The 144,179-nt window shown below is 37.9% G+C and overlaps 1 protein-coding gene across 3 annotated transcripts; it reads left to right on the top strand.

Annotated features, from left to right (window-relative positions):
- Positions 1–76,824: 76,824 nt before the first annotated feature.
- On the top strand, positions 76,825–142,531 carry FGF10 (fibroblast growth factor 10). 3 transcript variants are annotated; one of them, XM_064642964.1, is made up of 4 exons: positions 76,825–76,997; positions 77,474–78,237; positions 135,489–135,592; positions 139,386–142,531. In XM_064642964.1, the coding sequence occupies exons 2-4, from the start codon at positions 77,904–77,906 to the stop codon at positions 139,581–139,583; spliced, it is 636 nt and encodes a 211-aa protein (XP_064499034.1). In that variant the 5' UTR covers positions 76,825–76,997; positions 77,474–77,903; the 3' UTR covers positions 139,584–142,531. The 3 variants fall into 3 exon arrangements, with proteins under 3 accessions (XP_064499034.1, XP_064499036.1, XP_064499035.1); XM_064642966.1 differs by having other exon boundaries at positions 76,825–77,351; XM_064642965.1 differs by having other exon boundaries at positions 76,825–78,237.
- Positions 142,532–144,179: the final 1,648 nt, after the last annotated feature.

The raw sequence follows: 144,179 nt of genomic DNA, 5'->3' as shown, positions 1-144,179 counted from the left end.
GTGGCTACCACTAGATAGCGGATCACAATTCATGTAAGAAAAATTACCCTTGTCACCAATTTCTGCGTGGCAGGTTATACTTATTAGTCACTATATGGTTCTAAAGCTACCTTAAAAATAGTACACTAGACAATGAATTTAGAAAACACAGCTTTGAAACTGAAATTCTGTTTTTATCCCTAGTGTTTATGTAATGAAGAAGAAATCTTTCAGTTGGAAACTCATTAAAAGTTTAAGAACATTTTAGTATCACTATGTTATTCATCTACAAAATGAATGATTATTTCTAATAGTAAAAATGTCTTTGACTGTCTCTCTAAGGACTCTCCAGTCACATGTAATGATACTTCATGGGGTCTGTTACCATTCCAAGTCATTGTAATGGAAAGAACAAGACAAAGACTATGATCCCAGTGGGAGGTCTGCTATTCTTGGCCTTTGTCTTCCTTCTGCTCTTTCGTTTCCAGCTATGGATTCTTCTCAGAAGAGTGGAGTAAGGAGATCAACAGCTTTATTGAGTATACAGACATAATACATTCTGATCTTGGATATCTTTCTCTTTTAAAAAGGCTGATCTAAATAAATGACTAGCAAATAATTCAACTTCTTGTGGAAGACAGAAATGTGAATTTTCTCTGTTTAACAAAATCACATAGAAACCTAGGACAAAATGCCAGATCAAGCAGGTATGCTTTCATATGATGCATATAAAACTTGGATTTTACTTTATTTAAAATATCTGAAATTCTCTCTCCTAACCAAGAGAAAGATAGAAAAGAAGATAAAAATAGACAGCAAATAAAGTACATAAGAACATTTTTCCATTCATTTACTTAGCTGTGAACTCTCAAAATCTTGGCTACAGGAAACCTGAAGAAGGAATATGCATATTGTAAGGAACATACAAGATGAGAAGAAAAGAACTTAAATACACTGATTCCCTACATTAGTTTTGTACAAGTTGCACACACATTATAAACAAATAATACATTTGCATGCATACAACTACTCATCTTTGGCATGTATATATGGGAATGAGATGCAGCCAACAAACAACTGTGCAAATAAGGAACACAATGTTGCCTAGAAATGATGCTTTTCTTTGAAAAGATGAGTAATATTCCAAGATGAAAACAATTTGTATTGGAATCATATCATATTTTTTCCAATACTTTCAAAAGAACTGGAAAGCCAAGAGACATACTACAATAAACTTATAAAAACAAAAACATGAAAGGAAAATTAGTTAAGCTATTGAGAGCTGAATATCTAAATTTGGGCTTCTGAGTCTACAGCAAAGCAGCTGTATATTAGATTTACTTTTCCAAAGGGCTGAGATCTCAGCATCTTCTATTAAACCTGACATTTTTGAAAGTGTGATGACCTACTTAAGTGTTTTCACCTGGGTTTCAGCTCATAATGCTAAATTTCCATGTTCATTAGCTCTTGGAAAAGAAACATAAGTGCTCTACAAATAGTAGAACATTACGAAGGAAATACAAAGAGAAAAGATAAATATAATACTAAAAAAAACCCCAATATCAAATAAATAGAGACGTCAGCCTTTATCTCAGTAGTTCTGGTTATCAAGAAAAGCAATGCTATTATTTTTCATATGGTTGTTTTATTCCAGAATACCAGGAGGTAGGATCAGACCTAAATGTGAAACATATTTAAAGGTTCCTCATTTGACTGTGGAAACATCAATAAACTTGACCATCCAGCTTTCTCTACTCTCTTTCCTTTTGCTAGAGATAGACTGAGTCTTTTGAACAGCCAGTTAGCAGTAAACATCTGGGAATCTCTTCTGTTTTGGCAAGTGATCTCCATCTTGGATGCCAAGAGTATACTGTTCAAAGCCAGCAAAAGTAGTCCCTACTCGACTTGTTTCCTGAGTTTAAATGCATAGTGATAAAATGGGCTCAATTTAACTTCAATCAAAGTTAGCTTACTATGGCACTCTTGATGTGAATATAGTTTTCCTTCCATTCTTTGGGGAACTCTTCTATCAAAATAAATTGTTTCTACATGCATTTGTATTCCATGAAAGTATCATAGAACTTTTATGTACTAACATAACATACAATTAAGAAAACATTAAAATATATGTAATATACTTATTTTGCCTGAGGCCCAAATTTTTGTTTAAGTGTTATGCAATATGTTATGTATTGTCTGATTCACAACCCTTTATGGTTATCTTCTGATTGTTACAGCATGGCTCCAAATATTCACAACAAGCAAGAGGAAGCACCATTCACCAATCAGTGGAAGCAAGGCAGAGATAGATTGACACTGACATTCCAGAAAGATTCACTAGACTAATTTCCTTGCAGGAGACTTTCTGTTGATAAGGATCAGATGTTTCTCATGCTGTCTAGAAGAGTGCTTCACCCATCTCTCATCCTGCTCTAAGTATGCAAATCCGTGCTACTTAATGCAATCTCCTTTGAGATAGTGACATATGTGAGTTTGTTTGGGTCTGTTGGTTGGTTTTTCTGGTTTTGTTTTGTTCTGAGGATTTTTTTATTTGAGGTTTTTTTTCCCATTAATGGTACAGTTTAAGTTCTTCAGTGGTGTTATTTTCCTGTGGTCTAGTCATGGAAAGTCTAGAGGCACTTCTTTTCCTTTCATAGGCCCACACCACATTCCTCCACAGATCAGCCTCACAGAAGGAAAAGGGAGACCATAAAGGTAGGATTATCATAAATCAGAAAGAAAAACAGGACTCAGAATTGGGGGGGGGAGGGGGGAAGAGAGAGACAGGCACAGCTAAATAAAGAACCATTTATTTTTGCAGGGCAAGTGAAAAGCATTGCTGGGAATTGTTTAATTATTATTTTTAGAGAAGCATACAGCCAGCTTTTCCAAGACTGCCTGCCTGCATATTAGGTGACTTCAAAGAGCTGCTTACCCTAGGCAAGCAGATCAGCTTGCAGACGCTATTATTAGCACAGGTACTTCTGTCTGCACAAAAACCAGCACGGGTACTTCTATCTGCACAAAAACTTCTAAATTTTGTTCAGAAAAAAAATACATTGAGCTCTGAAAACAAACATATGCTGCATACATATGCTTGCCTGCTTGCACAAAACATTTCTAAAAGGAAAGTGAAAATAGTGATATTCAATGTCCAAAAAGTACACAAAACAGGAAGAGGAATACTTATGACTGATCCTTAGTAGCATAGTGGCTTAGATCAGCTACAAGATGAAGGACTGTTGGTCTTGAGCAATGCTCTGACAAATGAGAGCCTTTATAAAATTTAAAGTCTTATTTGGCTGAAGGTATTTTTACCCAAAACTGATCGATTCAGGTTTCGGACTATTCCTATATTCCTTACTGTTGCAAAACTCTTACACAATGTGTTATTCCCAGTATGTGCTTTCTGGAGTGTCATTGTCCAAATTCTGTCATACTGGCAGATGATGATTTAGCCTAAATTATTCAAACTCTCATCACCTTTCAGTTGAATATGAAACATTAAGTGCCTAGGAAACACCAACTGGTATAAAACATTACCAGAGTGCCCTTTAATTAATACTGTCTACTGTAATGATTCAAACCTGCATCCTATTCTCTACAATAAAGATAAGAACTCATCAAGTTTGGAAGAGTTCAATAACTCCAAACCAATATATTAGCATTATCAACTAAAACTCTATCCTTCCTTTAATAAATTCCTGCTCTCGAGGCAATGGCACTTGCTAGGAAAAACCTAATGACTATCTATGAAGGGGCAGGCATTTTCAGGGCTGATCCTACAGCATACAATGCAGTTTCCAAGAATGAATTAATTCCTTCATCATTTTTTTTTCTTTTTTTGCTTCTACCATAAAAGCAACATGATTCCATTACTGAAATGAACCCAGGACACAACACTTCTTGCACATCTGCCACTGGGGAGGAGATGTGAGAATGAACATGTGGCAGATGTTACTTATGTTGCTTAATGTATTATTGGAAGGTGTTCAAATATTGAGGTGATAAAACATCATATGAAATACAGTAGTACAGAACACATGCAGCAACAAAACCTAGGAAAGTGCAACTGTGCTGTCAGCTTTCTGGGTTTTCTTTCCCTTTCCTCACAGCAAAGTTTTCCCCAGTTTAATTGACTCATTCTCCCTATAAACCTTAGAAGAAATAACGTGTTATCATGAAGACTTTTTCCCTTTTTCTGACCTTATCTAAACACAAAACTTTGGATGCCTTGCCTTTTTTTTTAATTTCTTTTTTTCCTGAGGACTCATGTGGAAATTTGTTCCCTTAATGTGGTGTTTAATGGAGCTGTTTTACTGCTTCCTTTAATATGTTTATGGTTAGTTCTGATATGTAGATAGATTAATAGAACTGAGGGCCCAAGCTGGCCTCCAGGTCACCTATCTATTCTAACTTCCTGCATATCATGAGCTTCGAAGGTTATGTCTACATATTACAAAGCAGCATGATGAAGAGATGCCTTAGCTAACTCCAGAATCATAAATATTTTTGTCACATCATTATGGCATTCCTCCTGGGATGATTAGCGCAGTTGGAACACTATATAACATAGCTATACCACTGCTGGATAGAAGCTAATATTTCTGCTTGAGACCCCAAGGACACCCTAACTCAACATATTTCAACATGAAGCTGCCTGACTTATGTTGGCATTCCCTCAATTTCACTTAGTTTCTGATCTAAGGCAAACTAATGATAATGCTGAATATATATGTGCTTTTTAAAATTAATCCTTGCACATAATTCATAATTTTTTTGTTTTGTAATATAACAGTAGATAAAAGTGAAAAACTAAGATAAGAAAGCCTATTTGAAACATTCAGCTAGGAAAGTCCTGACATATACGAAGACAAGGTGATAAGCAAAATGTGAAATTATTCCCATTGTTTTTGAAACTAACATAGCAGTAAGCAGAGGCCTCCAAAAGGACTAGAGACATGCAAAATTTTAAACTGTACAAAAGCAGTAGATGACTCTCTACTCCTTCAGGATCTTGCTCTTCATTTGCTTGTTGAAAATAAATTGCAGAATGCTTCCATGGCAGAAGTTAACCTTAAAGTTGTTTGGGATGTCTCCATGGGAAACATCCCAAACTAGGGATCCCAGGAGATCCCTAATGTAACCATTAGATCATATATTCACAAATAATGAATCTCAGTGATTCTACTCCTGAACTTGAAGAAAAGCTGGCAGCAATGCGACATCTCTTTCATTACAGTTCCTATAGATTTTTATTCATACGCCTGGTATGTATTCAAACAAGTTCATTTTGAGGTTAAGGTACTTCCAATAGATCAAATTAACAGCAAGGAAACAAGATAATACCTAGACTTATTCTGCATTACGGAGCCAGCTGTACAAGAATCATCACAAACAAGATAGCCACTGTTGTGGTGGGGAACAAAGATAGCACACTGTATAAATTGTACAAAACAATATATAATTTTAAAGCTTTGTTTCATTGTTTTTCTGAATAAACTATATCTTCTTAGTTCTTCTCACTGCCTTAGATAATTTAGTCTCTAGTGCAGTGGCTCTTTCTGGCTACTTCATAACTTTAGGGTGAATATTAGTGGGCTAAAAGCATATGGTTCATGTTTCAATGGAAACAGTTGTTTTTCTATATACAGCCTCACAGATGAATGTTGGCTTCTATTGTGCAGATGCAGAAATGTACTATTGTTTTGATTGTGACCTATGCTTCCCCTATCATCCTCTTGAGTTCACAATCATCTATAACTTTCACACTAAACAGCAGCGATATGGACGTAAGAAGTCGATCCACTTTTCGTCAGATTCCACTTAAAGCAATATCCATCTTCCCATTGGTAGTTATACTATGCAGAGTAATATATGGGATTTATGAGACACCAAACAGTTACAAATTCATGTGAAAGACTCCACAAGTGAATCATGAGTACAATTTGGGGTAACTGCAGTTTGAGACTAGTTTTAAATGCAGCAGTTTCTCTGGCTCTGTATTCATAACAAATGTATGTGATTATTAAATGGAAATAATTTTTTTTTTAGGAAATAACTAACATCTCTGTGAATGGGGAATAAGAACAAAACATGAAAGTGTGGAACTGATTACTTTGTTCTTCAGTGGCTTCTGTTGCCTCAAATGTGCCATGTGCCTTCTGACTTCCAGTAATTGTGTCCCTTTTCTGCCAGCTGAAATCATTTGCCACATGCCTGTTCTCTAATCAACCACTATAGAATCATAGAACCAGTAAGGTTGCAAAAGACCAGTAAGATCATCAAGTCCAGTGATTAATCTAACACTGTTAGGGCCACCACAAACCATCACCCTAAGTGCCATATCTACAGCTACTTCCAGGGACAGCTTGACTTCGAGTCCTGGGTGCAGCTTTAGGCACAATACCAACACAGAATGGAGTGGGACAATCACCTCCCTCCAGGTAAAAGGGCATGACCCAGACAGTGTGAATGTTTTTGTCTTCTCCAGGGAACAGCAGCTGGTCTCTGTCATCTTCCCCTTGGGAGTCCTTGGCCTCTGTCATCTTCCCACTCTTTCTCCCTCATGGCCAAGGTCCTCACCTTGATCTCTGGAGCTCTCACCCCTGCCCACTGTGTGCATGGTTTTCTAGATGGCTTGGCAAGGGGCTGGGGGCAGCAGGGGCTGTGTGGGGCAGCTGCTTGGCTCTCTGCCCCTGCTGCTGCCTCTTCTGCCCCTGCAGTGAGACTCACAAGGTGATCCTATTCCTGCGGAACTGCCCACAGCTTCTAGTGGTCCACTCACAGGCAGGAGGAGGAAGATGGAGACAGCATGGGATGGAGACAGCTGCTGTGGCACAGCAACCCTCTCCATGTTGGCAAGCCCAGCCCTGGTCCCCAGGCAGTTCCATGCAGCCCTGTCCTTCACCTTGCACTTCCTCTGCAGGCTCAGCAGCCACTTGCTGGGCTGGAAGTTGGTGAACTTTTTTATGGGCATCTCCAGCATCCTCTGCCACTGAGGCACCAAGGGGAGTTGCTGCCTCCTGAGGAAGGTGCTCTCCTGGGAGTGGGCATCCCCACCCAGGCTCTCAAATATCCCCCTGGTCAGGGCCAGATCCCATGTCACAATGGCCTGTATCAATGAAAAACTGAACCCCTGTGCAAGCCCTGTGCAAGCTACAGGCAAGTACAATGCTACAGACAGCTGTAACCTTTGCTGTTCATTTAGACTCAGTGTTTCTGCCCTAAACTAGTGTTTAGACTCAGTGTTTCTGCCCCTCTAGTACTCTGTTGACACAGACTATGGTGCTATACTCTCATTTTCCAAGCCATCAAGACCTAGCCCATCTTCTGGAATAAAATATGAATATGAATCAGTCTTCTTTCCTTCTTCTCTCCATAACAGAATTTCCTTGACTGGAAAATTGGTTGGGTTTGATCACCAAAAGAGGCAAAACACAAAACACAATATCCACAGTCTACTGTGTGGATATTCAAAGTGCTCTGGTCTGTGTGTGATTTTGAGTCCCAAGTTTGAACACAGACCAATATAGTCCTTGGATATACTTGTACACAAAGAAAAGATGGTTTCTGTTGCAAAGATATAATGGTGTTTTATATTTGTTGGATTTGGTCCTAAGTGTTTACTTCCAGCATGTGGTTTTAGGTTGTTCTTAAGTTTTTTTGGTATGTTTTTGGTTTGTGTGTGGGGTTTTTGGTTGATTGGTTGGGGGGTTTTTGGCTTTGTTTATGTGTTTGTTTGTGGGTTTTAATTGTACTTTTTTGGGGTTGGGTTTTTTTTTTTTGTTTGGTTTGATTTTTTTTTTTACTCTTAGCTGTATAGAATTGGGCTTCTAGTTAACAGTTAATATTCTTAGTTTGGAACCTCTTCACTCTAATAATTTTCTATAGACATTTAGTCTGTCAATAGAAAACCTCAGATTCTGCAGGACAGTATGAAGAATGCAGTGAAAATAAAAAGGCTTATTTCAAACAGTGAGAGGGAAGTCAAGGCAGCAGATAGTGCCTCAGTCCATCTGCCATTTGAAAAAAGAAAATGTCTGTTTCTTGTCAGGAATAGGAATGTCTGTTTCTTGTCTTGCAATTGGAAACAAAGCAGGATGTAAGAGCTACTGCAGTATGGAGGAAACAGGCACACCAAATATCATTCATTCACAAGTCCATTGTTTGATCCATGCTTCTTTATCCTTTACATTTTCACATACTCATGTCATTTAGTTTTTATCTACATGGACATGACATCCAGCTCTTGAACTCACAGTCAGTTTTCCAGGACTTCTAATTTACTTCTAATTTCCAGAACTTCTGAACATTTACCTAATTATCCTCTAAGCCTATTTACACAACTAGTAACACTTACAATGCTGTTAATAACTCCAATTTATATGTTTAGTTATTCAATGTTATCTCCATAAAGTAACAGAATAATAATCTTCAATAAATAAAATATTCCATAGCTTTCAGAAGTGCTATTTCTGAAGACTTCTTGTCTAGATTTTCATTTAACAACTCTGATGTTCCTAGTTCTTGCCCCATGCATTACATATCTTTTAAGTGTAGTCTCAGAGACTCGGGTGCCTTGGCAGGAGCATTTCTGTGCTTTCTTTGGTTCACAGTGGTCATGGGCTAGTGTAATAAGATGTTGCTTGCTATAAGAGCTATTATAATACTTGGAGAGAAAATTTTTGAAATAAAGTTTGTATTCTGTAGGTTCTTCTTTGGCTAGGAAGATGAGGGGAAAATAATCATTAAGAGATGTAAAGCTAATAAAAAAACAGACCAAAAGGTGTCAGCATTTTCTTGAAGAATGAAGTTGGGAGTTTGGGTCTTTTTAGTAGTTTGTGAGGAAAGCAAGGCAAAAATGTCTGTGCTATGTTTGTTTACATAAAATTCGCTATCAGTAGTACTTTTCATGTAACTATTATGTGAGACTTTCTTGCTCAGAATTTGAATTCAGATGGATTTTTCATGGCTAGGCTTCGCGAACGAAGATTTGGGAATGGATGGATTTTTATACCTTTGATTTATACCTATTTGTTTCAAAGTATAGGAGTGATGCAGGGATGAAGATACACAGAGTACATAGCCAGTACTCTGTATTATAACTACGTATTTCACAGAAGCAGGGCTATGCCATTGAAGAAATTATGTACTATAGTAAAACAATCAAAAAAAAATATCACATATCCATTTTTTCCTTACAGTACACTGAAAGGAAAACTACATTTCTTTTTTGTTTTTCCTCTGTGTAATCTATCTCATAGTACTCATTCAGAAATTGAGGCTTGCAACACAAGATGCAAATTGTTACCTTCACTCCCATGAGAGAGTTAACCTACTGCTAAATTATGTACCTATGAACGAACAAAGCCCAAGAACTCGCTTGTCTTCACTTTTCAGCAATGAGTCCATTTAGCAGTACTGCTTCTTACCTTGCTTCCTTGACTCCTTTAGAAAAAGAACCTCCTCAGATACAGGCCTCCAAACACTGACCTGTGAGACACAGTCAGGAGACAGCCCCATGTGGTTCAGCTTATTTAGGTAATCATTCATTATTATAACAAACACTTGTTAGCTCATGGCTGGGCTTCGCGAACGAAGATTTGGGAAGGCTCTATCCACATTTGCTACAGGCACGCTGGTGGCTTATGAGGCCAATACATGACAGACATATCCGATTGCAAAAGGCACAGCAGAAAGACTCCTTAGATGGTGTATTCTGCAATACACGGTTCTTTCTGCGTTGCCTTTTTTCCTCAAGAGTGATCCTGCGTGTGTTCTCAAAGGAGACAGCAGCGTTATAGATGGTGTGTCTCCAGGCCTCCTGATTTGAGGCCAGAGTAGACCAGTTATGGTGATCAATATGGCCGAGGCTGAGATGTTGTTTTAGGGAGTCCTCGTAAACAAACACTTGTACAGCTGAATCAAAGTTACATTTGCTTTCTCAAGAAGATACTCAGGTTTAGTTTATGGGCTAATCCAAATATTGTTAATAGGAAATGTTCTGGGCTTAAAAATCCTCTCCGTGGCCAGAAGGGTGCATTGTCTGCACAAAATGAGTTACTGTCAAACTTGAGACTATGAAGACACACACCATGTACCATGGGTGGAGTCTAGCTAAGTATTTCAGTGTTGAAATTATGGTGTAAGAAAGGCATCTTTTGACTGCCTACTGTAACAGTGCATACCCTCATGTGGAAAGCATTTTTACACCCTATTCATCAAACAGAAAAGCCTCCACTGACACTGTAAACAAAAAGATTTTAAGAACGTAACACAGGAAATCTGACTGTAAAAGTTTATGGTACTGCTGAAACTCCTGTTGATGTCATGTTGGAAACCAGTTGACTTCCTCAGCATCTGGTGCTACACTTGATCAGGTCAGTGGTGACTGCATACCAATACACGAGGAATGGGAAGGCTACTTCCATCTTGTTTTAGGAAGGAAGGTTAAGAAGCTTTAGGGCAATAGATCAAAGAATAAAAACTGCAGAACTGAAAAAAAACCCAACTGACTGCAGGCAATGTCCAGCAGCTAACTCTGCTGAAAGGACATGAAGAAAATAGAAGCATTTCGTGTAGAAAGCTTGTAAAAGATAAGACATGAAAAATTTCATGACACAGTGTCTGAAGAACAATTTCCTTGTGAATGCTGACAAAAATGATAATTATTTGTTTATATGTTGTTGGAGGCATGAATAAATTCATATTCCATAACTACACCAACTAAAAGATTTTGTAGAAATCAAAGAAGCAATACACAGGATTGCTTCAAAGACAAACTGAACAAGGATCCAATGCAATTTTCAGTCCAGTTATTATTTTTGTTTAAATTTGTATGTTAGACCCAAATGATATCCAGTGCAAGGTTGCTGTCAATTTTCCTTCAAAATTACTTCTCAGGATTTTAGCACAGCTGTTCAAACTACAGTTCCTTCTCATAAATCAAATATAAAAAGGAAATTAATCTAGAAATACTGAAACTTTACCATATGCTATGGTTATTTTGACATAATTTCATTGGCCACTGCAGAGATCCATTTTTCAAAGATTCATGAACACATCAAGAATATCTACAGTTCAGAAAATAGCCAACTATTATTGTGGGAAATTACATGGTTTGTTGATTGCCACAATAACATTCAGTTGAACTGTTGGTTAAAATGGTTTCCAGAAGTACAATTCCTACTTAAGTCTTTCTGCAGGCAAAAATACAGTCCTACAAAAATAAAATCTTTTTTCATCACTCAACCTAAAAAAGATGTTTTGTCTTGTGGTCATACAACTAGCTTTGGTAAGACTTGTCCTGCTGTTTATAAGATAGCTTCTTCTGTGCAAGCTGGCATAAATCTGTGGTGTCTACTCGGTAGTAAGAATATCTGAGCCATATCTGAGGTATTAAACCATGGAAGAAAATATCATGTATATGAGAAGGCATATCAGTGGTATTTAGCAGCACTTTCATTGTTTAAATTTTATTAAATCTGCTGTAATGACATTGCTATAGAGTGGAGGCTAAATCCTCCAACCTGTGTGTTGGTTTGGCACAAAACAGTAGTGTCTGGACAATATTAGGCAGAGTACTAAGAAGGCAAGCTGAGGAGAGGATTCATCACTCAGACCTGCATAGCTTTGGGGCATAAAGATATCTGTATTTCATAGAGTTCACGGCAAAATGTATCCTGGCTCTGCCAAGGCTTACTTCATGTTTATGAATCATAGCTGTGGTCTAGTTAAGGTTAGAATATTGGCACAATGGGTCATCAGCTGGTTGTGGAAGAGAAGTTGGTACAGTTTAATTCCTCATGCATTAGCACTAACCTATAAGAATGTCATTCTGGCTTCCTTCTTCTCCTAAGCCAAACACATTAAAGAGGCAACTTTTATAAGTTAGAAAAACTGCACATCCCCATGAAGGCTAAGATTTGAAACGGGAGAGAAAGTGACTGTTGTTTGCAGTAAATCCAACATGAAACAAAGTAGTTAATACATTTCTGCCTATGCCTCTGTTTCTTAAATCTTCCAACAGAAAGTGGAAACTTCTATTCCGTCAGAAGCACCACAAACATATATGAAATAACCTTCTCCATGTCTAGGCAGTGGATAATTTTTACAGATGCTGCATCAGCTCTTTAACATGTGAAAGAGTAAAAGATACTCAGATTTTAAACATTTGAATATAACTTAGGTTGAATTAAGCAGCAGATCATATATCCCACATGACCAATCTAGAATTTCTAATTATTTTTGAATTACATTTATCATTACCTTCTGGAATGTGAAATGGAATTAAGTGAAGTAGGTCAGCAGTCAAACTTTTTCTTGAGAAAACCCAATTCCTTGTCATCCAACCCAAGCATTAAAGAGAGTAATTGAATGCACTTTTTAAAATATTTCAATATCCTTCTCTTTAGATTTACGTTATTTTTCATCACTTTGTTCATGAAACCGAGTCTCCTAGAACCTTGTTTTCCACTCATCTTTCTATAAGGCTCTGTATGTTTCCAGAGTAATGCATATATCTGGTATAAACAGATATAGTTATAACTTCCTGCAAACAGGATTGTAGAGTGCACCTTCTTACAGAAAGACAGTTTTTGCTTAGAGAAGTGTCCAATTACTACAGGCAGATTCTTCAATGAAGCACAGAACACTTCAGAGACAGTTCCTAAATTATTGCTTTTAAACTGTAAATTCATTCTATACAGAAGGTCTTTGGTCATATAATTTCTGGATGTTGCACTAGCCAAAAAAAATAATCCAGTGTCAAGGAATTTAGCTCTTCATTAAACTTTCTGTATTGTTGAAGATGTAATGTTATTATGTTGCTGGAAAAAAAAGCCACGTGGGTCATTTTTTATTTTAGTTTAATCCAAACTGATCTGGAAAAAAAGAAAACAAACTAAAACAAAAAAAAAAAAAAGCACAAACAAACAAACAAACCAACCCCACTGACATTCTTAAGCCAAGCCATTCACAGGGCTTGGATTTATGTAGGTTTGAGAGCAGAAGTGAAATGCTGAGGCAACAAGCACAAGTTTTCTTAGAATGCAATCTCTAAGAAACTTTGATTTATTTGACTTAGAGCATAAGGTACACAATTGCTCATTGTTTAGATTATAGGGAGAACATAACTTCTTAATGTGTTGTAAACTTTGAGTGTAGGAAACAATTAAGACTAGGCAAGCATTGAGACCTGGTTGAATAAAGGCTAGGAAGCAGAGAATAGAGTTTCTCTGCTGGTTCCCTGTTACTTTTAACTTCACCATAAGTGAAACAGTGTCAGAAGTATTTTTAATACAAAGTCAAATGCAATTCTTATTCATACAGCTTCAGCAAAAGCAATCAACAAATATTTAGCAAACAGATTTCACGTAACTTTTGATTTATATTTTATGTGTATATGCTTGTGTACACATGCATCTGCACAGACATTTGTACAGATTTAAGGGAAATGAGTTTCTGGGTCTAATCCAATCCTGGTACATATTCACAGAAATATTTTAGATCAGACATGGACTTAGCCCCCTAAATATATTAGATTTGAGATGTTAAAGTCCATTCTAAGTTTAAGAGACATTTCTTTGTTTGTCATGACTACTGCATAAACCTAAGTAAGGACAGCACCTCCAAAAGAGGAACAGAAGAGAACAATGTAAGATGAACACTGTTAGCTGAGCAATAAATGTTGGATACCAATAAAAAACATTGTCAACTTGCTATGAGTCAGCCTGGGCAAAAGACAGTGGCAGAAGAATTTTATGATGTAAAATTTTGACTGCTTTCCTCATTTTCTCAAATAATTTCACAAGTTGGTACAAAGAATCAAGACATCATATTCCAGTGATTCCAGAGCAACACTAGCTATAGTTTAGTTAATAATTCAAAAGTCATGCAAATTTGAATATGGTCTGTATTAGTAATATATACGCTGAACATCACAAAAGTCTTGCCTAAAAGAGGATTCTTAAGAAATATAGGGTAAATTAATTAAAGTTATTAATTTAATGCAAAGGTGCATTAAGATTTTGTTTCTTTTAGACTGTCACATTCATGGGCACAGTGGTTTCATTTCAGTTTAAGCTAATCCTACTCAAAATAAATGAAAGTATCTTTATTTTTGTAAGAGGTCATAACCAGAGGGCAAATCCATTCATATTTGTGCATCAGCTCTGGTTGATTCCTCCTCACTTCCCTGTTTTTCCTGTTTACATCAGACTGAGCTTAATTTTTGGCCCTTTAATCAGGTACATGATTCATGCATCTGATCACCATCTTGATTTCCAGACATACCTGTAACGTATGTAAGTCAGAAGAGTCCCAGAAAAAAAAAATCTAGCAAAGCTCACCATAGAGCTGTCCTCCAAAAGATCTTTTTTCCATTTCTTCAGCACTGGTATAAAATGTAGCTGTGTGAATAGTAAGAGAATACAAATCTTACACCCACTTGAAATAACAGCAAAATAAGTAATTTTCAGCAATATGTTTTGCATTACATTGGACAGAAAAACAACATAAATCTCTATATAACATAAGTAGCATTGTAATGGTGCTATAATTTACGTTTGTTTTTCACAGTGCTTGATTTCATTCCTGCCAACCTTCATTTTTTCCTTGCTATGGTCCACAATCTGCTTTGGAAAGACCTTGCTAATTTTAATATTGGTTTAGCAACTATCCCAGAGAGAGAAACGGCAGCTAGAGGCAAAAGAGAGGTGCTAAGGGACAGCAACAAGGTCAGCCTTGTTGACAAATGACAATAGATACAGACAGGACAGCTCAATGTCTTTTGGTTTTCCCCAAGAAAAGGAGAGAAAGCAAGTAATATAGTAATGGAGAGGGCAGAAGAGGGCAGAACATACTAATTTAGTTAACTCTGTATTTGAGAACTGCACCCATAGTTCAGGAACGTCAATCTCAGTCTGTCAAGAGAGTGAAGCAATCCTACCAAAACCCAATCTAACTTAAAAGCATGAATATTTTGTTCAGGCCCTTTTTTCTTGCAGTTTCTATTCCCCTTGCTCTAGGGTTTTCTGTTTCCATCCACCTTTATTAGTGCTTGGAGAGAGGAATGCAGAAGAATAGCAAAATAGATGTTCTCTGATAAATTATATGTTTTGGAGTTATAGCAGCAATGAATGAATTAAATGATTTAATATCTAAAGCAGACATTTAATTTGCAGTTTGGTCACACAAAAGTCACTTCCAGTCAAGGACACTGAAGATATGCTTCTTTTCTAGCACTCTGCAATATATACCTCATATCTATATTTGAATTACTGCTAGTGATTCTTTTAGTAACTGGAAATTAGCATTTCCCTACACATTTTTAGTTCCCTTCTGTCAAGTAACTTTTCACCCTTTTTATAAATTTAATGTGCAGCTAAACTTAAACTGTTCTATTCTTATCTAAGGATGCAGCTTGATGTTACAACTAAACTGATCTAACCATAATGTGCTGTCAGAATAAGCAATCTTGCTTCCTCTTTTCTCCTGCCAGCTATTTATTTTGACCCCTTCACCCCCCATTTTACTAGATTTTCTTTCCCTTCCTTCTTTCCTTCCTTTCCTCTTCCTTCTTTCTTTCTTTCTTTCCTCCCTTCCTTCCCCCCCTTTTTCTCTCTCTCTTCCTCTGTCTCTCCCTTTCTCTCCTCCTCTTTCCCTTCCTCTTCTTTTCCCCTTTCCTCCTTTCCTTCCTTTGCTCCTTCTTTCCTTCCTCTTTCGCTCTCTTTTTCTCTCTCCTTCTCAAACGATCCCGGCAGGGCTGAGGTGAGGGCCAGGGCCAGTTCCAGAGGAGAGATGTGGGCAGGCAGGAGGCAGAACGGGTGTCCTGACCTGCTCTTCCCTCCGGTGGAGCAGGAGGCAGAACGGGGCTGGATGCCGGCAGAGGAAGCACACAAGTTTAGTGCCGGAGCAATACATGCGGCAGGAACAGGTTTGCCTGGAAAAGTCCCTTCTCATCTATAGCAACATCAAAACAGCGATTTAAAACAAGCAATGGCTTAAACTGAATAATTGCTTTCCCGTTGTCCTCATAGCAGGCTTCATACTAGTCAATTAGAATAATCGCTGTTTATTTAACCATTTGGTCAGAATTCACATCGGGGTTGTGCTGTAAACAGACACGAAATCATTTCAAAAGAGCAAGGAGGTAACAGACTTACAGCTTTGAGAGAGCCAAAAGTGGCCTCGAAGCTCTTAAAATTTCCATGGAGCGAGTAAATTTACGTAAGAAAATACATGTGAGCTAACACGAATAAAGTAACATCCACGCAAAGTCAGGAAAGCCAAATGCTAAGCTTCAGTTTCCTCAGTTTTAACTCCACGTTGCATAACCTGTAGTTTTTACGGTAGACCATAAATAACAAAATGATACATTAAGGTTTCCATTTAATAAGGAAACTAGGAATAGAAAATAACATGTGTACAACTTAGCCAAGTAAACACTGTGAAAACAGTCTTAAATTTTAGTGTTTCCTGAGTCCGGATTGAGGATGTTTTAGACCCACATCTGGATCAAATGATGTGACTTGAGTTCTTCTCAGACATGAAACTGTGGCATAAGATACATTCTTATACTAGTATAACTCCACTGCAATGGTTTGGGTTGGCTTAATTTCTTTTCAAATTTGGGGAAATTTAGTGCATTTAGATTGAAAAGAAACATAAGTTTTACAAGCAAAGTCATTAATTTTTAAACATTGTAACACATTGGAAAACAGGTGAGAAGGTTAAGAAAAAAGACCACATCCTGAGAAAAAATATGCTTCTTGAGATAACCACATTTAAACAAGAGTGTGCAGTTAATTGCACTTGATAATGATCTGTCTTGAATGAAATTACACCAGAACTGCTACATTAGTTGTAAGTGAACTATTCCATATTTACACAATCACAAGTGTGATTAAACAACACCTTTGGTTACATTTAAAATACAAGAACACACTTTCCAAGAGTCTACTTTTTTGACAAAAATGTCTCTTCTGCCTTTGTGGTACTCATGGCAGAAAATTCCCACAGAGAACTCCAGTTCTCCCTTTATTTGTATAAAATACCATTATCTTTTTTAGGGCTCAGCTGGAATCTCTGGAATGTGAACCTCTCATTTGGTTTAGAACTCTTAAATGAAAATGTCTACAAGTCAAATTAAAGAGAGGGCAATATAGATACACACACGCATATGTACAGTGGAGTAATTGGAGAGTATATTTGAGATCCATGAGAACACAAGAAAAACAAGATGCATCTGGTGTACTGTAAGTACACTGTCAAGCATCTCATGCAAGTAATGATCTTCAACAGCTGCAGAACCCCTGCAAAAGAGTCAGGCTTGGTTTTGAACTATGAGGCTATTCAGAGTAGGCCTGGTTATGGTGATGGCCTCAGACATGTTATCACACCCACCCTGGCACACTATACTTTCCTCAGAGAGTTGGACTGAAGTGGTTTAGAAAAAAATTTATCTTTCAGCTTCCTAATCCCTCCCCACCTAGAATTCAGATGCCCTTCATGGTAGAGAATTATTTGTTCTCAAGCCTGTGAAGGTTCATCCCTTGGGCACATGCCTTGATGGCTGGTGTGCAGAAGATGAGTCTGGGAGGAAGTGGTTGAGGATTTTGGGACTGAGACTGCACAAGGAAGCCCAGAGGTTTCTCCACAGTTGCACATGGGGCATCTGCCTGAAGTACCTAGATTTCTCTGCAGCTTCCCGCCTCCTTTAAAAAAAAACAAAAACCAAAAAAAAAACCAAAAAACCCCAACCAACCAACCAACCAAAAAAAATCCAAAAAAAAAAAAAAACAAAAAAACCAAACAACAAAAAAAACACCACCCACCAACCCAAAACCAAACCAAACCAAAAAATAACTGCCAACTTCACTGTGATGATTTCAAACCAAACATTTAGGTTAACAGGGCAATACTCAAGTAACTTCTGAGCTTTCACTTGCTGCCACTAAATAACAGTTTTAGCTGTAATGAAAAAGCAATGAGTAAGCTAGTATATAGTAACACAGGAGTTACGTAAACTGTGACGGAGAAGGAAAACACAGCTTCTGGTAGCCAAAACAAGCAATGGAGTAAAACCATATTACAGAATTTTAGATTGTATGTTGGTAAACTCATTCTCAGAGTACAGATACTAAAAGAACGTCTTTCCTGAGGACTCCAGCACCAGATTGCAAGAGCAGATGCGACACACCCCTTTAGGAAGGACACACATCTTAGCTGAGGTAGTGAGCCAAGGTCTCTCAGCTTCTGCCAGCACTGTTCTCTCTGGCAGGAGGAGACCCCCTACAAAGAGCCTCTAGCAGACCTATTCCTATCTGGTCTTGTTTGTCAGGTTATCAATAGTATCAAAAATTCTATTTTTATGGTGCCTTTTCCCATTATTTTTAATATGTATTTGCAATGTGCTCTGCAGTGTTACCAGAGCAGAGATCAGCGTCAAATAGAGATGCCCAACTCCATTCTTTCAACTAGTATGAGTAGTTGTCTAGCTTCTCAGCCTGGCCTGATACATCTTGCTTCTCCAGTGTGTCAAATCTATCCAGAACAGACATAATCAAAGAATCTTTATTATCCTTTGAAAACTGATTTGGAACCATAATCACCTACTTACGGTGGTGATGAGGTTGCAACTAATGAGGTTGCATTCTTTGTAATTGTTTCTGAGAAGTCTTGAAAAGTTAAAACTGGCTTGTTCAGCAAAACAGCAAGTGGAAGGCAGAAGGAAAGGGAGTATTTTAAACAGAAAATTGTTTCAGGGCTTCCTAGTGCCAGTTTTTTGGAAGCATATTCTGCATTAGTCTCTCTCTCCAATAAAAATTGGTATTAGTCCAAAACTACAATCTTTTGTTTTTGAAAAGTATGCCTTTGTTAGACGATTTTATATAATAAATAGTTCAAACAGTTATTAATAAAGAAGTGTCTCTTTTTTTTTCTTCACAGACACAGGGGATTCTTAAGGCCCCAGTTTCACAGTATTCTACCAGTGGATTTTTTCATCTACCCCAGGAACAAACATAACCATGGAAACAGGAAAACATTACAAGAACAGGGTTTTGCAGAGAAACTGTCAATTGTAATGACCAATTTTTAGTGAGCTCCAGATAGGAAATAACATACATAACATAACTACAATACCAAACAAGAAATATGTTAAATCATGAAATTAAAATTATGTTTCCTGGAGTAAATTGATCTGTACTGCAGAGAGAGACTTATTGATTGGCTTGGAGTTGGTCCATATATGTAAGGTTTAGCGCCAAGGGTGGAAGAAGTGTTAAATTGTTTCAGCCACAGTGTCAGACTAAGGCTTTGAATTTCAGGAGTCAACAAGAGTGCAGCGTCTAGAGCATCACCAAGTACTTTTTCTAGGGTCAGTCCAACAAATCCTCAGTGGGATTGTCACAATTATAAAAAGATAGGTTAGTAACAGCCCATTAATGTGACTGGGAGGGAAAGTGTCTTTCATTATCAAGCTTTTTACCTTTCTTGGACGTCCATGATATTCAAGGAGGATTTCTCAACTTTATTTCAGTCACTCTGCTACAATAGCCCAGAAAATTCAGACATGAAGCAGTGTCCGGCAGGGTGTGCCAATATGGAAAATTTCCACTCCTGTAATCACAAAGAAGCTGGGATCAGATACTCAAACAGGTTTATAATCTTAGGCAATTAGTATTTGAGTTTATATAGCAAAGGGTTGGTAACTCCACTAAAAGTACAATTTATTAATTGGAGGATTTGTCCACTCCCTTTTATTTGAACAAAAAAGTGATAAAACTCCTTTGGTTGAGATGTTAACATGGGACATTTCAATGCATTTAAAGGAATAAATATGTGAAAGCAAAGAATTAGGGCAGTTCTCAGTTTGGATCCCAATAAAAATACAGCTTTTGTCACTGACCAAGATGTATATTGTAAAATAATGCAATGGGTTTTCCTGGACATGCTGTGAATATTTGTAACATAACTGCCTCTGTCATAATTCCTTCTCAAATTGTTACTTGGCCCTGAAAAAAAAAAAAAAAAAAAAAAAAAAAAGAAAGGTTTTGTCTTTAAAGCTCCTGCTATATCAAGTTCCCTTAGAGTCATATCATAATCCATTTTTACAACAGAAATCCCTAGGGAAAGCAAGAGGAAATTTCAAAAGCTCTTTATTTCAACAGAGTTGGCTTATCATAAGCAATTGTCTCAAGTACAATTATTTTAATTATCTTAAGGTCAGAATCTTAGTAAACAGGAAAAAATGATATAACAAAGTTTATATTAAAGTATCTCATTTTCTGAATTATGTCCTATTGCCAAACCTGGCATATCGTGTAACTGCCGGATGACTATCCAAGAGAACTCGGTCATTAAACTGAACTTCCCTGCACTCACTTTTTCATTCATCTGTGACAAAGCCCTGAATCTGAATCTACCTACACAGATGTATCATCCATCCTACATAGGAATGCCTGTCAAGGAACAGATTAATACTTTTTAGTTCCTGCTTAATAGATTGTCCTAACACGTTTTGACTGTGAAGGCAAATACAACAGTCCAAATCAATATCAGATTCACCACTGGGTTCATCATTCCTGTTTGGTGACCCAGAGTGGCTGTCAGCAAAATAATCACTCATTTCTTTAAACTTTTAACAAAGTTGGAGCTTTCAGTCCATATTCTGACATGTTTAAATTACAAAGACACACATTGCTCTGTTGGCTGGCCTTGGGAGATGAGCAATATGCAGTTAAATCAGGAGTCCCTAAAGAGCAAAAGCAGGACCAACAACAAACAAGAAAGATATCTCTTAGTTTTTTTTTCAGAGTTGACTTTAACAAATTAATTTAAATGTGGTTGCAGGAATACACATTCATTTCTGGAAAAGCTCTTTCCTGTCATTTACGAGCTACAACCTCTCAGCAGCTGAACCCAGTCCATGGTGGATGAGCTGTATTTGCAGCGTTAGCTGTTCCTCAAAGAAGAATTCAGCACACCCTGACCCCCTCAGGAAGTGGGGAAAAGGACATCAGTGATACCTCCTCAGCTTTCTTTGAGCTACAGATCATTGTCAGTCATCAACTTCATTGGTCACCCTGCTGAAGAGTCTTTCTTCCACGAGCAACCATCAGGTGAGCAATTTCAGCCCTTCCCTTCTCTTCTGCCTTGCCAAATCTGTAATCCACCAATTTGGTGTGGTTGGAGCAGTGGCTGAAGTTATCTGCCCAGTCCCAAGGATCTCAAAAACCATCTACTCAAACTTGAGCAGATGCAAGTGGGAGTGCAGTGTTTTTCTTAACTGACTGAAAAGAGTGGCTCTACTGACACTACATCATCCATGAGAAGGTTTTGAAAAACTGAAAATTAGTATGTAATGATGTTGGCAAATCCTTTGCATCTGGTCCGTTGTCTGATACATTTTGTATGTTTTCTGCATGCATCTACAAGAACTGCATATTAACAGGATTATAGGAAATTAATATATTTTAATATCACAGTTCTATAATGTTATTTTTTAAAATGTAATTTTAAAAAAATACAATCATGTTCTTAAATATCTTACTTATTTCTGATACAAAATATATTGGTTTATGCATTTTACAAAACCATATCATAAATTCTAAAAGTAACATGAGAATTATATATATATTATCAAACCTTTCATTTGGTAATTATTTATTTAGAAGGTGCTATTTTACAGGTAGGTATTTATAGGATGTTTTTCCAACTCCACTGAGAATTACTTATAATTAGAAAATTACTTATAATATGAACCTTGATGGAAAAGGATGCACTAGACAGCACCTAATTTTTTATCTTTGCTACACCTACACAGTGCCACAAAAAACATAGATGTTAAAATATGTTATTTATATATTAAAATCACATCTGATAAAATACAAATATATCAAAACATTAATTGATTATTTTCACTGTAATGAAGGGCAGAAGTGGTTTTCCAACTTTTCTGATCAAAAATCTGTCCAACTTTTTAAAAAAATTTTGAAAATATTTTGTGGATTGTTTTTCACCAAACTAGTTTGACAACTTCTTAGTTGTCAAACTAGTGATGGCAAATAAGTCTCTTGGCAAATATCATGGTAACATTGTGAAAAATTGTAATTGTATTATTCTAATGAATATTTTAATTATTGATATGAATTTAATTATGAAAATGCAGTTTTTAAGTAATTTCTGTGGCCTTTAAACCTGTGCGAGACATATCGAGACATATCGCCAGCAGTCTGAGTTTCACAATCACTTTGTTAAGTAGCTAATTACATCTTGCACAGCCAGATAATGCCAATTCAGGCCATAGCACTATTGCTTTTGAGCAGTAGCGTACCAAGGTTTAGAGCCAGACTTTCATACAAGCAACAGAATTATGATTCTTTCCTTCCTTGGGCCCTTACCCAAGGTCCCATGTTCAGTCCCTGTAGGGCTGAGCTTCCTGGCCTTGCCTGCTACTGGTGAGTGGATGTTTCCCAGCTTCCAGATTCTTCTGTAAGGCAATAAGGCAGCAACTAAAGAACAGTACTTATTTTTACTTTTGGAAAAAAAAAGTCCATTTAAGAGATAAGAATTTTTGAGGGTTTTTTATGACTTGGGATAAAAATTTGACTGTTCTTCAATCCAGATTTAATTTTAATTAGCCAAAAAATGAATAATGCTGCCTTATTTCAATAAAAAAAGTTGAGTAACACTTCAATTTTATTCCTACTGCAATCATTGTCATAGGCCTGACTAAACTCCTAGAATGTTATTTGATTTTGTGCTATGCTTGCTGAGCAAAAAATACAACCTTATGGTCTGCTGGTATTTGGAGAAAGTAACAAAGACCCATTTTTATTAAAATTAAACTAGAAGCCAAATCTGTGTACAACAAATGTGTGTGGGAAACTTGCTCTCCAGAAATTTTAGGCATACACCATGATCAGAAGACGATATAATGTAAGCCAGTATAAATAATCATAATAATAGTAATACTATAAATTATAAACCAAAACAAAACAACAAACAAAAAACTCAAAACCAAACCAACAAAGCTCTGGGAAAAATCTTTACGTGTATAATTATCAACTCTTAAGATCATACAGTCAAGTCTCACTTTTTCATTATATCTAATTCACAAACCTTTGCTGTCTATTAAGAATACAGAGGTACCCTAGCAGGTGTTTTGATTCTCATTTGCTCTTTGCAGCTTTCCACTGCCAAGAAACACAAGAAGGGATCAGAGGTATACCTTACAGAATATCCAGACAAATTCATGACATTGGATAACAACACTGGTGTAGTTATTAGTTTCCAGTATTGCATTTGCAGTTTAATTGAAAAAGCAGTTCTGTGTTGTCCATCTCTGGAATGGTGACTGGCAATTAAAACAAAAAATTTTATAGGTCTGTAATTTTTGGAAAATGATTGAAATCAGAATTGACATAATGAAATCCCTGTTGGTATTTTAATTTAAACTCAGAGGTTGTGGTGGTTGGGGTTTTTTTGTCCGATTTAAAAGAACATCTGCCTCTTCAAGTAGTTCAAAGAACAGTCATAGTAGAAAATAAAAACTTTTAAAAATCGTATGTTTAGTTTTCTACTTTCTAATATTTCAGTTTGTGCTGTATCTGGAACCCAGGGATTTTAATCAATAGTATCAAATTTTCTCTCTCTGGAAACCAGAGAGAATACACTGTACCAGCTGTTATTAAGAACCAGTTGCAGAAGAAGAGCAAATGCCCAGTTTGTCACTGGAGCAGAGGATTTCAGTAACTTATTTAATCTAGCAGGAATGATCAAGGTATGCTCCAGCAAGAGCTGCTCATGAGTACGACAAGTGGTTCATTCTAGTATTCTTCACACAAGTTAATATTGACATCCATCTGATGATTTAATGTGGAGAAGTCCTCTTACCATCAGATCAAACGGCTTCACAAATATCTCAGTGGCAATCATACACATATAAACACTTTTAGTCTCTAAGCTCATCCTCATTATCTCTGTCATATAGAGTAAAATGGTTTTAAGCCTTGAGCTTTTTCTTCAAATTGTACTTCAAACTTCCTGAACTACGTAAAAGCTTCTGCTTTACGTCAAAGAATAAGCCAAGACCTAAACTCTCTTCCAAAATCAAGTAGTCTTCGATAAAGCAGGTGTAAGGACAGTAAAGAAAAATAGCTGCTATAACAAGTCTGTAATATTATGTCATTTCCATCAAATATCTCTTCAGTAGATGCCAACAAATCCCTATCTCTTGTGTCCTGCTTGAATTTTGTGGTGCCCATTATAAGAAATTTTGTTAGGAAGACAATTCAGAAATGAGACTAGATTTTTTTTACTGCTTCTGAAGGTATTCAAAAAGGGAACTGGAAAACTTGAACTATAAAAGTTGAACTAGCTACTGCTTAGAACTGTTCTGTTCTGCTTATCATCCATGACAGCAGCAAACAAATTTCTCTCTACATTAATTCTGATGATGAGTTCTCCTATGATTATGAAATCCAAGGAATGTTTTCCCTACACAGCTGTCAAGCTTAATTTAGTGTGTCTCACTCCTAAAAAAGGCTCTCTTTTCTTCAATTCTCTGGACATTCATTGTTGAAATTAGTACATTTCAAATGTACTTACACCCCTGTAAATCAACTTCTGCCATTTTTTGTTGTTGTTAGGAACATCATGAGCTTATAAATCAGTGGACTTTTCACATTTTTAGGATTATCTCTAGAAAATCTTAATAACCCTTAAACTGACTCCCACAAGAGTGTTTACGACACTTAAATGTGTTATAGTATAGTCTGCCTCCACATTTTTAGATCTCACGGCCAACCACTTCAAATGTACATTAGACAAATCCCTGATGCATTTGTTCTTAGTAAGACTTCAGTGTCTGGTACCTCCTGCCATCAGAGAATTTCCATGGTCTTTGAGGCAAGTTAAGGAGAAGTGAGAGTTTCTTAATGTGGCTGTGTGACAGCACACTGGAGATGTTACAACACTGCCTTTCAGGATTTAAGTTTTGTTCTCAGTTTGATGCCTTCTCTCTTCACAGTCTCATCCAGAGTCTTCTAAAACCCCTAAAGCCTTTGATAATCTGTGGTTTATTTCATCATGTGGGCTTGCATCTCATAAATGGTGCTTCTTAGGGAATGACTTCATTCAGTCCAGACAGCAAATGCCTAATAGTGATGTTAGCTAGCGTTAACAGAAGCTGGTTGATAAGGGAGTTTTATCTCTTTTTAAATGAGTAGAAACAAAGTTATCACAAGTCCTGTGGACCTTACAGTTAGCAACACCACCTTTTTTTTTCAAGAGAGAGTTAGGATCACCTAGACCATTGTTATATGCAACCAATGGATTAGAAAAGGAGGACTCTAACAGTAAAACCTTGAGAAAGCATTGTTAGTAAAACAAGGAAGGTCTTCAGAGAGACAGAGGATTTAATAAAAATCCTAGGCTGAAAAAGCTTGCTGGAAAAGCTTGCTAGAAATGGAGACTAGTGAAGAGAAAGGGAAATTATTTCTCCATTTTGGAGAAGCAAGTGGATAAATTGAAGGTAATTCATAACATAAGAAAGGTAAAATAAAGAAAAAAGAGTTAAATCAAAATGAAAAATTGCCCTCCTTAAATATTTATGACTTCAATTGATGAGATTCTTATTCCTGATGGACGACTTGCAGACTAACGAATTTTTAATTGTTATGCAATTAAGAGTGATGGTCTTTTGCTAAATCTTGAGTTTCAGCCATAGTTTATGTAAGCTGTTCACATTACTCAACCTATAATGATGTACTTGGCTTCATTGTTTGTGGTCTGGTTCTCATTTGTCTGGCATTACATTCTAAGATTGCAATGACTCAGATTTCCTTTACTTTTACAACAAAAAGTACTAGTATGTATTGCATGAGGCACCTCAAATTTATTCACTTGTTTGTGGTCATTTTAGTGCAGGTTTCTCAAGCAGGTGTATCCAGACACATACCTCTGCATTCAGAGAATAAATAGGAACTCTCTGCTATAGTATCACTATACTTCTATGACTTCTTCACTATATAAAGACTGATTTATATTTGAAGGTTTTAATGTTACTTGAAATTTTTCAGTGCAGGATGTTCCTGAGAATTGGTTTAATCATAGTTCTTTATTTTTAATAGAGGTTGAGATCTATGTCTTTCTTCTTAGGCATATTTATTTTATTAAGGCATGGAGGAGAAAGCTATACTCAAACTATACTATGTAGGAAAAAACAAAAATTGCACATAATCTACTTGGCAGTATGTCCAGCAAAAATTGATTAACCTTTATTAAGATAAAGCACTGCTGAAGTTGAAGTCTTAACTGAAGCAGGAAGGTAGGAGTCATCCACTGCGGTGTTACAGTATCTTTTGCTTATAAAAAAAGAACTGCTCTACATTTTAATCAGCTTTAAGTCAATTAATTTTTTTCCTTTAAGCAATAAAAAGGGCTATCCAAAAGTTCATACTGATAAAGTGAAATGGACTCCAGAATTTTAATAGACTTTGGGATTTAACTTGTATGTATATTCAGACAGCAGAAACAATGGTGTAAAGTTCAGCATATGCTAACCAAAGCATGTAATCAGTTTCCCTTGACAGTCTATACTTCAACTGTTTCTCCATGCACATGGATTCATTCTCATTGGGTCCAACTAGAATTAGTAAAATTCAAATTATCATAGTTAAACCAAAGAGTCAAGTGTATGCTACTGTCATATCTTTACTTTTTCATCCCTGTACACAACCAGAATACAGTGTGTCTGGGAGGGGAAAAAAGCCTAAAGAAAGAAAGGATGAACTGTACGACAAAATTTTAAAAACTGAGATTTTTGAAGAACAGATCCGTTTTTCTGGTGGGCCTGGAAGTAAGATAGAATTTGAAGAGATCTTGAATTTAATTCTTTCAACTCTAGATTCCTATGGATATTTCTTTGGGCCTATCACTCCAAAATAGTAGGTGGTAGGGAAGGGGGTGGAAGAGAACTTTGAAAAGCCCTAGCAGAGACAGATGATTTTTGTAGGCTGAACTCAGAGGCACTGTATAATGGTTACAGAGCACTTTGGAATTAATTGACACTCTGAGAGGCAACCCAGTGAAGCCTGAGAAACCACATTTTGACAGGAGACATCCTCACACTTCCAAAGACTCAGTCACAGAATCATAGAATCATAGAATGGTTTCGGTTGGACCATCTAGTTCCAAACAACCTGCCATGGGCAGGGACACCTTCCACCAGAACAGTTTGGTCAAAGCCCCATATAACCTGGCCTTCAAACAGTTTCAGAGACAGGGCATCCACAGCTTCTGTGGGCAACCTATTCCAGCACATCACCACCCACACAGTGAAGAATTTCTTCCTAATATCCAATCTAAACCAACTCTCTTTCAGAAGCCATTCCTCATTGTCCTAACACTGCATGCCCTTGTAAACAATCCCTTTCCAGCTCTCTTGTAGCCCCCTTTAATTACTGGAAGGTGCTTATTGCAGTTTGGAGCTGGCTCCCTGCCAAGTCCCCAACACCACAGCAAAATGTTCCCCCCCAAAAACCAAGAGAAAAGAGAAAAAAAAAAACCAAGAGAAAACCAAGGAAATAAGAGAACTAAAGCAATATATAAATATATTTACACTTAGATTACATTTATATACAATTACAAAAACTATATACACATAAGAAAGAAATCCCCAACACCCAAAAACGGGGAAAAAAACCCCAGATATAACCGACTAATGAAGAACTAACAAACGAAATCTCAATACTTTCCTTGAGAGAACAGAAACTCCTCAGTCCACTCCACAATCACAGCATCTCCCTCCGAACTCGGAAGGAAGGCAGCAGCCTTTTGACAAACCACAGGCCTCACACCCCCACGGCTGGAGGAGCCACAGGGAGCTGCTTTTCTCCAAGAACAATGGAAGAGAAGAAGAAAGACCCTCCTCTCTCCTTCTTATTTATACTCTTGCTTATGTCAAAAAACAGGATGGAATACTGGGAATGGCCAGTTCCCTAGTTCCGACCTGGTTACAGGAAGGCCTAAAAAACCAAACCAATAGAGTGCTCTAAGGTCTCCCCAGAGCCTTTTTTTTCCCAGGCTGAACAATCCCAACTCTCTCAAGACTGTCTTCATAAGAGAGGTGCTCCAGTCCTCTCATTATCGTCATAATGGATATCGTCATAATCCTCTGGAGTCACTCCAGCAGGCTCATGTCATTCTGAAGCTGAGAGTCCCAGAGATCAACACATTACTCCAAGTTGGGTCTTACAAGAGCAGAGTATAAGGGCAGAATTCCCTTGACCTGCTGGTCATGCTGCTTTGAATGCACCCCAGGATGCGTTTGGCTTTCTGGGTTATGGGTGCACACTGTTGGCTCATGTTGAGCTTCTCATCCACCAGTATCTGCAAGTCCTTCTCACCAGGGCTGCTCTCAATCCATTCTCCACCCAACCCATACCTGTGCTTGGGATTACCCTGATTCAGATGTAGGACCTTACACTTGGCTTTGTTGAGCTCCATGAGGTATGCATGGGCCCAGCACTCCAGCCTGTCAAGATACCTTTGGACAGCATCCCTTCCCTCCAGGGTATTGACCACATCACACAGCTTGGGGTCCTCAGCAATATGCTGGGGGTGCACTCGATCCCACTACCCATATCACTGACAAAGATGTTAAACAGCATCAGTTTCAGTACTGACCCCTGAGGGACACCACTCATCACCAGTCTCCACTTGGACATTGAGCTGCTGACCACAATTCTTTAAGTACAACCATACATCCATTTCCTTATCCATAAAGCAGGTTTTGGATATAATTTGCACATAATTAAGATAGAGTATTCAATCATCTCTATTGTGTTCAGCTATATTATCTAAATCAAAAGAAGTAAGGAAAATAACAATAACAAAAAAACAACACAAAAAAAAAACACACACAAAAAACCCAAAAAAACCAACAACAACAAAACAAACAAACAAACAAACAAACAAAAACAAAAACAAAAACAAAAGAGATGACCTTGAAACCCCAAACTACAGACTGCAGCAACTGGATGCAAAGACCCACAGTTTTGTGGTCAGGGTCTGTAACACTCATCTTGCAGAAAACTAAAGGAACAACCTACATAAAATACTCACCATGAGGTTTTGAATAAAGTCTATGTTGAGGTAGCTCTATCTTAGTCATAACTGGACAGATTTATCATCAATAACAGGAAAGAAATAAAAAAATCCGTAATATGATCTAATGATCATTTTGTCAACAAAAGACAGACAGTTTTGTGTTCTCTGACTATTGCAATGGTTTTAATTATTTTAAATATTTAAATATTTTAATGTATTTCTTACAATATCAAAACATCTTCCATCTCCTAGCAGTGGCCAAAATATTACCGAGGAAATCATTAAGTCCTCCTGACCATGGGTAAAGACTGTGTGTATGTCTGCAAGATGTTGTTGGCTTATCCTGTTCTTTTTCATTTTCTTTTTCCATTGTAGCTTCAGCACTGACTGCTAAAAAACAGGAACAAAAACCCAATTTATTTGTCTTTTCTATAAAATGGCCAATAACAAAGACAAATACAGAAGATTGGATAGCCATTGCACTGATTCATTTTGACAATTCACAACAATCTTATGAACAATTCAGTTGGTTCCTGGAGTTTGACTCAATGTCATTATTGATGAAGTTCCTGGAGTACTAACACAAATTCATTCAATCAAACCCCTAAGCAACTCCAAGAATTTCAGTTCTCTTTCTCTAGGACACACTGTTCTAAAATCAGAATGTGTTTTCTCAGAAATTACTTTAGTGGCATACTAAAAGAAACTTTACATTCCCACATGTGACCTGAGATTTCAATAAGCAATTTGAAGTGATGCTAATGGGGGCAATCAGATTTCAAACTGTTCAAATATAGAACACTATGGGTCTGTAGCCAGTGGACACACTTCTCCTTCCTTTTCCAAGATCACTTCAGTTGGCTTCAGATTTTGCATCATGATTATTTTCTTCCCATGAGGATAATGAGGAAGGTCTGCATTCCTCATTCTATTATGCAACTCACATTGACATGCTTTTTACATTTGAGACTGTCCCAAAATTGTAAAATATGATAATCTTGTTACATAGATGTTTTATTTTCAGAACAGCAATAACAGGAACATTAGAGTTTCAGGAAGAGCAATAAAAGTAAAAACACACATTACATAATGTAGTTTCAAGAACCTGCAAAGAATTAGTTGGAACTGTAAATACACTCAGACGGACTGTAATAATTCTGAATCAGACAATCAGAAGGAGATCACTAAGACTCAAATTCCATATCGGCAAAACTCTACTTTCCTAAATCAAATGAGTAGCCCTACGGGAGTCAGTTATCCAAGAGAGGAGTAATTTTGTTTATGCAGGGCTTAAAGTAAAGAAAAACATCTCCTATCTGCATATGCCATGCTCATTTTTCTTAGGACAGACATGAAATATATCCTTCCAACAGCAATCATTTGGAATATCATCTTAACCTGCCTCCTTCTTGAGTTGACTGATTTTCAGTAGCACGGGCCAAGAATGGAGAAAATTGAATGGATGGGACCAACAGTTATCCCATGCGGAAGTGCGGGCTATGTCCCTACATTGTCATAAAATCCTTCCAGTTTCCTGTAGCTCTGTACTGTAATAGATGTAAACAGATTGAAAAAAAACAGACTGAAACACAAACATTAAGTTGCTGGCTTACAGGTACTGTTACAGTCAGGAGAGGATCCATGCTCCAGTGGGTTTAACTGTGTCTAAACTTCACGGTCTCCATACATGACCAGTGTCACTCAGTGGACAGAAAGCCATTTTAAGACTCAGATGTGAACCCCCACTTTGATCTTAAACTATGGAATTTGAAAAAAGAAAAAGAAAACAAATTTATTAACTAAGGATACTTTATATTCCTTTCCTGACTCTTTGCGGGCTTTCCGTATTATACAAAATTCAAACTAGTAGCTGTTTGTAGAATTTTTTTTTCAAACTTTATCATTTTTCAGGCTTTTCCTTCCTGTATATAAAACCAGATAAAAACATGCATAACTCTATGGCTTTTTCAGGTAGTTCCACATTGAACCATTTGTAAGATTAAAAATTAGTATAAATTCTGAGTCTAGCAAGATCACTTAAAAGAAATTATCCTCTTTACCTTATCCTTTATCAAATGGTCAAAGTAATTAATGAAATTAAATCCTTATTAAAATTTATCTTTTTAATTATGCAAGACACAAAGCAATAAATACCAAAATGCTTCTAAAAGAAAATAACACTCTTAATGTTGCCACTTAGGAAGACTAAAGAAGACCTATCAAAATAACCTGCTATTTTATTCACTTATATAACCTTACCTGCTCTTCAAAGAGATGAAAGCACTGAGGCAGTCTGGGGTGTACAGTTGCAAGTGGCTATCCTCATGAGCAGACATCAAAATTTATCTCTCATTCCTACAAACGTTGAAGCATTAGTTGAAGGGTCAAGGCTACCCTTTCAGCACTTGCTCCTTGGCTGCAGGTCTCTGACTGCATGTTCATACTTGAAAGCCCCTGTTTAACAAAAGCATCTAATGCAACAAAAAAGAGATATAGGATTGTATTATCCCTTTGTCTAGTCAAGGATGCTGACAAAAATGGCATACCTCATTCTCCTTAGGTGAAACTTCAGATGCTCCATGATGGTCTAAGCAAGAAAGAACAGCAAGAAGAAAAAGAACACTGACATGAAAAAAAAGTCTCTTCCTGTATCATATGTCCTCCACACACAAAGCCATCATAGTCCAATGACAAACTAAAGATAAAAGATGATCTTTGAAGACAACACACACATATCAGAAAGGGAACACAGAAGTAGCAAACACATAGATTTCCCCAAAAAAGGTGAATCAAAAGTCTCTTTCTGATAATATAGAGTTTTCATCAGAAACACTAATACCAAAATATTCTGATACATATAATTTTTCAGGACACATACTGATCTTCTCTTTCCACTGTATATTTCTTAAAAGACAGAGATTCTTAGCAATATGAAGCAGTGCATCATGAAAAACAAAACTACATGAAGAGGGCTGCCAATATAAAGTAGCAACACAAAGCTGAGCGCTCATAGACATGAATACTAAGAAAGCTGTTCAACCTTTCCAAAGCTAAGATATGAAAGCCTTATTTTAAATAATTCTTTTTAAGTAGTATCAAGAGCAGACTTGATCAAATTTGTTCACAAAGTTCTTGGAATGATTCTAGCTGGAATACAAATCTCCGCAATTTTGGTCCAGAAGAGAGAAAACCAATAAATCCACCCCAGCTTTTGCAGCATTTTGCTTGTAATGTCTGATCAGAGTTTAGCTTGTAGGATCCAAACACAGTTGAGCAACATTTGATCATGATTATTTTATTTGATTTTCTGAAGTATTTGCACAATTGAATTTCAGGCCTGAAAGAAAGAAAATAATATAAAATATGTATGTATTTTAACACATTACAATAGGTAGAATTGATACTTAGGAAAAGGAGAACTGTGCTCATAACAACAAAACTTCAGTGTTAGCATAAGTATTAGCAATACACTCCAAATTTTAAAAGTTATGAAGCAATAACTCCAGTAGCTATTAGGATATATGCTTTAACTACTCCTTTACCTAAAATAATCATGTACAAGCTTGTACTATTAATTACACATCCCAGTGGTTTTGGAACTGTCTTAATAAAACTAAATAAATAACTGATATGAATGGGTCTGTTAATTATACAACTCCTTCTAGTTTTTAATATGCCTTTCATACACTGAACCATCCAACCTCAGTAGAACTGAAAGATATTCTTCTATATGGCCTGCTAATTATTAAAATCTTACCACAAGCAAAGATTTTGGAGTACATGCTTCCAAACTGGTTTGCTGAGCTTGAGGAGTTTCCCAAACGATGATGGATTATCTGAGCTGAAGCACTTCTACACCAGCAGTTCCAGCTGCTCTGTCACTGCTGTGTGCTTCAGAGGTCACCTCTTGGCAGTGTGTGTGATTTGCAGCTTTTGCTACAAGAATACAACCAGCACTGGAACCTGCTCTTCAGGTGCAGCACATGGGATCAGGGCCAAGGCAAGGCAGCTTACTTGGAGCAGGGAGGGAGTCAACAAGCTCTGTATAGGCTTAAGAGTACAATAGCGTTAGGCAGGCACCTGTGTCTGAATGCACTCTGAGAAGGCAAGACCTTTGTGGTGATGTTCTGGCTTTAGGGGGATTTCAAGAGAAAGATGACAAGAAGGGGAGAGAGATATTAGACTTCCATTTCATACACACAGCCTGCATAAAACCTGAACAAGCAGATTTAAAAATTAAAAGCCACCTGATAAAAGAAAAAAGGGAAGGCCAGTTTAGGGGTATAGGTTAAAGGTTATTTGTTCAAAATAAGTAATAAACCAGTCCTATATTGTGCTAGTCAAGTGGATAAACTGCTGAAAGAAAGGAGTCTTAGAAAACCTCAGATAATATTTCCACTTTTATTCTAAGTTTGTCATTGCAAGCTGTGTAAGTGCAAGTACTTGTATACCTAATTAAGTATCTAAAAAGTTCAGGAAGAAATTTTGCCCAGAAGTTGAAAGTGACTTCTGAAAATGCAACACTGTGGGCCCTAATGTGTATGATTCCACCATCTACTTAGTGTAAAAGTTCTTGTGTGTTTATACACCCCTCCAATGATCACTGGTATTGATCACCGTGCTTTCAGTCCTTCTTAGATGCATTTTGGAGGGGTGACTGTAAAACAACAGTCATGCTTTTAAAATTAAAGTGTCTGAAAAACATATACATAGAGCTCCATTAATCCAGTGCTCAAAAGAGTATTGGTGTTCACTTTAAAAAACTGTCGAGTGTAAATCAGTGCACATTATACTACTCTAGCAGTATATAACCTCAGAAGTTATCTCCTACTACATTTATGAGTCCTGACGATCAACACATTTACAAAATCACACCTGAAATCTCCACCTGCTGTATTGTTACAGCTTACATTATAGTGCTTGCTTATTGAAATAGAATTTTTTGTTAGGACACTGCAAGTAAAACATCCCACTAACACAAGCAGATTTTAAACTCCTTCTACCCAATTTGAACAGAAAAAAATACAAAAGACAATGGTGTAAAAACTTGGAGATTTTGATACCCAGGCTTCTGATTACAGCCTGTTTTCTACCACCCTTCCCTTTAATTTAAAGAAAATTATCTATAGAGGTTTTACCTTTTTCTAAACTCCTGAAATCCAAACAGCATGTCTCCTGACTAAGTTTTGTTAGTTTTCTGCTAAATCGCTGCCAGAGAGCATTGTTTGTTCTTTGATTGAAATTATCAGCAACTTTTAGCCAGATCTGTCATCTGCAAGGAAATCTCTCAAGTTCTGAGCAATTTCTCTTCCACAAGCCATCTTCTATTAAGCAAAAAACTTGCTGGGAGAGTACCAAATTCCTCTTCATCCCTTTGAGATCTTTCTTTAATTTCTGCACCAGGTCCACAACAAAGAAATGAGCTTTTTCTTCTGGAATCAACAAGGATAAAGTGTTTAGTTTCTTAATTACTGGGCTAGGCTCTCTCCAAAAGGGTCTAAGTTTGGAATTCTTTTTCTGGCTACTTCTTCTAATCAAGAGCCAAGCATTTTCTGCTCCCTGATTGGGTACATAATTATTTTCATTTCTTTTGGGTTACTACTGTCTTTACTTGCAGCTCAGACCTGAGAAATACTGTGCTGAAGACAGATATGTAACAATTCTGCAATGAAAGCTATCTAGAGAGGATTCTGATAATTATGCTTTTTTTAGAAAGGAAAAGTACAAAAATAAGCTCTGTGAAAGCAAAGGATAATAGAACACTAGGAAAGTAAAAAAATATTATTTCTATGTTCTAGCATTTATAGTCTTCACCAAGACTTTAAGTATTTAATTTGCAGCCTTCAAACTCCACACCAATCAAGCTCAATTTATTCAAGTGCAAATCCCACAGCAACTTTCAGCATTGCATAAAAGTAATTTCCCACACAGAAGCCACAAGTGACGAGGATCAGTTTGGAAATTTAAATACAATCTAGTTCACAAAAATCCTTTCTTCACCAATTTAAATCCTTTTTGCTGTTCCTCTGTCAAAAGTCACTCAAGTAGCTGGTAGTATAATGGCACTGTCCAATCATCCAAACTATACACAAGTCTTCTCTGCTCCCAAAATGATGAATTTCCTCCAGTGTTGAAGAAATTTCCTAGCCTTTTCTGATGGTCAGTTCTGTGACTGGAGGTGCAGGAGCACAGATGACAGTTTTAAACTTGCTTTCTCTTCCTGTGTGTTAAAGTGTGAACTCTGCATTGAAAACAGTCATTTGGATACCCTTAGAATTCTTCCAGTTCCTACCAAATAGCTATCTTCTTCCATATAAAGAGTTGAAATAATTTAAGTACTTGAGAACATCTTTTGTTCCCAAAAACTTTGGTTATATCACTTACTGCTCATTGGAGAATCCAAAAAGCTTTCCACAGTGAGTTTTTCCTCATTCTATAGTCAGAACAATGTCTTTTGTGTATTTTGTTCCTAATGTTATACATTGTCTGCTACAGGAGAAAGCTATGAACTGTCTTGAACTACCTGTGGGATCAAAGTCCACACATGTCCTCCAGTTTCATACTTTTTAAAAGTCATACTTTTTAAAAATTATTACTGTAAAGGATGTCTAATCAGCTCATTATTTAGTTTCTTTTATCTTTAAGTGATACACCATAAAAACCTAAAGGCTGAATTTTTGCTAATAACATGCTGTGGCTTGCCCCAGTGGTGAGCCAGATGAAATCTCCCAAGTTTTCAAGTAGTTACAGTTGCTGCTTCCTGCTTTTTTGGCTTCCAAAGCACCCTATAGATTTTTGACTCACATCAGCTTCTCAGCTCTTGTTCTGTGACTAACTTTGCAGAATAAGCTGCAACATACCCAAGATGCTTGGTCTGTTTTCTGACTAATTCTTGGTCAGCCTCACTATTCTCAACCATACATCCCTCAGGAGTACAGCTCTCCCCTATGAAGCAAAGATTTAATTTCATGTCAGTGCATTCACTGCCACAATACAACACTAGTCTTATGCACTTGCATTTTTACTTTATTTCATTGGGTTTGAGCAATCTCATTTAGAGATGGTCTTTTCCATATGTTGTCCCACTGACTTTAGAGGATCATTTTGCCATAATTAAGCAGTATTCTGTATGTGTAAATGCTGCAGAATTCACCTCTGACATGTCCACCATGTCCTTCCTCCCCCACCCCGTGTTCCCTTTGATTCCTCACACACCCTCTAAGTGACCAAGCTGCCAGCCAGGGGAAAGAAAGAGTCAGCATAAACATTTCATATATACTTGGAGCTTATAAAAGGCTACGACATCACAAGTATCCCAAATTATAAGATATTTGGACACCACTGATGAATTTAGAACTAGACAGGACAGACAAATTGCAACTACATGAAAGCAACCACTAGACAAATCTAAAGCTAAGTGCCTTAACTAGTCAACTTCACATAATTTCTTTTGTTTGGTTTAATGAAATCTGAAACAATATCAGCCAAGAGTGCAAGGACAATAAGACATTTAGATTCCTTTTTCTAAAACTAAAATTTTTGCTAATTTCTCTTCTAGAAATCTTTCATGCTTAGAGAAATCAGCTTCTTAGAAATGGGGAAAAAAATAAACTTGTTCCAAGACTTCATCAGTGTAATTTTTTTTATAAAGATCTTGAAGGAATACATGTCAAGCACTTAGTTTAGGTGAGTTAGAGCCAGTAAGAGTGACCTCTGTCAAAGGAAGACATGAAAACATTTCCAAATCTTAAGAGATTTTTAGAAAGTAAAGTTTTTTCTTAGAAAAACAAAATGCACTTGCAAAACATACTGTATACAAAAACCTAATTTTCTATGAAAAACAAATATGACCCAAATTACTTGATCACTTTTGGTTCATCACATGGTGACAAATAATGGACCTATTTCCAAAGACTTCCAGCTTACTGTGGTGCTGTCTTGATCATCAAAACTTTGCAGATATACACTAACTAATGAAAATAGACAAAATTCTAAAATACATTAATTTTAAAAAGTAATTTAAGTTCTAGGGTGCTTGGGGCTGCACAAACTTCAACAAAAAATACAGTTCACAGTCCTACGGTCTCACAATTTGGATAAGATCCTAAGAACAAAATTCCCATTTAATTCAATGGTAAGCACATAACTAAAACCCTGTGCAAGACATTGAACATTTAGCACAGTATTCACTAAGTAGATCCAGATGATGGGCCAAATCCAGCTCTGATGTAGGTGGGCAAAATGCCATTTAAATCATTGAAGTTGCAACACTAGAGCTGAATTTGGCCTTATATTTTTTGAACATGATGCCAAATAACTGCAAAAACAATGTAGTTTTTACTCAAGTGCAAATGAATGCGGTGGTTTCACCCTGGAGGACATGTATTCAGAGCACAAAAGCATCACACAGTTTGGCACAGCTTGTAACTGCTATTCCACAAAGATCCAGGACTAGAATGTTTAGGGTGTTGCAGGTCATGAGCGAAGGAGGAAAAGCAGGATAGCTGCATGGACATGGCTGCACACTGTTTGTCTCTTGCTAACCTCTGACCAGCATCATTTTCATCATTCACTTTAATGTTTCAAGAACAACAACATCAATTTGAATCATTTTGAAGTCTCAGAGGATGTGCATTGTTCCTCCCTAGGGCCTACTGAAAGGCAACTCTATAGCTTTGTATTTATGCTGACAGAACTACAAGTTGAATTTGTCTTAATGTGGCTATTAACACTTGGCCTGTGTAATATTTTACTTTCAAAGATGTCAAGAGTCTTTCCAAAGGCAAATGTATAGAAGGTAGTGATAAATGGGACCAGCATTTATAATACATGTACTTGCTAGGCATTCATATTTTCATATTTAGAGTTTGGCTTCAAGAATTACTAAGCATAAGGAAAGGTTATTAGCTTTCTTCAGGGCTTCCTCCAGAAAACTCATTCAGAATATAAATCCGAGCCTTTTTTTTTTTCCTTCAAGTCAGTGGCAACACCTTTATTTAGCACAAATAGGCACATGGCAGGTTACAATTGAGGAAAAAGATTTAAAAACATCTAGATAGCCCTCAAAAAGTCTGCCCAAATCTTCGTGAGGATATTGAGTTGATTTATCACCAACATCCCTTTACTGTGTTTTTCTTATTTACCTTTTCTGCCTTGAGCATAATAAGAAAAAGGAAAAAGCTTTCCATAAAAAAAGTGGAGGAAAGGCACAAAAAACATAGTCTGGGGAAAAATTCCTCATTTTGAATGTCCAATTTATATCTGTGTGAGACTGGTGTCTAACAAGTTGAATATTCAACAGAGGAAGAAGCAAGCCTTCTGATTTTGCTGATATTTCATAAGAACAACTTTTGTTCTGCTTTTTGTTCATTTCATTTTTGTATTCTTTCAAACTGTACTGTCACTAAAGAAAATTCCCTGAAAGAAACCACTAGGATAACATCCCAAGGCCACAGAATAGCTGAAGAAACAATCTGCAGTAGTACTTGCTCTCTTTTCACATTGAAAATTAGAAAGATAATTTGTTTCTGACAAGCATCTCCTTCACTTTCTTAGCAATTTTTATCACCAGTTTAATTCTTCCTTCAGCATTCTCTGATCTATTCAAATGAGATATTGTAGCAGTGTTTGTTTTGCAGTGTGTGGATCCCACACCACCCACCAACCAAATCTACAAAGCAAGCTAGCAAACTGAAGTAAACCCAAAGCAGGCAATACCCACATGAAGTAAGCAGAAGCAACACTTGTGTCCTCTAGCTAGACAGTTAAAGAGCAGTTATGAAAAACACAAAGGAAGGCTGAGAATTGATTAGGAACTTTACTGAAAGTAAACAAAATAAAAGTCTAAATTCATTAGCCTTGGTTTGACAATCATGACTTACTGCTCTTCAGGCTTTTGATTTGGGATTTTTAATTCCAATTAGAACTACATGCTCTTCAGTGTTTTTCAAGACATTCTAGAAGACAAAGGTTCATATCTTACAATTCATTTACATATCTTTCAAAGTTTCTACTCAATCAACAGCACTTAATGTTGTTATATCTACATAAATTTCATCTGGTTGCAATGACATCAGAATTAGATTCTTCACAAGAACTTTTAAACTGTTGCTGAGGAAACATTTTAAATTTATCTTTGGTAGGTGACAGGTATACTTTTTCTTGCCCTTTCACTCCAACAGGTATGAGGAAATAAACACACAACCCCCCATAATTAAAAACAATAAATTAATTTCTCTATGAGTCAAAATCTAGACTTCTAAAATCTAAAAAAAAAAGTGCAATATAGTTCTTTTAAAACTGCGGTTTACAACCTCTTTTTCTCTCTCTAACTCACCTTTTTGTTTTTTTTAGATGTGATGTCTGGAAAACTGTAGCAAACTGGCTATTTAATTCCAGTAAGCCCCCCTAGGAAAGCAGCTTTCAGTTCCAGGAGAAAATTTTTCCTTAGTGGCTAAAAGACTTCCAATTTCATGATCCAGAACAGGCCAAGAGCACTTAAAAGTCAACAACATCATAAATTAACTACGTAAAACTAAAGTGCTGAAGTATCTGAGGTTGATTTCAGGGATATCAAATCAGAAGTTAGCTCAGACTTCCAAACCCTGTTTAATTTTCTTACAGAAATTCTGTCTCAAAAGACAGTCTGTACCAAAATACTACATCCCACAAAACCCACCACTAAAAACTTGAACAGGTTTTTGCATTAAAACTCCAGACTTTTTTTTTTTCCCTTAACCACCCTTTTGCTAAATCAGACTTAAAATAGAGTTTTCTGGGAGAACTTAAAAGACACTCATAAACTACCCCCATTTTAGATTGACTCTGGCATTTTTGCAAGGATGTTAGAGCTAAGTCTAGCCAACTCCTGGGTGGAAGATTTCCTGATGTGACCCATTAGGAAAGAGGGTTCGACCACTTCAGAGTAGAGGCAAAAATGGTCCTTTATTGAGGGGAGAATTGGACTTAAATAGGGTCAGGAGGGAAGGAACTGGAAAAAGGGGAGGAGTTTGGGAGGAGCATGCAAATACAAACCAATGGAGTGAGAATAAGGGCAGAAATATTCAAACAAGGGATTACTAATGATTAGATACTGCAATGCAGTATTTTGAGCCAATCATGAACAAAGGCGGGAATTGAGGTACCAAACTCTGAAGGACATATGGTAAACTGACAATCAAAGGGATATGATAAGGCAATAACATTCCAAACATTCAACCTTAACATTCATAGCCAGTCTTCGCGAATGAAGATCCGGGAAAGGTCTCCACCCACATTTGTTACAAGCGCGCTGGTGATACAGGGCTTTGCAAATGCGGGTAAGGCCTTTGAGCCTGCGCAGTGGATTTTTTAGGTGAGACACAGTGTGCGCTGAACTGGACCCACCCTTTAATCCTAAGGTTCATCTGCCAGGGCTGAGCGAGCTTGGACGGTGGCAGCGAGGTCCTCAGGATGTAGGTTTGTTTAGAGTGACCTTCTCTTAGATGGATGGCCTTACAGGGCTGACGAGCTCCATCTACCCGGGTTTAGAGTTGTCTTTCCCTTCTGTGTGTTCTGGGGCTCCCCTCTCATCTCCCACGATGGCACTGTCCGCACAGGCAAAGCTCCCATTCTCTCACTCCTTTCCATGCCCAGGGTCAGGCCCCAGCGCCCGGGGCTGGGCTGCACCATCACACACGCGTCCGGGGCCGGCCGGGCCCACACCGCCGCGACGCACGCATCCGGGGCCGACCTTAACATTAATGATGAGTATAAAGTACTTTAACAATACAGCTCATTAAACAAAGGTAGAAAAGATGCATTCTTCTGGTGTTCCAAGAATTTCCTCGCAGATTTCTATGTTTGCCTTCCACTGCTTGTAGACACAATCTTCCACGGCACATTTCTCCTGGTCTCCCACAATTTCCAACCCAGGATTCTGCAGCAAGTAGGGCTCGTGAATAGGTCACATTTTTTCTTTCAGCAATACAAACTTATGTACTAATATGGTGCTAGGTGGCACTATTCTGTGAACAGATTCTTTTTCAAAAAAAATAACTCTTCACTAAATACCTCTGTACTGTTTGACAAAAGTGTGGCATTAACCCATTCTTTAGCAAATCCAGGGTATGAACTACCCTAGTCCCAAAGTAATTTCAACCAGTCTGTTCTGGTTCAGTTCATATATCAAACTTCCGCTGCTGCTGTTAGAGAGGATATAGGTCTTTATGTGTACTTTAAAGGTGCTTTTGCTTTCAAATTATGGTTACATTAAAGTTAATAAAACCTTTGAAAACATTCAATAGAGAATTCATTTGTAAAAGTTCCATGAGAACTCTTAGAAGCAAGGCTCCAGATCTGTATGAAGATTTGTTTAATGAGAAAAAAAATTAAAATCTTTGCCCTGTGCCATAGTAATTCAGACTCATGCTGCCCTACTCCCTAATAGGATGATTCTTTCTTTGCAGTGTACCCTTCACATCTTCCTTCTTCCCCTTTCTTTGCAGGCATTACTTCTGTAAAAGGATCCATGAACAAGTATTCACTGCAATAGGATGCCTATTTCTTTAGAGAACTGAAAGCAAGAAACTTGAACTACAGTCCAAGTGTACCATTAACATGCTTTTACATTTTTTATCTATGTGCCTCAGTTTCATCTAGAAAGAAATTTCACATTTTGACATAACTAAACTGTGGCATCCAAGTGTCTCTTGTCTCTTGTTTCACTGATAGGCAACCAGATCTGCCGTTTTTGCCAAAAAATGTAAAACAGCAAGGAGGGGGAAAAAAACCCAGTTCCTTATCATGTGATCTTCCAAAATTTCTTTTAGTGTCTTGGTGTTGCTGTTTCTTAATGTAGTATCACCTTCAGATGACACTTCCATCTGTAGTTACTTGTAATTCCCGTGTCACCCCAGAATACCCTTGGGGTTACTAATCTCTTGTATTTACCTCAACTTCTTAACTAAAGTCTGATATTTTACATTTAATTCTTGCCATCCATTCTTACTGGCAATTTGATGACATTCTGGCATTAAGCATGCAATGGGATTGGGCTTACTAACAATGATGTTCTTAAATACTACGCTTTATTGAAAAAATCCTCTTAGAATAGACAGCCATTTTCATAACAGGAAACCCATGGAAATCTGTACATATTAAAGCTATATTTTCCCAAGCATTTCAGGCTTGGCTTACTACAATAGGATATCTGTTTAAGCTGCATTCCCAGGTTTTCACTGTCTTTACAGAAAGTATAAATACACTACAACAGAAAGGTTATCATGAATATATTTCATAAAAATGAGCCCCCTCTTTATTAAGCACCAAATGAAACAAAGAAAGAGTTCAAAATTGGAGGGAATGGGGGAAGGGGTAAGGTTAGAATGATTTTTGTTTTGTCCTTTTCCCACACCTCACCCACACCCCCTTTCTAGGTTGGCTGTTTACTTATATATTCTGTCCTGCGTAAGGGCCTTTTATATCCCTCTTCCCTGGTCTCCAATCTGTCCATCTCACATGAAAGATAACAAGAATGGGACAGGTAGCAAAGGCAGAGCTTGCTATGGCTTAGATAGCAGAATAATTAGCCATGCCTCCCTTCCACACTCTGTGGCCTGTGCAACTTTGCCTCCCTTTCAGAGGGACAGGCTCTGGGCAGGAGGAGGAGCAGGCCCCAAGAGATACATCTTCACATTCTAGTCAGTTTGCAGACATCAACCAGCATCATGGGGTTGCTGTACTAATAGGATCCCATTTGTTGTTGTCTTCAGCCCCAGAGTAAACTTCTGAGTAATGTTGAGTTTACTTAGCTGTAGAGAGTTTCATGAACTTCAGTTCATTCTCAGACCTGTTAATAGCAGGAAAAGTCCAGCCTACAGTTACACAGGATTCACTGCTTGATGACATTAATAAGATCCAGATCCAAGAGGTAAAGACAGATGTGATGTTCTGTATCCTCTGCCCTGCAGGGTGAGTATGCTAAAGCTTTTCCTCCTCTTATAATGCTCCCTCTGCCCACTCAAGTGCTCAGAGTGAGAGGAAAAAACGGAGAAATAAGTGCTCTATTTTTGCATTAGTATGAACTTGTAAACCTCCACTGAGCAGATAAAGCTTAGAGAGACCGCTGCAAAGGTGCTCCAGACTCACCAACTTTTTAAACAGATACGCTCATTAAGACCAGAGAAAGAGAAGCTACTTACAAATAGAAAAAGCTGAAGAAGATAAACATATGCATAAGGGGCTGACACAGGTGTTTTCTTTGATAAAGTCAAGATATTGGAAATACAAACTGCAGCAAAAAAAAACCCTGAGGGTGCATTAAGCTTCAAACATCCTTCATGAAAGTGACTTCTATGTCTACATTTTGTATTACACTAAAAATGAGTTTTTCATGAACAAACAGATGTTACCACAATGTTTAATGAAATGCCTTGGTATTTTTACAAAATATCAGCTTCACAACTGAAAAACAGAACAGAAGTATCTGATGAAGGAAGAGCAAGTGCCTCTTTTTTACCTTTGTCTTTACAAAAAATTCTTCCGTTTCTAATGTGAGCAGTTACATTAAGAGCAACAGTTTGCTTAGTGTCAAATATAATTTCTGAGTTATATATAAAGTGACTGCATGCCACAAGCTATTCAGACTAAGTAATTTACATTCTCTATTCAGAAAACAGAGATGGTCTTATTCTGAAAATCAGGTGGGTGGATAAGCACCTTTCACTGATGGTATATCTTTGAACAGAGTTTAGCAGGATCAAGTCCTAATCTGTGCACCTGACATCATACCATCAAGACAAATCTGCATGTTTATCCTAAAATAAAGCTGAAACACACACAAACCCCTGACAAACACAAAAGCCCTTACAAACTGTAGTTATTATTGTCAGAAAACATATGCCTTTCATCTCATGTAATGGGATATTTTGGTTTATTAAATCTAACTTGAAAATACGAAACAGTAAGAAATAGTTAACCCAACAGCTTATCTTCTAAATTCAGATGGCATTGGTATAGTTAAAGGGAATATCAATAGAAGGCACAAAAGATAAAATGAACTAAATTAATAAGAGAATGAAAAATACATTTGTTACTGCTTTAGACCAGTAGCTTCCACCAAGATGTTTCTTTGCTTACTGATAAATGAAGAACAATAATCACTAGGACCTTTCTAGTCATGGGTTGCTTTACTATCCTTATAAAAAGGATTAGTTATCTAGTTTCAAAACAACTTTCATGTAATACAGACATTTTGTCTCCCTATGACAAAAATTGCATTTCCAAAATGTGCATGACCTACAGAGAGTTTTAGTAGCTTTTAGTTATTAGTTTAGCAGTTATTAGTTATTAGTTTTAGCAACTGTGCTGGTTTAGAAGGTAAACTGGCAGGGGAAATGAACCCAACTCAGAAGAGAGATTATAAGTCAGAATAACAATTTACTAAAAAAATACAGTAAGTACAGACAAACAATTGGTCTTAACCCACAAAACCCAAATGTATAACCCAGCACCCTGGGGCACGAACAGAGTGGTGTTTGTTGGGCCCCCTGAGTCCAAAGGAAAAGGAGAGGGGAAAACCTGTTGGTGAGAGTGCTGTTGCAGTCTGGTCAAGAGTGGTGACTGCAGTCCAGTCGAGGGTGGTGGTTGCAGTCCGGTCAAGATTGGTGGTTGCAGTCTGGTGGAGAGTGGTGGTCTGCAGTCTTCCTCTGGATCCCACGACTGGTTAAAAAAGTCCCAAGACCCCAAGATTATATATCCTTCAGTTCAGGCAGGAATGCCCAGTACTTCCCTCAAGGCAGGGAGTTCCACAATGGGTGTGAGGACAGGAGCATCCTCTTACCTCGCAGGTCTCTTAACACCCAGTTTATAGCCTGAGGAGTCAGGCTGCTCTAGGCAGATGGTGTAAATGGTCTATTGATACCAGTTTCTGCGAAATGGCATGGAAGGCTATAAAATACACAGTTTTGGGTTACACCCGTACAGTGATGAACTGGTCCCAGCTGTTCTAACTAGGACAGCAACTAAATCAAAGTTGCTATGCAAGCTTGACCTTGACTTTAATCCTCTCAGTTGTGTGCCTGTATGATGCCATAATGGAGGGATCTAATTTAGGTGCCGCATTGTTAACATTGGTAAAAAAAGTATTGCTTTCAGAACGAAAGCAAAAGAATAAAAAAGTATTTCAACATGGAGAAAGTTCAAATGTTGCAGATGGTTCCTATCAAAAGACTGATATCTGGATATAGTCTTACTGGAAAGCTAAATGTTTATAAAATAATTTGGGCTTGGATTTAAAGGTCATCTAATTAAACAAAAAAGTAACATTTAATTAGTCACAAATGTTCTTAAAGTACGGTTTGTGCCATTTGCAATTAGCCTGTGAAAAGCTGATTCATGCTTCTCACATCTGACAAAGTGTTACTTTTGATTTTTAAAGAAATAAATGGTTTTAAGCTGTATCAGGCTACTAATATTTAAATATAAATCGAGAATTGGTTTTGAGTCATATTTGGCATGATCTCTTACTTTTCTTCCCAATGGTCAAAATTATTGCTGAATTTCCCAATAACTCTCATAGCAATTCTCTTGGGACACAACCAAATAAATTCTACACAGATTCATGCTCTGGAATCCTAAGCAAAGCCAGTAGGATTGCAAGTTATAGTCCAGCAGCTATCTGTCAAATGGTGACACGCTGTGATGTGTCTGTTTGCCATCAGGACACTGCTGTGATAAAAACTAATATTACAGTTATCCCAAACACCTTTTCAAAGCCACTGCTCTTTGAACATTTAGGTGGTGTTACTTCAGAGAAACACTAATTGGAATGTATGGACAGTTAATTTGATCCCTGCAATTTAGAACCTTGGTTGCAGAGCATTTGTAAAGCAACAGGTGGTTTCAGAGGAAGCTTTTTCATGAGACAAGGAGAGGCCTTTTTTTTTTTTTTTCAAAGGATGGAACTAGTTGTATCTATTCACTGTACTAACCACTGTCCTTCTGTTGGTGCTGACAATGTCTACAGGAAGGGTGATTACAGAGTCCTGCACTTAAATTTTTACCCAATTGACAAATGATGTGCAATTAATTAAAAAATGTATATTAACAAAAGTATTCCCCTAACTATAACAAGCACACAAGCTAATAGAAGTTCTTAGCCTGATAGAGCAACATTTTACAAAGCCTTAATAGCATAGTCGTGGCAGGACTAAACACACAAGTTTCAAGTAATGTAGAATTATTTTAACTTAAAAATAGTTTAAGCTAAGAGTACATTCAGCTTTAGTTTGCAATGCTCAACTCTACAATCTGCAACAGGTTTTTTTTTTACCTAAACCTCCTTCAGCTGTACTTTACTTCCCTTTTCCATTTTAGGCATAGCTCTGCTCCTGAAAAAGAACTAAATGACAAGGATGTACAACATATGCCCAAATCTGTTTCTTAAGCATATGCCACATAGTAATACTTGAGTTCCAGTTCCTGCTCCAGTGATAGTCTGCAGCAAAATTCCCATGGGTAGAAAACCACACTGCCTGGTGTCCTCTTGACACAATGTATAACAATATCCAGCAAGCTTAATACTCTACATAATATATTTCAACAGCACAGCCACAATTATTTTTAGGCATCTAATTCTTTAAGGCTTTCTGTGTTATTGTAGGGAATTTTGGCCATCCCCTGCACCGCCAAAGTAAGCTTGAATAATTTCTGTCAAGAGTTCAGAACTCTCTACAGAGCAGGCTGGGAGTCTACAGAACTCCCAACAGTCTACAGAATTCCTCCCACTAGCGACACACAGAAAGAGGCTGAGATTTTTGGTCTGATACAAACAAACTTAATAGTCTTTAAAATATTTGCTGCAATTCATCCATTTAATACAAATTTAAATCCATGTGTTACAGCAAAACACGTATGCCTGTTAGGGCTGTGTCTTTCTTTCAAGGATTTCAGTCCTTACCTAACTAAAGGAAATTGCAAAACTCTTGCTCATTTCCCTGGGAGAAGAATCAGATCTTCTCTTATCTTTATCAGGGACTACAACATGTGATACATGTTTTAACATGAGAATTGTCCATATCCAAAAGTGGTTTTGCAGTGGAATTAACACAAAAAACGAGGCCTATAACACAGAATCTATAGCACAGTCAGTACTATTCGCTCAACCCTTAGCATTTGGCCATCTTATTTAGTCCCAACAGGCTGGTTATAATCCATTTCACAGGCTTCAGGACGTAGGAAAGATCCAACAGTCAACAACTGCTAGCCGAAAAAAATAACAAATGTGCAAGTGAAGCAGGGCATCCCACTTCTTTCATTAACAAGCCCGAAGCACTCGCGTGCTCGGCTGTCCTGCATGATCACACTGTAGAACATCACAGTAAGCAAAGCAGCTCTCACCGCAGTTGCTTTGTCTTTTATCAGACTGTGCTGTCCCTTCTTACCAGCAAAAATAGAAACATTCTCTGCTTGGACACACTTTATAAAACACTAAAATCTCAGTATACAACCATTTATAACACTTCCATAATTAGCTGGAGCTCTGGCTTGGAGGGTGTTGGGGAAGGAGTAGGAGGAAAGAAAAAGCTGTGTGTTAAATATTGTTAAGACTTCCGCTCTTTTATATGTAACATCAGAAAGAGAGAACTGCATAAAGTCGTTCTCATGGTTTTCATTATCGCATATAGTTAATCAAAAACACTTCAACCCCAGGCAACCAACACACTGCAAGGAGAATATTAAAAGGATATAAAAGCATCCTACTCACTTGGAAACTAATTAACTTGGTTAAAAATGAAACAGTTTTTTAAAAAGTACTGTAGTGTCAGAAAGGGCTTGTTGATACCTCAGATTTACTATGTGTGCACACAAATTAAAGCCAATTTTGCTTCTGTTGAAGCTAATGGCAAATGTCCGTCTCTAGGGCAGGCAGATCAGGCCTTCAGCATTAGACTTAAATCTTGAAATAAAGAGGATAACTATAGAGTATTAAAAATTGGCTTAAGGTCCCTGATGCTAGTTTAAGAGCAATTTAGACACTTAATTCCAAAATCATAGCCCTGAAAATCTTTCCTCAACAACTTCCTAAATTTTGCAGTGCCTCTATTATTGTGAATATCTCTTTCCACTTTGGAGCAGACAAAACAGCTTCTTTCTTAAGTGTTATACATTGCTCCCTATTTAACTTACCCATGGCCGATATAGATTGAACACCCTGAAGCCAAGACCCTTCCATTGAGCTGTGGAGGTCTACAGTGCAGGTGCCCCATTCTGACATTGTCATCAGGAATCTTTCTATGGTCAAGGGAGATCATGTCACTGTAGTTAAACTAGTTCAGGCACAACTTCCCTTCTCTCAAGATTTGCTCAGAAGAACTATGGTATAGATTCTACTTATTCTGTTGAATGAGTAGACATTGATACTTAGAGGTGGGGAAGAACTCTGTTTGGTGTCACTCTTCCTATTTCTGTTAGCAACCAGTCATTCTCTGAGCACATCTACTGAACACCAATGGAAGCAGGATCTTCATAAAATGCAGTAACAAGCCCTTTCATTCAAAAGATGCATGGTATAACATTCCTTTTACTCTAAGAGATGAAAGCATATATGAAGATTATGAAAAAATAATTTCTATCTCAGGATATTTGAATTCATGTCCTCAGATGTGCCAAAGCCCTCCAGGTATTGGCTAGTCTGATGACTATGCGAGGTAAGGAATTGATGGTTTCAGACCCTCTTAACAGGACTGTTCCACAAACAAACAAACAAACCAAAACTAGGAATTGATTGAGGTGGATGAAGACAGCAAGAAGCAGCAAGGCTTTTTGCAGCATGGTGTACAAAACCCCAGTCTCCTGAACAGACTCCAGAAGTAAGCAAATGCACCCCTTCTTTTCTGCAGGAAACTTGTCTCTCAGCACAAGCCCATGTTTCCAGCTCTCATGAGATGGTCGCCTCAGCGTCCCATGCACTTGGCACTCCACAAGTTTTTCATATTGAGATCTCTTTTTGAAATCCTAACTACAATAAATAAAACATCCAAGAGCAGAGCAAACACAGTAGTCAAGAACACTTTGTTCAGCATATTTCACCCAGACTAGCTCGGGTGACTCTAATCAGCTGGTTTGGATTCCATCTTGAGTTTTTTCTCTGTATGGAACCAATATTAATTCTGGGTTATTTTCCAGGCACCTGTATGATAAGAGGAATGTAGCTTCTTTAAGATGTGCTCAGCCTCTGCCAATTTTAGACCCGGCCTTGCACTGAAAGCCTCCTGTTCAGCCCCCATTTATATGAGAAGCCAATGAAATTCTCAGCAAGGGCTTTAATATATTTTGACAGTTTCTGAATAATGGAGGCCATAATTTGAAATTCTCCCTTGCTGACATAGATTAAAATTAGAATAGGTAAACTGAATAAATATCTATATTAAAAAAAAATCACATCAAATCCTACATTACAGGATTTTTAGACATAGCATCACAATTATTTAAACAGGGATCACAAGCAGTACAGAATAGGTCACAAGTCTAAAATTGTTACTGATGCCTGTTGAGTACTGGGCTACTTTAAGAGTTATTCTGTTGCACTGATTAATAATAGAGCACATTACAGTGTTTTTATTTACTCAGCTTTCTCTCACATGAAACTAATCCACACATACATTATTGATAAATAACGTGCACCTCTTCTGTTCACAACATCTAAATTATGCCGAATTAGGAACAGCTGACAAACAAATACACATAACTGTTTATCCTAGTAGACATCACTATATTTGTAGACAGCAGACTTGGTGTACTGCAGTTTTTAGTAAAACCCAAAGACAAATAAATAAATGGAGTATTTCACTAGATGCCACAACATTTGGCTTTCACATTGATACCTGTCTCATTGCCTTTTTTTTTTTTTAGATAAAATATATTAGAATTAATTTAAATATATACAGAAGAGGCTTTTGAAATAATGCACCCTGATAAAAATTAAAAAAAAAATTACTCTAAACTAGAGTAGATTAACTTGCAAATGTTTCGGTAGTGCAGTGCACAATAGTTGTTCCATCAACAAGAAATAACCTACCAGTGTTCACTCCTGCCATGCTTTTACAAAGCAGTGTTTATTTTCATCTAGGAACTAAACACATCATTGTCAAGCAACATCTTTCAAGAGTCATGAAATATTTAGCACAATATTCACCTGAGAGCATCACCTAATACAGATTTTCAAAGCAACAATCTTAGGTTACATTTGCATTGGGTTTCCAAGAGGAAGTATGAGTTTTCCTGTGCAGATACACAAGGCCAAATTCACCTCATCAGTTCACTTAATTCATGGCTGGAATGAATTTGGGCTACCTGGAGCTGTCTGAAAATGGTGACATAGGAATTAGGCCTTATAACCCCCAAAAGATGGCAGGATCAATAGCAGAAGTGCAGCTACACCAATGGACACACAGCATGGACAACAAACAGGAGCCATTGTGCAGCAGGAAAACTATTACACAGTTGCCTTCATGGTAAAGTCGTAGGAAGACTTGCACAGCTAGAGTGCTCTAATAGAGGGCTGTAATTCATCTGAGTTAAACTGTATCTGCATCTTCAGCTTTATCTAGTAGAAAATAATTACCTGAGAAAAGCCCCACAGAATATTCATTGTTTAATAATACAGTATTACAGAGAAATAAGTTTGTTATATGGTATATGTTCTGCCATTTATGACTGGACAGCTTAGGTGAGCAATTCATAGGGCCGATGACGTATATTGTGGGGTTTGAGGCTTTTTTGATCACTGGGGCAATACAAGTATGAGACAAAAGCATAAAACCCTAAAAGCAAGCCATTCTTCAAATACTGAAATCCAAATCCCATTTTATTATGCTGTCAATGAACTGCCGAGATTCTCCTTTGCTTGTTAACATGATAGCAGACAGATGAGAAGAAATAAAAAGTACTGGCGTGTGAAAGGTAAATCAAAAGGGGAGATTGAAGGGATTTCTCGAGTTACTCAGGTGAGTTTTTAAGCCCCAGCCAGTGACCCAGCCAGTGGTCAGAACGGTGCAGGTTCCGTTTGGTTGCTCCGAACGCTTAGACACGGTATCCAACTGTCTGCCCAAAAGGCTGAGAATTTGCAGTTTCTTTGTAAGCTTACTGCACAATTAACAAAAGAAGGGAATTTGATACTAACTAAACAGAGAATGAATAGTCAATAACATTGTATAAACTTTTTCAAGTCACAAATCTTTATGCAGCATGAGCGACTTCACGTTACTGGAGTCTTTTACTGCAAAGTTCCTTCCACTCATTTTTCAGTTGTAAAATGTATTTTTCTAAAACGAAAATACATTTTGGCAGATAATGGCATCACCTCACCTGTTGGCAGATAATGGCATCAAATCCCTAACTTATAAAAAGAAAGGTAAACCATAGACTAGAATTTACTGTAAATTAATAAAATGAAGAAAACTGTGGTTAGAGAGATCCTTAAACATTCTGCAGAACAGCAAAATAATTATTTTATGACTTTCAACATAATATTTATGAAATACATTATTCCAGTGGAAGAAAAAGAAGCATATTTTTTCACTGCTGGATTTCTAGTTCTTAAATTTGAAAAAGTATTTAAAGTACCACGACCAGCAATTTGAACAGAAAATTAAAACCTCTAACAAGTTCCATGCTATCATAACTAAACAACTATGAAACAAGGTGGCATGTGACGAAGAAACACAACAGAGAAAACGCAAACACAAGGATATTTGTACAACAAGTTTGAATGCAATTAACTAGATTTTATAGACCTAAACCTGAATACTCTTATAGTGGGAACATTATTGTTTGCATGATGGTGTATATTTCTCAGAATGCACTAGCTGTCAAGTTTAAGTAATACTTTACATACCATTTTCGTAACTGCAGAGTTAGCTTCATGAAACCCAGCTGTTCAAAATAAAGCCTGGACTAGCAGTGCCATCTAGCATCTTTAAAAAAAAAAAAAAAGACAACAAACCCAAAATCTCTGTGCACTTATAGAATTGGTAGGTTAGCATTTATTAAGACTATCAATCTTTGCAACAGATCTATGCATCAAATCGTAACCCTCAAGTGAGCAACAAGATATGTTTTGATAATCAGAGTATTACCAAATATAACATCTGTACACATCACAAACCATCTGGACAATAAAAGTGTCAGACAAAACTCTTCAGCCTTTGAAAGAGCTCAACAGAAAGTGGGAAGAAGAGGGCTGCATTTACTTATGCAGTGTTGGGTTATAACACACGGATAGTGTGAAGCTGTGATCAAATGGGAAGAAGGAACAGCAAGAGGTTGTCTTCTGGGAACAGAGGCCAAATACACAAACTGGATCCACTTCTTAGGGAAGACTGCTGACTGCCTGGGGCTTGGATTAAAGATGTGAAGAGAAATCTTCCTACTCTAGTACTGCTCTCAGATTATTATTCAGTTTTCTGGTAAGTAGTGATGAAGTTGTAACAGGAAGTCTGAGGGCAATCCGAAGAGACTTCAGGGCCCTGGGATGACTGGCTAAGGGATCAGAAGCACAAGTGGGTTTTTTCCTCAATCCTTCCATTTGCAGGGAATGATGAGAGAATAATCAGGGAAACACAGCAGAACAATACCTGCCTCCAAGCCTGGTGTCACCAGCAGAATTTTGGGGGTTTTGATCACAGGTCAGTCTATGTGGCACCAGGTCTGCTGCAAACAGGTGGGGTACACTCATCTCAAATGAGAAAAGGATCTTTGCCCAGGACTTAGCAGGACTTAGCAGGACTTGATGAAAGAGCTTTAAAGTAGATTTCAACAGTGAAAGGGTAAAACCAGCTCACTAGGGATAAGCCTGGGGGTGGCATGCTGATGTTAGAGGGATGATGGGCTAGTGGAGTCCTTCAGTCTGCTGTCTAGGTGGAGTTAGGGGATGGAGATCCATGTGACAGCAAACATGCATGGGTCACTGATGTGTGAGAAACTACAGAAGTGCCTGAAAATGGTGACATAGGAACTAGGACTTAGAACTCCCAAAAGGTGGCAGGATCAACAGCCCAGCAGAAGTGCAGCTACACCAATGCGCACAGCATGGACAACAAACAGGAGCCTTTGTGCAACAGGAAAATTATTACACAATCACTATAATGGAAAAGTGGTGGGGAGACTTGCACAACTGGAGTGCCCCAATAGAGGGCTATAAACTCTTCAGAACGGATAATGAAGGAAGAAGAGGCAGTGGGGCAGCCCTATATGTTAGGGAGTGTTTTGATAGGCTAGAGCTTAATGATGGTCACAGTAGAGTTCAATGTTTATGGGTAGGGACTGGGGGAAGGTCAGCAAGGAAGATATCCCGGTAGGAATCTGTTACAGAGCACCTAAGATGGAGAAAAAGAGGAAATATTCTATAAGCAGCTGGGAAGTCTCACAATTGCTAGCCCTTGTTCTCACGAGGGACTTACCAAGTTCTGCTAGAAATATAATACGAAGGAGAGGCAACAGTCTAGGAGGTTCCTGGAACATGTGGAACAGAAGTTCCTGTCATAGTTTAGCCCAGTTGACTGGTTTAGGCTAGAATATATAACTTTATCAAGGACTTAAATGAGGAGATCAAGTGCACCCTTTGTAAGTTTACCAACAACATCCAAGTCGGGCAGGAGTGTTGATCTGCTGGAGGGCAGGAAGGCTCTGCAGAGGGATAAGGCCAGCGGTATGAGGTTCAACAAGGCCAAGTGCTAGGTCCTGCCTGTGGGTCACAACTACCCCAGGCAATGCTACAGGTTTGAAACAGAGTGGCTGGAAAGCTGCCCAGCGAAAAAGGACCTGGGAGTACTGGTCAACAGCGGTTGAAACATGAGCCAGCAGTGTGTCCAGGTGGCCAAGAAGGCCAATGGCATCCTGACCTGTATCAGCAATTGCATGACCAGCAGGACCAGGGAAATGAATCCTGTGTTGAATCTTGGGCCCCTCACTACAAGAAAGACACTGAGCTGCTGGAGCGTGTACAGAAAAGGGCAGTGAGGCCGGTGAGGAGTCTAGAGCAGAAGTCTTATGAGGAGCAGCTGAGGGAGCTGGGCGTGTTTAGCCTTGCGAAAAGGAGGTTCAGGAGAGACCTTATCACTCTCCACAACTACCTGAAAGGAGGTTGTAGTCAAGTGGCGGTTGGCCTTTTCTCCCACGTAACAAGTGACAGGACAAAAAGAAGAGTTTGATTGGATACTAGGAAAAATTGCTTCATGCCAAGTACTTGAACAAGCTGCCCAGAGACATGGTACTGTTGCCATCCCTAGAGGTCTTTAAAAGATGTGGGAAAGTGGCACTTAGAGACACAGTTTAGTGGTGGGCTTAGCAATGTTAGGTTTACAATGAGACTAAGTCATCTTAAAGGTCTTTTTTAATATAAACTATTTAATGATTCTATGATTCTATTATTTCTTAAGTAATATAAATACACAGAATAATATATATATATAATAATATATATAAAATACACAGAATGTTTCAGATGACAAAAAATTGCTTATGCCAGTAAAGAAAAACATCTGCTTTGCATGGCTTAAATGAATTTCTCATTCTGAAATTCAATAGACTTCTGCACAGGTATATATAGACATGTAACAATACATATGAAATACATTCATTTGATCCTTTCTATATGGAGTTAAAAGACTCTAGATTTTCAAAAGTGTAACTGAGTAAAATTTCACCCACTTTTGTTTGTTGGACAGAATGAATTGCTTGGCATTGCATAAGACAAAACATGAAAACAAATACTGCCTCTCAGAGCCTACAGTGCAGAAGACAGGCTCTGAAATGGCAGGATATACTGGAAAGCCTTGAAACACATTCATTAATTATTGTCATTGTTAGGAGCAAGCCTTTAGAAAGAACTTGAGTGCAAACAGGGATGGGAACACACTGTAGCATAAGAAGCTCAGAGAAAGAGAAATTAAATGAATTATTATACAAGTCCAGCCATGGTAGCCTCTTGGCAAAACAGTACAGATAAGAGGTAGAGATATATGTAGATATAGATATAGGCACACAACTTAGCCCCATAGGTAGAAATAATTTCTATATTGCATAAAACAGATGAAATTAATTGTACCACAGGCTTGATAATGAGATTATGAATCTTTCCATTAAAGCCTCTGAAGAATCATTACATTGTGAAAAATAATTAAGGTCTCAGTGACTTTTGAACAGATTTCACTTGTCATTGTTTTCCCCTGCTCCAGGATTTTTGTGTGGACATTCCCTGAGAAAAGTTTCATTGATCTAGAACTCTAAATTTAAGATACAGCTTGAAATACCTTATGTTATTCTACTGATGAAGGAAAATTCTTTCCCCATCCCAGCAAAGTTTTGTTGGGAGAGAAACAAAAATAAAATGCAAGGATTTAAACAAATATTTTGGAGAAAAACTAACCCCAACAAATATAGATGCCAGTCTATGACACATCACCAGCAAACTTTGCTTCCCCAGAAAAACATACAAAACAACCAAGACAGCTTAATATACATTCTGGCTCACATCTCAAAACTAAAGTTATGTCAATGTAACTGTTAGGCAGCTACTGTAACATCCCCTCCACCTATATCAAAATCATTGACCTGTTAGAAGGCCTAACAGAAAATTGCTGTGTCTATATATATATATAAACGTTATTTTCTTTCAAGGAGCACATGCCTTTTTTCAGTCAAAAGTCACACTTTACTATTATCTACTTATTACAACTGGTATTACTTAAGGTTCTGTGAGCTTCAGCTATGGCTCGGCATTCAAGTAAGATTCAAGTACTAGATACAGTTCTGTGATATTCTTATTTTCCACGTCAGGACTTAGACTGTTTGTTTATTTCCCAAAACATTTTCAGGGAAATCAACTCTGTAAAAACAGTTTTAAAAAATAATGTGTTTGCAGTTCTTTCAAAAAGACCAGCATGTCCTATGTAGAGAAGTGAAGCAGCAAACTGTCAACACTATAGTCTGATGTCTTTACCTTTGTAAAAAAAACCCCAAACTAAATCAAACAAAAAACCCACAAAAACCAAAACCAAAAATAAACAAACAAATAAAACCAAACAAAAAACCACAAACCAAATGGCAGCAGCATGCTATGTTTTTTCCAGTACAATCACACTAACTTTTGTCCTACCAATAGAAAGGCACAACATGCATTTTGAAAGACTTTAAAGAAAATGTGGGGATGGAGACATGTCAGATGTTTTGCAAAGCTCCCTTCTGTCCTCAGTTGATTATTTCAAGTATGCTAGAAAGGAAACACTGTGAGGTGGTAACCCACAGAATGTTTTCTTTTCACACTCACTTCAATTCTTCATTTAAATGTAAGTTAACTTTTTGCTGTGTTCTAATCAAGAAACTTTTATTTTCCCTTCTTATTTTATTTCTGTTACAGCATGCTGGTGTGATTGGGAATTCATACCCACTGTGTGAGTCTCTGTTTATGGGCCTAAGGAGGCAAGGTCCCTTGTACACCCTAGCATAGCTATTTATGCACATCATATCAGTTTATTCAGAAGACTCATCATACGCCTGCAGAGTTCAGGGCTTGATATGAGTGTGTGCTCCATTTGTCAAGCATCATCCTTTTAATGATTAAATAGTAAGAATGTTTGCAAAGGAAACAACTAGTAGAGTTTAAAATGGTGGGTGGAGGGGTTGTAATACATTCAAACTAGACACACACACACAAACTAACCCACTGGCTCAAAACTGATTAGCTGCCTAAGGCCACTGAGAGCATAGGCACAGGATGTTTTCTTTTAGGAAGGAGGGGTGAGCTTGACCTTTTAATTTATAAAGGGAAACCACACACCCAGGTGCTGCAGCTCTGCTCACAAAGAGCAATTAGGACATAATCTGGGTTGTTTATTTTGTTGGGTTCAGAGGTCCACGCTGAAAGATCAAAAAAGTATTATAGTCCTTCACTAAGCTCCATGCATGTGATGTTTTTCAACTGCCTTTTGTGTTGGTACTGTTTAGTTATTTGTTTGTTTGGAAAGAAAAAACTGTCTCTTTTAAGTAGGAAATCCTACTTGAGCTACAGCAAGGCAAATTGCCCCATTCATGTTAAAATTGGATTTTAAAGAACAGCTTCCTCAAGAGGGAAAGTGGAGAGGCAGGCACTGACCCTTTCTCTTTTGCAACCAGTGACAGGATCTAGGGAAAGAGTGTGAAATTGTGTCAGGTGAAGTTTAGGTTGGATATAAGAAAAAGGTTCTTCACCCAGAGGGTGGTTGGAGCACTAGAACAGGCTGCCCAGAGAAATGGTCAGAGCACCAAGGCTGACAGAGTTCAAGAAGTGTTTGTGCAACGCTCTCAGGCACATGGTGGGATTCTTGGGGTGTCCTGGGCTGGGCCAGGAGTTAAGACTCAATGATCCTGACACGTCTCTTCCAACACAGTATATTCTACCCATCGATTATAACAGGTACTTTAAGGGACTCTTCTGGGCAACACTGACATCAATGTCACAGCCAAAGTTGCACAATTTCCTCTGCCACTTTCCCAGAGTGAAAGAGTCAAGCTCGCGTGGGTTTTCTGACCCAAACTGTACCAGCACAGCAAAGAAAGTTGGGCAGTGTTTTAAAAAAAAAACAATAAAAAATTGTTTCTCAGGCTGTCAGCACAGATCAAATAGTGAGAGAAATAGTATATACTGTGGTGTACCCAATCTCTGGTACCTTGAATCTTTCCAAAGATCTATAGGTGCTGTCCTGAAAGTGCTGCTGCCTATTAGCACAGTCTCAGGTTTCTTTAAAACAGTCCTGCACTGAAGATATGCACAGTAGACCCTTTGGCCGTGGTACTGGTTCAAGGACAAACTGGACTGTAACAGCTTATGTAACTTTTTTTTCTCTTTCTTTTTTTTTTCTTTTTTTTTTTTTTTAATGAAGGTGTAATAAAATACTTAAAGGACAAGTGCTTGTGCCATACACCCAGGAAATCTAAGGCCCTCAGTAGGACAAAACCTGTCGTTTATTATAGGGATATACAACTTTTAGCATACTGTAATGTCTTGGACAATCTTCAAGCAAGAAAAAGATTCTTCCCCTCTACTAAAGTGCTTCGTAGTTGATCTGTCATCAACTACCCACAAGAGAGTAGGGGGGTAAAAATAGACATTCTTCACAACAAATTTCTTTCCAAATCTTTCAGATTCCCTGTCAATGCCTTTTCTGTGGCTGCAGTTCTTGCAGCTACAGGGGACCTTGGCCAACAGGATAGCAGACCAGCCATACACTGGAAACACTCTGAAATCTTAAAATTGGCACAGAGAGATGTCAAAGCTCATCAATGGAGTTACTCTACTGCAACAACTAATCCCTGTTGGGTGGGATACTGCAATTTGGTCAGTACTCTTACAAAGACTTCTACAGAACCTCAAGTTAACACACTGTTAGCCTGATCCAGAAAACACAGATAATAATGGAGACCTTTTTCCAGCTGATGTGACAGGCTGCTGGCTCAGGAAGTGTAAACAGTCTTGTTTGTATGAGTACCAGTTCTTTCAGTGTGTGTGAATTTAAATCATGAAGGCTATGACAGCAGCACCTTCTTGGAATATGCCAGTATATGGCAGCCAAAAGCATTAGAAACAAACTAATAAAAGGTGCTTTTTTTATTAAAATATTTGGTTTCATCAAAGATTCTATGATTTCATCATAGAATCAGCTGGGTTGGAAAGGACCTCTGAGATCATCAAGTCCAGCCCTTGATCCAACACCACTGCGGTTACGAGACCATGGCACTAAGTGCCACATCCAGTCTCATCTTAAAAACCTCCAGGGAAGGTGAATCCACCACTTCCCTGGGCAGCCCATTCTAATGCCTGATTACCCTCTCTGTAAAGAATTCCTCCCATGGCAGAGCTTAAGACCATGCTCTCTTGTCTTACTGACAGTTGACTGGGAGAAGAGACCAACCCCCACCTGGCTACAACCTCCTTTCTAATGTTTGCTGAGATTTAAACTTACAACAAGAAATTTTAAATAAAGACAAACTGGCTATTTGGTCTTATCTTCATTATTTAGAAATTTCCTCTCTCTCAAAGGTCTTCATGGGAAGAAAATAAAACCCAAGACTAACATCTCAAACTTCCAGAACAGCCCATAAGCCTGAACATGTCCATTTCTTTTCTTTTCTTTTTTTTTTTATTTTGATTTTCCCACAGAATTGAAGCAAATTTGTTTTTCTAAAGGAAATGCATATTAAAAAAATCAGCAGTCTGAGATCTGATCCACTGCAACATTTTAACTAACACAAAGACCAGTGATGTAGAGATGTGAGCCCTCACTATATACGGCATTAATATTTTCCACAGATTTGATACTCTAAGACAAAAATTACAAAGGAATCAGTTCTGCTATCCTGAGCTTCAATTAAGAAAAACTACAGCATTCTGTAGGATTAAAACTAATTTTTCTTTCATCAGAGTTAAAAACTAATTTTATAGGGCACAAACAGAAAAGAGAGATAAAATCTGTTTCTGAATGCATTTGTTGTTTATGAACACAAATTCAGCTAAGTTTTTGTTCTTTTTAATTGATGGAAAATATTAAAATCTCAAAAATACAGCAAGGGCAGAAAATAAAATATACAAGTTTCAACATTTCATCCAAAAATAAATGTCCTAAGCTTCGATATCAATTGTTTCACTTTTAAATAACTGGAACATGATTTCATTGAACAAATGTTCATTTGGGGGGAGAGGGGGCAAGGCTATTGTACAAAAGCCAGTGGATGTCATACTCAAAGCATGTTCCTCCTCATAGTGTGGACTTGAATCCCCTGTTAGAGGCTTCTGTACAGTCACAGAAGCATCTTTCAGGAGTTGGCTTCATGATTAAAAACTCTAATTGTCCCTAAACTCGAAAATCTGCCAACAGGTCATTCTGATCGCATTATCTCCTTACGCCTTCCACTACACAACAAGCAACATGTTGTCCTTTTTAGTATATATGCCGCAAGTCTCCAAGCTGACCCTGACGAAAAACATAAATTTTACCCAAAAGGTTCCCGCAGATGATAAGATCATTGTCCTTGGTGATTTCAACGCCAGAGTAGGAAAGAACTGTGAAGCCTGGAAAGGAGTATTAGGCAAGCATGGTGTTGGAAACTGCAACAATAATGGACACTTTCTGCTAGAGTTTTGTGCAGAGCAGCAGCTCACCATCACCAACACTATCATGCAGCAGAAAAATAGTCTGAAGACAACCTGGATGCATCCTAGATCCAAGCATTGGCACCTCATTGATTATGTCCTGGTGCAACAGAGAGATGTCCGCGATGTCCATCATACCCACGTGATGCCCAGTGCAGAATGTCAAACAGACCATCGACTCATGCGCTGTACACTTAACCTCAACCCTAAGTTCAAACCTAAAAGGGGCGGTATCCCAAGGAGGAGACTCCAAGTTAACAGTCTTCAAACAGCTACAGTGAGAGACAGATTCCAGGCAAATCTTCAAACTGGGCTCAAAGATCATTCCATAGATCCCCCTCCTGAAATACTTTGGCAACATATTAAAAATAGCATCCTGCAGTCCTCTGAAGAGTCCTTAGAGTTCTTCTTCAAGAAGAATAAGGACTGGTTTGATGAAAACAATCAAGAGATCCAGGTATTGTTGAGGAAGAAGAGAACTGCTCACCAAGCACACCTTGCACAGCAATCTTGTCATGTAAGAAAAGCATCCTTTCATCTTGCATGCAGCAAGCTCCAAAAGAAACTTTATGACATCCGGAAGAAGTGGTGGATCAATCTAGCTGAAAAAACACAATTATGTGCAGATACAAGTGATCACAGAGGATTCTATGAGGCCCTGAAAACAGAATACAGGCCTACATAGCAGGTCCAAAGCTCTCTACGCAGTGCAGATGGTCAAATGCTTCTCACAGATAAAACCTCCATTCTGAATCATTGGTCTGAACACTTTCAGATTCTTTTCAGCACTAGCCATGTAGTGCAAGACTCAGCCATTCAGTATACTACACAACAACCGGTAAAGAATGAATTGGATATTGCCCCTACTATGGGAGAAACTCTTAAGGCCATACAGCAGGTGAAAATCAGCAAGGCAGCTGGGGTTGATGGAATTCCATCTGGAAGCATGGGGGCCAAGTACTCCATGCTAAAGTTCACAAGTTTGTGGTGCGCTGTTGGGAACTGGGCGAACTACCATCAGACCTTCGTGATGCAGTCATCATCACTTTGTATAAGAAGAAAGGAGATAAATCAGACTGTTCAAATTACCGTGGTATTACTCTGCTCTCCATTGCTGGCAAAATCCTGGCAAGAATACTCTTGAACAGACTAATACCCGCTATAGCAGAAGGAATTCTACCTGAAAGCCAATGTGGTTTCAGAGCCAACAGGAGTACCACAGACGTGGTATTTGTTCTCAGACAACTGCAAGAGAAGTGTAGGGAACAGAACAAAGGTCTCTATGTAACCTTTGTTGATCTCACCAAGGCTTTTGATACTGTGAGCAGAAAAGGTCTGTGGCAGATTTTGGAATGATTAGGATGTCCCCCCAAGTTCCTTAAAATTATCATCCTACCTCACAAGGATCAGCACGGCCAAGTCAGATATGGCAATGCACTTTCTGAGCCCTTTCTAATAACTAATGGTGTGAAACAAGGCCGCGTTCTTGCACCAACCCTATTCAGAGTCTTCTTCAGCATGATGCCCCAAAGGGCCACGGCAGACCTCGATGATCAGGATGGTATCTACATTCGATATCGTACTGATGGAAGCCTATTCAACCTAAGGCGACTGAAGGCCCACACTAAGACCTTAAACCATCTTGTCGGGGAGCTGCTTTATGCTGACAACGACACCCTCGTTGCCCACACAGAAGTAGCTTTGCAGCGTTTAACATCCTGCTTTGCAGACGCTGCTGAGCTTTTTGGGTTGGAAGCCAGCTTGAAGAATACAGAAGTTTTCTATCAACCTGCACCTCAGGAAGTCTTCCATCATCCCCATATCACCATTGGCCAATCAGAGCTCAAATCAGTCCAGCAGTTTAATTACCTAGGTAGCCTCATCTCCTCGGATGGTAAGATTGATGGAGAGATAGACAACAGGTTAGCAAAGGCATACAGAGCTTTCAGAAAACTCCATAAAAGAGTCTGGCGAAATGAACACCTGAAGAAAAGTACAAAGATCAGTGTTTACAGAGCCATTGTGCTGTCTACTCTTTCATATGGATCCAAATTGCGAGTCCTCTATTGCCACCACCTGCGTCTCCTAGAACACTTCCATCAACGCTGTCTCCGTACAATCCTAAACATCCACTGGTCAGATTATGTGACTGATACGTCTGTTCTAGAACAAGCAGCAGTTACGAGTATTGAGGCCATGTTGCTGAGAACACAGCTGTGTTGGGCAGGGTATGTCTCAAGGATGAAGGACCACCGCCTCCCTAAGATTGTGCTTTATGGTGAGCTTGCCACTGGCTGCCGCAAGAGAGGAGATACAAGGACTTGTATCTCCAAAGAGGAGATACAAGGACTCCCTGAAACAACATCCCAGCCTTGGCCATATTGATCAACATAACTGGTCTACTCTGGCCTCCAATCGGCAGGTCTGGAGACACACCATCTATAACGCTGCTGATGCCTTTGCTGCCTGATCACCCTTGAGGAGAAAAGACAACGCAGAAAGAATCGTGTCTTGCTGATACCATCCAAGGAGTCCTTCTGCTGTGCCTTTTGCAACCAGATTTGTCTATCTCACATTGACCTCTTTAGCCACCAGCGCACTTGTAGCAAATGTGGGTAGAGTCCTTCCCAAATCTTTGTTCGCGAAGCCTAGCCATGAACCATGATCTGACCCTTTGTGAAGGCAAAATATGGTTTGGTTATATGGGATAAAATTTATCATCATGATACTACCCTTCAGCAAATAATGTTAACCCAGGGTTATCTGCAGAATCCAAAATGAGATTTAAGACAGATTTATGCATCTACAGATTGAACTTTTGAAAGCTTTTGCTCAGAGATTGTTTAAGGTTAACAAGAACCTCAGGCTTCAACAAAGGTCATTGGCATCTACAGATCAACTTCTAGTGTCTTAAAAAGCATCTGAGCACTTAAAACTGGACAAGATCAAGCAACTGTACACATTAGTATATACTTAGTATCATGGAGTAAGCATGTCTGCTACTGGAATCCAGAAACTAAATCTGCTTATTTCCAGGAGGGATTTAATCCATTGGGTGTTACCAGTCATAGCCATGAAGGCAGACTTGAATATCAGTGCCTGCTTGAACTGCTGCTTTTTCATATTTCATTAGGTAGTCATAAAATGCATGAACATGCATAAAACGCATGAACATGCCCGAAAATGCATGAACGTGCAATAACTAGAACCCACATCTTCTAGAGGTAAAGCTTTAGCCCTAGGCCACAGCTGGTGTTTTTCTGGACAGAAGTGCATGAAAAGTAGAAAAATTACATTAGAATTGATTAAGAAAAGGAAGAGAAATCATTTTAATTAAAATGGCTTAAGCACTTTATTGCACGGTAGATGCAGACCTAAATCCTCTTCAGGAAGAAGGATTTAAAACAAAAAGTCCCATCACATTAGTAAGAACTGTGGATGAAAAGCAACCACCACTTGTGCTTCCAGATCTGTTTCAAAGTACTTATTCTTTTGCACAAAGAAGATTTATCTGAAGTGTCTATAAATTCAAATGAGGAAAAGGCATCTTTCCCCAGCACAGAAACTGCAGATAGATTTCCAACAGAGTGGTACCACATCAAACGCTTTCTCTTAGGTATACAGACAACAAATTAAATGCATCAGGCTTCAGCTTATTCTAGAGGAGCCATGCATCCAATCACTTATTGTGAACAGACCCTCACAGTAGTTGCATTGCACAGAAACAGAGCTCACTTGCAGACATAATGATGCCTCCAGATACCTAAGTTTTTGCAATTCTTACAGTGTTTCAGCTCAGATTCAAACTTTTCACACATTTTCTCATAGAAATGTATGTTTTAGGTATCTTACACTTATCAGTAAGAAATGACATTCTGACAGTCAAGTTATAATCAGTAACTAATCTGAATCAAACATTGTACATGTCTAGTTCAGGTCCTTTACTAACTTAACCCGCTGTCATATTTATTACAGCTAATTCCTAGAATATTGCAAAAAGCTCTTGGTAGGAGGGGAGGGAAGTGAGGGTGTGAGTATGCACACACATTTCTTAAGAGTTTGATTCAGTGTAAGTTACAGCTTCCTGAGTTTTTATTGTTGAATTATTTGTTTGAACGCCAAATATCTGACTATGTGATTTGTGGTGTAATTCACTGTTTTTCATATCCATTACCTAGGCAGAAAGTAGCACAAAATCTGGCTTAATACAAATAACACAATTAAATTACTGACACAATTTAAAAGTGGCAGAAGCTTTATGAGTAAACAGACTGCAGAACTGGTCTAGGACCCTTTGGAGGACCTGGATTGTTAATGCAGCCTTGAGTAAGAGTGATAAATAAACAGCATGATGACAGAAGAAGCCCCTCTGAGTAAGACAGCATCTAGTGATTATCTATCCCCTTTCTATTAAGGCTGATAATATCATCAGCAAAAGATTCCTTCTCTAGCTCAGTACCAGAGGAGTAAAAGTAACATAGTCTACCTATTATTATCTGCAACCACCATCCCCAACTGGTGCATCACATACAGCTCCTACTTATGCTGCCATAGAAGACCAATGCCCAAGACAGCAGAACAAGGGTGGCTGATCAGGTCCTCTTTTTCTCAGCTGTAAGGATGCATTCTTCAGTCTAATTGGTTACAAATGTTCACTTAACTAGTGAAGTTATTCATATGTTACAGTAATGCAATAGTGAGTCTTGAAGACTTTAAATGTTGTTCACTTGTCTTTCTAAATCAAAATCACAAAACAATTATTATGGAAAAAATCAGTATTTAAAGCAAATGTCATTTTTAATCTAGGGGGAAATTTGTATCCCAGAATTTAATGGATTGTTAGCACCCTTCCCTTCCCAAACCTTCCCTTCCCAAACCTTCCCTTCCCTTCCCAAACCTTCCCTTCCCTTCCCAAACCTTCCCTCCCCAAACCTTCCCAAACCTTCCCTTCCCAAACCTTCCCAAACGTTCCCATTCCTTTTTTTTTACCAGAGAGCAAACCCTAGCATAGCTAAAAAAAAAAGCCCAAGGATTAAAAATAAAAGTAGTATCATTTTGCTATTATGTTATTTTTTTCACTAAGATGTTATCAAATACTCATACTGTCTTATAGGTACTCAGTGCACTGTGTTTAACAAAATGCTAAATCAAATTTTTAGTGGATGTGCACACACAACACAATTACACTACACTGGTAAAATACAGGAAGAATGAAAAAAATCAGCATACATTGAATGAGCAATAATTACTGTCTTCCTTAGTCTTCATTGGGAATTCTAGGGAATTTCTAGAATTGCCACACACTGATGTACTTTCTGCAGTTTGGTCAGTGCACGAAAACCACACAGAATCTGTTGAAGTCAGCTGCCCAGAATCAACTGAAATCTGAGTCCTGTTTATTCTCTGAGTTTTGCAGAATAAGAGTTTTAGGGAGAGGATCCTTATAAAAAGAAATGGAAAATAAATTATTGTGAAAGGATGAGACAGCTTGCTCTGTTCTTGCTTGTGCTGTAGTTTTGCAGAAGCTGTCACTTAGTAATGCAAGAATTTTGTTGAACTTCTAATTGAAATATTTTTGTTTTCTTCATAATCACAAAAACTACAGGAAAAGAATCCAGCAGTCATTGATCCCTTCACCAGATCAGGTCCATCTAGAACAACCCAACAAATTTATTTCTACCTTCTTTTTGAAACTTCCTACAACAAAGATCATGCAAACTAATGTTTCTTTGCAACGCTCACCAAAAGCACTGAAAAGTGTGTCCATAGTGTCCATAGAAAGTCCATAGACTTTCTCCTGAGAGGATACATAATGGCTACTTTGGTACCATTCTTTCCAGTTATGACAATGTTAGTATCTTTCAGACTTGAAAAAGTGCGTTTCAAAAATAATTTTTTTAGTCTCACATTTTGGGTAGTTTTTACTCCCTTAAAAGTCTTGATAATCTCACTCCTGATAAGCAGACTTCTACAAAAAGAATTAGACACTTGAGAAACTTTTTACATGCTAGCTAAAAGTTTGACTAGGAAATGCTGAATAAATCTGCCATAAGAGTACTTAAATGCATATGTAACTTTGAACATATGTGCTGTCATGTTGAAATTTATTGGAATATGCACCTGCTTAGACACAGGCATGAGAATCACACAGAATCACAGAATGGTAAGGGTTGAAGGGACCACAGTGGCTCATGTGGTCCAAACTCCCTGCTCTGCCTAAAACATGTTACTCAGGATTGTGTCCAGATAGTTTTTTAATAACTCCAGTGAGGCAGACTCCACAACCTCTCTGGGGAATCTGTTCAAGTACTCGGTCACCTGCACAGTAAAGAAGTTCTTTCTCATATTCCACTCACAGGTGGAACTTCCTGTGCATCACTTTCTGCCCGTTGCTTCTTGTCATATTGGTTGGCACCACTGAAAAGAGCCTTTACACTTACAGACTTTGATGAGATCCCTTTTCAGTCATCTCTTCTCAAGGCTGAACAGGTCCAGCATTCTCAGCCTTTCCTCAAAGAGAGATGCTCCAGTCCCTTAATCATCTTTGTTGCCCTCTGCTGGACCTGCTCCAGGAACTCCATGTCTGTCTTGTACTGAACCAGACACAGCACTCCAAGTGAGGCTTCACTAGGGCTGAGTACAGGGGCAGGATCAGCTCCCTCAGCCTCCTGGCAATGAACTTTCTAAGGCACCCCAGGGTACCACTGACCATCCTGGCCACAAGGACTCACTGCTGGTTCATGGACAGCCTGTTGTCCATCAGGACCCTGAGGTCCTCCTCCACAGAGCTGCTTTCCAGTAGGTCAGGCCCCAGCCTGTACCAGGAGTTATTCTTGGAGTTATTCTTCTCCAAGGTCAGGACTCTGCACTTGCCTTTGCTGAATTTCAGATAGTTCTTCTCTGCCCATCTCTCCAACCTTTTGAGGGTCCTTCTGAAGGGCTGCACAGCCCTCTGGGGTATCGGCCACTCCTCCCAGTTTGTATTGTCTACGACATTTTCTAGATGGGTGGGAAAGGGCTCAAAGTCCTGCAGGGCCAAGCCCAGTTTTGTTTGAAGATTTCTAATATATTAGAGAATCTTATTCATAGATACTGTTTTTTATGTCATGATTCCGTGAGTTGATTTGTACTTACTTCTCTGACATTAATCTCAGTAATCTCAGTATCTCTTCAGAGATACAACTTGCACATTTGCTCCTGTCGCAAAGGACAATACTTTTTACACATTAGCTGATGTTGATTGATTTGCTTTTGTCAGAAATACAGGCTGAACATAGTCATTCTTGGTCCCAGGCCACTCCCTACTCCCAAATCTATTCAGTGTTCAGAAATGACACCTATGCGTGTCAGTCATCAATCAAAATACTGGGGAGACAATATGCCAGCCTCCACTTCTCTGTAGATGCTCCATGTCAGGAATAGGATAGGCTGTTTTCAAGGTCCACAATACTGTGAGTTTCTGTACAGATCCTCAAGGATCCTCAAGGACAAGTTTGCATTTTGGAGGATGTATGGCTAGGCCCTAGCTCCCATCTGAGGATACTAAGCAACTGCAAAAGAATGGAAAGACATTTCTTCTGGAAGCCACTAGGGAACAACTTGTCCACTGCACCTGTGCATAAGCTCACTATCTCAGACATCTGGAGGAGCACCATTTACTGCAAACTTTTACAGAAACAAAGAGCTTTAGTTCCCTCTTTCCCCTCTCCTCAGAGAGCTGACTTGTCATGGTTTATCTGATGATGTGATTTCTTGACAAAGTTGAATGCATGTCCATAGGGAACCATGACTATAAAGATTGTTTGGTAATTAAATTGTATGGTCTGAACCAACACATTATTTGTAAATACTTTTTAAAATTTTTCTAACTGCCATTCAGTAACCAGGAACCTAACTAGCTCTCTCCCATGCCTAGAGTTTTTTGTAGGAAACACTTATCTGCCACTTTACTGAGTAACTAACTAGCTAACTAAATAAGTAAATAACAGAATTGTTGAGTAGCTGAAGAGTTTTTTGCCTTTTGGTGTATATCTGACACAAGCATCAACAAGCAAAGGCAACCTGGGGCAGGCTGAAGCAAGGTTTGCCACTGATTTGTTAAACTGTTTGTACAACAGACAAACAGAAGTTCAGAAGACATTAAAATCGCTAACGTGAGATGCTTCAGAAGCTAGGCAAATCTTTTTACTCCTATATCATCTGTGGCTATTGTAGGTTGACCTACCTATTCGGCCCTTGCCTATGCTCTCCTCTGCTTAGACAGCATTTTCAATGTAAGTAGTGCTTTTCACAGACAACAGTCAACATTTGCCACAACTAAGTAACTTGCTCTTTGCTGTTCATAATTATATCATTTAGATAGACAGAAAGGGCTCCAAGATTACATTCTTTTCACAGAATCACATGAATAGGATAACCTCATGGTTCAGCACTGGAAGGAATATCAGAGATAAGGCAGCATCACAAGCAGAGTAGAAGAGAAAGAAATGGAGATATCCCTCCTTCTTTGGTTTCCTCCCTCCACTCTCTGGACGCAGGAAGCTCTTGTATGCTTTTGAAAACTGCTCAGGATGAGCTTGTACCATATGGGCAGGATTGTATTGTCTTGTCTCTTGGTTTCACAAATTCCAGTCTGCTTTAGGAGGTACGTACCTCTGAGCTGCACTAAAAACCCAAAACTCAAAACAAATTAAAAGCCCAAAACAAACAAAAAAGCCCAAAATCAAACCAAAACAAACAAAACCCAAATAAAAACAACAACAAAAAACCATACACACAGAGACACACACACAGACACACACACAGACACACAAAAGAGAAAAAAAAACCACAAGACCTGGAGCAGTTTTGTTAGTATTTAGAAATATCCAAAGAAGGTATTTTACCAATTATTGGCATTAAAAAAAAAAAAGTGTGTTATTTTCAAAGTTTTGGAACTACATGTAGGATACATGAAATGTGATGCCTGTTTTACCAAATCTGGCATTTAGAAGCTAATCATTATCATCAGTAACTGGCAAGATGGCAAGATCTGCAATAATTTGGATCTGTGTGGCCAGTTGTTACCCATATGCCGTAAAGAAAAATAATCTGTTTAAGCCTTGCAGAATGGATGACTGCTCTTCAGAGAGCTGCTTAAATCTTTAACATGCTGCAAACATTTTAAATAATGTTCGAAAGAAGATACCATATTGTTATCCATTGTCTCTGTGTTTTGGTCTCAATAACAATCTGCTAATAAATACTGAACTAATTAAGCTGCATTTTCAAAACCCTAATCAGCAGCTGGGGACTACCCTATAACAGATGAAAATCATCTTTTAAAAGATCACAACTCAGCAATAAGCTGACTTTGGGGGACTCATTCTTCGATACAGAGCCTAGAAAAGCAGCAGAGCCTGGCAGCTCTTTCTGAAATCCAGAACTAAATAACAAGAGTTTATCTAGCTGAGCAATTATATCTGAGTCATCATGTTCTTAAAATAGTATTAAGGGCACTAGCGTGCCCTAAGCTACACAGCACTGGGGAAAAAAATCTTGTATGTTTGAGCTGACTCCACTTTTCATTTTTGTCTTCACAGTATCTTTGATGAGACATGTTTTTAAAATGTATGAGAAAGGGTAGAGTATTACAAAAGGTGGCACATAATCCTGCACAGCAATTACGTGGAAACACAAGTGCAATGTACCCTGTAAGAGATACTGTGCTACAAGCCGCCTGGATGATGCCAGGCTCGGGAAGCCCGACAGCTGCCCAGCCTGTCTTGCCACAGCTCCAGCTCTGCCTGCGCAGCAGGAGGCTTGGGGAGCTGTCCCTTGCTTTCCGGCCATGCCCCACGCTTCTCTGCGACCAAAGAGCTCGCTTCCATCACCCCTCCGCACGCTGAGAGGTGCTTACTCTCAGAAGTAATCCCAGTGACTGCTACAAATTAACTGACAACGAAGAGGCAATGTGTGAGCTCCCCCTGCAATGTGTAAACTATTAACTAGCTCAGAGGGAGCCCCGCTGGCTACCCTGGTTGCCTGTCGTGAGGCAAGCGTGTTCAGCTGCTGGGCTAATGTTCCTAGCTGTCAGCTCTGTTTCAAATAGTTCCACAAGCAAAGCCTCGAAGTCACTCTTCACTCCCTTTCAGTAGCACTCAGGAAGGATGGATAGCTACAGAGCTGCACAGTTTTAGTATGTCTTCCTTGCCTTTCTAAAAGGGATTGTGGTTGGATCCAGGAAGAGCGAAGTTAGCACATTTCAGGGTATATACCCCTGTTTGTGAAAAAGTATGTATATATGGTTTTGCCTCAGTTACATCCCACAGAAAGACCTTTTCAAGTGAATTTAACAGATACAATTCAAAGATCCAAAGATGACATTTAAGCTCAAAATTCTCTCTATTTCTGGAAAGATTCCTCCAGGGAACGAAAGCTTTAATGTCACAAAGCCAACACTTTGTTTCAGCTGAAGGTTTGGATCCTGGAATAGTGAAAATGTGTATACTGTATCTTGAGAAAAAGTTGTATAAATAGTTAGATTAAAGGGGGGGGAGCGGGACAGACAACTCCACTGCCATTGGCATTACACATTACATGGAATACTCACAGGTGTATAGGTTTGTGTGGAAGGAGAGTATATCAGAATGCACAAAGCTTAGGTAGGATTCTTCATGGAAAATGTAGGCTCAGATGACAATGAGCAGGAAAAAAACCTAACTACAAAGGCCTAATGGGCATGCCTCTTCTTTGCAGTTTAGTTTCTGGCAGTTTTGTTCTCACTCACTCATATTTACTGGAGAATCTAAGTGGTTTGCATTCACAGTAGTTTGAAATGAGAAAGAAAAACAAATCCCTTAATATTAAAGTAACTTCTTGAAAATATTGCCTTTTTAATTATGTTTGTGCCACAGAGTAGGCAAAACTGGCTGCCAGCAGACCATTACTAAACATGGTCAGTGTCCAACCCATACATATAGCTATTTATGGCACTGCAGCTCAGTGTCGGGGGTCTGTAGCCTCCTCTTGATGACCTTCACAGAATGCATTTTTTTACTTATTTCTTCTTTTCTTAATACCTGTATTTATCAAACAAAAATCACACAGATATTTTCAAATGTCATACATCTCTTTGTAATTTCGTTGTCAGATGTAACATAACTATAAACCTACACTAAGGGAGTAACTATAATTAGCATTTTAATAAAACTAACCATTTTTTTAATTGTTTGCTTGAAGCGCAGCATTCAAAGGGTTTTGCCAATACATCCATGAGAGAGAAACACATACTATTAATGTAAGTAATGAGCCAAAACCCTCCTGGTCGCACAAATATGTCTATTCATAAGCTGATGACCTGTGCAGTCCTAGGAGCTGCTACATTTTGTTTCTGTTTCTCAAAAGAAAAACATGAAACAGGGTATTTCAAGTTAATCATTACTTATCACCAGTGGTAGTGCTAGCTCAGCCAACCCATCATTCTTCAACCAGATCTCAGAGAATGAGTAGTGTCTCACTCCTCCCAAGGACAAGCTTCAGCCTGGGCAGGGCACTTGGCCACTCTCATTAGTAACCCTGTAGGCTGGGTGAAACCAGCTCTGACTGAACTACATTTTGGTTATCTCAGAGACATTTTGCACGTGTCTGTTGTTATGTCTGACCTAGAAATGCAAGTGGTTTTGAAACAGAAAAGAAATGCTGAAACATGCAATTTATTAACTTCTGCTAAACTCTGCTTGAGTTCTCCTGTTTTGGATACTTGGTTGGAAACGAGTATGCACAGAATCACAGAATCAGCTAGGTTGCAAAAGATCTCTGAGATCATTGAGTCCAACGTATCACCCAACACCACCGTATCAACTAGACCATAGCACTAAGTGCCACATCCATTTTTTTCTTAAACACCTTAAGGGATGGTGACTCCACCATCTCCCTGGGCAGCCCATTCTAATGCCTAATCATTCCTTCTGTGTAGAACTTCTTCCTAATGCCCAAACTAAACCTCCCCTGGTGCAACTTAAGACTGTGTCCTCTTGTCCTATTACTGGTTGCCAAGGAGAGGAGCCAAGGAGTATGCTCTCACTTACCAAATCCCACTACAGGCAGCTAAAAGTGTTATGATTTTATATGCCTTATTCCAGCTACTTACACACAGATGAGTTACACCACGTTCAGTCTTGATCTTTGACAACCTAAGGGTTTATTTAATACCTCATGCTATACATAACATTGGAGTAATATTAGTATTCTGGCACTTTGTAAATTACATAGAGGTGCATGAAGTGGTGACGAAGAGATTACATGGTGATTTTGCAGATTTCTCAGAAAAGAACCCCCTGGAATTATGATTTTTTTTTTCCTCAAGCTTTAAGACTTACTTTATTTTGGTAAAATGCAATGGCCTTCAGTCCCTGTTGTTGGTGGGCATGAACTCCACAGTGTAAACATTTCAGCAAGTACCACTACATCTCAAATCAAACATGTCTCATTGATGGCTGGCGATTGTGGACTCTATGGGTCCCTGCTTTTTCTTTGGAACTCAGAGATTCAGTGCTACAGGCTGAGGCAGAGTGGCTGGAAAGCTGCCCAGTGGAAAAGGACCTGTGGATGCTGGTCAGCAGAAGCTGAACATGAGCCAACAGTGTGCCTGGGGCACTCTGGCTTGGGTAAGAAATAGTGTGGCCAGCAGGACCAGAGAAGTGATTCTCCCTCTATACTTGGCACTGGTGAGGCCACACCTCAAGTCCTCTGTCCATTTCTGGACCCCTCAATCCATGAAGAATATTGAGTACTGGAGAAGGTCCAGAGGAGGGCAACAGAGCTGGTGAAGGGTCTGGAACACAAGTCCTATGAGGAGCAGCTGAGGGAGCTGGGATTGTTTAGCCCGGAGAAAAGGAGACTCAGGGGTGACCTTACTGCCTGAAAGAATGTTGTAGCCAGGTGGGCGTCAGTCTCTTCTCCCAAGCAACCAGTGACAGGACAAGAGAACATGGCCTCACAAGCTGTGCCCAGGGAGGTTTAGGTTGGACATTAGGAAGAACTTCATAGAAAAGATGATTACATACAGGAATGGGTCGCCCAAGGAGGTGGAATCACTGCCCCTTGAGGTGTTTAAGGAAAGACTGGATGTGGCACTTCACCATATGGTGATGTTGGGTCATAGGTTGGACTCAATGATCTCAGAGGTCTTTTCCAACATAATTAATTCTGTGATTCAGTGTTTTACAATACTACTAAGCTCTGCAGTTTGCAACTGACATACAGAGGGAGGCATCTGAGCCATTGATGACATTTGGCCAACTTCACCTTAGTTTCTGGCAGAGCTGCCTCTCTGGCAGTGACATTCCTGGCCAAAATTTCTCTCAATTAAATCACAGGCAAATTTCCCAACACCTTGAATAAGAAGAGGATTTGGTCCCATGACCAGAAGATACATGTGCATCTCTCATTGTATTGTAAACAGCAAATGCTCGTGACTGCAGTCTAGCAATCCAGACTTAAGGGCTAGTGACATCTGACAGCAAGTCCATTATATTAACACTCGAAGACATAGACAGAACTTATTTACAACACCAAAAAAGATAAGGCCTTTACTCAGGGAAATCCTGCAAGGCAAAATTTATTCCAATTACGTTAAAATATTCCTTCTCTGATTCAAATCACCTAATTAACTAGGAGAAAAATAAACCAAACAAAAAAATTCCAAATATCCCTCCTTGCTGATAAAAAATAAAAACAACATTACTATATTAAAAGTATTTTATTTAGACTATTTTTCATTGAAATTTTTCTGTGCAACTAACTTTCCTGAACATTCTTTAAAAAGAAAACAGCTCAAAAAGAAAATTCCTAAAATATACATCCTACTTCCTACACATATATTTCACATGGGACTTGCTTTATTTCATTCTGAATGTAATTCATCATTTATAAAACTGCAGTGCAGGAAATATTTCACAGAATTTTATGGTGGTAAAATGCAAAATAGAAACACTGCTTTAGAAGCAGCAGGTACCATTTCTAGCCTAGGACCTGTATTGGAAGGTAGCTGCTTTTCAAGCCTAGCAATGGAACAATTAATAAAGAAACCCATTAAGGTCTGATTGTTGCTGCTAAAAAGGAAGGTTGAATTTCAGGCCTTTGAAGTAACTGAGAATGATTCAGGACTCATTACAGAGATATAATCTACATTCATACATTTATGTTAGTGATTCAAATCTATTGGGACAGATTGAATTCAGTTAAATAGTGCATCTTTCCTGTGGAACTTTTCTCAGGCTTTCTCAGGCTAACCTAAGAGGTGACCTGACAATACAAAGTAGTGGGATATTTAGGGATTCAACTGTGCTATAAAAGAAAGGCTATACAGAAAGTAGAAAAAAAGAATGAGATATAATCTAAAAAGCTATGTCAGCTTTTCATTTGGACTTTGTTTTGTAAATGCCCTCCTTGTCATCACACAGGACAGAAAGGGACTCTATGCATTGCAGTAGTTTAACGTACTGCCCTGAATATTGCACCTGCCAGACGCAGATTTTATACGAAATTCTGCACATACGAATTTCCTGTTCTTAACCACAAAATCCAACAACAGATAGTCATGAGCTAGAAATACAGAACTCTGCTTGAGTAAATTCAAGACATTACCTATTTTTCCAGGGTTAAATATACTTGTTTGACCACCACTTTTTTCCTCCCACTAGAGATCCAGAATGCCAATTCACTTTATTTTCCAGCATTTGACAGTAAAAGGGTGGGAAGACGTCTTCAACTGTATACTTTTAAGATACTATAGTACTTATTTATGATTTAAGCTGTTGGAATCAACTTCAATTTTAGAAATAACATGTAGTATCCTTTGTGACCCATGCAGCAATCAAACACTGACATCAGTTTGTAGACATACATGTAAGCTGTCAGGCATTCCCAAAAAGGAGGGATTTGCCTTACATTTTGTTTTATTTGTCTATGTTTTTTATTAGTTATCAAAAGGAAGAGCCTTTGCAAAAAGTAAAGCCTAAATAAGATTTGCAAAAAAAGATTTCTGAAATGCTTTCCACTCAGTGCAAATATATACAGAATAAATACACTGAAGTACCATAAACAACATCGTAAAATATACTGATTCTAACATTAAATGGTTTCATTTTTAAGTCTGTTTAAATGTCAGCCCCAGAAGCTGAACACATAAATTTAGGAGCCAACTCTCTCCAGAATAAACACCATAATTGGAGAAAATAATTTCTAATTTCTGTTGTGAAGTTAACATATATTTAACATCCTAATCCAATGAATCTGTCTAATTTTAGAACTGTTTGTTCTTTTCTCCATTTTCTGCTGTTTCAATTAAGATTTATTCCAAATGCCAAATGGAATTACATAGGCGGTTTTCCATTGCATTCCACTGATCTGTGTTATTTAACTGCCTCTATTTCAAAAAAGTTCTGGGTTTACATATTGAGCTACACACTGTGTTTCTGTACCTCTTCATTTCTCCGTTACTCCATTTTCTTAGCAAATGTTTCACTCACTTGTGTTCCAAAACAGTTCTTTAACAATGCCAAATACTGACCAACTTTTAATGTCTTGTATGCTGCCGAAATCCTGTCAGTCAATAATGGTTTAATCTGGTGTTAAAAGATAGTACATCATATGGAAGATGCTTGTTAATTTCTGGAAAAGTTGACGGTTCAGTGATGAGCTAGAAATATGAATCCGTCATAACATTCAATATGTGAAATGACAAAAACACTAGGAGAGATGGAATCATAGGAAAAACCAACAACATATGTCCCTCCAGGAAAATAATAGCTTGAAAAATTGCTTAAAATAGTCTTCAAAATGGAAAAATTGTTTCTTTCTGGCAAAGCAAACTGCATTAGTTAAAAAAAAATAAAAAAGACAGCAAAATATTCAGACGGATTTTATGGGGAAACCTTTGCAATGCCAATAAAACCCCTTTTGCTTTGAAGTCAGATGCATGATTCAGTAAACGACTCATGTTAGCAATTAGAAAATGGTCATTTAGGGCCCTGATTTCTTTTGAGACAAGGAGGGTGAGGGTGGGGAAAGAGACACAATAAATCTTGAGAGGCTTAAAAGGAAGAGGAGGCTAAAGTGTGAACTTTTTATTTCAGCAACGGAAGCGAGAAATCAGTGATTCATTAAAGGAGGGAGAAAGACCTCCATGGAAGCTGGCAAAGAAGAAGGAAAAGGACCTAATTATGTCTCTTCCCTTTTTACTCTCTCTGACCAGCATATAATCTGCTTTTCCAGGGTCTGCCTGTAGTATATACTTCTTTCCAACCTCTCCACCCAACCCCTCCTCCAGCGGGGGGGAGGGGGAGATCTAGCAGGCAACAAGCTCCAGGTGGCTTTCTCAATCACTTCACTGCAAAAGAAATAAAATAAAACAAAACCCTCCACTAGCAAACAAGTTGGGGAGGTTGGGGGTTGTTTTTTGTTGTGTGGTTTTTGTTTGTTGGGTTTGTTTGTTTGTTTTGGGGGGGGTGGAGAGGGGATAAGAGTGAAGGAGGAGGGAAGCTTCCCTAGAGGGGATTGGTTCAGCTTGGAAGACAGGGAAATTAGTAAAGCATGAGTCTCCAAGCCATCCTGGTGGCCGGCGCTCCGAGGAGAAGAACGCTTTAGGAGCAATTAGCAGCGAGCTGAAGGCGGCGGCTGCAGTGGCCGCCGCAGCCCGGGAGGAAGCGAGGGCAGCTTCGCAGCAGGCACCGCTCGCTCCAGCTGCAAAAAGGTTTCAGATGTCCCACCGCTGCCTGACCCCCTGCAAATAAGGGCTGACCACCAGAGGCACATCCCACCTCTGACTTCTAATCGCTGACATTTAGGCTACAGCTTCCAACCTGTTTACAACCAAAAGGGGAGAGAAAGGAAAGGAAGGGCGGGGGGGGGGGACAAGTTGGGATTTCTCCCTCTCTTTCTCTGGATTTTTTTTTTTTTTTAATACTGTTCTGGAGAATTCAAAGCAAAACAAAGAAACTTCCTCCTCTGGGGTTGTCAGTGAGAAAAGGACGAGTTGTGCAACTGGTTTGGGTTTTGCAAAAAGACAAGAGGGTGGGGATCAGAAGAAGGTGCAAAGCCACAAAGTGTGAGTGTGTGTGTGTGTAAAGGTGTATATGTGAAAAAGCTATTCCGGCACCCCTCTCCGCTGGTTTTTATTTATTTTTGTTATTGTTGTTGTTGTTGACTTTGCTGTCATCTATTTTTCAGACCTTTCTGCATCTAAGATAGTGAAGAAAGGAGTGAGGAAGTGAACAAAATAACTCCTGGGAAGTCTCAAACAAGGTTGGGGAGTGTGTGTGTATGTGGGGGGGTGGGGAAGGGAAAAAGGAAAGAGGATTAACCACAGCAACACCACCCCCCCCCCAAAAAAAAAAAAACAAAACAAAAAAAAAACCAACACAACCAACAGCTCTTTTTTTCTGAGGGAGGACTCGAAGGATTAAAAGGCAGCAACTTCTGAGGCGATTTGTCCCCTGAGTTATGGATGTTGGTGCACTTACTTCAGGCCTGATCAGAGCTCAGAGGGATCTAACCAGAAGCAGCAACAACCGTCTCTCCACTTGCCTTTTACCAGGTTTTACCCTTCCAGTATGTTTCATTTGATAAGACATTTTCCAGCGCCCAGAGTTTCAGTACAATGTGCAAATGGATACTGACAAATGGTGCCTCAGCCTTTTCCCACCTGCCTTGTTGCTGCTTGCTGCTGCTCTTCTTGGTGTCTTCTGTGCCTGTCACCTGCCATGACCTCGGCCAGGACATGCTGTCCCCGGAGGCCACCAACTCTTCTTCATCATCATCCTCCTTCCCCTCGTCCTTCTCCTCTCCTTCCAGTGCGGGGAGACACGTGCGGAGCTACAATCACCTCCAAGGAGACGTGCGCAAGAGGAAGCTCTACTCTTACAACAAGTATTTTCTCAAGATCGAGAAGAACGGCAAGGTCAGCGGCACCAAGAAGGAGAACTGCCCCTTCAGTAAGTACAGCTCCGCCGCCGCGCCCCCCGGCGCGGCTGCCGCGGCCCCGGGCGCCCGAGCCCCCGGCTGAGGAGAAAAGGGAACGGACGGGAAGGGAGAGATGAGGCCGGGGAGGGGAGGGGGCGCGGGGCAGGGTAGGGTGGGCTCAGCTCGGCTCTGCCGGGACGCCGCTCCCCGCCAGCCCGCGTATCTGCGGGTCTTTCCAGTTACATTTGTCTTGCAAATGGCCTCGGCTGAGCACCGTTTAGGTTCTCCGCCCGGCCGAAGAACAAATTAGAAAGATTTGGAAGGAAGCAGTGCAGAGTGTGTGTGTGTGGGGGAACCGAGGGGGGGGGGCATTGTCTCCTGAATCTGAAAATCATTATCTCCTGTCATTAAAATGACTTGGAACAATTAATCGATGGCTCCCACGCACACACACGCGCCCGCCTCTCTCCCCGACCCGCACAACAGCCGCCTGCTCTGCGCTCCCTCCTCCCCGAGCCCTGGGCGGGGTTGTTTGTCCCTGCGGGCCGGGGTCTTGCCCGTGTGCCCTCCCCGCCGCGGGGGCGCCCGGCCGCGCTGGGAGCCGGTGCGCGGCCGCGCTGCCGCCCCCGGGGATGGGGAGGCGGTGCTGCGCTGCGCCCCGCGGCAGCCGGGCTGCTGCGCCGCTATACGCTACTCGCTCCATTGTAAACATCTGGGATTGCCTTCCCACAGACCTCACACGCGTTTCATTGTCCTTTTCTTTCTCTCTTTCTCTTTTTGTTTTTTAAGAAATAATCTCAGAGCAAAAGTCATATGGTTGTCTCCGTAGCTGAAGTTTTGAGCTTTTCTGTAGTACTAATTAGGGGTTTAGTAATAGAATGCTTCTTGTAATGTATTTTTGGCGGTTAGTGCTAGAAATGTAAACTTCATTTAGTTTTCCTGCCTGTGCAATCTCAAATTGAAGTAACTGTAGTAAATCACAATATATTGCATTGTAGCTCTTAAGTGCCTATATCCCACTATAGGAACATGCTGAGAAAGTAAGTTCTGTTATGCAACTCTTGGAGGAAACAGACTTTCTTTATTGGTGAAGAACACACTTTGGTTCTTGGGTTGTTTTACATAAATCTGGATAAACCTGGGAATAAATCTTCTGTTAAATTAAAACAACTGAAAGTGATTTAAGGAGATCCCTTGTTAACTAATGTATAAAATATGGAGTACTTCAGCAGGTTGCCGTGACGTATGATAGATACTGCCTTTAACTCAGCTGTATTTCTAGTAAATATTCATATTATAGGCTTGCAAACAATGAGAAAAAGGCTGCAATGCCATATGTCACTGCTTCATTTGCTCCACCTTGCAACTTCATTCTTTATCATGCTCTCTAATGTTTGTAAAAGCTTTATGTGTGAAAGCAGGTGACTCTTATGGCCTCCCTCTGTGTATTTCATAGAAAGGCAAATTCTTGAAAAACACAGCTGTAAGGAAGGCTTGACTTTTATGAATTTGTGTGGAATGAGGTACTAGCACTGTATTTCTTAGATTACCTTTGGGTTTGGAGGAGAACAGCATTTTCATTCCCCTAAAATGGGATTATGAAAGCTTTGTGTGCATCTTTGAGAACATCAAATTCTTTTATGCAGAGTACTGCTGCCAAAAAAACTATAAGGTGCCCAGTCTGACAGCGGTGTACTCAGAAGTAACTACTCATCTGAGCAGTCCCACTTAGCTAGCAGAACTGTTCAGTGAGTAAACTTGTATACATGCATGAACTTCTGCAAGATCTTGCCAAGAAGAGGTGGAATACACTGAAGTGCATATATACATCTTCCTACCATTTCAGTCTACATGCAAAAATAACCCCCTGCAACTATGGGAGAGGGGATGTGTGGTGTGTCCTGGTTTTGCAGGCCGTATATGAGAAAGAGAATTGGCCTTCTCAGTGATGTCATGGTTGTTGTCACATTTGCAGAGTATCTGCTGAAAAGAGAAGAATATAATTTGTTTCATATAAAAACAAAACAATGCCTTTATTATACATAATTTTATCTTATTGCTGAGGATTATGTGCAGTGATGAAAGGATTCCCATCATCTTAAAACTTGCAGCTTGTGTACTGCACTTATATCACAAAGTCAGATCTAGTGTACAACATCTTTCAATACAAAACAATTACAATCTGGTTGGCAGAAGTCGGAGTTTTATGTTGGTCATTAATAGTCATTGTAATATGCAGTGTGAAATTGTGTTTTCTGTAAAAGCTCATAGTCTAAGACCAATTAAAAATATATTTATTGTGCCTTTATTCAAGGATGTTTGTGTAGCAAAATGTTGCAAGTGCATCACTAAATCTATGCTTTTCATAACTTCATGTGTAGAGATCCCATCATAATACTGCTGTAGTTCCAAGCTGAACTGGTTCCATGCAAATATACGATTTATTTTTCATATGGTCCAAAATAAGTAGTGACACGTGAATAGCTTTCTGCCATGCATAGAATTAGCCAGATAGGCCACTAAATTGTATCCTGTTTCACATTACAGACTATTTAATCTCTATTATGAGTTTCTGTCCCCAAAACCATGTTTTTCTAAACATATAAAAGTGACTACTGACACACAAGACTGAAGTATTCTAATTTGGAGGCTAATTTCCTCATATGCTAATGTTTAAAATCAGTTTATGCTGAAGTAAAGCCTTATCAGTAAGTCTGTAAGATCGTTCTATGTTGTGTAATTAAACAACAGCTTTCATGGCTCACTGCCAATTAAGCATGGTCAAGTAAGAAGAACAGTTAGAGAAAGTCAGAATAAACATTCAGAAAACAGAATTCAGCCTCCAGCCTTCAAATGGCTCAAGCAGCATTCTTAGAGTTGCTCTATAAATATTGTGTAGAGTGCACTGAATTAAAGTTTACTCTGGCCAATGTATTTCTACTTGATTGCTTTGAATTATTCTGTCACCCACCACAAAGGTGGCTCCTGATTGTTTTGTCAGAAGGCTGGGGGAACTTGCAGCATTTGGCATAGTTGGAGGAAGTCTATCACTGGATAGAAGTAGGACACAGTTTAGTTTTTGTTTTCTTGTTCCTTATATCTGGAAGCTGGTCCTCAAAATGCAACTATTAGTTTGTCCTACAGCACCACAGCTGTGAAGTCCCTTGCCCCTGTTCTTGACAGAGCTATTTATATGCACAAATAAAGAGAGCTGTAGTGCTTTCTGGAGACTTACATACTAGTTTGGGGAAAAACAAATCCAAAAATCCTCCAATGAGCTTTCACAAAAGCTTTCACTATAGCTTGAACCCTGGGACCACCAAAAGAAGCTTAAACCATATATGAAGATTCGGAGGGAACTCATATGCAGATTCTGATTTCACTTGCACCCAGACAGCTCTTTCTTGATTGAAGATAGTAAAATTCTTTGGGATTAATGGTGGCTTGAACTAGCTATGATAAGCTAGTTAAAGAAAACTAGATAGTGTTTCTGAGTGCTATACTATATTCAATTGACTTTTAATGCAATTGTTAATAGTACTATGAAGCACACAGACTTCAGATTTACAGAACAGACCTTATTAGCTGAAGAACAGTAACAAAATATATAGTGCTTAATTAGCAGCAGCTACCTGCAGTCTGTGGAGGGAGTTCTGCCCGAGCAAACTCAACATCAGGCCATTACTTAGGTATGCGTTTAGGGAGTGAAATCTGTGTCACTGAGCCTGCATATTAGTGGGAAGAATTGCTGGAGCGATTCCTGCGGGCTTTGGACCAAGCAGTGCTATGCAGAACCTACGGTAGATGGCGGCACAGCCACTGCCTGGTGTTACCTCTGCTCAAAGGAGGTGGACATGAAGGGTTTGAACCCTCAACTGCATAAGCTAATTTAGCTCAAGCAAAGCCAAAAGGGCTTACACCAGCAGATATTCTAATAATTGGCCTTCTGAGCATCCCAAGTGGACTAATCCAAGCAGCGCAAAAACACAGCATTTGCAGACTAAGAATGTTTACCAGGGGAGCTAGCAAGAAATAATTAGCTATTTCCCACGAGCTTACCTATTCCAGGCTTTTCTTCTGACTATGCAATTATCTTTTCTATTAAGCTTTATGAACTGCTGAAGTCCCTGATGGTCTTTGGTTTTGCTTTAGTTAGCGTGGGATCAGCTTAACAACGAAGTAAGTAAAAGCAGGAAAGTTCTGAGCCTCATTCTGTAGCCCAAAACATTGTAAACAACCACTTTAATTGCTATAAGTGCTAAACACTACTAATGAGGATTTTGTGTGCATACATACATGATTGATAAATAGATATTTGTAGTACATATTGGGTTATATACAGAAAATTAGCATTAAATGTGTTTTGATTCAGTATACTCAGTTTGATACTCAGTTTTTTGATCATACTTCAGGTGCAACAAAATAATAAAGAGTGATATACCTTGGCCTCAGCTATGAAGCTCCAAGCAGATTAGAATAATTGGTAAAATATGTTATTTTACTACTGAACATTTTGTAAGCTAACTGTTTGCAATTATTGACTCCTCATCATATGGTATTTGTAAATTAATGTGAGAACTTTTCACTGGTTTTCTAAAGACTGATGAGCAGGCATATGTGTTTTGTTGTTTTACTCTCCACAGAGTTCTGTTTTATTGTTTTACCAAAGAAAATACTTAAAATATGAAGTAATACTGTTTTAGTGTAGTAATTTAAAATTTAGGCTCTTCACTGTGAAATATATAAGTTCTTATGGAGATGATTTCTCACTTTTTTCTTTTTTTTTTCTTTTTTTTCTCCCCCCCCCCCCCCCCGAACTCGTATAATTTATAACAGCAGTATAAAACCATAGGCACTTAGGATTTATGAATGTGGAAAGAATTGTACTATTTAATGTCTACATGACGCTCTCCTGTTACCCTTGCTGCATTCCTGCCTTGTGGACCCTCCATGCTGATACTGTAGTCCTAACATAAATCTGTTCAAAATACATTGTTCTAAGAAGTCTTTTTGTCTTCATAAATCTAACTTATGGCCACTTAGGGGAAAAAAAAAAAAAGAGAAATATAAAGAGAGGGACAGCTGGAAGTTTGTTCTTGAAACATGAGAAGAAAGAAAACAAGGGGCATATAGGCTCCTAGATGCCATGCTTCTGTTTTAGTGGCAGGGTTCACAGGTAGTGGCTCGGTCAAAACTTCCCTTGAAGATGGCATTAGCTGAGTGAGCATTATAGAATGTGCTTACACTTCTGAAACATCTTGGATGCATTCACTCACAGGTTAAGATCCTCTGTTTTGAAATAAGGCATTTTAAGATGACTTTCAGATGTCTTTGAGCTGTGTGTGTGAATAGGGGCCTTTTCACTTCAAATGAGAGTCAGTTCAGATCCTGCAATAGGGGAGTTTTCATTTATTTCACAGAGTTTTTCATTTTGGAAAAAGAAGAACCCTTCTGTGAGCAAATCTTGTGAAACTATATGTCTTAAGTTAAAAACAGCCTATATGAACACAGGGCAACAACTCATGTTGTGGATTACTGACTTTTCCTCTGAGAAAGTAATGTGATTGCACAAGGAAGATTCTGAATAAGGGGGAGAGAAGTATTTGTAAACAATATTGTATTTCTGTTCATAGCTTTAATATTGGGCTGATAGGAATAGTGTCAGCAATGCAGAGAAATGACTCAGTCAGAAATTACTCAGTTAATTCCTTCTTGGCATTAACATGACATAATGAAACATTGTTTTCTGTTTTCTGGACAGCTCTTACAGTCTCTTCTTCTCCAAAGTTGCACCAGGTTGAAATTTCTGTTTGCTCCTTTTGAACACTTGCTACCACTGCTTGCGGTTGCAATTAGACACTGAACTACCTTATTCTGGGGCTTATCATTTAAGAGCTCTTCTTCACATTGAACAGCACAAATAGTTTGAATGTTTATCAGCATTGCCAACTAGTGTCAGCTTGTTGAGGCTGCATAGATAAATAGCCTTTGCTTGCTTTGGACTACGAGTACCAAATTACCAGATCAGAAGTGGAGGATGCATTTAGTTAACCTTAGCACGTGTTTGTTTCTCAGTAGGTAGGTATGCTGGTGCTGCTAGTCTGACTGTTTGTACTTGTCAAACAAATTTTTCTTCTTTTGTTTTGACAACTTACTTTGATGCAATATTTTACTATCTTGCTGCCTTTCATTGCTCAGGTGCTTTACAGTGAAAAATAATCAATGGTGCATGCAAAGGATCCTTTCTGAGCTCTGCTAATTGCTTCTGTTTCTTGTGTCAATTTGCTGTAAAATATCTCTGTTGGTTAGAACACAGTAAAAAGGAGACAGGAAACACTGTTTCATGAAGTTTTGAAAAGTCAGCCTGGGAAAGCTCTTTGTGTTTATGAAGAGAATTAAAATCTTCACGGGTAGGAGTCAGGAGGAAGTGGCTTAATCTTTAATCACTGAATGGTTATTGAAACCGAATTCGTTAGCTGAGCAGATTATTAAAAGTGATTATGCTGCTTCATGAGTACAGTGCAATAAATGGAAGTTTCAGGGGAAAGAAATAGTTACAAGTGAGCCAAGTCACACACCAAATAGTGGCTTTAAAGGCACTCTTTTTAAATTAGGTCACTTGTGTTCTTTCTTTGAACATTCAGTTCTAATTGCAACAGTAAATCAAAGAATACACTCAAAGTAGATTCCCATGTAAGGTGGACAACTGGACAGTGCCTTTTTACTGCTACTAACACGTGCATCCAATTACTGGGTTGATATACTCACAATGTCAGTTGTAAAGCATTCACCTATTTTATGGTTAGCCTAAAGAATTATTAGCCTGTCCCCTTTCACATTTACCTCTAAATAATCTGTCAGTAGTGTATATCTTCTACAGTTAAAGAGGAATTTTCACACACATCTAAGAAAAAAGGAAATGTTGAAACTACACCAAATACTGTTATTGCTTTTCTCTTTCCTCTTTCCATAATTTTTGGTGTTGTGCAAAAGAAGAAAAGGTTAGAGATACTAGAACCATGAATGATTGTGAATGTTATATAAAAATAAAGATCAGATATTTCATAAACCTTGATTTAGGAAAGCAATATGATGCCTACTCCTTTCATAGTGGAAAACACATGTGAAGGACAATAAGCTTAGTTGGTTTTTGCAGTTCTTGACTCCTCTTTCTACATGAGTAGCAGAAGTGAAAATGGGGGCGGGGGGTGAGGGGGATGAGGAATCCCATTGGTTTTCTTTTTTCTGCCACTGATATTAGAGGTTCAAACATTGCATGGAAATAAATGAAATATAAAGGGGTTTTTTTAGGTTCCTGATGCACAGCTGTGCAGCTGTAGTCAGCGTGTGTGGGAGTTGGGGAGGGTATGCTGAAGCATTTTGGAAGGATTCAGGATGTTATTTAATTGGAATTAAGGCATGGTGTTAAGTGGAGCCTGGGTATAAATCAATGATATTGTGCCTGCATTAGAGGAAGTGGGTGGGAAGTGTGACAAGTACCAGAGCAGCACCAGAAAGGATGACAAGAAAGAAATAGAGGCAGCATGTGTCATGAGTGGGAGAGAAGCAGGGAGGGGGGGGAACATGTCTTACCCACTTTGGCAGCTGTGAACTGCCAGCGATGTTGAATTGTCCTGTCTGATCTCATTGTATCATCTGTTTGCTCACAGATTGAAACTATGAAATCATTAAGATGCCTTTTGAATTTCTGTAACGGTGTGTGTTTGGTGTTGTGATATAAACTTCCAACTCCCAATTTCGTTGTGTCATCTCTGGCCCTATTCTGTCCATACTATTTGGTACATGTTCTAGAGTTCTCTTCTTCACATTACCCTTTTCAAGAGGATTAATAACCTGCTTTATTCCTAATATCAAAGTCAGTATGGACTACTTGCAAGCAGAAGGATTGGCAAACTTGCCCTTGAAAGTAATAAGCAATTTGAAACAGCCACAAGCTCTTGGTGGTTTGTTTGTTTGTTTTTTCTTAAAATTTTCCCTGTGATAATACCATGCACTGTATTTGTTGTGAGAAACATATACCTGAAGGACATCAACACTCTAGAATGCTAAGTGGTTTAATTTTTGAAGGATGGAATAGGGTGGGCGTAATGGTTTGGTCTAGGCCTCTTCCTGGCAACCAGGTCGAAACTAAGGAAGTACCTATGTCCCAATATTCCATGCTATTCTTTACATAAGTAGGAATATAAATAGAAGTTGGAGGAAGTTGGTTGGCCAGATCTCTTCTAGCAAAGTTGGAGACAGCAGGTTCCCTGCAGCCGGTCTCGCTCGTGTGGGAGTGAGGCCTGTGAGGCCTGTTGTTTTTCCTATTTGAGAGGAGAGATTTGGTGGAGTGGCTTTTGTTTTCCTAAGGAAAGTATTAAGATTTTGGTTTGATAGTTCTTTGTTGGTTGTGTATGTCTATTGTTCTGTTTTTTGGGGGATGTTGGGGGTTTCTTTCTAATGTGTATATAGTTTTGTAATTGTATAAACATGTAAATACATATATATATTGCTTTAGGTCTCTTATTTTGGTTCTTTTGGGGGTTTTTTCCTTCCCTTTGCTTCCCATGTGTTCATAGACAAAAAGGGGGGGAAGGGCTTTTGCTGTGGTGTTGGGCACTTGGCAAGGAACCAAGTCCAGGCTGCCACAGTGGGATAGAATATTTTTGTAACTGATATGTTTAATGTTAAAAAATATGTCATATTCTGTAAGCTTATCTTCAAGATTTGAAGTAGTTACAAGTTTGTTAGTACAAAATATATGTGTGCACAGATATGTATGCTCTATAAAGATGACTTCATTTAATGCGAAGTGGATTTTATAGGACTGCGGTGTTAGAGTCTTCTTTTCATAAATTTCTGTGACACTTTAGGAAATGCTAAAATTCCTGATCTTGAAACAATCTCTTAACTTCAACAGAACAAAGCTTTTTTCTCTGTGTTTCCCAGACACTTATTTTTTCCCTATGGTTTTTCCTGGATGTAAACATTAAAGTATAAACCGTGCCATAGAACCATATAATATTCTGACTTGTAAGGTTCTCACAAGGATTATTGTGTTCAACTCCTGATTCTGCACAGGATAATCTGGAAGTCAATCTGGAAGTACCTTTCTTATCCATATGAATTATCTTAGTACCTGTGGCATGTGTCTGTTGGAGGCAAGGTAATCAAAACCTTCCCCTGAACTGTAACCTTGGCTCATGGCTTGACTCTGCCCTTCTTCCCTGTCTCAGGGAAAGCAGAGTGGTGCATGCAGCTCCCATTCTGATGACAGGACACCTTTCCTTTGTCAAAACATTGTGCTAATAACTGCAACACAGAAGTTCTGTGCTCACTGAGGATCTGTAACTGAAAAGAAGCAGCGGAAGAGTCTAGAGCTAACCTCATGAGCCAAGCTGGGGTAGCTTGCTGTTAGTCTGCTTCAAGGTCTAGGCTGATTGCTCAGCTGTCTCTTCAGATGCTGAAAATATAACCTACCATACAAGATACATGGGTGGGTTTGGTGCTACCCTTACAAGTTGCTGGGTCATTCATCAGTATGTACTTTGGCTGAATGGCTGAGCTGAGGCACCACCATGTGTAAACTGGAGCAAAAAGTTATCACAAGCTGAGTTTCACTAGGTGTTCTGAGTTACAAATCATTGCAAACACTTCAAATTTTCACTTTATGTGGTTCTGACAGAAATAGCTTAGATAGCATGTAAGAAATGGAAGGAAATAATGATTGTTTTAGCTTCTTAGAGGTGAAGATGCTGCTGAAAGCACGTGTGCAAGTACAATGATTCTTATGAATAGTAACATTTAATGTCACGTCTGATAGCTTTTATTCATAGAACAGCATCACCTCTGCTTCCAAACACTCATGAGCACACATAAGCACTGACTAACTTCTTAGTGCAATGAGTAGTTTAAACCACTTAGGCAGCTAATATGAAATTTAGTAAGGTTAGCCCTGAAGCCCAAAAATGGATTCAATTTAAGAAGTTTTGCTGCTCCTCTTGGATTTTATTTTGTGGGCATCCCTAGTCCTAGGCCAAGAATGATGAAGGAGATGTTGAGATCATGCAGACTGGTAATTCTCTCCATCCTGACAATGATGCTTCCTATTCCCAACATACAACAGGAGATACTGCAGGCCAGGGAAAGGGTGACAGTGCAAAAAAAAAAGTAAAAATCTGTGCTCCAGATACTATGAATGCATCATTTCTTTCACAGCTTCATGTGCCTGAAGAACCTGGGAAGTGGTAATTGGAGCCCAGCCTGTACATCCTGTGGCATTTAGAATGTATAGCAGCCATACATTAGTATGATACTTCGTTTTCTCATGTGACATAAACCACTCAAGAACAGTGACTTCTAATTGTTTCAAATTGTATATTAAGGAGATACAAGACTGTATATTCAGTTGTATATTAAGGAGATACAAGACTGAGCCCACTGACATTTTAAGATCACTGTATGGAAGACAGATTACTATTGGTAAACGCAGTTTATATAGTGTCTTGCTATAGGGTTTTGGATGAGAAAATGCTTTTCATCTGAATGAAACATGTCACAGAACATATTTCTATATGCTCTCTAAACTGCTCAGTTTAGTTTGCAACTAAATTACTTGGGAAAGAAAAGGTCTAACACCAAGTATCCTTATTGAAGAGCTTGTAGGGTATTTGAACTTTAGAAAGATTATTAATTGCTATGATGGATTTTTTTAATCAAGACTGAAACATATACAGGCTGGAATAATGAAGTAGGATTGTGGGAAATAAAGGTTCACATCCTTCACCATGTGCTCTGAAGATAATCTGGGAATAAGGGGAGTTGGGGGAATCTTGGGAGTTCCTCATGATCCTCCTGGTGATTATCAACTAACACAGAAGAGGAATCTGCTTAAAGGTAGAGGGTAAAAGGCTGGACAATTTGGCATAAGGATAGTCTGCGTGAATTAAATTTTTAGTATAGGAAGTGCCATAAAGTAATAGGAAATACCAGGCTTTATATATTTGTTATTCATTGTACCTCAGAATTTCTAAGAGTGGGTATTTGAGTCTAATTTCTCTTTGTCTCTTTGCTGCTTATAAAATGAGGCTAGCAATATTTCCTACATGAGCAAGGGTGTTATGAAAGCAAATTATTTGTGAAACGCACTAGTAACAGTGTGATGAGTGCCAGCAAAAAAAAGTCCACCCAGAGAGTAATAATTCTTTTTTTATTGAAAGGTTTGGATATAAGAAACAGCAAGGGCAGTTTTGTCCTCTTATAGGACAGGTAAGAATAGGCTACTTCTTAACTCTAGCAGACTTAGCTGTTTGTCTTTTGACTGGAAAAAAATATTTAAAAAAAAAAATTATTCTATAGCTCTTCTTGCAAGCATTCTGTCAAGATTGCTCAACAGATTTGTTGCATAGCATAAAACAAAAGTTAATGGCAAAATAGCTCCTAACCAAATAGCATGGGTGGAGCACAAATTGGATCTTGTCAAGCTGAGCTCTAGATCTGATTCTACTGCATGAAATTATAATCACAAGCAACGTCAAAATTTCTTTTGCTTTGAAGTTATGAACATTAGGATGTTTTAGCTCAAGGTTCTCTATAGTTTCCATGACTAAACAGTTAAAATATAATTGTTATTTCACTCCTTACTGTAAGACCTATCAGTCAAAGAAATTTGAGCATGATAGCCACCTAATATTTATTGTATTAATATATTATGCGGTTTTGGGAGTGCCTTAATTTCCCTGAAATGCTGTCAATGCATTGGAGTTAACATATTGAAATTATTTGTTTGGGTTTTTTATTTTCTATCATTTCTTTAAATTAATGGTACTTCCCCTTTAGTGTCACAGACATTATTCTCTCAGTTTAATTTATTACAATTACTTTTACATGTCACAACTTTGCTTTGAAATGACAGCCATCGAAGTTAATGTCTTTTCAACTTTAGTGAAAACACTTATAATGAGGCTGACACTTGGCTCATGTGGTATTAATCTGGTCTCTTGGTCATTTCTTCAGTTTCTCCTGCTGCGGTCAGCTCTCAAAAAGACATATCTGCAGCTGGGGAGTACATAAGATTAACTTCCGCCTCTCTGTGGCTTCTTGCCTCAGACCACACACCAAATAATTCCTCAAAGCATTATCCAGATTTGCTCAAAATTCGCCATGCTTGCTTTATTCCTTCAGTTCTGCCACACATGTATTTGTGGACTCTGCTTACAGCTGATTCTGCTTATGAAACAGGAAGCATTTTGCAAAGATGAGGCTTTAGAGACAAATGCTATTATAAAGTATCTATAATAACTTTACTGTAGAACTGTTTTTTGGTTTTGTTAATTTTATAGATGTACACAGTAGACCATAAAGGTCAGCAAGACCTAACCTTTTTGTTTCCAACTGTACTCAGGGCATAACAAAGACTGATACAGCTTTTAAGTACAGACAGAATCATAGTAATTCCCTTGTCCAAAATGAAATTTTTTAAAAAAGAAAACCACAGTGCTTATATTCAGGAAGAACTGTAGTGCTGTCAACTATTAAATTCAATGATGCTACAAAAAAAATGCCACTGTGCAGATGGAGGAAGTGTTAGTCAGCTCTCTTATCCAGGGACCTCCAAACTTTAATCACGATTTAAAATCCTTTAAAAGGGAGTCACAGGTGTGGGATGTACATAGCTGTGCTCACACACCAGTGCAGACTCAAGAAGTATCTAATGATTAGCAGGAAGACCAGTAGAGAAAAACATCTAATGCTTTCCATTACCTTGTGCTTCTTGCAAGAATTTGTAGCTGAGGTTACTCGACACTTCTCGTTAAGTCCATAATAGGGAGGGGAATGTAATTTTGTTGTTTGAGTAAACTTCAGTCTGGCATTTGTTTAGTGCTCATATTGTTGGGTTTTCAGCTAAATATTTTTTTCATTCTGGTTTCAGAATCTTTCTACTTTCCAAAGAGCCTGTTATATATATATATATATGTGTGTGTGTATATATATATTATATATATATATAATTTATATATGTGTTTGTGTGCCAAGCTATAGAAGTTCTATGTGCAAAACTCTCTTTACAGATAGACTAATAATGCAAGAGTAGATTGCATGACAGGGCAACTAATGTAGCACATAAGATGAAGTTTCCAAAGAATCTGTGGGGGTCCTGACTGAAGAGCACACATTTTGCCCCCAACACAAGAAAGCCATTTACCTATTGGAATGAGTCCAGAGGAGAGTTATTAAGTTGATTGCAGGGCTGGAACATCTCTTGAGAATAAGTAGAAATCTGTGTCATTATTGCACTAATTAGACACATTAATGTCTTCAGAAGGACCATAGCGTATGCTTTACCTAGCAAAGGATGACAAATGTTAGTCTTCTGCATATCTAATAACAATTTTGGAGTTTAGTCAATTAAAGAACTTATCTGTTCTCTTGTTCCAATGGTAATGAGCCCTAGTCAGCATGACCTTGTAATAGAGTCTTTTTGCTGTTGCTTTTTTGTTGGTTTTTTTTGCATTCCTTATCCAAGCGGTAGATTTGTTTTCTGATTTTGAAGGAGAGCTGATACCAGTCATTTGTCACAAGCCACTAAAAGTGTCAAAATCTTACAGCAGGCCCTTGGTGGCTTGTTAATCTCTCCTTTTTTACCCCCTCCTTCTTTAAAGGAAACAGACACTAATTCACTTAAGCATAATGAGAGCCATGCTTGCCATATAGTCTACTTGGTCCTACCAGCCCAAGTAAAATCTCTCTTGTTTCTTCACATCCTTTTCTTGGCTCCAACAATTAAACACAAAGCTGAAAAGCACAGGCAGAGCTATTTCATATGGCAAATGAAAAATGGAGGCTGCCATTTTCATAACAGGAAAATATACAAGTGTGCTTTTCCTTTGTACCCCCCCATCCTTCTAAATTATCATCAGCAACGTGCAAAAGATAAACCTCTATTTTAAATAGGGAGACCAGATGTATGTTTAACCTCTCACCCTCATTTTTCTAACTGGCTTCCATTACGAACAAAAAGTTAATATATTCTAAACAAAAATAACTGATATGGTAAGGTGAACTTTTCAACTGGGTAAGAGTTCTTTAGAAAAAGACAGAATTACAGAGTCCTGTGTTAGGCCAACAGACTGTTCTACTGTAGCAATATTCAGAACAATAACTCCATGGTTACTTTCGATAAGTCCTGGCTGAAATTTTGTTGAGTTGCAGCAAAAACAAAATAACAAGTGCTTAAATTCTCATGTGTCACAGAAAAAACTGGAAATGTGCTATAGATCTTAGGCTTACTATTCAGTGCTAGAATTTTTCACCTCTGCAGACATTCACCAGCCAAAACTTGAAATATGGCTATGTTATTTTCCTCTTCTTCAGAGACTGGGACTGAGGCAGAGAGTTCAAAGACCCGGATTTTCTCCTTTATCTTTATTCAAGCTTATTCCAACATAAATCCCTAGCCTGGTGATTCTACTCTGTTCTTTATTTTGTGTTCACAATACAAAGGATGACATACTTTTTCTTAATAGAAATGGGAATTGAAGGATAAAGGGTAATACTATTCATTTTGTATAGTAGAGGATGTCTCCAACATAGATGTACATGTAGGACAGATTAAATGACAAATATAACACTACTTAGAGATACAGAAAGTGGAAGAACAGTCCACAGAAGTGATTGACTAGAAACAATAGACAATTCTATCCAACGACAGAGGTTTTGGAAAGTGTCCTCTTGTCTACTCTTGGTAAAAATGCCCATCAGCCAGTGGAGTAAATAAAGTTGTCAATGTTTGACATTAAGATGTTCTTAATGAGCAAAGTTAGGAGCTGCATGTAGCCCATAAGGTATCCTTTGGAAGAGTTTGGGAACTGAGTTTATTTTATCAGGAAAGATAAATGTTTAAAATGTCATTAATGTATTCACTACAGATACCATCTGTAGAGGGCCTATCCTTTTGAAAGTACACAGTCTGAAAACCAGCAGATTTTGCATATGGATTCTAAATTCGTAGGTTTAATTGCTTCCTTCTCCTACTGTTAAGTTTGTACGGACGAGTTAGTGTTTAGGAGATATTTGATAGAAGAAAATATATTCACATAGGAACCAAAGAAAAATGCCTACAGATAGACAAGGGAAACAGACCTGAAAAAGAGACTGCTGCAATCAGGGAATCAGGGCCAGAAGTGAGTAAGTAGAGGAGAAGCCCTCCAGCCACTTGTTCTGATCCTCAGCTGGAGGTTACTAAATCTCACCAGCTCATGTTAGCATTTCAAAACTTCCCCCAGGAGAAATCACACATCTTAGCTTTACTGGCATAAATACAAGATTTCAGCCATTCTGGATGATATTACCTAAAGCAAATGTACACTGGAGTGGTCAGAGAGCAGCTAAGCTCCATCTGTAGAAATCACATAAAGAGTGGCTGGTATGCATTTTTTTTTTCCTTTAGGCACGATTCATAAAAGGCATGCAGGATATTTTAGAACAGAAAAAAAAAAAGGAAAGGGAGTGTTAAAAGAGTGACATTTGAAATAAAATTACCAAAATCATGTAGACTCTGAACAGAGAGGACGGAGTTTTGACCCTCTACAGAATCTCAGATCTCAGTTTTATGCATTCCTAGTATTTCTCTGAAAATGGCAAAGTAGTCAATTTATTCTCACTGTGATTTCAATTTCTCTCAAGAACATATTTTCAACACCTCATAAAAGTAATAATACCACCTTAGAACCTAGTCTAGGAGTAAATACGAGTTGATTTTATGAGTTGTGCCAATCCTGGAAAAAGTTGCAGATGTCAGCTTTACAGAAGGCTGAAATAGCCAAGGAAAAGGTCAGTTGTGAGATAAAAAAGAAAAGGAAATTCAAAAATAATTATTTTTGCTGCAAGATGCAATGGGGAGACAAGAGCACTCTGCATTCCCACAATAAGCTCATTTTTCTGTACCTCCAACTACTGTAGAAACTCTTGTCTTCACAGTGTCTGCATGAATATCAAAGGCAAACCCATACTGGAACCATTCCTACTGGATACCTTCAGCAGATAGTTTCTATGGAACAGTAGCCTATGCACAGTATCAGTGGCATCTTTACCACACTTCCAGAACACATTGTCTTAGACAAGATGGGCATTCCCAGATGGCCTCTCCCGCCTACAAACATCTGTTTGTGGCAGTTTGGGAATTGCAGATAGGTGGGAAATGGTTTGTGGCTCTTGGCCTAAAATAGAGAAGTTCTGCAAAGCCATATAATAGGTAACCAGTGAACTTACCATATGAAAAAACAGTCTTTACTTATCTTCCCCTGACTTCTTGTAACATCAGTTTTTGGTGGATCACTTCAAAGTAACCAGACAGGCCTTGTGTCCCAGGATCAGGAAGGAAACAGCATTGCTGTGTGATTTATGATGAGTGGGGAGCTATGTTGCAGGCAGAGCCTTGCAATAGGCATTTTTTACACTGCTTGGTGTGTGTTTGTTAGTTAAAAATGTGTCAAATCACAGGAAAGCAGGACAAAAGAAAACCTCATGGCAGCTCTCATACTCTAATACTGTTATCACCAGTGTTCATTTTTTAAATTTATTCAGAAGTTTAACAAATTCAATTAACACCAGATAGGTTTGCTCACCATACCCCTTAGCTATAGGCTGTTCCACAGTCTCACTCCTCTAAGGGCTACAAATAATTCTTATTTTCAACCAAAATACTGTCATCAGGACAAGAGCCTCAGGCTGTGCCAGGGGAGGTTCAGTTTGGACATCAGGAAGAATTTCTTCACTGAAATGTTGGTTAAGCATTGCAATGGGCTTTGCAAAGGGATGTTGGAGTAACCAAGCCTGGAAGTGTTCAGGAAATGGCTGGGTGCAGCACTTAGTGCCATGGTTAGTTGACAAGGTGTTTGGTCAAAGCTTGGACTCAATGATCTTGGAGGTCTTTTCTAACCTTAATGATTCTATGATTTTGTGATAATCAGCAGTGCTCTTTCAGTTCTTTTGCTCAAGTAGTGTCTTTAACTGACCCAAAGCTTTTATTCTTTACAGTTTACTACTGCAGCGTAAATGTAGAGGGCAGTTGTATTCTCCCCTTTTTTTTATCCTCTGTTAAACTTAATACACTAAGTTCATTGCTAAACAGAGAACAGCGTGCTAAGACACAGCCCACTATCTTCCTATGGGTTCTGAATGTGAAGAAATGTAGCTACGTCCACATAGGCTGATAAGCTATGCATGGTGGAGCATAGAAATTCCTGTGTGGCACCCTGGAAACAGCTGCCTTGCTTTCCAGACCATGGTTTAATAGCTTTTCTGGGGCAGTTTAATTTGAAGCATTTCTTACTGGTCTGATGGTTGGATCTGTCTAGACATGCTCTTTCCTTATAAGATAATGCTTTCATTCTGCTGTGTTCCAAGAACTGCTTCTATGTACCTTAAGATCTTAAACTAGAACTGTCCACCATGTCCAAAACCTAAAAGAGGAATACCAAGATTGCCAAAACTAGTAAACCTCCAAACCAGACCTCACTCCTGCCAATGACTGCTGTCTGCCCAATTAGTAAAATAAGTATAGACAATAGAAATGGGCCTGGTTTACAGTGTGTTTGACAGGGTAAAATGTTGAAAATGTTGAATTACTCTGTCAAGACTGATGATCCGAATATGGCTAATGTAGACAAAGGTGAATTTAAGACATTTATCATGTAATATTTTACTCTAATTGATTTGCATATAAGACCTCTTGAAATTTGAAAGGAGAATGTTGGGTTATGAGTGTTTTGGGGAAGGAACTTATTTTCCCTACTTTCTTAAATATGTTGAAATGCCAGAGCATTTTCCAATTAGAGTGAATATGAAATATTGAGAAAGACTTTCTTACAAAATGAAAGTCTAAAATAATGTCAGTCTAGATAAAGCATGACATTTTCTGGGAATTAGTTAAAAATATGTCATGAAAACTGTCCAAATTGAATTTATGTTTTTTTACTATAGTAAGTTTAACAAGATTTTTCTCTTTCTTTTAGAAATATAAAAAATTATTTTATTATAATATTTAGGAAGTTGAATTTAAAATTTGGTTGAAGCCCATTACTTCTATGGGGAAATGCAATTAAATTAGTGATATTTTCAAATGAAATAACATTTGCTCATAAAAGTTACCTGTAGCTTAGTAATTCAAAAAAAGGAAAGAATTGGAGAACGAGCAAATAAATCCTCAGAAGATAGTTGTAGTGTTCTTTGCCAAAATAATCAAGCTTTTCACTACTGACATGACGGTAAAGGTAGAGAATGACTGTGTTGTGTTTTTCACAGGCCTGCGTCCAAGTTTTTGATTCAGGCAAGAAGTTTGACAGTTTATAAAATGTCTGAGTTAGTACTTGAAGCTCAAGGCACTGAAGCCTGTACGACTGCAGGAATAGACAGTTCCAGGCAGTGAATAGTAGCTTCAGTCCCTCAGAGTTATTGAATTAGAAATACTAGAGAATTGCGACATATACCCATAACGGCTTAACACTGTGCACGAAACTGTTGATCTTCTTGAAAAATCCTGCCCATGGATAATTCTCTGTGGCTGTGTGTTTGCATTTGACATGACACAGGTCTCTTGCTTCTATGTTGATGAGGGGAGAAAATAATGTGTTGACAATTGTGGGTTTTTTCATGTTGTGACAAATCTTTTCAATATAGTGTTTCCTGAAGCCCTTAGGTATAGTTTCACCTGTTTCTGTCACTCTAAGATGGATATATCAAACAAAGCTAATCTTAGTCCTCCCCTGATGCATCAAGATGTCACAGAAGAAGCGTGGACTGTTTCAGCTGATATATGGAGTTAATGGGCACCACATGACTTTTTTTTTTTTTTTTCTGTTTTCCTTTTCTTTTACTGTCTGTACATCTGGCTTTAATCAGTGACTTCTCTGTGAAATGTTTCAATTGTGCCTGAACAAACTCTTTGCTCTTCTCTGATATGGACCTGTGGATTATAGGTGAGACTACATTAAGAGGCTGCAGAGGTTAATTACGCCTGAAAGTTTCCAGTACTCTCCACATCAGTTGACACTCTCAGCACACTACATAAACTGTCTGGGAGAAACTATCGTTAGCAAAGCATGAGAACTGCACTTGTCCTGTCCCCACACTTGCATTTCAAAGCCTTCATACATGCTTGTACATTTTGCATATGTCAGTCATGCATTCAAATAAATTTGTAGGTCAGCTGCACATCCTCTGTGTGATATTTCTTTCATATATACATGCAAAGATTCCTGCCTATCCTACAAACATTTGACAGCTAAACAGACATTTCTAAAACCTTTCTTTTTATTTAATGTACCTAATCTTTCTTTTTTAATAAAAGCTTGAAGTAAATTTGATAGAACATCTGCATATATTGTACTTGTTTGAGGTTCTGTGAGGGTATTCTTCCAGTTTAAGCAATATTTTTTCTCTCTTCTATATTTAGCCAAAGACTAAATTTTATTGGTGAAATAGTAATACTGATTAAACAGAAGTGTTGTCAAGATTGCAGTGTAAACATGCTGATAAATCATTGCTCTCTTTTTAATAGAATTCATGTAGGTGTTAGGTTGAAAACAGAAAGCATAAGGTTTTCAAACAAATGCAGTCCTCAGGACAATCATGTCTCCTATAAGATTACTTTATTACAGACCAAACTCCAATGAAATCAGTTATCTGCAATACAAAACAAAGAAATGAAAAGGCAAGTAACTGCTTCCCTTTATCTCGTTACAATATTTTCTTACATTCCAACACCATTTTCTTTACTCCTTTTGAAGAGAAGAGGCAGCTTTACGCTTTGGAGTGTGCAGGAACAAGTTGAGGAAGGGTTGGAAGGTCAGCCAGTGAGCTCAAAGTGTGGCAATTCACTTCTATCTCACCTCATTCCTGCTTCTTCAGAGCAGCAGCACAATAATCTTTTAAATCTGTTTGATATGGCTCGTATGGTTGAAGCAACTTCGACACTGCTTGCATAGGAGCTGTCTTGAATTTGCCTATGTGAGATCACAGAAGGAAAGAATGATAGGACACTCAAGGAATTCTCCAGGTTGCTAGATTTAATTACCAGAATTCCTAAGGAATTCTTTTGTACCAAAAATAATTGGATCATCATTTTTTTAAGTGGATTAGATACAAAAATATAATGTGAAACAGCCATTATGGTGAAATATGATGTGGGACATTTTTAGCAGTCAAAATGTGCTTAGAAATGTATAACAAATGCCAACATGATACTGTGAATTGTGAAAAGAAAAAGACATGAGTTCTGCTGTTTGCTGTTGCCAGTAAATGTCTACTTTTGTTTGGACATTATTACTACAAAAGCCAAGATAAGATTGTGATTTGCCAATTGTTGCATTGTGCTGTCCAACTCTGGTTTTGAATTAAAATGCACATATGCCAAAAAATATGTTTATATAATTTAGTATGTTGTGTAATAAAAGAGTGTTAGGTAGTTCAGTTAATGAAATTAATAAATTTTGGCAGAGTTGTTAAATTGAGTTTATATTTAATGTTGTTCTTTGGGAGAGTGGGTGGAAGGAGACTTGAATTCTACTTAATATTAATTGAAACAGACTAAGCTGCTGGTATAATAATGCCTGAAAATAGCAATTAACTGCTATGCAATAGTAGTTTTTCCAAAGAAGACAACTTGGAAAGAGCTTGCTCTATAGAACAGTCTAAAGTAGAGCTTTTTTTCCCTGTAAGCAAGAACCTCTGAAGCCAACATCCCTTTTGGGCAGGTTAGATGTTGCTGGTCCCAGGAGAACCATATAATGGGGGAAAAGTCTTTTAACTCATAGTGCAAGTCAAAAAAGATGAGTTTAATATTCAGTGGTGGAAGCTGGCCCATGGAATATAGCATAGTTAAAATAAGTGCAGCCTTTTCCATTTTTTGTAAATAGAGTTCATATACAATTTTAAGGATCTCATTTTTTATACTGTAGGCACTTGGATAATTTTCTTGAGTTTGAACATCACTCGAATGCAGGACTTGCAGAATCAGCTTTGATTTCCTTGTGAGTTGCCCAGGCACTTTCAGTTGGACAAAATCTACACACCCCAACTTTTATGAGTTGTTTGTTGTTTATTTTTCCGTTATCAAGATGACCAGTTATATGTTTCATAAGTAGCTTTAAGAGTGTGGCAAACAAGGTCCGTTGGTCTCTTGTTTGCTTTGACACACTTCATGAACATTAACACTTAATTAGTCATTGACTTTGAGTAGCTTGTTGGCTTTGTTTGTTTATTCCATTCCATCAGTAAGTAGAACAGTGTAAGACATATTTGGAAACAGAACATAATGCAAAATGCTCATGTTGAAAATTGCTCATTATAGGTAACAAAAGTTAAAGCATTGCACCACTCCTAAATTCATGCTCATTATGCAATGAGAGATGACACTCTTGTAAAATACATATCAGAAAAAGAGCAGGACAGATTGCAATTGTAGCTAGAAATATAATGGAAGATTAAAGGTGAAATTAGACACTTTTCTAGGCAAAAGAAAGCCAGTCAAAATTTGAAAATGCAATGTACTTAAGCTAGATTGAAATAGAGTTGTCTGAAAATCAGCATTAGCACTTGTAAAGAGTTTGTGCCATCAATCTAGATGTGTACTGCTCTTTCTTCTGAGCATTTGTTTTCTAGTTTGGGTTTCACTGAATGAAAGTGTTAAAAAGATTTCCATGGTGACAAAAATACTAGCCCTGTTCCTTTTTGAAAGACTTGTATAAACACTTGCAACAACTCAATCCCAAGATGTTCATTAAAGTCAACGTCTGCTAAGCTTCACAATTTCCGGCTTTACTGTGAACATTTCCAGTTGTTGCGAAGTAGATAATTAGAGGTTTTTTCCCCTTTTGTGTAGCATATTGTGCTGTAGCAATAAGCAAAGAAGCAGATAAAGATGTTTTGAAGTGTTATTATTTTGATCAATCCAAGACAAACCTTGACAGTTTGTATTTGTATGAAATCTTTCCCATCATATTTATTTTAAATTAAAAGAACTTTAAAATCTTTGATACTTTTGGGTATCCACTGGTAGTGTAGTGTCCAAATGTGCAAACCTTTTCACACATTTGCATATTTATGTCTGTTATCCAGAAAAATGTGTCAAATAATTTCACACTGGTCACGTACATTACAACAAAATAACTAGGAGTAGACAAGAAAGGCAAGACAAGGCCTAGAATAAAAGAAAAAACAAACACTTAGATTTCTGAGGGGTTTAATTATAAATAAAAATGTCATCACTTGACATACAGAGCATGAACTTTTCCTTAGCAGAAATATTTATATAAGATGACCGGGTCTGACTGCCCAGCTGTAGGTGTCTTGTAATGTTATGGGTGTAGAGAAACCATAAAAATCAAAAAGAGAAGGGGTGTGTGTAAGGTATTACCTTACCTGAGGTGGTTTGCTGTAAAATAGCTTTTTTGGGGGTTTTTTATGGGTTGGTTGGGTTTTCGTTGTTGTTTGGGAGGTTTTTGGTGTTTTGGTTTTGCTTTGATTTGGGGTTTTTTCTGTTTGGTTTAGATTGGATTGGGGGGGGGAGGGGGTTGGGGTTTTTTTCAGTTTGGTCGGTTTTGGTTTTGGGTTTGGTTTTTTATTTAAGTAATTTTTGTCATTATATGGTTGCCTGGGTTTTTTTTCCTGGTTGCAGTTGTTTTGCCTAGATACACACGGAAATGAACTGCAGGGGATTTGGAGGAAGGAATTATAGTAATTTACAGAAGTTAGCCACGCAAAATAAAAGCACAGGCATTTCTGTTAGAAACCTGGCTTTAGCTAGTGTCTGCCTACCCACTGTTGAGTCTAACGACTAGCAATGGAGCCTGGTATTACGAAGTGCAGGGAATCATCAAAGGTAATAAAATTGAGATCAGACCAAAGCAGCATCTGGGAGTGAAGTTTTAAGTAGCAGACAGGAATGTGTACTAATTATTGCATTGTTAATATGTTGCATGTGTTGGTTGAATAGAGATGGTGTAACTAAGGGCAGGCAGTAGCACAGCCAGTAGCCCTGGATTTTATCCATCACAGATTCTGTATTAAATCTCCAGCTGCTTTATAACTTTCCTAATACAATATATTCCCATGCAAAACCTGTCTGTCCAGCTGAGCACACCACTTCTTTCAGATGTCACCAAATTTATGTAGCAGCCTAGGACCAATTTTTCTTCCTGCTAAACTGGATTGAAAGCTTAGAAGAAACAGCTGGACAGTGTTTCACTGCTACTAAAATATTTGCATTGTATACATCAGACACTCAAGTTCATCAAAGTGCTTTGATGGCTCCTTTCCTATATATACAGGAGGAACATTTAGTTGAGATGATGCTGCAGCTCTGGCTTCAAACACAACGTTCCAAAATGTCTTTTATCCTTAGAGAAGACTGTTCTTTATTTATATAAATCATGAGGATGTGGAAAAAGTATTGTTTTCTTCTTGGTACAAGGTGTACCAAAGAAATACAGAACAGACTACTATATGTCTATTATATGAAATATCAAAGCTATGAAATTTAATTTAATACTAATCAACCTGTTGAACAGAGTAATATTTAATATTTGTACTTCAGATTTTCAAAGCTGTAGCATCATAAGCTAATTAATGTTCTGGAGCCACAGGAAGCAATAGAAATCCTGTAGTGCTTTGAATGTGATGTAGCAGGATAACATAATCAGTTTACATGTCTGCATGAGAAATAGTCTTGTATATTGGCAGAAGTAATAGTGTGGTAGAGTGAAACCATCTTTTTTCTCTATGTAGTCTTCCAAATTTCAGGCTTTTTCCATCTTTAACTGTTTAAAATGCAGAAAATTCACCTGTTAACATCCCTGCTGTTTGCATCATTCTCAGTTTATGTCCTGCTCTGCTCCCAGACATCCTCGGGCTGTCTGATATCAATGAAAAAAATCATAGATTTATGACAGATGTCACGGGAATTTTTCCCTCGCAGATAGAAGCCTTATAAAGCTCTTACAAAAATTTTCATTTCTCATAGCAGTCTGAATGTTGTTCTCGTGGAAGGGAAAAATTTTGATTTTCTGTAAGTAATCCAAAATGGAGTTTGTCAAGGGCCTTTTTAAGATGTATTATTGAATACTTCATTGGTAGTCTACTAATGTAGTTGACAATCCACGACAAAAACTTTTGGTTAGAGTTAGTGAAAAGTAGGGAGGCATTGAAGGACACATCACCATTGCTTCTACCTGGGAAGGGAATTGCATCTATGATTTGATCAAGAGCATACATCAGGACAGTTGGGTTTTGTTGTGGCTCTTCTTACAGAGCCATCAGAAAAGAAGAGGGCAGGGCATAGGCCACCAGCTGGGTTATGGTGTTCTATATTCACCCAGTGATATTCAGTCTGAAATGATCCAGTGACCAGATGCTATCGCTCTAGAGAGCTTATATTTGAAAAGAGAAAGGGAAAGTTTGCTGTAGCTCTTCTGGGCTTTGTTCATTCTCCTGAATGCTGTTTTTGCCAGGCTATAAGGGCTCCAATAAGGTATTCCCTATTCAAGTTTTCTTCTCAGACTCTAGTGGTGAAAAAATCTGATATTTAATTTAGATTTCTTTTTCAACTCTAGATTTTGAAACCTATCTTGTTACTGTGTATTTTGCTCTGTAACATATTTTACTTTGGACATAAATGCCCACCTGTCTGATTTCAGTGGTGACAGTGGTTTGGTCAAACCTCCATGGTGCAGAATGGGAACAGTTTTGAAAACTTAAAATGTTTCCTGGGCTAGAGAGATGGTTTCCCACCCAGCTCTCACTAGCAGTCATGCATTTATCCATGGAATCTTCATATGGCTTTGTGGGTGGTAATGTGTAGAGGGCAGCTTTCCCACCACAGCAGTTTTCCTCAATACAGATTTATTTCTCTTTTGCTCTGCAGAGTGTTCAGTCTTAATCACTGCTAAACTTAGGCCTGGTGTTTGTATTAACTGTGTGAGGAAATAGCCTATACTGAACCTTACAGCTTTTTGGGTACTCATTTGTTACTTTTGTCTTGAAATTTGGATAATTATTTTGAAAGTTTCCTCATCCTGACTAGAGACAGAATAGAATGTACAAAATCCTGGCACCAAGACTTTAATTACGAACTCCAGCCTGGAGGCAAATTGGTGACTTTGAGGGTTGAAAACCTCAGCCAGGGAGAAAGCAAAGAACCAACAAAAGCAGAGTCCTCTGGCTGACTCCTGCAGATGAGAGTGCTGCAGTGCTCTGTGTACATACTGGGGAGCAGAGAGCAATCAGCTTTTGGCATTCTTGTTAGCTCTGAAGTCAGCACTCCTCAGAAATTCATGGCACGGAAGTATGAGAGCAACGGGGTCATCCTGAATTGATAAATACCAGTTCGAAAATGTCTTCCACTGTAGAAAGATTGGCCACACTGAGTGTCACATATCTTGTTCTGTTAAACTTGTGAGCTGAATACAGGAATTTGAGATGCATACCTGTCTTTTGCTGTTAGTATGCTTCAAGGGCTGAGAAGTCTTTTGGTTCCAGTCCATTACAGGCTGATCTTAGCTCAGTTAGAAGATGCCTTTCAGGTAAATATCTCTTATTCTCTTATTTTGAGGAAATAGTGTAATCACATCCTGATGGAAAAACAAAAGAATAAAGAAGGCATGGTTCATATATCCTGTCCTCTCTTGAGACCTAGGATGCAAGAAGCATTTGATGCACCCTGTGACCTTTGATTGCAGCCCATTCCAAAGGCTCGAGATAGCAGGTGACTCCATCCTCTTCCCTTGTTGGGATGCATGGAGTACCCTTATCCCACTCCCATCATAGTCATGGGGTCTAAGTAAATTGTAGGCATTGCTGTGCTAAAAGTTTTTCTTCATTTCATGGAGCTCATTGGAGGTTTCATACCTGCAGGCCAAAGTTCTTTTTAAACTAGTACTTTTTAACAATATCGTATGATGATTTAATATAAAATGTAGAAGCTGTTAGAGGTATTGGTGTTCATGCAGAAACTCACACTGCCAAGCCAATGTGCATCATCTGGCTCAAGTCTGAATTTTTGTTTTTAATTTTAAGACTGTTTTCAAAGTATTATTCTCCTCTGAGTGCTTAAAACTACATGATCATTATCATCTCACTGTGTTTTATTATTTCGCAAGTGCTACTGCCTAGCATGATAGAAGTACAAACAAAATAGGAGAAGAGGTTTATGTCTGAACTCTGGATGCACATGCTACACACTGCCATTCAGATGTTGCCATTCAGCTCGCTCTAAGGAAAAAAGGAAGTAGATAGTACCATTTAATAAGGTATATTAAAGCAAATCAATCAGTTGCAATTCATAATTCATTTAATTTTGGTTCATGTAAGTAAGTTATCCCTGTGTTTCCAAGCATTAGAAAACCAAAGTTGTAAATTTAAATGGAGGAGAGGTGTATCTCATGGAATTATAAAGGTTGGAAGAGACCTTCAAGATCATCAAGTCCAACTGTCAACCCAGCACCAGGATAATCACCCCTAAACCATATCCCCAAATGCCACATTCAGATGCCACTTGACCATTTTCAGAGACAGTGACTCCAGCACCTCCCTGGGCAACTTATTCCAATGCTCTTTCAGTGAAAAAAGAAACTCTGGTATCTAATCTGAACTTCCCCTCACGCAACTAAACACCATTTCCTCTTATCATAGAATCATAGAGTGGTTTAGGTTGGAAGGGACCTTAAAGATCTTCTAGTTCCAACCCCCCTGCCATGGGCAGGGACACATCTCACTAGACCAGGTTGCTCAGACCCCCATCCAGCCTGGCTTTGAACACCTCCAGGGATGGAGCGTCCTCAACTTCTCTGGGAAGCCTATGGCAGTGCCTCACCAGCCTCACAGATTGCCACTGATGTCACCACTTGTCAGTGATGTCCATTGGGACTCAGAGGCAAAATAATTAGGGCTCTGAGCCCTTGGCAGAGCCAAAATAATTGGCACTCAGAGCCACTGACCACTACCCTCTAGATGGGACTGTCCAACCACTTTCTTATCCAGTCTGCTCATCAAATCCACTTCTCTACAGTTTAGAGAGCAGGATGTTGTGGGGAACTGTGTCAAAGGCCTTACAGAAGCCCATATACATGACATCTGTAGCCCTTCCCTTGGCCAGTGTTGTATTCACCCCATCATAGAAGACCCTTGGGTTGGTCAGGCAGGACTTTTCCTTGATAAAGCCGTGCTGGCTGTCTCAAATCACCTCCCAGTCCTCCCTGTGCCTTACCAGTTTCCAGGAGGATCTGTTCTATGATCTTCCCCTGCACAGAGGGGAGGCTGACAGGTCGGTAGTTCCCAGGGTCCTCCTTTCTACCCTTTTTAAAGATTGGTACAATGTCTCCCCATTTCAGTCACCTGCGGCTTTCCCTTATTGCCGTGACTTTACAAACATGGAGAGCAGCTTGCCAACTACATCAGCCAATTCCCTGAGGACTTTGGGAGGCATCTCATTGAGTCCCATAGACTTATGTACATTTAGGTGCCCCAGGTGGTTACAAACGTAATCTTCTCTTACAGTGGGAGAGACTTTGCTTTTCCAGCCCCCATCCTGCTGTCCATCCACTCGAGGTGTGAGAAGAGAGGTTACCAGCGAAAACTGAGGCAAAAAAGTTGTTGAGTATCTCAACCTTCTCCTCATCTGTTGTTACCAGTTTTCCAGTATTGCTGGGGGTGAGGGGCTACACCTTCTTTGACCTTCCTTTTATGGTCAAAATTCCTGTTGTTTTTTATGTTCCTTGCCAGGTTTAGTTCCAGCTTCACCTTGACCTTCCTTACCCCATCCCTACACAACCAAACTTCCTCCCTATGCTCTTCTCCCTGGGTCACCTGTCACAGCTTCCACTGTCTGTTCATTTGCTTCTTTCTCTAGTTTGACCATCAGGTCCCAACTCATCCATGTTGGTCTCCTGCCTTCCTTGGCCGATTTCTTGCTCCTAGGGATTGCTAGTTCCTGTGCTGTAGGGAAGGCCCTTTCACTTGAGACATGGCAGAAGAGACCAAGCCCACTTGGGCACGATGTCCTTTCAGGCAGTTGTAGAGAGCAATGAGGTCCTCTCAGAGCTTCCTCTTCTCCAGGCTAAACTACCCCAGTTCTCTCAGCTGCTCCTCATAGGACCTGTTTCCTAGACTCTTCACCAGCTCCATGGCCCTTCTCTGGACAGGCTGCAGCACTTCAGTGCCCTCATTGGAGTAAGAGGCACAAAACGTAACACAGGATTTGAGGTGTGGCCTCACCAGTGCCCAGTACAGGGGGGACAGTCACTGCCCTAGTCCTGCTGGCCACACTATTGCTGAAAGAGGCCAGGATTCTCTTGGCCTTCTTGGCCACCTGGACACACTGCTGGCTCGTGTTCAGCTGCTGTTGATCAGGTACCTTTCCTCTGGGCAGTTCCCCCAGCCTGCAGTGCTGCATGGGGTTGATGCTACAGAAGTGTAGGACTCAGAAGTGTAGGACTCAGCCTTCATACCACTGGCCCCAGCCCATCGATCCAGGCAGTCCAGATCCCTTTGTAGAGCTTTCCTGCTTTCCAGTAGGCCAACACTCCCACCTAAAACATGTAATAATGCACCTAGTGCATGCAACTTTCTTCCTAAGAAAACAACCTGTAAAAGAATTTGATTTTCTACTACTGGAATTGAAAGAAAGATTTCCCTAAATTATGTATGTTTTGTAAGCTAAAGACATGAGATAGGTTCTCCTCTATAGTACCATTATCCTGATTCAGTCTTCTTATTAAAATAAGTACTGAATATTTTTGAAAGTACACTTAAATGTTGTCTGGCTGTTTTTTCATGGTTTCTAGTTGCTTAGTGGTTTGGGGCAATTTTCTTTGTATGAATAATTTGGATTCTGGGACCAAAAGAGCTAGTTTTTGAGGTGCTGTACAAGCACTAAAAAAGATATTTTCACTACAAGTGAAGTCTTCCACCTGTGTCTTTAGAAGCAGCAAGGATGACAGGAGCATTAAGAGGACGCCATGAACTCTCATCAGACTGGGGATTTCAGAATTTGTTTTAATAATTGTAGGACCTTAACCTTACAAAATGAGGTATTTTTTCCTGCCTTATGAACAAAAGGATTCCTTCTCTACTTATAAGTTTAGTGTAAGAGAAGATTGAGTAGAACAACTGCAACATGCTCTGAAGCAAGCTGAGCCCCAGACACATTTGCGAAGTTTGTTGAAAGGAGTAAGAGGAGGCTGGTTTTTGATGAAAACTTGAAGAGTTTGAACTGAACAAAGGAAACTGAGCACTGAAATGCAATAGAACAGGCCCTTGACCCTCTGCTTGAGTAATTTAGTGGCAGTATGTTAAATACTGCAAGTGGCTGCAAGGGAAGCAGAAAGTTCAGCAGTTCATGCATGTTAATGACTGTCATTTAGAAGGAAAATTTTCATAATAAACCTTAAAAGAGAAAGCAATAAGCATAGTTCTGATTGTTTTTTTGGGTGGGAAGCACTAGAGAACTCTTTCTTAAATCTAAGGCAAATGTTTTCTTTGCAATGTAAATCAAAGTTATCTTTCTATGACACAGTGATGCAATGCCTTATCAGTGATAGAGTAACAAAATATACTGCTTTCATTTTATTTCCTAAGTTGGCAAAAGTTAGTTTTCTGACACAGACAATGTCAATATCCTGTCCTCAGCAAATTTTATGCATCTGTTTGTTGTATTACACCACAGTAAGAAGTAGCAGCTGGAATTGCAGGACCTGATAATGTTGTTCTTCAATTTTGCTGTAGTTTTGCCATTGACTTTATTGGGATTAAGGCCAGTTTACATTTCACTAGAGCGCAAACCACTGATTTCTGAAGAAGAATGGTACTTCTAAAGCAACACTTTAACTGCCTTTCACAATCTTCAAGTGTTAAAAGTGTCATACAGATTTTATCTCATACAAAATAATCCACTGGAAAAGATAGTGCTCTTGATAGGCAGAGAAGAGGCATTCCCAAGGGTGGTCCTTGTACATAGCAGATCTTAGTAAAGATTACTTCATTAGCAGCAAAGAAAACCTTCACTTTTTTTCTTACAGTGGCATTTTATTTTAAACAGTTACTATAGCCTACCAGTGTGCAAACTGAAAAATTTGAGACTGATTCTTGCATGCCTTGGCTTCAGGTTTATTTATCTCTGTTGAAATTGCTGAGGTCTTTGTGTGTGTGTGTGTGTGTATTTTTAAGTAGCCTCTTAATATCGTGTTACAGAAATAAAGAAGAAAAACATTAATTCTTTGAGGACTACTAGCAATGTTCAACAAATGACAGAAGCTCTAAGCATCCCCGTTATAAAGTCACTAAATCACTGAAATTCCAGAAATCAGATACTTCATTAGGCTGTTGTATACCACCAATGCCTTTACATATAATCCCACTCACAAAGTCCAAACAACCTCATATGCAAGAAACTTTTTGAACTACCCAAATAATATTAATAAACAAGAGTAAGACCTCATAGTGGTATAAAAGAGGATCCTCTACTGATTCCAGAGAGCAGCTTTGATACCAAGTAGATGAGGGTTTGATCGATATATTTGATGAGTTACACAAGCTTTTGCTTGTCTTTGAAAATGGGAAGTATTTTTGGTTTTGGTATTCAAACATTTCCCTTTTAGAGGTCAAATAGAAAATGTCCCCTTGTATATGTTTGCTGAGAGCTGTTGATTAAGTGATTATATTTTTTTTGTTTCAAGAAAAATATGTCCTTCATTGTAGATTGATAAAAAGCAACTGCTGACTGTATCTGGCACAGACCTAGATAATCAGCAACCTACATGAATACATAATTTTGCTATGTTTTATCTTACAGACATTTTCTGTTTTGTGTGTATATTTTCAAATGTGATAAAGTAATATATATCTAATTGAGAGTTGAGTTTGAGTTGTGAGGAAATGGATGTCACTGAGATATGTGCCGTTAAAGGATCCAGACTGAAGTTCATGGAAACGTTTCCACTGACTCCAATGAACTTTAAATCTGGTCCCTAATGAATGTCAAATTCAAGATGCCTTTTCTTAGATTACTCAAAAATACTGTACTGCACTTTTGGTTCACAACTGGAGAGCAACAATAGTTTCAACACAAGACTTTCAATCCCCCTATATAAATCATTAATTTTGGTGAGTAAGGTTTGTCCATACACTGATAATGTGATATTAAAAAGCAGGTAATTCTTTGTGAGATGAGGAGAAGGAAAAATCTTTCATAGAGCTTATTTTTATTTTGTTCGATTTTGAGCCTCTTGTCTTCAAAAGCTATTCCTTACCTTAACTTTTAAATGGGATTTTTAAAATCAGTTCCAGATAAATCAACTTCTAACTTGGCTGTCTTGGCAGAATACTTGTTTAAAGTACAGTTTCTTAGAGCATCCCAGCTGTGTAAATGTATATTGTCTTTAAGTGATCAAATTACCTTGCACCACTCATCAATCTCATAAAATGCTTCCTATATACTACAACAGCTTTATATGTCTGAGATTTCTCAATGTCTCACGACCAAATTTAATTTGCTTTGTTGTCCAAGTTACTATTGAAAGCACTGAAAATGCATCAGCTCTCCTGAAGTCCAGCCAGATAGATGAGATCCCATTTAATTTCCTTCTCCAAAAAAAACCCCAACCACTCATCAAAGGCAGTTATCAGATTACCCTGACATTATGTCCTTTTGGAAAATCCATGTTAAATTTTATGTAATTTTCTATTCATTTCCATGCATTTTAAGTGAATGTTGAAGAAGAGAATAATTTTATACTATGATTTTTAGATTATGTCAGAATTACTAAGAGTAGTATTCCTTCTCCTGAATCGGAAGTAGATTGCAACACTGCTGGGTTTTAAATTTTTAAATTTTTCCCTGATAGTAGCCAGTGGTAAAGCATCCCATTTCTTTTTTTGATTCCACTGAGTAAAGAATATGTAATGGACAGGTGTGGCCAGCTACAGGACAGAAGTCTCACGATACCACTTTTTTACTGAAAACTGCCTTGAAGGCCTTATGTCTTTTGAACAGCTCACAAAGTGGTGCTTTTCTGAAAAAAATTCTCAAATTCATCTTATAGGAAAAAAAATGTCTTATGCCAGCAAGTGGGCATTGTAAAGAATCACATTCTGTCTTTGTTTATCAGCAGATAGAAGTGAAATTACAACCTTGCTGTCTTCATGCAATTCAAAGGGTGAATGCACATGCAAGTAGGGGATGATACGGACAGAAAAAAAAAAGAGACAAAACGGTTCTTCTTATCTTGTAATTACGCTTCATCTGAACTTAATATACACAAGGCTTTCTGCAGTTCCTCCAGATGTCAGAGACCAAAATCTTTGAGGACAGCCATTAGTCCAGTAGGGCCCTCTCAGATAAAGCTGTGTTCAGATTAAGATGCTGGCAAGGATGAGTTCAAAGTCATGTTGAAATTGCTATCCAAGATCATTTTTCAGGAGGATGCAGGCTTATCTCTAAGGCAAAGCAAGAAATTTGATGTTTTGTCATCCATTCAAGCATACAACAATTTTTATGGATTATTAAAACTTAGAAACATAGAATGGGAATCTTCTGGGGTACTCTAAGAAATAGGGATACAACAGTCTCCTGTCTTTTCAGCTTTTTTATCTGAAATGAACCACATTTTAATTCTTAGCTGTACTCTTTAAATTTACTCCCTATGCTGTTGTGGACTAGCAACAAGAATATTCGTTAGAGACAACTGTTAATTAATCTGTAGGATTTCAGCATACAGTTTCATCAGAGCATGAATAAAAATTTCTAATGCCATGCAGCCGTGAAAAATATAAACACAAACCCCTAGTGTTCTGCATTAGAGTTCCTGTAGAGGTGGAGTAGTTATCATTCCATTCTGGCACCATTAAGAGCTCATTTGAAATAAAATGCATTATTCTAGTCAAGAAAAAGATAGAAATGGGAACTGAGGCAGACATAAAGCTGTGGATTGCTCTGCAGTGGATAGACCCAGTTTTACCAGGGAGTCTGAAAAAAAAATTGCTTGTTTAGCCAAGGAAAAGAAAGGCTGAAAGAGGATTTAAGATCTCCCTGTTAATATATCTAAACAGGAACATAAAAAGGAGTAACTCTACAGAAAAGGAAAGAGACAAGATGACTCTTTACACTGAAAGAGACTAACAATACAGAAGAAAATGGGTCAAAACTGACCCTTTAAAATTTTTGCTGGAATTTATATTTTTTTTATATGTGCTATACAGGAGATTGAAATGCACTTTCAACAGAAAACTAAGCAGGAATTAAGATTTATCAGGTTATGAAATAACTATACAATGCAGTTGCTTCACACAACAAGTAACCTAGCTCAGCTTTACTGTTGCTTTATATTACCATGATTTAAAGCACTCAACAGGAATGCTTAATATAAAAATAATCATTTTGCATTTGTTTTTTTAGTAATTTTGTTGATTCTCAATGCTTGGTACTGTTTAACACTCCTCTTGCTAACCACAGAGTATCTACAGATTTGTATATGCATAGTTATATGACTTCATGAACAGTTACTTTAATTCATAATTTTTCATTTTTGGTTATGCTAGAAAATGGTGGATGATGAATTAGTTATTTGCAAGATAATCATTTACATATGGCTTTTGTCAAGCCACATTTGGAAAGAAATCAGCATGTAACTAAAAAATTCAAAACCCACAATTTAACATTGTTTTGTTAGTTAAATTACATTAAATGACATTATGTTGGAAGCATAAAAAGCACATTATGTTGGAAGTGTAAAAATTTGTCAAAACATGTTTTGCATTAATTTTAACTAATTTATTAAGCAAAATAAGAGTTTGCCGTTAGTTTACTAAACTGGCTGATTCAGATTATTGTCTTTTTTAAAAAAAGTAATAGAACTCGTCTTCTGACACCTTATTTTTAGTTATTGATTTCTTTCCTGTTACAAATTCCACTATCTTTCAAAATCCCAATCACTTCTTAATTTTGGATGGATGACTTATTGACATGAACAAGTTGCATAAATCATAATGAAGTTATTTTCTCTGCTAAAACTCTAATGCAAGGTGTTTCATTCACATGCTTTGATACTCAAGTCTTTGACACCTAACTTTATTAACTAGTGCACTACTCCATTTAATATTATGATTTTAGTTTCAGCATTGCATTTAGACTTATACACCCCACTACAATCAAAGTAATATCTCTTGACATATCTAAGAGCCAAATGCACAATCAGTAGATACCAAGGGGGCTTAATATCCTAAAGGGATAGAGGGATGCAGTATTAAAAGAAATAATACATTATTTTAGTGGAAGCAGATTTAGCACAAGAATGAACTGTTTAGATTTAGGCTAGTCTTAAAAGTCACTGTGCATTTATCTTCTATGCCCACCCTACTGACAGAAATAGAATATTACTGCAATAAACAAGCCAAAATAATGTTGCCTTGGAAACTGTAGGATGAACTGCAAATGTTTTTGTGTGTTATATTATCTACTAATTCTGCAATATTCACTAAACTCTGATTTTTATTATTCAGGGACCTGAGGCTTTTTCCAAGGAGATTTTTTGCAGTGTTGGCAAGACTTCTAAGCTGTAAAGTGAAAGTATTTTATGTGGAGAAGTCAGAGAGCAAACTTGGAATTTAACTATAGCTGACACATCTCTACTAAAACTGCTGTCACCACTGTATTTGCCAGCTCTGCTTATGGCTCACAGGAAGAAAATCTATAAATTCCAGCCATTTTATTGCCCTCATTGTCAGACACTACATTTCATAATCACATTTAACAATTCCTTTACAGCAAAGCTAGCCAAATGTTTCAATCTCTTCTTTATTAATGAAGTGTCTCTTGTAGAGACATATTTTCTGATAGTGTGTTGGTGGTGTATTTGCAGTTAGTTCGTTAGCATTCTGTGTGAATACACTTCAGCCCTGTGCTGAAGTGCACACTGAAATATAGTCCATCAATTTCAGTTTTAATTATTTATTGTCTTTTATGTCACTTGACAATGTTCCTGCTTACGTATAAAATACAGAAAAACCATACATTGGGACATCTGGCAGACAATTTCTGTGGTGTGGAGAGAGATGCAAACACGTACATTAATGAGCTTAATATTCATCAACTAGATTATTAGTACTAATACTATGTATCTTAGTGATATATAGATGTAAACATACGTGTTATCTGATGTCACCAAAACCAAATCAGTCATGTTTTTCATAGATGTTTGCTGAAAGTTGGCTAAACACAGCTAAGCTGAAAAGATGATAATTAGTGAAAAGCTCGGAATATTTTCTGAAAGATGTCATTCTCTTATTCTACCTGTAACTGCTTTTGCTTGGCCTGCTTCCAGATGGGAAGTAGCTTAGACAAGGTCTATCCATTAGACAACATTGACATCTGTCTCGTGGGTAGAAATATGAGAAGGGAAGAAGTCTCATGCCTGTGCCAAAATATATCAAACTTTAAGAGAAGCAAATTCACCCTGTGCCTTTGGATTACAAGTATTTACAGGAAGTCACTATCGCTTTGCCTGCATGTAGAATCCTTTAACTGTTCTTTTTCTACATCATTTTCTGTTTCAGAAATATTAATTACTAGCTAGTTCACTTTATAAATACTCAGTACAATTTCAGAGTATGAACAATTTGATAGCTATGCAGCAATTTGGCTTCTGATGGGAAATGTACCACGGGTTTTGCATCCAGTTAAATGTACTTCAGAATTTAGGAATATATTTCTAAATTACGTGTGAAATGCTCAGTGTGTGTATATATATATATATATATACACATATATATATATAAAGTCTTCATACGTCAGTACATCAGTAGTTAACCTTCATATTGTTGGAACTATATTTTTACATCAGAGACATAATGAGGTACATATATACACAATGTTTAGTGTGTTTAGTTCATATGCAGAAATATACATGTAAAAAAAGCCTTTTCCTACATGCAGTTTAATGTTGTGAACAGAAGAAATGTGGATACTTACAGGTTCATAGCTAAAGATATGGCCTCTATCAGTTCAGTTTTATTGCTGAAGCTATTTGTTTTTCTGGTGTCTTTTAAGTAAAGGGTCATGTAAAACTGTTTGTGACAACTTAGCATTTACAACCAGCTGCCAGTCTATAAATACTATCTGAAGACATGGTAAGATAGAAATAAAAGTGGAAATATCATTGCTCAACTGGACCAATGGCCAGCAAAAATAAAGCATCTAATGCACAGAGGGAATACCTAAGCACAGAGAATCAGAATTAGTCAAACAGAAAGAGTCAAACACTTGCTCTGGAGAAGAGACAAAGTATTTCTTCACTATGGTATTGCAAAACTGTCTCAATTAGCTGTAAACAAGCTAGCCTGAGAGTTAACAGCACTAAAGCCACAGGGCTGAATCCCCCTGCAGAGCTACCACATGAGCATGGTGAGCACCTAGAAATCATAGAATGGCCTGGGTTGGAAGGGACCTTAAAGATCATCTAGTTCCAACCCCAATGGTGCTGATTCCTTCATGCTAAACACAAGTACAAAATAGGAGAAAGTTCCTCTGAAAAAAATGTGATACATATATGCCCAATATATGTAAAATTTTGTAATATATAAACACTTAAAAATACGTAAATAAATATGTACCTATTTACAAAATATATAAAATGGAACATATTATTTACTTGGTTAAGGATTTTTGTATCAGATACAGAGTAATGCCTCTAAAGGCATTACATTAAAATTGAACAATTTATATAAAACAGTGTAGGCTCCTAGCCTGCATGGGAGTTTGTCACACAGTTAAGTTTGCTCTCTCAGAGACTATGTCTTAACAAGCAGACAAAGTGTTTTTTCATTTAAAAAATTGTCTGTAGTGCCTCAATTGTTGCAAAATCTTTGTAGTTCTGTTTTTATTGTTCTGGTAAGTGATGTTACCCAAATTTCTCTAGTCACAAACACCAGTGAATTCCAAGGACTTCAGAAGATCTGTATTCAGTTTACACTGTGGTATTTTAATTTCTCTCTAGCAGTCAAATTCCTACCTCAAATTTTTGCATCTATTTCTACACTTTCTAGAGTGTTATCTGTATTTAGTAGTTCCCTCACACATATGCTATATGTATCACTTTCAGGAGAAGCAATGATATTCAAATTTGGTTGTAGATAAGGTATTTTGTCTTGTACAACTTTTTTGCCTGCTTAGGGGTAGGGTTTTCTGCATTCTTCTGCCTAAAGTTGGGGTTTTAACATTTGATTTGTAGAAATTATTTTTTCACAGCAAATCTTGTATTTAGTGTACAGCCTGTATATTCCTGATGTCCCCAAATATCTGTAGTTTTTTTCCACCACTGTGTGAAAGATAAATGGACACCAATTAACAAAAAAATGTTTAATAAACTTAGCTATAGCTATTATAGCATTTCTTGTAATGGCTAAACTGTATGAGGCAGTTCAAAGTTGCTAGAAAGCTTTTGTTACAATTGAGCTTTTTAATTATATGTTTTCTTTGAACTTGCACTGCAATGGGGAAGAGGAGGAAAAGGCTGTACTGATGTCTGAAACACATCAAAGGCTTAAGAAATTAAACATATGAGACAGATGCTTTTTTTAATGTCTGCTGCATCTCATTTCACAATCTTTAGCAGCATAAACAGCTTCATGATTTCACAGAATTACTGTTTTCATGCTTATTAATGTTAAAATTCAATACAGTACAAAACACTTGTTTCAAGAAGGAAATCTCATCTTTATCAAGAATTATAGCTTAAAAATACAACTTTAGAGAAAAAGAAAAAAGGCAATAAATAGATAATAAATTGCTAGTATACAGCATTTCTTAAAGTTCTTAAAGAACAGTAACTTCCATTTTGGCATATGTAGTATTTGGCTAATTATGTACCCAGATAAGCCATCATCTTTGGTTAGACATCAATATTTAGGGAATCTTCTTTTTTTTTTTTTTGTTAAGTGGTACCAAATCCCAATGCAAATTTTTCATTAAAGTGCTTTCATTCTTAATGAGTTTCCCTGGCTTCTGCTTCTACAATTTTATCTCTGCTGAATCTTGAGTTTTTTACATTAGGCAGTCATGTGTTGGTTTTGTTTTTGTTTTTTCAATTAGCAGAAACCTCAACACAGAAACCTCAACCCTAATCCTAGAGGTGAGCAAGGTTTGCCAGTAAGGTTGTAAGACTAAGTCCTAACATAGGCCTAACATAGGCCCAATTTGGACTTCAGTTCTGTAGTTTAAATTGGAAACAGTAGAGTAAAGGGAGTTTCAGAATCCCCTTTCCTGCGTGTGGGTAACCCCAGGTATTCTTCCCTGTGAACTTGTATTATCAGCTTTTGATTTCTAATATCTTTTCTTGAAATAAAGTGATAATTATGGTCATGATAGTCTAATAAATTGGTAATAAATATGAAATAAATTGACTGAAGAATGCTGCTTTCTACTGCATCAACTCTAAGGATGTGCATAGATCTCGCCTGTTTACAATTATAAAGTTCAAGTAGTAGAGAGGCCTCTTACAGCAGAAAGAGCTGGGTACTATCCTCACTTCTGCTTCATAACCACAAATTTGTTACAGTACTTCACACATACTGCTTTCCATTTGTAGACCTCATTGAAAATACTCATCTATAAATACTCCCAGCTTTCCTCCTCATTCAGAATATGATATACCACTGGGATTTCCTTATCTCGCTTAAACTGAAAATGGCATGGACTAAGACTGTCTGTTTTGGTTTATTCCATTACAGTTAAAGTAGCGGCCTTTAATCATTACCAGCAATATTAGTGCCACAACAGTGTTTACATCTCAAATATGCTTCTAATTTTCCCAGTCAAAGGCAAATTCTTTGTGATATCTTAATGTTTTTTTAGGTAGCTAATACCAAAATGCAAGGTTGTGATCTTTATCTGAATATTTCCCAGATGCATGGTAAGGTGAAAGGTGGAACAGCTAACAGAACTTGACTTCCTATCTGTGTTAGTCTTAGTTAGGTGAATTCTAAATCAGGCATAATTAGAGAATGAGACCCCCAGAAGCCTTCACCTTCACAGCTGTTTGAGATGAAAGTTTAGTGCTTGGGTGAGTAGAACATAATCCACATGCTGGAAGAGAAATCAGAATCAGCTGTCACTGTCTTCTGCATATGTTTTACAGTGCCCCATTAGCCACTTTCTTGTCAAAAGTCAGTGATCTTCTCTGAGCCTATTGCTTCTAATTCATTTACAACTGAATCAGCATCCGATTCTAAATCTGATGCCAGTTTCACCACAGTGCCTTCCACTGAGGTTTCAGTTTGCATATGACAGATCCAGTTTGGAAAGATATAGTTGATAGAGATGGATTCTAATGATCTTCAGTCATAGGAATCACTTAATTCTTTTCCAGGACAGCCATAACAAAAGGAAGAAGTAGAACAAGATAACAAAATTTTTAATTTAGCTCCTGAGGTTTTGACCAGATGACGTCCAAAGCCTTTTCCAACCTAAATTACTCTCTGAATTAAAAAGCATCTAGAAATCTCTGCTATGTCCCACAACATTGGAATTATTAAGCTGGGAATCAGAGATTGATATTCAAATAATTTAACATAATTGGGAAAAAAAATTTTTATTAATTATTGTAGTGTCACCAGATAAAACAGTGACATAGAACTCAGATAGCAGTGTCCTGTTTCAAGCTTTGCTAGTATTTTGCCAGGTCAGTGCTACAAAGCAATCAGTCCTCTGAATCAACTGTTTATTGGCTTCTAAAACTGATCTTCCTGGCCCTGATAGCTAACGATCCTGGAATGAGAGTCACTCTCCTTCTGGGTATTGCAATATGCTAAATGTAAAAAATAAGGGGAAATGTCATTCAGGGGCATGTCTTTTAGCACTTAAAATGGGTAATAGCCTGTTTTTAATGTACATGACAAAAATGTTTTATAAGGGTAGAGCGGGAAGATATTACAGGGTGCTCCTATAACAAATCCATCAGTGATTTGCCTTAGCTACTTGTTACTAAGAGATAAGGCAGGTTTTTTGAATAAGTGAAGTTTAAGTATTACTTGTCTTCTTCTAAGTACTTTTGCATCTGCTGGAGATCTTCATTCAGTTCTGTTAATAGCTCAGTTTTCATGTAAACGAAGATGTAGCTCCTATGACACACTAAACAAGCAATCAGAGAAGTGAGAAATTTTTAGTTTTGCGCTAAAAATGGTAGACTACAGGTAAAAATGGTAGGCTACATATGTGCAAGAATGTATTTTGTGTAACTTTCAGAGCTATGTATTTTTTGTTAGAAGTAGCACAGACATATGGAATTGCTGAAGTATCAGCTGATGATTACAGTATATTTAGTGGCAGCACTGATCAGTCTGTGTTCTACAAGTTATATGTCTAAGAAGAGATAAGGCTTCATAAATTAGAGCACACTGCCCATTAAAATCTTTCTATTTCTGAGCATTAGACTTAAGATTTTTTGAGAAAATTATGGTGAAACAGCTGAGAATGGTGATAGACTGGTCACTTATCAATTTGTCTGACATATCCTGTTGAAACAGGATTTAAGGAGGAATGGTAGATCTGGCATAAACTTACATCACCATCTGGAAATTTACCATTTTCCTGACAGTGTGTATCCCATCTCTCTCTCAAAATGTGGCCATGGATCTCCCTTTTTTGTGCCCCATAGCACTGGAATTGTTGCATTGGACATCATTCGCAAAGCCCAGCCATGATGATGAGATCCCCTTGTACCAGAACTCTTCCACTTTGATACTAGACAACTCAGAAGGTAGTTTGCCAACTGGAATTTCATCATCTCTGTTTTATTAAAGATTTTACAGAGCACTTGCTGTTGATGTCTATGCATGTGAAACATGGAGGATCTGGAAATTAAAAATCACCACAAATAGTGTAAAATGATAATACTCTATTGTTATAACCAAGAAAATATTTGCAATATAATTTCTATCCTGATACAAAAATTTCTTCCATCTTTCCTACCAGAGGCTGGATTTTTGTCTTCTACTTTCTCTGAAGGCTTTTATTTTTTCATAGGCAACTGATAATGTAACTGGTGGGACTTGGTGGGGTTAGACTGTTCAATTGCTCTGTAGTTGCATAGGAGTGAATTATAACTGAGCAGATACGTGACAATAGATTCAGTGTTGTAACTGTTGTTTATACAGCAAGGAGCTCCCAAAGCATGGTCTTGGCACACACAGATTTCAAAACAGCAAAATACATAAAGCAAATAAATAGACTGAAAGATTAAAGTGATTCTTGGTCATATGTTTCAACTTTCTCTTTTTCTATCAAGTTCTTGTGGAGAGAAGAGGAGATTACAGTGTAGGCTTGAGGGGAAAAAAATGCATCAGAAAGTAAAGAGTAGAAAGAAAATAATTCAGCAGAGGTGGGCAGAGGAACATGGACATAAAGAATGAAATTTTCATACATGGTATCTTCATGCTTTACTTTGTAAAATATTTGCTGCCTATGAGTCTGATTTGTGAAGTGCCACAAATTTGTAAGTCTTGTAGGAACTACAGTTGGGAGTCCAGTTTTCAGATACCAGATCTCAAGTTCTGTAGGATTTACTAGTATGGAAACTCATGGGTTTACCAGTATGCAAATGCATTGTTTATTTTGTTTTAAAGTAGAAGTCCCCACAAATTTTGGTATAACAGGCCTAGTACTGTTATCATAATTATGCTTTTCATTACAGAAATCAATGTCTCATGTATAAACAGCACTGTCTACAGTGTTTGAATGGTTTCTGATAAAACAAAAGGGGAATATGGTTAGTGTTGCAGAGGTCAGTTAGGATCAATAAGCACAAAATAAGCAAACAAAGAATATGAGGATGAGGGACATAAAGTTCACATTTAGAGACAAGATGTTCAAAGTATATATAACTTATAAAGACAATGCACTGTGAAACAATTATGGTTTTGATGTTTTTGTGAGCAAAATCAAAATGATCACACTCCTATTGCCTAGGGCTAACACATATCTGAACTGTCGTCTTCTGCTCCATGGGCCTTTTAATGGTTCTTCACATTTCTCCTGAAATTCCAATGCATTAGTCAGAAATACCATACCATAGTTCTGACTGGTTTCCGTGTAGCCAAAAATTAGCTGCACACCATGAATGCTGCAAGTACATTTCCTGAAGTGCAAATACTGTACAGAGTAATGCTCTATAGTGTAGAAAGTCTAACATTTTCAGTTCAGTTGAACTGTGTGTGGAAACACAGCTTTATAGCCTTGAAAGAATTCTCAAGAGATCGTGTGGTGCATCCCTTTGTCCTACAACATATCTATCAGCAACTCAGCTGTACACTTTTATCACCTGCTCTTAAAGACTGCATACACTCTAAAGCATCTTTAATGAATAAAGACAGTTTTTACCACATTTATTAAAATCTTATTATTCTTAACATGCTCTCTTACTCTTCTGTGCTGTTGAGCCCATTATTTCTGTTACTTCTTGCATGGAATATTTTCTCTTCTTCCCCAAAATTTCTAAATATTCAGAAGTTACTATTACACTTTCTCTTCCCAAATCCCCTCTTGTTAAGATAAACAGGATAACTTTATTTAACTTTCAATTACAAATCATATTTTCTATGCCTATCACAATGCTGGTTGCTCTCCTTAGACATATCTTGAAATGAACATAGAGCTTAGATGAATTCTTCCAGATGCTGGATGATATGAAAAGATTTCCTTCTGCATTTCCAACAAGTTTAAATATGTTAGGAAGCTGTTCACTTTTCACGTGTTCCCTCAAGCCCTCATTGTACACCACTAGCCACCCAAACACTTTTCTGCAAAATGGTTATCTGGTTCTTCTTCATCCTGTATTTGCATTTCCTCTAAATACAGTTTTCTTGCCTGTTTTTCATCCCAGTTAAAATACACTTTTATGAAACTAGTGTATTTATGATAATGTGATTGTGTCAAAAGCCTAACTACACAGATCTTTTCATGATATGACCTAATACACTGTTATAAAATTAAATGAGATTTAATGATATTTGCTCCTGACAAGTCTTTGCTGGCTGTTTCTCTGCTTTCTTCCATTTCTCTGTATGGAAGGAAGTCTATGTAAGAATTAAAGGGCATCTCCACTGGTTTAGACTAAAGGTCAGTCTGGTTTCCTGTCTCTGACTGTAACATTAGCAGAAGCCTGAAGAGGAGAACAAGCATACAGTGGTAACTGCCTACTATGCTTCCCTAGTGTGCATCAGTAGGCAATTCAGAGACTAATGATGGTATTGATTTACTTGTCCTAGGAACACATTTTTGGAATTAATTGCTGATTGCTTTTCAGCTCAGGTAAACTGACATCCTGCCAATCCCTGCTGTAATCTAGTAAGTGCAAAAAAATCACTTCTTTTGTTTTAAACATTAAATTATTGTTTTCTGGCCAATAATTTCATTTAAGACTCAGTGCATAGGTGCTCCTTTTCATTTTCTCAAGGTTACCTACAGTTTTGTAGATTCACCCTACTGAAGCCATTTCTGTTCTACCCAGTGAAGCCAAACACTTTAGTTATTCCTCTAACGATAGGTAATCCTTATTTCTGATCATGCATGTTTCTCTTTCTTGTAGCTTTTCCAGTTCTGTTCCATCTTTTATGAGATGAGATACTAGAGTAGCATTTGTGTTCAAAATGCAAGCACAGATGGATTTAAAATTTGTTGCTGTATTTTTCATTTCCTAAACATTCCCTACTCCTCTCCTGCACACGCCTAGGTTTTTTTTTTAATATCTAAGACGTCTGTTATAATAGAGAGCTGGACCATAGGCCATTCCATAACTCGTTCTGTGTTCACAAACCTAACTTTACTATCCCTGTGTGCACCACTTTTTACAACATTCAGATGCGTTGAATGTTATCTGAATTTTACCTTATCAGCTTGGATTCTGAGAATGTTCTGAAATTATTCCCAGTTTCTTTAGATTAACTATCCTGAATAATTTAGTATAATCAGCAGGGTTTGTCATGGCATTACCCTGAAGCATTAAAGAATATGTTGAGTCCAGGCAGTGCCACTGATTACTTTCCTGAGAAAAACTATTATTTCCCCCCCAATTTATTTAACCTATTATTTATTTAGTTAGTTATTGTTATCTATACATCATCTACACAACATGTGTACAGAAAAATTGATGCTTCCTAGAATGTAGTTGCGGAGTTGGTTCATGCACAAGGAATAAGACATGGTACATATTTTTACATTTAGTATCTGTGCACAGGCTGTACAAGGAGCATGTGTGCCATTGATTTGACATTGCTCAGGATTTTCTGTCTCCCCTGCAAAATCCCATCATACAGAAATATGGCAGCTCTGTTCTTTAGCTGCTCATCTCCGTAGCCGTCCAGGCAGCTTTTGGATCCAGCACTCCCGATTTGCACAGCACACATTAGTTCACACTTAGCTCTTTTTGGTACAAACTATTTCCTTCTGGGATCAACTTCCACAAAAATTTTAAGATAATTCACTGCAGTGGCTATATAGACAAGATCAAGCCAGTCTTAATTCCTTTGCTTTTTAACACCGATGCCAGGCCTTGCAAGGCAATGTCTACAGGACCTTGGCATCAGACTATGCAAACAACAAACTGGTGTGCTGTCACAGAGGCTTCCTAATATGTCAAACACTCAGAAAATCCACAGATATGTCTGACATATGAGTAAAGTCTCTAGAGATAATAGTCTGAGGAAAGTTGAACTAAGCCCTCTCAGGGACGTACCAGAACAACCCTAGAAAGTGTGAATATGATAGTGAGACAGTTTTCACCTGCTAGGGACAGGTGCTTTTCTCAGTGTTAGACAGTGGTGTAAGCAATAGTATCTCTGACCCTGACATAGAAGTACATAGAGATGGGACGTTCTTTGCCAGCCCTCTACACACACCCTGGCCCAGATTCTGCTGGGATCACAGCAGGAATCATACTCACTGTCAATTGAGAGTTCGGTTGGGATTGATTCAGGTTAATTGGCTGAGCGTGATTTTGTGCTGTTACACTCCAGTGAGCAGAAATGCCAATTTAAATACAGAATGTTGCGTAGAAAAACTGGAAATAATGTATGAAACCTTCTGAATTGCACTGTCTTTTAAGTGTCCTATGCATAGTTTGTGAGTGCTTGTGCACAGAGAGATTTACATAATTCAAGGAAAAGGAAATTCAAAAAGATTTCAGCAACACAGGCTAGGGAACCACAGTTTGTATGAAAGGACAGGACATGAGTTGCAAGCACATACAATTAGATCACATAATCCTGTTGCAAAACTTACTTGTTAGCTGTTATCTGAGGATCTCAGCGGGGAAGATGGGAAACAATGTAGGAGACTTGAAGATAAGGAAAGCAGAAAGGTATGAAGTGATTGTGCTCTTCAGATCAGCCTTTTAAGTTTCTGTGCAAGATTGACGATTTTGTCATCCTGCTTTTTGATGAGGTGTTGAATGAATGCTTAAGAAGACAGCACTTATCAGTGCTCATCAAAGTTTAAAAAGAACTGTTAGTACTAGCAGTCTGAAGATACCAGATCTAACTAGGTTAAGAGACAGTCAAGTATTAAAGATGAAAACACTGTCAAAGACATATATTAGGTGCTTGCACTGTAACAGACCATAGTTTACCTATGTGTGCTAGAGTACAGCCCTTTGTTACAGGCTTTGACTACATACCTTTGATGAAGAAAGAAGTGTAAAGAATAGGTAAGTCACACTATAAATCTAGCATTAAAAACTGAGAAGCTGATCACATAGCATTGTAACAAGAAAAATACAAGTATTGAATGGTTTCTTTTTGATTTATTGTAATTTAGGATGAATTAATACACAGAATTATTTATGCCAGAGATTGCAAAACAAATTAATTAATAAAGCAATGAACTGGTGATCAGAGGTCATTAAGTTCTTTTCAGCTGCTAAACTATGGCCTTAATATCTTCTCATATAGTAACAACTTGCAATTAATTTCTCTTTCTTTATTCCAAGGCTGTCCAATAACAATTGTTATAATAATTGTGTCGTTCAATAAATATTTTGTCAGAAAAAGTTTAGACAGTACTTTGTTCGCAAAGTACATACCGGTTATGAGTTATTACTATCACCAGTCATCTTAAATCAAATACAACACTGCCCCAAACTATGTAAATATAGGTAGTATGGTCAGAGGCCTGTCTTTTACTTGGTCACATCCAGACCAGTTAAGAAAAAAACTTCTGGAGAAAAAAAGCTTCAAGGGACAAAAAAAAGATAGGAATTTTAAGATAAAGTGAAACTCTTTGCATTCATTTTCTTAATACCGATCACCATACCACACAGCTCCCCTAATCTGTGCTTCTCAGATGCGCATTCTGTTCCTACAGTCACTATAAAATTTCCTTTAAAAACTGATTATTATGTTCAAGTAACGTTAGGAATATTTGTGGCACTGCAGAAGAAAACTATTGAAAGTGTTGATGAATAACTGCCACCAACTATAATTATGTGAAAAAGAGTAATCATTAGTTGTCCAGGAGCAACCTTTCATTATAAACATGTGGATCTCATATTTTAAAATACCATGGATTCTTGTGTGGGGCAAAGACAGACATAAACCATTAGAACCAACAACTAACTGACGTTGTGGATTACTGTGTTTGACAACTTTCTCATTTGCAGGCAAAACACTAGAACATCCTATTTTTTCAGAGAAACCTTAGTCATGGTATTTTAAAGAGGAGCTTGTAGAACCCATTAGTAAGTCATTATGCCCATAGAGATTTAGTCAATGCACACTGCCAGATTTTGTCATAGATTTTCCTTCTGTATCCTACTTTTCACAAGAAGGTAAGTATTTGAGATGAGCAAATGACAGACCATATTTTTCCAGTCCTGTTTTCATGCACAAAGGGGAGTCAAGTTGGGATCCATCATAACATCAAATGAGGTCCAAACTGAAATATAACTGTTGAAAGAAAGTGTTGTCCCATTTTGATGTGCAGATGAGCAGCTTTAGCTAGAACACCCACAGTATGTGTCAGATACTCTCAGTAAGAGGCAACAAACCTGTCATTTGGATAAAGATTGTTGACAGAGAAGTAGCAGAGGACATCTGCAGCACACCAAGTTTCCTGTCTCACAATTTCTATACAATGCCTCATAGGCATTTTTTCATCTGTTTGTACATACTCTGACCACTTTAGTGTCCAGGCTCACTTCCATCTGCTCATACCTGTTAGTGCCTGAATAGTGGTGGCCCCATTTAGTTGTCATTTGTGCCCCATTTGCGAGTGTATGCACTGTATCTGCTAGAAGCTCCTGTGTGAGCACCACCTGACTGCCTGAGCAGTGAAGACCTACTGATTCTGAGATTGCAGGTGATGGACAGATATTTCATCTGGCAGTTACCATGCATTTTGACTGTTTCTTCTGCAGTGCAACTACCTGTGTGTTATCTCTCCCTAGTCTGTTAGGGTGGACATTAAATGGAACAGCCTTACCTCTATCCAGTTTCTTCCAATTATTCACTTTGAATCTTACAAAAATGATAAATTGCAGGAGGTGAATATAATGATCGTGAATGTGAAAGATAACTTGGAATTCCACATGGGTTGAAATAGGCATGCCCACACAGCCCTAAGAAAATTTACTGAGCTGTTCTAGTCACTTACAAGCTTTCCATTCTCCTGTGAGTTTCTGTGAAGACATAGAAATTTAAGATTTGGCATAAATCCTGAGTGCCTGGTCCTGTCTACTAAATGGAAACATACATGGGCTGCCAAGTTTCGATTAGGATTTGAATTGGGATCCAAGTTTCCTTATAAACACATGAAGTAATCATTCTGCTCAAGTCAGTACCCATCAGGTCTTAGTTAGAACATTGGTCCAGTCTTGGGCACCTCACTTAAAAAAAATTAGCCAATTGGAAAGAGACCAAAATGAAAGCAATAGGAGGTCTAGAAAACATATACTACTAGAAATAACTGCAAAATCTTGGATTGTTTAGTCCTTAGGGGTTTAGGTTGATTTGTTTTCTATTGAGAATTATTTCCAAGCCAGATCATTCCAATGATTTTGTTTATAGTGCTGCTCCACAAACAGTTATATTTGAAGGGTTAGTGAACTTCAGCACAGAGGCAGGAAAAAATATCAGGGGGAAGGGAGGGCTGAAACTCCTTAAGCCATCTTTGTCAAGAAATCTAACAAATCACATAACTACAACCCTGCATCTAACTATATGTACTAGGTTGGGGCCGGAGTGTGTTTTTTTCCATTTTTTCTCTTGGCATATGCATCGCTATTATTCCTTGGTCAGTATGAGTCGTCACTTATAACTTCTCTGTCCCAGAAACAGATCAGATAATTAATTTTGGCACTGTCTGTATCTAATCTACAAGTTACCAAATCTTGCAGTGCTGCAGTCAAGCATGCTGAGGTCTTCAGACCCTTATTTTTTCCATCAACATTCATGCAGCCGTTTATATGTCTTTCCATCTTGGCTCAAAACACAGAGTTCAAGAAATTTGAGCTCTGATTAACAGAACTAGGTACAGTTGGCTCTATGTGTAGCCATTCCATCTCAACGGCATGAATTAAATCCATGTGAAGGAAGCAAACATGTTTATCTTCCCTCCTGCAAGATAGTTCTAGCACTTTGGCTAAATCTGATTACATGCTTGTGTGTTAGTGATGAAAGTGACAGACAAGGTGTCCGTGAGGAAACGTCTAAACTCATCATAACTGACAGCATGGATGTGTCCTAAAAGTCACTTCTAGCATTTCCTTTGCTTCAGTTTAACTGATCTAGCTTTGGAAACTTAACAGAGGGAATGGTTGTATTTAGAACTATTCCTTGAAGTTACCTCTCTTCACTGATGAGAGGGAAAAATGTAGGGTAACTGTGATCTTGAATTAATTTTTCCTGTTTACATGTCAGGATGTATACTAGCTAAATTGATTCCTGCCAATTTTGTAGCTAGACTTAAACTCTTCCTTTACTAACCAGCATGTCTCACTATTGCATCACTGAGAGGTTCTCTCATCCCATGTACCCTGCTGCTGCCACCCCTCCATTTACTTGGTCTACAGAGAACCACTGGTTGAGTGGTCTAAGCTCTGCTCTGAAATTAAAGCCATAAAAGCAGTAGATAATGAAAAGAGAATTGGTTTAGACCATGTGGATCTGATAATGGGTTCTAATAATTAGTCTTTTATGTGATCTTTATGCACCATGGAGATTTCACATCTTATGCTGATATTATGCTAGTACAGGAAGGCTCAGAGGTCATGTTCCCACAACCTTCCAGAAGTTTGGATGTGTATATCTCAGGCTTATCCAAAGATGTGGGGATTGGACAGGAAAGTTCACATTTTGGCTATAGTTTATCTAAATATGACACATTAGCAGATTGATGACACATTAGCAGATTGCTTTGTGGTCTTGCAGTACATTCTCTTCTGATTTAGAGCAGGAAGGATTGCAGTCTTGAAAAATATTAAATAATAATAAAAACCACAGAACTGATTTTAACTTCGAATAAACTTCTACTTTTAAGTCAAAGCTCAGGTTATGGTTCAGGTTGGTTATTATTTGAGATTTCTGCCCTTAACTGTGAGATTTGCATCTTTAGCTGCCTTCTAAAGTCAAACACAAAGTCTGTAAGACTGCCTTTTGGTGGAACTGTTTTGGTTCATTGAAAAAGTTTTCAAAGACAAGCCTAGCTTGCCATCTTCAGTTTTCTATGTTTGTTTTATCTATTACTCCACCATCTTCCTCCTTCTGTTATCAATAAATACAAATACAACATATATATTATATAAATATGGTATAGCCTGTCATTTGGGGATGTTTTCAGCTTGCTTTGCACAAGTGTAATTGGTGAAACAGAGTGGAATCAGAGGCAGTGTAGCACTTCACTCTTTCATGACCTCATCCAACCACTCTTCTAATTTCTTCAAACCACTTTTTTCCAAGCTACCTACTAAAACCAGCTTTTTGAACTACTTTATCTTCAACATTATGCCTGAACACCAACTTGCTTTGACTCAAGCCAATGCCAGTCAAAGACACCCTTTCAGAGGGCACATAAGCCAAAGTTCTGAAAAGTCAGTTTAGAGGAATAGCACCAAGTTCTGTCTTTTCCAGTTACCCACCAAGAGCTGTAACTGTCTTCATGTACCCAGCAGCTTCTTGTAACCATTTGAGAAACTGGAAAGTTTCAGAAACTCTCAGTCATCGTCACATTCGATCCAGTTGAACTCACTCTTCATCTGCAATATTTTTGTGAACAGAAGAAAAGGCAAGGGAGGGAGGAATTGCCTGTGGATTGCCACATATATGGGATAATCTCTGAAAGGGGTAGGAAGGTGTATGGTGGCCCTGTTCCTCGACACTGAGAGGACTGCAGCTAGTGTTGCAGATGTTTAAAGTGCATTTATAAGAACTTATTACACAAGTGAGACAACTACAGGAAAAGAACCTCTGTCTCACTCTGCAAAGAAGTTGAACTTGGTCCCAGAATCAAGTGTTTCTCATTGGATCCGTTGCAGTACTGCCTGGACAATAGATCTGGTACTCTGTCAAATAGTCTTTCCAAAGAACTACCTGACATAATTTTACTCAAGTTCTAGGATATGTTGTAATTTTTTTTGCTTCATATTACCAGCATTTTTAAAAAACAGGACATTTGGAATTAACATATGTAATCATATAAGTGCAATTTTTCACTTATATTTTTTCCACTCCCTCTGTGCAAAGCAAGGCAACCAGTCAGCCTTGTTATATATATAATGAACACTTCTATAAACTATAAAAATATGGTTTATTTAAGTTACATATATTCGAGTTCTATTGGGAATACTTTTAAGGCCTTTGGGACCTCTGAAAAGAGCACATGCATAGCTACAGGGCGCATCTCAAGTTGATATTTGAAACGTTTCTAATTATAATTAATTTGAAATGGTTTGGGTATTGAAAGCTATGCTTTTAGAGTGGATGTGGTCACTGGGGATTAGTTTTAATTGTTGAAGTGTGCAGAGTTATGGCTGTAAAATAATACTGTGCTATCTGTTTTAAAACCATAATGGAGGCCACAGCATTTTTGGCTTTTGTAATTAATTTATTTTCCTTTCCAAGTTCCTAAGAAGCATGAAAACAGAATAAATAACTACTAACAAGAATTTCCCCCCCAATAACATTTTCTTTTGTGCTGCTAATTATAAAAAATAATTGCAAGTCACATTATATCATGGAAATTATTTGCTTTACACATCTTCTTGTAGTGAAGTCTTAAGGCATGGGAATACCTGAGCTCAAGCAATGGTAGAGAATCGGATACAGGAAGTATGCAAGGAAGTGTGTTGAAATGCTATTTTTAAGCCTTCAGAGAAAAGAAAAAAGAGCTCCAAAGAAAAGCTAACATTGGTGGAAATCGAAGAAAAAAAAAGAGAAGGGAAGTGGGAGGAGGGGAGGGGAAGGGAAGGTTTGGGAAGGGAAGGTTTGGGAAGGTTTGGGAAGGGAAGGTTTGGGAAGGGAAGGTTTGGGAAGGTTTGGGAAGGTTTGGGAAGGGAAGGTTTGGGAAGGGAAGGTTTGGGAAGGTTTGGGAAGGTTTGGGAAGGGAAGGTTTGGGAAGGTTTGGGAAGGTTTGCGAAGGGAAGATTTGGGAAGGTTTGGGAAGGGAAGGTTAGGGAAGGTTCGGGAAGGTTTGGGAAGGTTTGGGAAGGGAAGGTTTGGGAAGGTTTGGGAAGGGAAGGTTTGGGAAGGGAAGGGAAGTAATAAATATAATATGTCTTAAAAACAGAAGGAAAACCCAAAGACCTAGAGACAAGTCAGCATAAAATATGTGTTGATGAGCACTTAAGAAATTTTTAACCCGAAAGAACCAATCCCTTAATGATAGGATGACCTGCTTAGTAGATGAGGGAAAGGCTGTCAGTGTTGTCTAGCCAGATTTTAGTAAAACCTCTGGCACCATTTCTTATAGCATTTTCCTGGAGAAACTGGCTGCTCATGGCTTGGACAGGTGGACACTTTGATGGCCAGGCCCAGAGAGTGCTGGTGAATGGAATTAAATCCAGCTGGCAGCCAGTCACAAGTGGTGTTTGCCAGGGCTCAGTTTTGGGGCAGTTCCTGTTTAACATCTTCTTAGTGATCAAGGTGAGGAGATCGAGTGTACCCTCAGTCAGTTTGCAGATGCCACCAATTTGGGCAGGAGTGTTGATCTGCTGGAGGGCAGGAAGGCTGTGCAGAAGGATCTGGACTGGCTGGATCGATGGGCCGAGACCAGTGGTATGAGGTTCAAGAAGGCCAAGTGCCAGCTCCAACCCCCAGCAGTGGTACAGGCTGGGGAAGAGTGGCTGGAAAGCAGCCCAGCAGAAAAGGACCTGGGGGTTCTGGTCAACAGGCTGAACATGAGCCAGCAGTGTGTCCAGGTGGCCAAGAAGGCCAATGGCAACCTGGCCTGTATCACCCATAGTGTGGCCAGCAGGACCAGGGCAGTGACTGTCCTCCTTTACTGGGCACTGGTGAGGCTACACCTCAAGTGCTGTGTCCAGTAACGGGACCTCACTGTGAGAAAGACATTGAGGGGCTGGAACGTGTCCAGAGAAAGGCAATGGAGTTGGTGATAGATGTGGAGCACAAGTACTATGAAGAGCAGCTGAGAGAGCTGGGGATGTTTCGCCTGGAGAAAAGGAGGCTCCGGGGAGACCGTATCACTCTCTATGACTGCCTGAAAGGAGTTTGTGTCATGGTGAGCGTTGGTCTCTTCTCCCAATTAACAAACAATAAGTTGAGGAAATGGCCTCAAGTTGCACCAGAGGAGATTTAGACTGGATATTAGGAACAATTTCTTCAAGGAAAGGGTTGTCAAGCACTGGAATCAGCTGCCTGGGGAATTGCTTGAGTCAGCCCCCTGGAAATGGTTAAAAGATGCGTAGATGTGGCACTCAGGGACCTGATTTAGTGGTGGACTTGGCAGTGCTGGGTTTACAGTTGGACTCCATGGTCTTAGAGATCTTCTCCAACCTTAACAATTCTTGAATCTATGAATTAAAAAATTAATCAAAGAAAAGTAATAATAACATTTTTTGACTATCATGACATAAAATATTTGTTTTTTGGAGAGAAGCATTAGAGAATCATAAATTTTCAAAAGATCTTTGAAACTGATGCCTCTAATTGTATTTTATTTACCAAAATCAGCAACCACATCTAAGCCAAAATCTTACACTATGAAAAAGGAATTAGGAGATTTTCACTGCTAATCTGAACAGAACCATCAGCTTCCACAAGGGTCTGTTCAAGGTATCTTCCACTATGAACTTGGAATAGTCATAAATACATTGGAGGACTGAATAAGAACCCAAAAAAATTGAGAAATTAGAGAAATTATAAAATAAACAAGAGGCCCCCTAACTGGGACACATGCAAAGTAAAACATTTAATTGGGAATAGTCAAATTCCCTGCTATGGAATGAGGAATGATAGCTTTTATTTCTCCCACGTATCTAAGGGTTGTGCATCACAGCTCAAACATGAATCATTATTATTCTATACTGTAAAACAAAGGGAAGTATATGTAAATGGATGAGTGTGCATATATTTTTTGCTGGAAATATGAAATTTATCTTTCTTGTATCAACATTGTATCAATAGGAGCATTATAGCTATGCTGTAGGCACAAACAACAGGACTGTTTAAAGGTCTAGAAAACCAGAAAGCTTTAATGAAAGCATTGAAAAACTGGGCTTGTTTAGAAACCAGAAGTCAGTAAGTTAATAGGCAGGTGTGATAATAATTCCTGAATATGTAGAAGGTTACTACAAACTAAAAAATACAAGTAATGTCTTTTTCATGTTAGTTCACAATTTAAGGAAAAATTAGTTTGCCCAAATTACAACAAGGCATTTAAATTGGATACTAAAAACCTTTCTAATTTAGGTAGTGGAACAGGTTACTCAGAAGGTTAAAATCTTACTTTTTGAAGTTATGTGAGAACAACCATCTGTCAAGAATAGCCTTCCCAAAGCCAGTGGAGTACCCACAGAGGTCTGGCAACCCTTCAGCCATGTCGTCTATGACTGCGTATAGGCTCTTACCTCCAAGCCTGCAGCACTTGCAGAATATGAAGTTTTACAGTTAATCTTAAAATTCCATGGAAATTATACATTTTATTGGAGTAGTGTAGGAGTCCAATCATGGCCCATGGCTCTACTCCATAAACATTGAGGAAAATACAAATGTTTTTGTGCCCTCAAAAAGGTCAGATTCATTAGATGGTGAAAACATTGTGGTTTTAAGCTTCATACTACATGTCTCCATTTCCTTTTTTAAAATATTCCTGCTGAATTTAATAATGTTTTAAGAATAATTAAATGCATATTTTCAACCTTACATGAAATGCATTTCATTTATTTTTATTTAAATTCAGTCTATTTCAAGAAGGGGGAAGTTCTTAAGATTTCTGCAGATTCATATCAGATGAGTAGGTGTTCTCGTGCTGAACTTTGCAATTTGTGTCTACATCACTGAAAGCAATGAAAAGTTTTCTATTGCCTTTATTAGGTTTCTATCAAATTAGAGATTCTTCTCCTGAGAAAAATCTGTAACTAACACTGAATAATTTGCAAACTAGGTAAAATCTGGGTTGTAACTGCGCTTGTAACTAGCATGTAACTCCAGTGAAGTCTTGGGGATCTACAGAGAGTAGCAAAATACCAAATTACTTTCATGTTACCCAAGGGGTAACAGATCAAGATTGAATTCATTTCAAAGAAAAACATCCATTAAAATTTCCACTGCCCTACCCAAAACCCACTGCAGAATATTCAAAATTGTAATTGAAAATTATGCATTTTTCAACTTCCAAATACACAGAACACATTCAGTGAGAGTAAATCCAGGATCATTGGTGGTGCTAAAACAAACTGATAACAGTTTGGAAGAATTCTGATATATTTGGCTATGATTAAATAGCATAACTATGTATAATCAAGCTACTTATTGTGGATATAATGTAAATGTAGTAACTTTTCTCCTTATTACTTGTAGCTGGCCCACTGGGAATATAACGAAGTCTGAGATCGTAAACAAACTTTACCAGAAACTTTAACAGAAAAAAATGACTAAATTTTCTATAATTATATGGTTACTTTTGTCGTTTTAAGTATTGTACTGAAGAGCATTGTATCTCCATCATTCAAGTGCAAGACACTTAAAATGGGTTAATTCAGTATAAGTTTCTTATTTAAACACTGTTCTCCTTTAGCTGCTAGTGTAATAGTCAATTGAAATGGTCTAATATGGTTACTGTTACAAGGATAGTATGGCAAAATCTAAGTCAGTTTAATCCATTTCAACATAAAATAATGGCATTTTATGCCAATATAATTTTTGTTTCTTTGTTTGTGTTTTGGTTTGTTTTAATTTTTTGTTTTGTTACTGGTGGTGTTAGAAATGGAACCAGACTAGTTCAGGTTACTGCAATACAGTTCTGTAGAAAGAATTAAGTGAATTCTTCTCATCACTTATTGGCATGGAAAATACAAAAAACACTGTGTCACTTATGGTGTTGTACCAGTGTTCACACCACATTCTTACCTTCTAATAATTTGTCATCCACAAAACTTAAGGCAGTCCACTTAACTCTGATTTTGGGCACAAATACTTTAGCAGATCTCCCATTCAAGAGCTCCTCAGTGCTCTATAATAATGTTTTCACAGAAAATCAAGAAAGCAACTTTGGCTTTTCTTTGCTGTGAAAATGAGCAACATTTTAAGAATAGTATAAAGATAATAGGCCTTGGCTGTTGTGAACTCATTGATCTGCCTCTATCAAAGCCATGACATACAAGCTGACTATCAACACCTAATTAAGGAGCCCTCACAACTTTTCTCGAGATTAGAGATAATTCTCTTTGTCTTACATATGGAAAATAATATATGACTCCTTTGCAACAGTAGACAAGTTACCCTAAAAGATCATAGAAGATCACAGAATCATCAAGGTTGGGTCATCAAGGTCATCCGGTTCAACTGTCAAGCCAGCACCACCACTGTAACCCCTAAACCATATCACCCAGCACCAGATCCAGATGCCTCTTTAACACTTCCAGGGATAGTGAATCCACCACCTGCCTGGGCAACCTACTCGAATGCCTGACCACCCTAACAGTGAAAAAGTTATTCTTATTTCTAACCTCAATCTCCCTTCTCTCTGCTAAAGGCCATTTCCTCTGGTCCTCTCACGGCAGGCGTGACAGGAGAGACCAACCTCCACCTCAACACAATTATACTCTGTATTTGTACAGAGCAAGGAGGTCCCCCCTGAGCCTCCCCTCTAAGTAGCTCATGAGCCCTAGCAGACTCTTTACCTCACATTTCCTTGATTACAGAGTTCCCCTGAGTTTACTTTCTCTTACTTGTGGAATTTCCACCCTTATTTCCACCCTTAGCACTTTGTGCTAATTCTCAAGCTAATATTATGTGTAACTATGGAAGTTGTTTTTAGAGTTTTCATTTAAGTAACTGGCCATATCTCCTCTGCTTGGCAGTAGGTAGGCAGCTCCAGATGTCAGAGACCTTTGCTCCCAGTAGTAACTTTTACTACTCTCAAGTCGGTATGCTTCTGGGCAGAAAAGAGAGATGAAAAGCTGTATCTCCAATTATTAGTTCCTTGAACCAGCCAGTGTCACAGAAACAGTTCATTTTAAAGGAAAAAAAATTAATCATATTTATTACAAACAGAGCAAAATGTTTCTGATATATGAAAGACAAAGATAGTGTGGCCATTTGGGTTAGTCTTACTACATCCCAAATTTTCACAACACTTGCCAAAAGGGAATTTATCAGCTCAGCGCAAACAACAGATTTGGTTTATCTGAATGTCTTACAAGTAACAAGTTGTTTATAAAGGGTTTTGAAGATTGGGGGAAATCTAGTATTCTATTGACATATGCTATTCTATTGACATATGCCATATATTAAATTTAATGCTGTGGTTCTGATGTCTCTTCTGATAAACTTTAGTAAAATCTATGCTAAGAAGAATGGAGCTGTTTCAGTATCTATGTGGTTTAAAATGCAGGGTTAGCAAAATGTTAATTGAAAAAATATTTATGTATATTCTTGCAATTGCTTAGAGAAGAATTTTGCCAAAGTTTACTGGTCTATCAGTCCAGAATATTAAAAGTTTAGTATTTCTCAGATTTGTTGGCTTTTCTATAGTGAGAAAATCCTCTAAAAAAGTGATTAAATAGCTCAATTTTTTTTTTAGGCATATTGGAGATAACATCTGTAGAAATTGGAGTTGTGGCAGTTAAGTCTATTAAGAGCAACTACTATTTAGCCATGAACAAAAAAGGAAAAGTCTACGGCTCTGTAAGTACCTTTTTTACATTCCAAATGGATTGCGGAAGTCAGCACCATTCCCTGTCTTGACTACTGAAAACCCCACTTGTCTGTGTATTACTGCTAATTAGAGCTGAAGTGAGCTGTTCATCAAAATTTCATTCTCTGATAAACCAGGATCACTCCTCTACACAAGCTTCCTTTTGTTTGCTAAGCTCATATCATACCAACACACATTCTGGGATTTATTATACTTACTGCTTCAGTCACATTTCTTATTAAGGAGAGGTCAATGGAGATGGTCCTACAAAATGTAGTCTTGAAGGCTTGTTTTTCATTTTTCTTCATTACAGTCACATTTAGCAGTAATTCTGGGAGGGATAAAGTGTACTTGAAGTCATGGAAACTTGAGCTGATCGAGTAAACACACCAAGTCATCAAACTACAACTTTGAAGATTTCTAGAGTAGCCAGCTTTAAATTGACTGTGTTAATTAATACAAAAGATTATGGGCAGTACAGAGAGACATGAACTTGTATGTCATCAGATATACTTAGTCTGAGCAGAATTTGGTTAACATTTGGAAGTTTTCCATGTATACAATATTTTTATTTGTGTTAAGTTTGGGGTTACTGATACTTTCAGGGGGAAAAAAACAGACATGAAAACCACCCAAATAATCAAACAAACAAAAACAAACCAACCCAAGAAAACCCAGTAACTATCCAAATATTTTTAGTAGAGAGCAATATGATGTATAAATCTAACAACTAAACTCAAATGTGTCCTCACACGTCTACGTGATTACACAAACACCAGATTCTTCCGCTATTACATCTGGTTTGGTTTGTAATTTTGCAATGTTTTGTCAGTTCCTGGAAAGGTTATGAGCCAATCTTCAGGTTGCTCAGTGTTCAGAACATCCATAGGCTTTGTAGACAGAAGGTCACAGATAGGAACTGGGTTTATCCTCAAGTGATGTGGTTAAGCCTCCTCCTTCTGCTGAAAATAATGAACTAATGCTAATCTTAAACTAAGACTCAAGGGGCTTGAAGCCATTTAGCCTTCATTTTTAAGGAAACACTTCTACCAGGTGGGTTGAGTTCATACAAAAAATAAAAACTATCCTCCCTCATCTGCACTGTGGCTAGTCACTCCTGGTTCAAAAGCAACCTTCTAAACTCTTTGACGGTGTCAAAGAATTACATTAAGGAAAGATCAGAACAAATAAATGTTTCTTAAACTCCTTTAAATGTACATTTTCATTTCTAAAATTACACTATTCAGAACTACAGGATGATCAGGGCTTAGTCCTGCTCTGTTGAGAGATATAACTGCGTACTGAGTTATTCAGTATAGTCATTGTAGGTATGCTTCTTTATATAGGTGATGGTTTTAGCATAAGTCAACATCTTCAATTCACACATCTCAGTTTACAGTGTGAAGTTTAGTCATTTGTGATGGGCCAACCCAAAGCCCAATACAAGTTTTCTTGCCCAAGTTGTTTGTCATGGCTGGTATGGTGACAGTCCATAATCCTGTATACATACAGAAGAAGTCAAAGCAGCTTTCATGTACCATAGGTGGAAACTGCTGCCAGAAGATTCAGTAATTCATAATGTATTAGAAATAGTGTTGACAGGAGGATACGACTGTGGAAAGCCTTTTTTTTAATTCCAGCTGAGATAATTTTTCAATATTCACATCATAAAATCACAGCATAATGATTTATCAAAACCTATTCCATAATACTTTAGCAATTTCAAGAATGCTTCTGTTATTATTTTTCCCAGACTCCCAAGATTTGCAGTTAGCCTCATATTACTACAGTGTGACAGCTTGCAGATGGATATGAATACCAGAACCAATAAAAATTGTAAAAACACTCTTGAGCATGTGTACAATAGACATTGGTGCAGGATTATGCTGAAATTTGTTTGAAATGAGCAAGGCAGTCCTGAGTAGTACTCGCACTCCTGCCAATAAGACTTCTTAAGCACATCACAACATCATCTGTTCTCTCTCTATTGTCTAAGAATAGAGGTAAAAGTTTGGATTTGAGTACAATTCTGCATCTCGGAAAACAAGTTAAGACTTCTATGTTTACAAAATACTTTTCCGTTTGACTGACTCTGGTTGGAACGAGGGACCAAAGGAAGACTCACTATTTGGTTTCTTTAACAAAATAAGCTGCCTGCAGATAGGAGAAATTACTACAGTTTAGAACTGTGAGTAGTGGCGATCTGCCTTTTTAATACCTTGATTCTCGAGGTGGCATATTACAGAAAATAAGTATTAAATTATCTATATAGCTTTGTGAATACAGGCAGTATCAGTAGACGCTTTGTAGAGAGTCTTCCCTTGATAGTGTCTTCCCCAGCAATCATTGTTTAAATAACTAGTAATCCTAAAGTTAAAGACCAATTGAGTTTGAATATGTGCATATATGAATATGAACACATGCAATTCTGTTAAGTATGTGTTCTGTGGTCTTAGAGGCAACTAAAACATTAATTATTAACACAAAACTCTTACTGTATCAAAGTACTGAACATTAACTAGTTTTAAAATTCTAATTAAAGTTAATAGGTATGGAAAATATATTTTCAATAGTCTTATATCCTTTTTATTAATGTGGATACTTTCTATATGTGTATTACCTGAATATGTAGGGATGTTGATTGTAATAAAAGATACAATGTCCCTGAAATTCTTAACTGTCCCATGAAAATTGTTTTATTATTCAGATTTCTTTCTTGTCTTGTTCATAGATAAATTAAAAATAGTGCATGCACTTAGTATATCATACTCTGAGATTCTGACATGTTTCTGCCTGAGCTGCGAAATGACATCTTATTTTCTGAAATGCAGAAACAACAAAATGCTAATTTTTCATTTTAATTTAATTATGCTGTAATCATTCCACTTTTAAAAGACCTCTAAATGGGATATAAGTAGTTTGTTAAAATTGGATGGATTTGTATGTGGGAATTACTTGTTTATGAAAACGAAGCATTCTTGGCTTCAGTGTAGAAAAGTAGATCTGTGTAAAAGTGCATTTAACAACATGCTTCCACATGTTTGTATTTTTTATTCCTTCTAACAAATTGACAACTGGTTCTCCTTTAAAAACAGAAAACCTTAATCTCTTGTACTATAGAAAAAAATACTTTCAAGCTGTTTTAGTCAATAAGATACAGGATCATGCATGATTCTTTTTTAGGCTAACCCCATCTTCATGTAAACAAGGTAAAAAGGCCTCACATTCATTGTATTAGCAGCATAACAGTATTTGCAACCATCCAAAAAGCCCTATTTCATTATTAGTGTGCTTTAAAGATCTTACTTTAAATAAGAAGTACGGCTATGCCATACTTATTTGTTTAACATATGGTATCAATATCTTGTTCAAGATATTTAAGGGTTATATTTGTTAGAACTGAAATATGATTAATGATTTCAAGATTGCCTCCTTATACTTTTGAGTTTATGACTGAGAACTTGATTTAATATTATTGCCATATTCTAACACAGAGAAATTTAATTTCAGTTCTGACTAGATTATATCATTTTCACTATAATTATGCACTGAGTAAATAATTATATATTTTGTTAGTTTCACTTTTTGCTTTCTAACTGATTTTGCTTTAAATACTGTGGACACAGTGAAACTTTTATTTAAGTACACTGTAGAATCCTAAAGGAGTGTCAGTGAACACTAAAATCTTCCAAAGATTTGTAGAAAGTATTTGCCTTCAGTGTGCTGCAATTCTGAAACGTTATGTTTGTTCTGAATTTGTGTATTTTTTTCCTCTTTTAACAGAAGGAGTTTAATAGTGATTGCAAATTGAAGGAAAGAATAGAAGAAAATGGATATAACACATACGCATCCTTAAATTGGAAGCACAATGGAAGGCAAATGTTTGTGGCTCTGAATGGGAGGGGAACCACAAAGAGAGGACAGAAAACAAGAAGGAAAAACACTTCTGCTCACTTTCTTCCCATGGTGGTCATGTCATAGATGAACAAGCTATTTTTTTGATGAAGCTGAACCAAAGGCTGTTATGTCAAGAATATTTGGTAATTCTCTTGAAGGGTAAAAGCAGAGAAATAGCCCAGACATCTGCATGTTTGAAATGAGAGCAGGGGAAGCCTTTGAAGGTTTTGTACTTATTGCTAGCACATGAAATACCTTTATTTAGTTTGTTGTCGTATCTTATAATCAAAATGCAAGCTGGATCAAAGGGGATGGAATTTATTGCCAGTGTGAACTTTTTTTTTTTTTTAATCACTGCAACAGACCTTGATGGACATAAGACAATCTGTTGCGTGATCTTCATGGGGAATGCTATTTATGGAATACTAACTCATATCAAAGTCCTTAATTGCTCATTCAAGCCTAATGATTCAATGAACAGTTAGACACGCAAGCATTTACTGGAAGCACTTGGGTCATATGCACAAATAATGACATTTCTGGAGAAGCCTTTTGGAAGAATGGATAGGATAAGCAAAGTAGTATATAACTGTTCTAACAAAATGAATAGTATGGTTTGCTTGTATGTTCTAAATTTGTTTCTTTTTATTTCTCTCTAAGTTATTTATTTAATAGGATGTTAAATATCTTTTTTATTTGAAATATTTTCCTCATTTGCTTCTTTGTTATTTTCCCTTTTTCTTAGTACTTCACAGAGAGTTTGATAGAGTAAGATGTCAAAACCTCAGAAGTACTCTGAGAATAGGTATTAGACAAGGCTTTAAAGGCAGAATTTAAAGTGTATACTCCGTCTTTTTTCTAGACTATCTTGCACTTAAGCAAAAGACCAAACAAGCAGTGCTTGGATTTATGGTATTGGCTTCTTTATATTGGAGAAATTTTTGTACTTATAAGCACTCAAGAACAAACTTCAAGAAATACTTTGTTCAAAGGGTCTTTCTGCTATTTTGAAATTGAGAGGAGGGACCACATCTGTACTTGGATGTCAATGCATCTGTGTGTATATTCAGCTGACTTTGATTTCAGTTTGGAGCTAGGATCTAATGCATCGCAATCAGTGTGATATTCTGTAGCACACATTGGACTGGAACTTAGAGGTGGACAGCCCTGTTACAGTCACTGAGATTGCAAATGTTAAAATTAAACACTAGTGTGTAATTCCTAAGTATAACATTTGGCCTCTGAAAGCTAAGCAAGAAGGCAACACAGTCCTTCACTCCTTATTCAGTTAATGCTCTCATTCACCTATTTGCCATTGGTACCAACTCGTAGAATCACATGCAAATAGTGAGAGCAATATCTAATTCAGGACTGAGAGACAGAAGATCCAAAATCGTGCTCATGCATTTTTCAGAGATTATTACTCACATGTATATTATGTATGAGAGCCAACTGAAAAGCTGTGCTGGTTTCCAGCTTTAACATGACTTTCATAACCATCACAGTAATTGAAGGCTCAAAACACATAACATCTAGCACATTTTTATGAAGTGTTACTAGTCCCATGGCTTAACTTGAGCAACTACAGTATAATAAAGTTAAGCATAATATGAAGTCTGTTCAATTAAAGGTACATAAGGTTTGTTTTATGTTTTGCTTTACTCATTAATTTTAGAGAGCTCTGGATAGCTCACCATTGTAACCATATTGAGATTCATTTTGTTAGAGCAGATAAATAGAAAACAGTACATCAAACAATTTGTACCACTGTCTTCACCTTGTATTCCATTAAATAAATAAATAAGCCTTTGCAGTGTCTTTAGTAAGAAACAAAAGTAGTATAATATTATTTTGTTTTAAATACTTTAAGTGATAACTATAAGATTATATTGATGCTGCAGTTTATCTTCAATATTTCTTGTTGTGAAAAAGTTGGTTTTATTTTTATTGTTTGGAGACTGTATTTTGGTACAAAGGAGAGCCTTGCTTAATGTGTCTTTTTGAAAATGTTTAACCTCTATAAAGCCTGGTGTTGTTGGAATCTTCTATAACTTATTTAAGTCAATGTTTAACCAGCACTCCAATCTTAATCTGTTATTTAAATATTAGTTGGGGTTTTCTTTTAAAAAAAGGCAAAAAAAATGCTTCCCCATAAAATACAAAATGGTTATATTTCCTGTCCTTAAATAAAGTCAGCTGTTTTAAAACTAGGAATTCATTGAGAGACAACATATTTTTAGTTAATAGCTGATGCTGTATTGCATGGTACTTTATCTCCAGATTTCTTCTTCACAAATGACATTTTTCTAGAAAGAGAAATAAGAATTTCAGATTCTAAAGGTAGTTGCAGCTCACAGCAAAATAATTACTATGATAAAAACGAGCTTCTGTTGTTTAAATTTGTAATCAGTAATTAAACTGACAAGTCATAGTGGACCACCAATCTTCAGTATGAGCTTGAGCGAATGCAGTATTGAATGACCTCTTAAAGAACGTTTAGGGTACAAATGAAATTCTCTTCAGACAGAATTACCTAGATGACTTGGTCAGGGGAGGATTATGCATAAATGTTATCACAGTACTCAAAACACTATGCTGCTCAAACGACAAGGTCAGAAAATATCACTTTTCCAAAGCGAGTCAGGAACCATTTCTGAGATGAAAAGTGGTTTCTGAAAATTAAACAAAATGAAAAACGCTTGAAGGAATCAATGATTCCTGTGTGTTTGGTATACTGTAATACCCACTGTAGTGGGAGCAAACTGCAGACATTAGAGTATCCCAGATCCTCAAACATAAGCTCTGTTTTCTGTCACGCTCAGCATAACACTCCTGAGTAAAAGGAAAACAGGGAAAGGGGTTTAGAAAAGAAAAGGGATACAAAAATCACTGAGCAACAATGTATAGTATGTTATATTTAAATAAAAATAATAAAATGTGGGGATTAGAGAATAAAAGCATTGTCTTTGTTTGTTTTATTAATCTGAAATTATACTGCACAATAAAAATAAAAAGCAAAAAGATCTGTTGTACTGCAGGCTGTGGTTTCATGCTGTATAGGCCCCAAACAAAACAAAAATCACTTGAACATGTTTAAGTATTTTGAATATTTTGTGTGTGTGAGTCCACTATCTCTACACTAATAACAACCAAATGCTTCAGATTCTTCCTGTAAGTATTTGAATCCACGTAGTTTTATACAGTGGAATAAAGCAATGAATTTAGAGGAAACATATATTTGATTAAAGAATGAAGGGTGTAGGAAGAAGAGCATGTACTCATATTTTTAAAGTAACTTTAGATATGGAAAAATAGTTACATTTTATATAAGACTTCATGCAAAAGACATTTCAGGTTATGAAGTTCGCTAAAGGTTAGTAAGCTTTAGAAGTATATGAGCACAACTTTGTAATTCCTGGCCCTCTTGAAACTGATTGTCTCTATTCACACAAACAGTCATATCTGTTTCAACTGTTTAATCTTGAAATTAATCATAAAGACACCCCTTTTATGAAATGTCAAGTATCATTATTTAATCTAGTAAGTTAAACTGTGGGGCAGAATTCACCTTCCTAGTTTCCTATTAAGTTGAAGAAAGAAAAATACAACACCTAACAAACACTTTCTGCTGCAGCTAGTCAATGTCTAATTGATTATTGATGGTATTTTTCAGAAACAGATCCTACACTGAAACAATTTCAGTGCAACTTCAAGTAACTGATGCAAAGAAAAGTTGTTTTCAATGGTATTGCAAGCAAGAAATAGCATATGAACAATTAATTGGCTTTAGATCTTTATTATTTATAACTGTGCTTATGTTCCCAACTATTTGAATCCCATGTTTAACTGTATGGAAGCTTTCTTGAAATAAGTTTAGGATTTTCTAATGAACCACGGTGAATCTCAGATATCTGATACATGTATTTTCACTTGCTAATCCCAGAAGAAAAAAGAAAAGTAATATGTCTTTTGTCCACCCAAACAGTGTATGGAAATATGCTCCTGTGAAAGCCGAAATAAAGGAACCATGACAAGGCCTCAAGTAAATTATATGGGAGCAGTGATCTCTGAGTTACTGCGGTATAAATGAGGAGAATTTCCACTCCTGACATTTTGCACCAGGATCTTTAGTGATGCCACTTTATGCTATTTAGTTAATGTGAAATAAAATCATAGAGTCATAGCCTCATAGAATGTTAAGGTGTTGGAAGGGACCTTAAAGATCATCTAATCTCAAGCACCCTAGCATGGGCAGGGACACGTCCCACTAGACCACGTTTCTCAAGGCCTTATCCAGCCTGGCCTTGAACACTGCCAGGGATGGAGCATCCACAACTTCTCTGGGCAACCTGTTCCAGTGCCTAACCACCCTCACAGTAAAAAATTTCTTCCTCATTTCTAAGCTGTATTTCCCCTCTTTCAATTTTTATCCATTACTCGTTGTCCTATCACTACAGTTTCTGATGGAAAGTCCCTCTCCAGCTTCCCTGTAGGCTCCCTTCAGGTACTGAAAGGTTGCTGTGAGGTCTTCATGCAATCTTCTCTTCTCCAGGCTGAACAGCCCAACTTTCTCAGCCTGTCTTCGTCAGGGAGCGCTCCAGTCCTCTTATCAACTTTGTGGCCTCCTCTGAACTTGCTCCAACAGTTCCATGTCCTTCTTATGCTGGGGACACAAGAATT

Source organism: Pseudopipra pipra, chromosome Z (genome assembly GCF_036250125.1).
Source record: "Pseudopipra pipra isolate bDixPip1 chromosome Z, bDixPip1.hap1, whole genome shotgun sequence".
NCBI lineage: Eukaryota > Metazoa > Chordata > Aves > Passeriformes > Pipridae > Pseudopipra > Pseudopipra pipra.
Note: the sequence above shows the minus strand (reverse complement) of the source record. Positions and strands in the feature narration are given on the sequence as shown.

What these genes read in the sequence shown, in the direction of transcription:
- FGF10 (XM_064642964.1), top strand. Translation starts at nt 77,904, where the DNA reads ATGTGCAAATGGATACTGACAAATGGTGCCTCAGCCTTTTCCCACCTG. An exon ending in GAAGGAGAACTGCCCCTTCA is followed by an intron (nt 78,238 to 135,488) that starts GTAAGTACAGCT and finishes TTTTTTTTTTAG; the next exon opens with GCATATTGGAGATAACATCT. An exon ending in AAGGAAAAGTCTACGGCTCT is followed by an intron (nt 135,593 to 139,385) that starts GTAAGTACCTTT and finishes CTCTTTTAACAG; the next exon opens with AAGGAGTTTAATAGTGATTG.